This window comes from Spermophilus citellus (genome assembly GCF_964194105.1).
Source record: "Spermophilus citellus genome assembly, chromosome: 6".
NCBI lineage: Eukaryota > Metazoa > Chordata > Mammalia > Rodentia > Sciuridae > Spermophilus > Spermophilus citellus.
This window is the reverse complement of record NC_138187.1, coordinates 33402952-33524847: the sequence shown is the minus strand read 5'-3', so window position 1 is coordinate 33524847 and position 121896 is coordinate 33402952. Positions and strand designations below refer to the sequence as shown.

At 47.4% G+C, this 121896-nt stretch overlaps 2 protein-coding genes across 5 annotated transcripts; one reads left to right on the top strand and one right to left on the bottom strand.

Moving 5' to 3' along the window:
* Positions 1–326: 326 nt before the first annotated feature.
* Positions 327–15554, top strand: BRI3 (brain protein I3; the record flags this gene model as incomplete). 2 transcript variants are annotated; one of them, XM_081297627.1, is made up of 3 exons in its annotated part: positions 327–453; positions 6914–7016; positions 15159–15554. In XM_081297627.1, the coding sequence occupies 3 exons, from the start codon at positions 327–329 to the stop codon at positions 15289–15291; spliced, it is 363 nt and encodes a 120-aa protein (XP_081153753.1). In that variant the 3' UTR covers positions 15292–15554. The 2 variants fall into 2 exon arrangements, with proteins under 2 accessions (XP_081153753.1, XP_081153752.1); XM_081297626.1 differs by lacking the exon at positions 327–453 and adding an exon at positions 6343–6634.
* Positions 15555–16793: 1239 nt separating this feature from the next.
* BAIAP2L1 (BAR/IMD domain containing adaptor protein 2 like 1) lies at positions 16794–106588 on the bottom strand. Of its 3 annotated transcripts, XM_081297625.1 has the most exons (14): positions 106234–106586; positions 82170–82245; positions 76918–77004; positions 41396–41457; positions 41215–41286; positions 39316–39453; positions 38064–38216; positions 35389–35556; positions 33019–33166; positions 30876–31083; positions 29746–29823; positions 27548–27728; positions 17860–17897; positions 16794–17431 (listed from the first exon to the last, which is right to left on the bottom strand). In XM_081297625.1, exons 1-14 carry the CDS (start codon positions 106282–106284, stop codon positions 17356–17358), a joined length of 1536 nt encoding a protein of 511 aa, XP_081153751.1. In that variant the 5' UTR covers positions 106285–106586; the 3' UTR covers positions 16794–17355. The 3 variants fall into 3 exon arrangements, with proteins under 3 accessions (XP_081153751.1, XP_081153750.1, XP_081153749.1); XM_081297624.1 differs by lacking the exons at positions 16794–17431; positions 17860–17897; positions 106234–106586 and adding exons at positions 25471–27273; positions 105703–105953; XM_081297623.1 differs by lacking the exons at positions 16794–17431; positions 17860–17897 and adding an exon at positions 25473–27273 and having other exon boundaries at positions 106234–106588.
* Between the last annotated feature and the right edge of the window lie 15308 nt (positions 106589–121896).

Here is a 121896-nt window from a genome sequence, read left to right as displayed (position 1 = left end):
CTCTCTGGAGACTGACCCAGGCTGTAGTCTTCGGTGCCTTGTCTTTGGCTCTGCATCCCCTTATAAGTCATGTTTTGTATCAAGGATTCTGTTGGCCGTGGGAGGAAAGGGGCCTCTCCCAGACCTGTTCCCACTCTGAGAGGACAGGTCTGACGTCCTCCTGGAGGCAGGGCTCCAGGCTCAGAACCTGAGAATCTTGGCGCGGGGCAGGATTATGAGGCTGCATTCTGTCCCCTGCGAGGCCCGGCCCTGTCCAGTTCCTCCTGGGCCTCCCCACACCCTCAATGGGATGGCTCCCTCCTGCTGACTTTCTGGATCGCTCCTTCATGTCGGTCACTGCCCACCTGCTACTGGGCCATAAGGGGGCTTTTGCTAGCCTGACCTCAGGCTCCCTTCCTCTGCTCCTGGGCATCTCTCTGAGGCTAGCCATGGCTTCCACGGTGCAGGCAGCAGGTAGGAGGCCCCGGGAGGGCCAGGGAGCGAGCCCCACCAGATAGCAGGATGCAGGGCAGGGGAAGGGACTGGGAGATGAGAGGACTTCCTGCAGTCGAGTATCTGGTGGCTTCTTCCCTCTCCCTCGATCCCAGCGACCTCTCTTCTTCTTAAGGACTCTCCCACAGCTGTCCCCAAGCCTACCTTTTCACAGAGCCAGGGACCCAGGACACCAACTCAAAGCCCCTCTGTTTACTCCTTCACTGGGACCTGAGGTGGGCTGAGTTCTGTGTGTTGCTGGCAACACAGAACAATGGCTGAGAGAAGGCTAAGACCCTTCAGCCTTGAGAGCCCCCTAAAAATCACCACTGGAGGAGGTTGGGTCCCAGAAGTCCTTCCCCCACCAAGGATTGACTTCTCCATCTCAACTTGGGAGGCGTTGTTGGTCTGCCTCCCCCAACCAAAGATTCCAGATTGTCACCAGACTCAGCATTCCAGTCACTGGTGACAGGCGTGCTTCAAGTTCCACTTGGTTTCTCCGCCTTTGTAGAGTAAACCACAGCGGCAGACTTCAAAGGGGAAGACCTCTGTGCGGTGCCCCCTGATAGGGCAGGAAAGCTGTGGAGTACACAGGTTCCCTAGTGATGCCCCTGATCACAAAGCCCCACCCAGTGGGATTCCAGAGAGCATTCGTTTGCCTTGTTTCACCAGCATCTTCCCTTCGGGGCACTCTTGAGTGAACTTTCTGGAATGACCCAGGCATATTTCTAGCCTGAAAGGGGTGGGAGATACACTTTGTGGTCTATAGACCAGAGCTTAATTCTGGATGAGGAAGACTGAAATTCTTGCCTTATTAGCCAAGCGATCCTGGCACATGACCTCGACCTCAGATGCTTATTGAGCACCTACTGTGTTCTAGGTGATTCAGATACACAAATTATATGGCACCTTGGGGGATCTTAGACACTCAGTGGGGAACTGATGTCTGACCTCCTCTGTGAATTAGGGGGAATAGTGTTCCTCATGGTTCTGAGGGTCAGATGTGATTCTGAAACACAGAAGGGTGAATCACATGTGGTGCCCCCCACACAACGGGGGTGTGACAGATGTTGGGTCTCCCTTGGAGTTCCATTTTGAAAGGGTGATTCTGTCTTCCTGGAAGGTGATGAGGCCAAAATGTCCCTAAAGAAGGCACATTATTCTAATTCTGAAAGGACCTTTGAAGTTTCTGGTTTAAGAGAGCACTTCTCCCAGAGGTTAAGTGACTTGCTTAAATTGCACCCGGAGTTCTGAGAACCCTGTGGATGAGAACCAGTTGTTTTAACCACAGCCGGCTCCTTCTCTGCCTCCCTCAACATCCAGATTTGGATGGAGTTTCCTTGGATTCCTCCTGCCCCTCAGTCAGGAAATCTTGGCAGGCTCGGGATGTGGCTCTGTGGTAGAGTGCATGCACAAGGCCCTGGTTCTAGCCCCACCACATGTGGGCATGCATACACACACACACACTGTGATATTTTTTTTTTTAAAGGAGCTAGAAAGGTAAGAAGAGCTGAAAGATAAAAACTTAACTAGTGTTAAGTCTTTTAAACTATTTGAGCATCAGTATCTCCTGAGTTGGAAGCTAATTCTTTTTTTTTTTTTTTTTTAAAGAGAGAGTGAGAGAGGGGAGAGAGAGAGAGAGAGAATTTTTTTTTTAATATTTATTTTTTAGTTCTCGGCGGACACAACATCTTTGTTGGTATGTGGTGCTGAGGATCGAACCCGGGCCACACGCATGCCAGGCGAGCGCGCTACCGCTTGAGCCACATCCCCAGCCCCACACTGTGCTATTAATTGGAAAGGCATTCAGTTAATTTTGCATGTTGGCTTCCATGTTTTAGCGTGTTCACATAGATACACGCTAAAATGAATAGATATTTTGCATGTTACATGGCTTCCATTTTTAGCATGTTCACATAGATCTGTGCAACCATCAATGCTACCATGGCTTTTCAGGAGTTCCAAGCACGGTGACATGGAAAACTGTTTAGACAGAAACTTGCTATTTGGAATTTGCTCTTTCTTCTTGTGAGGATTGCTTGTAAACATTGATTTCAAAGGGAGGCCTTTCTATGTTCCTTTGGGTGAGCAGAATTCTGTGACAAGGACCACTCCCTTAGAGAATGAAGGGAATCCTGTGGATTTAAATATGTATGTATATGACTTATGATAGGATGTACTAAGCAATTCAACTAAAGAGACATTTTTGTGTGTGATGTTGAAACTTATGTGCTTAATTTATAAAATATTTAGAAATATTTGCCCAGTAGAATTGTAAGGCTTACCACAGGCTTACCATAAAACTTAAAAGTGTTTATCTAAGATAAACATTTAACACATATTCAGCAAATATTTGGCAAGGTCCTTCCCTGAGTGAGGCACTTATAATTGGTTACAGCCTTGGATTTTGAAATTATATTTGCTTCCTTTTTTTGGTCACAATCCCAACCATGTGAGATACCAGGATCCTGTATGTGCCAAGAAACTCACGTGATGGGTTATCAGCACTTCTCAAGGGCACGATCTTTGTTTTGGTTGCCTCTGATACATTTGAGAGAGTCACAAGGACTGTCACTGTCACGTCTGGGGGACAATGGCACATCCCTGGGTCCCCCAGGCAGGAGCCAGTTGATCCTTTGTCTGACCAGATCCCTTTTGGGGCCTGGCAGAGAAAACATTTACACAAAACAGTCAAAATCAAAATTGTATTTACTTATTTTTATGGCAATACCAATGCTAAACCTTTTTTGTTTGTTTGTATAATACATTAAGTGGATAAAGAGCAGAATTTCAGCTACCTGAAAAATAAGCTTAAAAGGAGTTAGGATCTGTGTGAATTATATTCCATTCTGTAGAAATGTAGTTCTGTTCAAACCAGCCAACCAGCGCTGTGCCTCTCTGTGCATCTGGCGCAGAGGCACGAGTGTGGCGCACCTCAGGGCTGTACGAGGTAGATCTGATGTCTGAAGGCTGGGAGACCCTGGAGATGCTACAGAAGCTTTCTGTGCCTCAGTTTCCTCCATAAACAACTGGGATGTCAATGCTTCCTTCCATGGGATAGCTGGGGACGAGTGGAGCACTGTGGTCAGTGGCCAGCATGTCTGAGTAGACTAGCGAGCACCGACCGCTGCAACCAGCAGCTTGCCTGCTCCTGCTTCTTGTCCTGTGGATGACTGGGTGGCCATCCAGGATCCTAGCAGGAACTGCCCCTGCTATGTGTGAGACTCCATCTTCGCCCTCTGCATCCTCCTCCTCCCTTTGCTGGACTGTTTCCATCAGCTTGCAAACATTCTGTTGCTCTCATCTTAAGGAACAGGCAAACTTAAGCTGTTCCTTCTTCCATGTCTATGGCTACCTCTCTGACCTCCCTCCGGTCTTTGCTGAAATGTTTCCTTCCAAAGGGGCCCAGGGGGCTGGGGATATAGCTCAGTTGGTGCATGCTTGCCTCACATGCACAAGGCCCTGGGGCCCACATTGTATGAAGGAAAATCACAAGCCTCTTCCCCACCCTGCCTGCCTCACTCCCCAGCTCCTTGAGCCCCTTCATCCCTGCCAGCACTGATCACTTCCTAATTCCCTTCCCCCACTCCAGCCCAAGAGAACTCAAACTCCATAAGCAGGATGAATTTAAATATGCATTTTGTTCTGGGTGCATCCATGCACATGCTAGGTGCTCCATAAATGCTTCTTAGATGAGCCACTTTAGCTGTGAGACATCGCAGAGCTTTTAGCAAGAATCAGCTTTCAACAGATGCCATTTTGTAATAAGGCTTAGCTCAAATTCACCTTTGCAAAAGGGCTGCTTGGTCCTTTCCTTCACAGCGACTTCTCCTGAGTCCTCAGCAAGGAGCAGGTGTCTGTATCTATGGTCATTTGAGCCAGAAACCTGAGCATCTGGAGTCCTCAGAGCCTTATCTCTCTATCCAGGAGGAGTCTTAATGGGCTCTTAACCTCTTCACACCTTTCCTTCCATCTTCTTGACCCTCCTGCTGCTGGTCATTTTTCTAAATATGTAAATCTACTGCTAACCAGGTTAAACTCCATGCAGTCCCCCAATTAGCTCTTACAGGATGCTCTCCCAACTTCAATGACTGGGACCACTTCTGGGGGTTTGTCTTTGATTCCAGGAGACCCTTCCTAAGGTCACACTTCAGGACTTAAGAGTCCTGGCACTGAGTTGGCTGTTGTGTCCCCTTTGGGATTGTGGTTCCCCCTGCCTGGGAGGCTTGTGCCTGGTCCCTGGGACCAACTCACTACGGGCCCCCAAGCTGGGCTTTGGCCCTGGTACTCCAGGATACTCAGGTGTACCACCTCCTGTGTGTGGCATCTCTTAACCTGTCTGTTGCAAGTTTAAGGCCTGGCTCTCTACCCAAGGGCTCCTTCTTTGTGTTCCCATGAATGTCATCTTTGTCTCCCCAAGCTGGGCTGGAACCCGGATAGCAGAGGTACATCAGCTGCAAGCTGCCTGAATGAAAGGCAGTAGTAATAAAGTAATGTTGGGAAATCAAGGGGCAATGCTAGGGGGAAAGAAATCAATTAATGGAAAGGAAGGGAGCAGAGGCTTGTGGGTTTGATGAATAAAGGTAGGCGAAATTAGCCTGTGAACTTTATGAAGGTTGATTTTTAGCTCGAGCTGGGTTGATAGGAAAGGATATCAGGAGGGCTAGCTGACCACCGTGTTTACTAGTAGTCTGCAGGGCAGGGGGAAGAATGAGGGTCCCTATCTGGGTGGCCACAGCTGACCAGGTGTCAGGAAGCTTGACCTGGAACCACCTCTCATGTGATGATGCTGGACGCCAAGTTCCCTGGACACAGAGACTCCCACTTTCACTGGCCCTCCTTTGAGTTCTGTCTCTGAGGAGTGACTGTCAGGGCCTTTGCTCACCCTGAAACCCTCAGCCACTCTCCATCAGTCTCATTCTTGACCTGGCTGCCCTCCTAAAGCAGATCAGGCCTGAATCTGGCCCACTACTTGGTTCTTCTCCATGAGATTTTGGGAGATCTTACAAGACAGACAGAAATGGGCTTAGAAGAGAATATGATGGTCTTTTATTAAAAATCAAAAATAAGGCGGGTCTGAGAGGACTTGTAGTTTTCCCAGTGCGGAATCAAAATGCAGGTTACATATAAAAGCACGGAAAACGGGAAGTGCTACGGAGTCAGCCCTTGCAAAGAGGCAGGAAGTGATCCTAAGTGTTCCAATTTTGCAGCAGTCTTCACATCAAACCCATTAGGCTTCAGATGTGGGAGCGCTTCAGCTAGGGGCCTATCAGCAGCCAGCCGAAAGCGGGTTGGGGCCCGGGTGGAGCCACTGCTCCCTCCGCACCCTCGCGAGTCTCAGTCCCGCGTCGTAACCTCGGGGCCACTACAGGCAACTCGCAGGGTGGTTAAGTGGGAAACCTGAGGACGCACAGCAGGTGCCCGGTAGTTAGGGTTTGCCCGAGACGGCGGAATTATTGTAATAAGTGCCACCAACCCTGGCTACGACCTAATTTGTCAAAAAAAGTAGAGAGAGGAATGCGCCGCAGCTGAGCAGCCAAGCGCGGAGCGGGCGTTCCTGCGGGAGCCAGTCCTCGGTGCCCTGCAGCCCTGGCTCTGTGGGCGGCGGGCACACCCGGGGACCATCTGGGGCCTCGCCCCCACTCCGTGGGTGGTCACCCGTAGGAGGTCGCCTCGGCAGGCCAGGGGTCTCCGCGGGCCGTAAAAATCAAGACTCCAAGGGGCATGTGGGGCCGCTGCGGGATCTCCTCGGGCGGGGAAGCCCCTGGTCCGCCGAGGGGAGCAGGGCAGGCGCTAACCCGCGGGCAGCCGCGGCCCCTTTAAGACGCCGGCGGCCCCGCCCGCCGCGCAGCCCACGTGACCCGGTCTTGTGACCGGCGGGAGGGCCGGGAAGCCCGCGCCCGCCCGCCCCGCCCGCCCGGCGCCTCCCAGGGCCGAGCCGCGGGCCGCCGTCCCCGCCGCGTCCCCGCTGGGCCGAGCGAGCCGACCGCGCCAGAGCGGGCGGGCGCGGGCCGGGCCGCCATGGACCACAAGCCGCTGCTGCAGGAGCGACCGCCCGCCTACAGCCTGGAGGCCGGCCAGGGCGACTTCGCGTGCGGCCCACACGGCTACGGCGCCATCCCCGCCGCGCCCCCGCCGCCGCCCTACCCCTACCTCGTCACAGGTGGGCCCGCGGGCGCGGCGGCGGGGCGCACCCCGCAGCCGGGCAGTCTCCGGGCGGGCCGCGGGGCCGGGCTGCCCTGAGCGGCTCCGCGGCGCGCCCCTCGCGGAGCCTGCCTCTGGCCGGCAACGTGGGGTCCGCGAGGCGCGGCTGGCCTGGGGAGCCCTCCCTCCAGGGGCCGGCGCTCGGGGCAGCGGCCTGGCCAGGCGGGCCAGGACCAGGGGTCGGTCGGGGGGAGGACGGAGTCGGGCCACCCCCTCTGATGTGCACCCCCGCCCACAGGGATCCCCACCCACCACCCCCGGGTCTACAACATCCAGAGTCGAACGGTCACCCGGTACCCTGCCAACTCCATCGTCGTGGTCGGAGGCTGCCCGGTCTGCAGGTAAGTCCTGGCCCCGGGAGGCTGAGATCGCACGTGCCGGGACCTTGCAGAGGCAGCGGGGGGCGGCGAGCTGGGGTGAGCCCTGCTTTGGGAGAGGCCGCTGGACCGCCTGACTGCAGTGTGGGAGAGGTGGAATCGCTGGCCCACGGCGCGCAAGGGGGCAAAGGGCGTGGGCTCCCTTTGCTGGGGAGTCGTGTGCCTTTGGGGGGGCCATTGTACCTCCGAATGAGTGGCATGCAAAATGGGACTGATAGCTTTTCCTCGCCGGTGTTGGACCTGCGACAGGTTCTTCAGAAAGTTTGCTGTGCAGTTGATTCTTTAAGAAGGCTGATTTGTTTTGCCACGACTTGAGTCAGTTGGCCTTTATGTTTAGGGAGATGGGGTCCAAGTGACCAGGGGTGCCACAGCTGGGAGAGTCACTGAATACAGAGCCCTGGAGCGGGGCTTAACAACTCTTGGCCACTGGCTGGTCTGGGAGGAAATCCGTGGTTCTTTGTTCCGGGCAGGAGTGGTTTTCTCATACCCTCAAACCTGAAGCCTGACAGAAACTTTCTAAGGACTTTTTATAGGGTCTGAGGTACAGCTGGGCCCCCGCATGTGTGTGTGTGTGTGTGTGTGTGTGTGTGTGTGTGTGTGTGCAGGTTTTGAGGATTCAAATGCAAATAAGACTTGATCCCTACCCTTGGCATTTGGGAGTACTCAGTTCAGGAAGTTGGGGCAGAGTTGGGGAGCAAGGTTTCAGCCTGCCTCTGAGAGGAGGAAGTTGAAGTCTCTGAGATGGAATTAAGAAACCCTGGTTTGGACTGAGACTTCATTTCAAAAGTGTCTTGGTAAGGCCCAGTGTGGAGCCAGCCATAGGGAAGTTAATGATTTCACATGCCTGGGGGCAACTGTGCAATGAGGAGGGCATTGTGGGTTGAGGGGAGAGACACTGAAACCTGGGAGCTGACCATGTGCCTGGTAAAGGGGGCTGTGGGCCAGGAGAGCCTTGGGAGGCTGTCTGCCCACCCAGGAACCCCAGTACAAACCCAAGCTGGGTGTGCATTCTGACACCCTGGTGGTCATTTCCCCGCTGACACATGGGCCTTGGGAGAAGTGGGAGTGAGAGGACTGGCTGTCTCCCAGTGCAGCTGTCTGCAGGTTCTGCACCTGGGGATGCCAGTGATTGGTTTTGAAGCACATGGGGTGGGCTTGGTGGAGAAAAGGGGGGGGCATGGCTTGGGAGCTGGGCCTGTGCCAATGAGTGAGGAGGTCAGGACTTGGTCCCCCATGCAGAAAGTCATTGGGAAATTCCTCTGGATAATTGGTGGGAGAAGGAGAATCTCTTGCTTTGAGGTTCATCTTGGGTGCTCAGAGTGCTGCTGGGTGCAAGGCCCTCTGTCCCCACTCAGTCGACTCCTGGATTCCAGGCCCCCCCCCCCCTTTTTTTTTTTTGCGTAGAGCAGACATCAAGTGATCTGAGGTGAGGTTTTTAGGCTGGTTGACAAGAGGGAGAAGCAGGAAGGCCCTTGGAACAAAGGGCCCAATGCAGCTGGTGGCTTCCCAATCCTGGGATATGTTGGTGTTTGATGAGATGGTTTGGAGGCTTCTCTGGCTCGAGCCCCTGAACTTAGAGGGCAGGCCAGCGCATGGTAGGGTGGCCATGAAGTTCCCAGGAATGTGGGGTGCCTAGTCAGCTCCTGGCATGGGGAGCACTTTCCCTGGTATTTCCCTTTCTCTAGGAGGTGACTTGTGTCATTTTGGAGGCTGTGGCTTTTGCAGGTCTGGAACGCAGGCTGTGCACTCTGGGGAAGGTCTGGAGGGGGGGCTGCCTTCATGGGAGCTGGTGGTTTCCTCTATGCTCCGAGGATAAGGTTATGGGTACCAGATCCCTAAAGTTGGAACCAGAGCGCTCCTTGATCCTCCTGGGCCCTTCTGTCGGGGCTGAGCATGCCTGATGTCCGACAGTAAAGGCCCTTTGCGTCCTTGGAGCCTGTGCACCTGGAGACCTGCAGTCCTTACTGCTGCTGGTATCCGAGGCTATTCTTGCCACGGTGGCAGCAGTCTCACTGGGTGTGGGGCCCCTTGCTCTCAAGCAGGAATCCTAGGTGAACAGGGGAGTGGGTAGCCACATGGCCAGCCTGGGAGCAGGCAGCCTCTTGATTTGAGGAGAGGGTGTGTGATCTAGGGCCACTTGTGCATAGGGACAGAGAACAGAGATGTTCCTCCCAAAAGAGTCGAGTCTTCCCCTGTCTGGCATCTTAGGACCGAGAGACAGGATACTTCTCATGTGACCACACTTCCTCTCTTTCCACATCAGGCCTGCCAGGCTCTGTCCCTGCCCTCCCTGGTGGCTTGGCAGGAATTTTCCCAAGTCACACGTCTGTGATTCCCTCTGAGCGAGGCTTGGCATAAGAGGCCTATGTCGCTTGTCACTTTGCCATCCTGTCTGAGCCGCTGTTGAGCAGCCTGACTCCATTTTCCCTTTTTAGCCGTGTATAAGTAGTGTTTTCTTCACCCCCAGCAGCTGAGTGAGTCTTGTGCCTGCTTCCTCCAAGCCACCTCCTGTACCCTGCCCCGCCGAGGTCTGCTGAAACTGCCTTGGCCAGGGGTGTCCATGCTGGTGCTAGACCTCTGAAGCTCGGTTCTCCCCTGCCCTAGGCTGTCCCTAGATATAGGGCAGGATGGCAGCACTGTGGGTCTCTGCAGCCTCTTTGGGCCACCGTGTGCTGGCCCAGGTACCCTGGGAGCACAGGCTGCAGGCAGAACGTGTGTGAAGCTGCCCAGCAGCCCCGGCTGAATCTTTGCCATTCAGTATTTGGCTTTGGGGGTGACCAGGGAGGCAGGAGGAAATTCACAGAAGTGGGGTCCTGGAAGCCAAGAGAAAGTACAGGTACCCTGGTCAGATGCTGCCCACAGGCCCTGGACGTGGCACTGGGTGGTCTGTGTGGAGCCCTTGGGGGCAGAGACAGTCTTTCTTCTGGTTGGCTATGGAGTCTGGAGGGGAGAAGGAGTGGCTAAGCCTTGGGCTTCAGGTGATGGTGGGTGGCCAAGGGCCTGTGGTGGGAAACTGGTCAGGGAGGTGACAGCCTGAGCTGTGGTAGGGGCTGTCCCTGGCCCCGGGTGGTCCTGGCTGAGGTGGGGGCACTGTGCATGATGGCAGGAGCTTGTGCCCTGGCCTGCATGCTGGCCAAGGTGCCTGATGACAGGATGCCTGTGCTGCCTCCCTGGCTGTCTAGTCTCTGCTGGGTCCAAGTCCCCCAGCCGCGATAGTGTGGGCAACTTGAGGTGATGGCTGGTGGGACAGACTGGTGTTCTGGGAAGCCCGCTGGATGCTGCCCTGCCCAGGTCTGCTTTCTTCCACTGGGGAGGCCCGAGGCTGGGCCTGGCAGCTGGGCTTGGTGAGAACTGCCCTGCGTGGCCTGCAGGTCCTAGTGAACCTACTGCTCAGGAGGCCTTCAGATTGGAGACCTTGGGATAGCCAGAGGCAGGTTGGTCCTGAGCCTTGGCTGCAGGTTTGTGGCCCAGGGAAGAAGCCCTCTGTGTTCCTTTTCTTTTTTCTTTTTTTTTTCTTTGGTACCAGGGATTGAACCCAGGAGTGCTTAACCACTGAGCCACATCCCCAGCCCTTTTTTAAATTTTTTACTTTAAGATGGAGCTTTGCTAAGTTGCTTAGGGCCTGGCTAAATTGCTGGGGCTGGCTTTGAACTTGTGATCCTTCTTGAGGAGGCTATCCTTCAGGGACGGGTGAGCTGGGTTGCTTTTGGGGCTGGATTGTGCCTTGAGCTTAGGAGAAAATGACTGGGGATGAACTGGGAAGGCTCCTGAGTGCCCTGTGCTGGCTGGGGCTTTTTGGGCAGGACCATGACTGGGGAGCCCATCTGCATTTCCTGTCACCACACTCCCAGCTATGTGGCCTTGCAGGTGGCTCCAGGTCAGCTTGTGAGGTGGGGTGGTGACACCTATGGAGTTCGGTGATGTGAGGACATGTGAGGGGTAAGGACAATTCTGACTGGGTACCTGTCCTTGGGCAGCTCAGAGCTTGCTCTTTCCAGTGTCTTCTGCCCATTTCTGTCCTGGTGAGGCGGAGTTCATCTGGAACCCCCCAGGGCCCAGCTCCGGCTGACATCAGCAGGTTCTAGTGGCCACTTGTTCTGAGAGGCTCAAGTGGGGGTAAAGCAGCGTTCTCAGTGTTAGTCAGTTCCCTAGTGTCTCCAGCTTCCATAATCCTCCGACCCCCACGTGACCTGTGTGCAAGGACGGGGGAGGGGCCTGCCAGTGCAGCTGGAAGGACTGCGGGTTTGGACTCTGAGCCAGTTGAGGGAGTTGAAACTTGCTCCAGCAGCATGGGGGGCTGCCTTTGGGTCTGGAGAGGCAGAGTGCAAGGCCACCAGGGCCAGGCTTGCAGGAGGGGCTGGTCTCCACACAGGCGGTCTTGTGTGCCGCTGGCTCCAGATTGGCCTCGAAGCTGGGTCATGCTTTTTAAATCAGAAGTTGTTGGGTTTTAAAAATCTAAACCATGCCAACACTTTTTGAGGTTTGGGGCAGTTCTGTAGTTAAAACATTAATATTTCTATGGCAAGATGAGAATCTTACATTAAGTAGGAGAAATTAAAACTCTGAATAGCCACACAGGAGCTCAGGTCATGTCGCTTCCAATGAGTTTGCTATAAACTTGGGGAAAGTTGCACTTTCCCAGCCTTTTGGCATTTGGGGTTGCAGGTAAGCGAGTGGCATCTTGGGGTGGAGGGCGTGGGGGCCTCAGGCTGAGCCCAGGCTCAGGGCGGAAGCTTTCTGAAGCAGGCTGTGGGCTGGTGTCCTCTCTATCCCTTGGGCCCATTGAAGCCAGGTCAGACCATGGGTGCAGGTTGTCAGGGGACGAGCATTCTTGAGTCCTGGGTTACAGACTCTTTGCTGGTAGATACCTGAGCCTTGTGGGTGATAATCCCACATGGGTGGGCCTGAGGGGAGCATCCTCACTCTTCCCAGAGCGCGGGTGGCCTTGGCCCTCTCTGGCAATAGGATGAAGGCAGGCCTGGGCAGCGGGAGGGTGGGTGCTGCTGGGCACTTCTAGCATCAGGCCTGGCTCTCGTGACCCAGGTCAGTGGAGGGTGGCACAGGCTGCCCAGCCCTGAGCTCTGGCTCAAAGAAGCAGTGGGTTTGAACAGGAAACCCATGAATTTGGGCACTGAGGATGAGCTGCCCTAGTGCCTGGAGGCCAAGGGCCAGGCCGTCCAGTGTAGGCCACAATTCTGTTACTTTGTAAGTTCTAAGTGCCCCTCCAGGGACTGAGAAAATGAGGTGCTGGGTGTTGAGCTGGGCCCAGAAAGCTTGCCTGGCCACTGGTGGGAATCATAGCATCAGGTGGTACTCTGAGTTGGTGGCAGGGAGAGCCCGGGAGTGACCACCTTTCCTGGGCTCCCTCCAGCTTCTGTAATGTGGCCAAGGCTTTGGAGTCTGGATAGAGAATCAGGATGTGCGGTGGGGCTGTGCCCTTGAGTGCTGAACCTCGAGGACAGCAGCAGGCTGCAGTTGGGATGGTCTGTGGGGATGAGACGCAGGCCAATACCAGGAGCCCACCCCCAGCCCCTCACGCCTGCAGCCAGGATGCCCTGTGCCACCTGCTGCCCTCCTGGCACTGAAGTCCAGCGGTTGGCTGGGTGCAGCTCCTCCGCAGCCCATGAGCAGATTCTGGCGCTCTCCTCACTCTGCCTTTTCTTTCTTTCTTTTTTTTTTTTTTTTTTTTTAATATTTATTTTTTAGTCCTCGGCGGACACAACATCTTTGTTGGTATGTGGTGCTGAGGATCGAACCCGGGCCGCACGCATGCCAGGCGAGCGCGCTACCGCTTGAGCCACATCCCCAGCCCCTCACTCTGCCTTTTCGATCCTAGGGGAATAAGCCCGGCAGGCACTCAGCTGGTCACTGTCTTTAGGTCTTGGTGGTCCCACAGGCTCCTGGTTTCCTCACAGCCTGGAGAGGTGCTGGACCTGGCTCCCTGGGACCTCTTCAGAGGGACTGGCTTCTTTGGAAGTTGACTCACCTGACTCCCTCCTGCCCTCTGCTTTTTTCATGGGACATTTTCTAATTGAAACGTGCAAACCAGTGTCCCCAGGGTTTCACCTGCAGGTGTGGGAAGAACGGGGTGGGGAGGGCAGCGCAGCCAGAAGCTCCCAGTGGTCTGGAGCCACCTGGCCCCCCACAGCCAGGGTAGAGGTCCTAAGCCCAGGGCCATGTCCCATCCATCTATGTTGGGGGCAGCTGGTGGCTGAGGACACCAGAGTGGCCTCAGGTGCTATTCATCTGGGTTGCCCTGCCCAACCCCTTGTTAGCCAGGGCCCTAGGTCGGGGCATACTGTGTGTAGCACTCTGGGCGTGGGTACCCTTCTTGGACTGGAGGCAGGGGACCAAGGGTAGGCCCAAGTGTGGTGACCTAATGACCTTGTGTTACACAGAGGAGTCATACCAGAAGTGGTAACTTTGCCATCATCAACTCAGACTTGATTTGTGTGGCCTCAGAGCAGGGCTTCTCCATGCTCCAGCCTGGTCCACCATCTTGATGCAGAAAGGGCCAGCTCTTGGGAGTCAGGGAAGCAGAGCTGGAACAGAGCTCCCCAGGAGTCTGTTTTTTGGGGGATTGACCCAGGGGCGCTTAACCACTGAGACATTCTTTTTTTTTTTTTTTTTAAGAGAGAGTGAGAGAGAGGGGGATACAGAGAGAGAGAGAGAGAGAGAGAGAGAATTTTAATATTTATTTATTTTTTCTTAGTTCTCGGCGGACACAACATCTTTGTTTGTATGTGGTGTTGAGGATCGAACCCGGGCCGCACGCACGCCAGGCGAGCGCGCTACCGCTTGAGCCACATCCCCAGCCCACTGAGACATATTCTGAGCCATTTTTATGTATTTAGAGTCAGGGTCTCACTAAATTGCTTAGGGTCTTGCTAAGTTGCTGAGACTGGTTTTGAAGTTGCAAACCTTCTGCCTCAGCCTCCTGAGCTTCTGGGATTACAGACAGGTGTGTGCCACTAGGCCCAGCTCCCCAGGAGTCTTGACCCAGTGCACTCAGCCTGTGAGCCAGTGGACGCTGGAACCCCCTGGAGGGGAGAGACCAGAGTCCTATCTTCCCTTCTCTGCAGAGCCACCCAGGGCCAGGTGTGGTGGAAAGTGCTCTCGGGACTCACTGTCCATGCCCCTTGTGTGGGTTGGAGGTAGGCACTGAGTTTGACATCTTTTTTAAGCAAAAAACCAGACTTTTGGGATATTTTGGTTTGTTTTTTCATGTGCCCCAGAGAAGCAGGTACTGGTCCCTGGGTCCCTGCCTCTGTTGGCTGCTGCTGTGGCCTGAGTTGGTGGGAGCCCTCAGTTCTGCTACTTTCACACCTTGGTTGAAGCTGTGCCCTTCCTCCTTTCCACCGGGGGCAGGAGAACTACGGTTGCTTCCGGGCCACTGTGGGCAGGGGTGTGTGTGTGTGTGTGTGTGTGGAGGGTGGGCAGCTAGAGGAGGAGCTAGGATGGGGGTAGGGAGTGGGGTCCTCTGGGGCCATGGTGACATTTTTTCCCTCAGCTTTACAAAGGAAAGCAACCCTTGCCAGCAGGTCCCTGCCGCCCCCCCCCCCCAGCCCCAGTCCTTCTGTCCTTTCTGTAGTTTCTCTTCGTGAAGTGCTTGAGTTCGGGGCCACAGTCCTGGGATAGGAGGCAGCACCTCTGAGGCCTGGAGGGGAGCGCTAGTGACACTTATCACTTCAGCCCTGGGTTCAGCGCTTTCTAGAGGGAGACCCAAGTGCTGAGCATAAGCCTGTTTCCCACCCGCCAGGACTGTGGGAAGACTCAGGTCAATGAACTTGTGCTCATTGGCACAGGACCAGGGTCGTGTCCCCAGGGTCTTGGTGCCCTCTGTCATGCACACTGTAGGTAGACTTCATCACTTTTTAGGGACAGTTGCCCTTTAAGGGGTGTAAAAGGTGCCAGGGTGTGGCCGTGGAGCTGGTGTCAGCAGCCCTGTCTTGAGCAGCTGCTCTGTGCCCTCAGCTGAGGCTGCTGCTGGGGGACCCTGGGGACGGGCCGCCTTTCCAGGCAGCTCTGCCGCGGGTCCGATCTGCCCTGTGTGCAGCCCAGGCAGGGAGGGCCGGGGTCCTAACTGCCCGCCCTCTCTCTCCACAGAGTCGGGGTCCTGGAGGACTGCTTCACCTTCCTGGGCATCTTCCTGGCCATCATCTTGTTTCCCTTTGGGTTCATCTGCTGTTTTGCCTTGAAGAAGCGAAGATGTCCCAACTGTGGAGCAACCTTTACCTAAGGGAACAACACACCTGGCTTTCCTACATCCAGCTCTTTTCTAATGTAAATGTCGTGTATAATAGTTTTATTTGATTAAGCTTCAGGACTGTTTTGTAAAGTGAGGTGGGATAGATTGGCATATGCCAGCTTGGCAGAGTGTGGAAGGCAGTGACCCTGCTCCCAAGGTTAATGACAACTCAAGAAAGCACTGCTTTTATTTTTTGCAGTCTTCGATTTGAGAAAGGTGAGAAATACTGTTTTAAATAAATGATTCATACCATTGTTCAGCGATCCTGCGTGTTTGGCGTTGCGCTTGCCGCCCACGGGAAGTCTCCTTGGGGGAAACTACACATGCAGAGCCCGTGAGTGGCCGTCTTCTCATTGGCACTGATGATGGCGCAGGAATGAGTATTTCAGACTCTTTATTCAACATTAAACACAAGATCCCCAACATTTACAGAGCACGCACCTCGGGCACCTTCCTGACTCTTGGGGGCAAGGAATGGCTGCCCTGGTTCCAGGCTGTAGGGGCTGCACATTGCAGCTAATGAATGACCTTGGTGGGGGGGTCCCTTACTACACCAGAGTCACAAAGCTTGAGAAAACTCCCAAATGGGGAGCTATGAAGTCTAGGGTGTGGACCCCCCCATTTCCAAACCCTGGGCCTCACTCGTTCTCTGTTGCTGAAGACAGTGGACTCCCTTAACCCTGTGCTTCTGAATTGGTGGGAGCAGCAGTGGGCCACTTAATAGATTTTAAAAATTTGCTTTCTTTCCAGGCTGGGGCACCTTCAAGACAGTGCACGTGACACCTGCTCATGGTGTAACCCAGACCTTGTCCTGGGAGGGTGTTAACTAGTCATGCAGCAGCAGCCCTTCTTGGGGGTGCCTGTGCTCTCCCCCAGGAGAGCCTGAGACATTGTTCTGCCAGCTGGAAGGAGCCGGAGTCTCACATGCACTGGTTCACCTCCATCTGACCTTGACCAACGTCTGACTTACAGAACAATGATTTATATATGCTGAGATCAAAGTAGCCATGATAAGCCACCTCCCGCCCCCTCTGTGTGGATTTTAGTCTTCACTGACCAGACCCAGATCCTTTGGAGCAGGGTCAAGCTACAGCCCCCTGCCCGGGGCAGTGTGCAGAGAGGCCTGACCAGAAGTTGGTCCTAGAAGGCCTGAAGTTGAGTGCCTGACAGTGGTGGGCTGGAACAAGTGCCACCTGCAGAGGACCTAGGAAGAGGTTTGTTAAGTGGATGCAGCTTTGGTTACCCCACTTAGGGAGAAGGCCCTTGGAGTCACATGTTGCCAGTGCGCCAGGCCATGGTGAGGACGACCTGGGTGGCCCACTGTGAATCCAGCTGTGACGCCAACACTGAGCTCAGTAGTTCTTACGGACGGTTTCATTAGTGCCCAGTGTGGCTGTGCAGAGGGCAGGTGAGTTGTCTGCACTTTGCAATTCCGAGGGAGGCCAGGAGTCCTCCATCTCTGGGGAGCTCTATGTTTAACCACAAGTTCAAAATTTGTAAGTTAAAAAAAGTTATTATCTTTAATATGATGTTTTCATAATTTATATTGCTTAAAATTATGATTTGCATGCTAAGATGCAAACTTTATACAATATTTTCTTTAGATAAACGTCATAATGCTATTTAAGAGCATGTGCTTTGTAAAATAAAACCATGGTCTCATTCGCATTTAGGTGCAGAAGCCAACCATGAAAGCATAGACTATCCCTTATTCTGGCAGTTATTATTAAAAATCAGAATATTAAAGATATAGTAAGGATTGGAACCAAATTTACTTTTTTTAACAGAATAGGAAAAAATACTTCAAATGATTGAGCTGGTCACTAAACTATTATTCACTTATCTTAAAGACAGAAATGTGTAAACTCAACTATGCTAACTAAATTGAGAAAATGCATTGATTTGCTCAAGTAGGATACATTGGAAATCAGGCCCCCTTGGGTGAAGCCTACGACAGTCCCAGCACTTGTCAGTATAGACCTATTGTTGTGCAGGTGAGAACTCGACATCAGAGGGACCAGGAGGATCCGTGGCATCTTCATCGAATGGGCATCTTCATCGAATGATCGGTGCTGATCGATCATTTGTCACTGTTGGTCGGAGTTTCACAGTAGCAAAGGGATTTTCTCCACTATTGGGGAGAGAGGGGGAAACTATAGACAAACTGTTCCAGGACAGGAATTCCATTTAAAACAAGTTGCTAACCCCGTTCTTGCTCTGCCTTGTTGCGCTCCCCACCTTCCCCGTGTGTACAAGCCTCGAATGATGTTTCTGTGAAAGTCTGCAGTCCTTTCCATGTGACCCACTGGGGACACTCCAAAGCTTTACACCTCTGTGGTCCTGTGCTGGGAGGGGGGCTGCATGTGGGAACCACCTTGAACAGGAGCTGGACAGGGCACAAGTGCTCGGTCCCTCTAGGCCTGATGCCGGGAAGGGCAAGGGCAAAGCAGGCGGGGATGATGGCCCTCTCAGGCTGGGCCTCCTGGGTTGGGGTGCTGCCCACTCCCCCAGGCAAGGGCAGCACTAGCTCTGAAGAGCTGCTCCAGGAGTCATACGTACCTGAGAAAGGGCGGCTTTGCAGTCCCATTTGCATCACTCTGTAGGAAAGATAAAGAGGAAGTTCATGAAAGGCTCATGAAATTGGGACATTTTTAATACGACCTGCAGATAAAGAACCGGAAAGCGTAAGGACTATTTAAGGTTCCTTGTTTTAAAAGCACCCTGTGGTCTGTCTGTGAGATCACTTGGGTGTCTGAATTCATTGGAAAGAAGAAGGGTGAGATGTGACAATGTCCTACGGCCAGGAGGGCCCCTCACTAGTGTCAGAACACGGACCAAACAGCTGCCTCAGAGTGTGGCTGAGGTGCCCACACAGGCCAGCCTGTGACGACCATGTCCTATACACGGACACTCAGACTGGGCAAATTAACTGAGCAGCCGAGCCACCAGGAAACACCTGTGTGCAGGCCAGCGCCGCTCAGGGGAGAGGCAGACTCGGCTCTGGCAGAGCCGTCCTGATGGTGGTGGGCTTTTTTTGGGGCTGAATACTGAATGAAGACCTGAAAAAGTAGAGGGTAAAAATCAATCCTTGCTGACCGGGAGGCTGAGGCCGATTACTGGGGCCAGTGGTCTTACAGACAGGAGGTCCCAAAACGGGAGGGAGAGAAGATGGCACTAAGGCAAACACTGTCTAACACCAGGAACTGCCCAAGCCCTGCGGCACTGAGCCCTCCCGCTGCCCCGCTAGGGCTGTGCCTCCTGGAGTCCCGGGGGAGGCCGCTGAGGTTCTCATGGGTACTGCTGACCGGGACCAGGTGTGTGTGTGCACCTTTCCCCCTCATTAGTTCTTGCTGTTCTCTGGCACATGGAGACTTGGAATGTTCTTCTCACTTCCCAGCGCCAGCCTTGAGGGTGAAGGCCAGGGCCAGGCTCCTGCTGGATGGTGTCTTCCAAATGCTGGGCCCAAGACGGCTGGGTCCCAGGTGTGACCGCAGCCTCAGAGCCCTAGGCCAGGGCAGCTGCAGCGTCTGCTGTTCCTCACAGAAGCACAGCCACTGCCCTGCTGAGCAAATCCCAATAGGGCCTTGAAGTGGCTGCAAAAGTGACTTCTCCAGGGGAGCCAGGCTTCCCCGACAGGCCTCAGTAGGTCATTTCTGGTGTCATTCCTAATGTGTTGGTTTTTGTACTGGGGAGTGAACCCAGGAATACTTCACACTGTGCCACATTCTGAGCCATTTTTAATACTATTTTTGAGATAGGGTCTTGGTAAATAACTGAGGCTGGCCTTGAACTTGGATCAGCCTGCCTTCACCTCCTGAGTTGCTGGGATTACAAGTGTGCCCCACTGTGCCTGTTGATTGCCTTCTCAAAGCACTGGACTGACGGCACTGCCCCGGAGCAGGAAGCCCACGGTGACAGCCCCTGTGCAGGAAGGGAGCTTCCTGTCGACCCAGAGGTCAGAAGGGCACTGTGTCTGGCCAGAGCCACTCACACCATGCCAAGCACCGCTCACACCAGCAGGCCCAGCCCTGGGCCCTGCCTCCCACTGGAAGGCACTTTCTAGCCTTGGGGCAGAGCACTGTTCCCTCCCTGTGCTGCCACCTGGTGGCGCAGGCGCTCTGTTCACTGGAACCAGAGCCAGAAGCTTCCTCTACCTGGGAGCCCCCACCAGCAGCTGTGTTCCAGCAGAGGCCTGCGCTTTCTTGGAGCCTCATGGCCCAACTGAATTTTAAAGCAAGTTCACTGGCATTTTAATGAGCCCTGGCATCAGTCTGGGTGCTTACCCACCCCGCCTGAAGGGATCCTGGCAAATCTTCAAGAGTAACGTGGCACGAGGCAAGGACTGCCATGAGGAAGAGGGAAAACAGACCAGAACCTCTCAGGTGTTGGGGCAGATCCTGGTGCTGTGCCCGTGTCTCCTTGGGCATACCCCGGCACTGGCATGGACCAGCAGGGCACACGGCCACCAAGATGCTGCGGGCAGCCGGTGCTAACAGCCCATGCTGAACACACCCAGGCAATTCTGTCCCCGGCAGGCCACTCAGTGCCAGGATACTGGGATTCTGGCCTTGCGGGAGGGATGGGAACTGCATGGGGTGTGCATGGGTGGTGGTGGGGCCCTGGGGACAGGAAACCTTGTTTCTTGAGCTGCTGCTGGATATAGAGTCACTTTGTGGAAATGTGTTATGCACTTTTCTGTATGTGGTATTCTTTAATAAAATGTTTACTTAAAAAAAAACAAGCCTAGACGCAGCCCTGAATATAGTGTCTTGACTTGATTTCCATGTTCCTGCTGGTGTGAAAGCAGTGTGTGTTCAGTAGAAACTGTACTTTGAACTTTGTGGATCTTCACCTGGGCCAGCAATATGTGGCACAGCCTCTAGTGGCTCTGGGTAAGGTCTCGAGCCATGGCTCCTGTCAGCCCCACAATCACAGGGGGGACACCTGACATTGTGTGCCCTGTGCTGCTACTCAGCTGGGATGTCTGTAGGTGAGGCGTGTCCTCAGTTTACAGTGCTGTCAACTCAGGTTGCACCCTCATGGTCAGTCCAGGTGCACCTGTGTCAGTCATTTTCAGACCAATTTCCCCTTTAACACTTGGGGTTTTTTCTGGGTGTGGTAGTGCACAGCACTAGAAGGCTGAGGCAGGAGGATTGCAGATTCAAAGCCAGCCTCAACAACTTAGTGAGATCTTGTCTCAAAAAATAAAAAGAGCTGGGGATGTGGTTCAGTGGTAAAGGGCCCCTGGGTTCAACCCCAGTTCCAAAGATCCCAGTGACTGCTGGGATGCTGGGTCAGGGGAGCTCTCCACGAGCCCCGATTTCTTCTAGTCCAGTGAGTGCTGAGAATGTACTTTTGGTGCCGAGTATCAGCGACCTCAGTAGGGACCGCCATCTCCCAGCACCCCGCCCAGCTCGGCCAGCACACGCCCTTGGTAGCCAGGACTGAGTGCTCCCCAGTGCAGCCCCCTTTTCTAGCTGGCCTAAGAATGAGTCATCTCTGGGGCTCTGGGGCACAGTGGGCAGGGCCTGCTGCACTTCCTCCTCTGTCCTCTTTGGCAGCCAGCATGGTGCTGATCCCAGAGCACAGTGGACAGGACAGGAGGTGATCCAGGCTGAACCCAGGTACCCACAGGTAGGCCATCAGGAGAGTGGAAGGGTAAGGACAGTGATGGCTTTGAAACTGGAGAACCAGAGAACCAACAGGTGGGGGCCGCAGGGCAGGACAGGAGAACCCAGAAATCCCCAACGTCTTGCACGGGACACTGCTGACCGAGAAGCTGCTGTCCACTCTACGTCCCCCTTCCCTCCTGTACAGGTTTTTGTGGGGGTGTCTACCACAGGGCCATGTGCCTTGAGGGGACCACTTGATCCCTGCTTACAGGAAGGTCCCTGTCACCTCATACCACCAGAACAGTTCCTTCCCCAGCTGCCGGCACAGAGGAGCCTTGAGGCCCAGCCAGGGTGAGTCAGGTCCAGCCGAGGCCTCGCTGTGGCAGGCCAGGCGGTGATGGGACAGCGAGGATGCTGGCCTCAGGACGCCCACTCAGTGGAACAGAACAACACTTCCTTCCTAAGCAGCTGGAGGCCAGTCACTTGCCACAAGGCCTCCAACACTTGTCCTCAGTGCTGGCAATTCATACTGTCCCCTGGGGCTGCCACTGTCCCCCAGCTCCCTCTGATCTAGTTCAACCCTTTATTCTTAAAATGGGAACCCTGAGGCCAAACAGGGAGAAGCCAATGGCTTCTCCCTGGGACCTTTTCTGAATCAAAGTGCCCAGTGGGGGGCCACCAAAGCACCCCCCTGCCTGCACCAGGGGCTCCGCCATGGCAAACATGCACTTTGAAATGTGGCTCTAGGCTTGAGACAGCCGAGCTTTTAATCATGTTTGCAAGGATGTCTCTCAGGTGACTTAGGGAACAATGGCCCACACTGAGCCCTGAGCTTCGTCCACATGGCTGCTCCCCTGAGCCACTTGGGGTGAAGCCCTTCTCGGCTTTTCTGAGATCTTTTCAGAGGCGACATCACGGGGCAGAAGGGCGCCAGTATCATGTGTGGGTGTCCTTAAGCCCAAGAACGCTGATGTTAGAAACACCAAACCTTTGTGTGCAAGTGACCATAGCTGAAGACAGGGGCCCGGGAAACCCTGTTTAAGCACAGAGGTGGCTTTGCCAGCTCTCATGGGTCCCCGAGTCTGGCCTGAGCAGCACCTAGTCCCCCATGTCAACAGCTGGCTTAAACATTTTGGTTAAGGAAAGAAAGTTAAACCATTTGGGTGTCAGAACTTGACTGGGTCCCCATGGCTGCCAGGCAGGGCGGGCTGCCATCTTAAGCGTCCCACAGAGCGTCCCACTGTGGGTCAATCTTGAACACTGCTATAGTTTGCGCGACTGGAACCTGGCTGTCTGGCAGGGTGGCCACTGGCCATATGTGGACAAAACAGTTGATCCAACTTCCTAAGTACCCTGCACTGTTTAAGGCTGCTCAGCTGCTCCACAGGCACTGAGCAGGACAGTTCCAGAACATTTCCGCCTGATGCTTAAATTCTCCAGTGTCACCTACTGCAGCTGTCCCCGGCCACACAGAGTACTAGACACAGCACTTCCTGTTGCTCCGGGAGAGGCGGCCAACACCAGGAGGCCTGCGGCAAGTGGCCACTCCTGCCTCGAGTCAGGGTCCCTGGCCTCCCAGGGCCACAGCCCTAGGACTCCTGGTTTGAACCACTTGGCAGCAAAGAATATGTAGTGGCCCATCCAGTTGAAAAACGACATTAGGAGAGGCCACATATGCCGGGGGTAATTTCCCTTCTTTTCATCTGGGTGTGGTAGCACAGCCTGTCATCCCAATGGCTTGGGAGGCTGAGGCAGGAGGGTCGCGAGTTCAAAGCCAGCCTCAGCAACTTCAAGGCGCTAAGCAACTCAGGGAGACTGGTCTCTAAATAAAATACAAAATAGGGCTGGGGATGGGGCTCAGTGATTGAGTGGCCCTGAGTTCAATCTCTGGTACCAAAAAAAAAAAAAAAAAAAAAAAAGAAAAACATGAGATCTTGAAATATTACTTCAAAAACGTCAATTCTGTGATAGGAATGTAAGGCGACCATTTAACCGTGTGTGCACCTGTGAGGCACTACCTACTTGGGGGTTGCTGCCCTCTTCCTTGTTTGTTTCAGAGAGAAGGAAAAGCGGATGTCCTCAAGCAGCACAGCTGGGTGGCCCTTGAAGTGGCGGCTGACAGCACCTGCTTGGGAGGTGCTCAGGCCTGGTGGCCCTTTGATTTTTAAAAGCCAATTACTGTTTTCTTGTGACTTTCCCTACTTGGTATTTTCCACTATCCTCTAGGTCAGAGGAACGGCAAAGCAACTCCTCAGGACCTCAGTGACTAGCCACAGAGTGGCAGGTGTCCATCAGTGAGCATGTTCTGATGTGAAAGGCTGATGCCTGTTCACGGCTTATTTCCCAAAGAGCTGTGGGACCTCAGAACTGCCTGTCGTGTTTCTGTGCTTCCCCTTTCTGCATTTCACCCCTGGGTGTCAGGGGCCTGGCTGATCACAGGGCAGCTCAGCTGGGGCCCCGGCTCCGCTGTGTGGCTGGTGCAGACGGGTGGAGGTTAGGAAAGCTGTCCGTCTATCTGTCTCTCTCTCTCTCGAGGGAATGCGATAAAATATTAATAGTAGGTATCCCAGAAGTGAAAACATAATTAAAAATTTAAAAATATTTTTCTAGTTTCCTCATTGATATTACCAAAAAAATCCCAGAACCTTAGGTGATTTTTACAAGCAGCAAATGTTATTTTAATAGAAGCACCATAGGTATGAGTGTAACGATTAGATGGTTAAGTTTTTACAAAGGAGCCACTGCCCAAACTTGAACTTTGCTCTTTAACAAAAACCTGAAGCTATGACTTGCATGTGGGTTTAAAAAGGGAACCTAATCTGGTGGATGTTTAACGCATCTAGCAGGCGATGACATTTGATTACTACATTAAAACATGGATTTCTAGTGAATATTTTGTTTAAAGCTCTGCTACAAAATAATCAAATTGACAAACTATTTCTGGAGGCAGAAACAAGGACGAACTTTAGAACTAACATTTATCAATTGCTTTACACTTAGAAAACAAATGTAGATTTTGGTGTATTTCTGTCTCAAAAGTCTTTCATTTGGGAATTAATGTATAAGATTGTAAACTATAGGTCCTTACTTAAGAATTCAGAATCTTCAAAATGGTCCCATCTTTTTTTCTAGCATTTAAAGAATGTTTTTCCTATTTTTGAGATTGGCATGTTGCCAGACACCTGTAATCCCAGCGGCTCAGGAGGCTAAGGCAGGAGAATCTTGAGTTCAAAGCCAGCCTCAGCAATGGTGAGGCCCCAAGCAACTCAGTGAGACCCTGTCTCTAAATAAAATACAAAATAGGGCTGGGGATGAGAGTCGGTGGTCAAGTGCCTTGAGGTCAATCCCTGGTACTCCCTGCGCCCCCCCCCAAAAAAAAAAAAAGATTGGCATGTTAAAGATCTAGAGCTCAAATTACATAAGTTTTCAAAAAATGGCTCCAAAATATATAAATATGAGCAAATCAGACCTGCTGAGGGCAAAGACAGAACAATGGCTTGCCCCATGTGGTCTACACCAGTCTGTCACCAGTTCTGGAGAAGCCCTTGTCACCCTTCCCATGTCATTGGAGGGGGATGACCACCCAGCCTCACAGCCAACTGAAAGGCTGGACCAGGACCCAATGCAGTTCAGGCCACCTGGCTCATCAGGCTTTAGGCCTGACCTGTCTACCCCACCATGTTCCTATTGGTCCCCATGCTGCCTGTCCCCCACAAGTCATAGCCAGATGCCACTACAGCTAGGTTGTGTGTTTGCTAAATCTCAGCCTTTAGAGCTCGGCTCAGATGCTTTCCTCCTAGACGTCCACCCCCATGCCTCCAGGGCCCAGTCCTGCGCTCTGGGCTCCACCTGCCCCCTGGGATCCACCCCCAGCTTGGTCTTCGTCCTGTCTGTGCACAGACCTGGACCACAAGCTGGTCTGCAAATGCCGAACGGCTGAATGCTTATGTGAAGGTCTCACCCTAATCCACAGAGATTCCTCCCACATGGGCCTCACCTACCACTTGACAGTGTTTATAGAGAGGTCAGGTTGGTGGGAGGGCTTCTGCCAGAGCTATGTCAGCTGCCATCAGCTGCCATCAGTCATCCACATGACTTTGTTGCAGGTACCAACTCCTTACCTGTCTGAGGGGCTAACCAGGCTTCCCAGGAAGGTTTCAGTGGTAGTGAGAGTTAACCAACATTCTAAGACTTGCCAAGTGATGACAACTGAAATCACCATTGGAACCACGTAAGGCAGGCATTTTCTCTAGACACTGGAAACTTTTAAGTGTTCTTAAGTGAAACCCAAAACTAACGGCTACCAAAATGACAAAGAAGGCCTTCTTAGCGTGTGAAACAGAAACAGGACCCCAGGTCATGGGGATGGGCTGTGTGGGGAGGGGTTTTGGATAAACAGCTCTGCGGGCAGCCCCTTAAGTGGAGGGGTTGGCTGTATCCCCCAGGCCCCGAGAGCTCAGGTGGGAAGCGCCAGTGGCTTCCGTGTATCTTGCCATCCCTCATGCACCCCACTCCCACTCTCCAGGGTGGGTCCCTGGGAGAAGACTGTGTGCTTGTTGCTTGTTGGGGTTTAGACAGGACGTGTTCCCCAGACGCCCACGTGACACAGTGCGAGGGGGCGGGGGCTATGAGAGCTGTAACTGATGATCCCCGGTGGTGATAAACTGGGCATTGCTGGAGGAGGTAGTCACCAGGGGCGTGCCTTTGGGACTTGTTTTGTCCCTGGTGAGTAGAATTCTCTCTCTGCTTCCTGGTGGCCATATCCTAAACTGCTTTAATCCACCACGCCTTTCTGCCATGATGTTCTGCCTCACCTTGGGCCCAGAGCAATGGGGTCAGCTGTCTGTGGACCAAGGACCTGCCCCAAACAAACTCTGCCTCCTCTATGTTGTTCTTGCGGGTCTTTTGGGCACAGTGATGCAAACACTGACTATGACAGCTCTCCTGCTGTGCGAGGAGCGGGTGGAATGGAGGGGTGGTGTCTGCCAGCCTCAGGCCACCTGCCCTCCCCAGCGCCTCCCCGGGCAGCCACCGAAGGTCCGACAACAGGCAGGCCAGTGATGCCAGTAACCCTGCTACTCAGGCAGGAGGATCTCAAGTTCAAGGCCGGCCTCAGCAACTTGGCAAAACCTTGTCTCGGAATAAAGAGTGAAAAGGATGAGGGACGAGGCTCAGTGGGAGAGTGCCCCGGGTCCAGCCTCAGTACAACGGCAACAAGGGCAGGATGGATGTCAGTGTCTTCATTCGTAATCCCAGAGCATCGTTTTGGGGCAAAATTCTTTTGCCATAAGAGGTATCACATGACCTTGACGCAGCAGTGGAGCCTGGTGACTGTCAGCAGCCACCAGCCCAGAGAGAGGCCGTGGGATATGCAGACAGGACTATGAACAAGCCATGGTGCAGGTCCGACCAGGCCTGAGGCCTCCCTCACTACCCGTGACCAGGAACGCAGAGAGGAGGACACCGCAGAGGACGCCATGTGGACACAGCCAGCATGACGCAGACTGGGCTCCCCAGGACAAGCAGCCTGACCCTCTGACTGCTGCCCTGCGCCTGCTCCACAGCCTCCCGTCACCTGGCCTGGCCCCTCGCCTGGCCTGGCCAGCAGCTGCCACCTTCCCTCGCCCTGAGCGGAGAGGGCCGGGGACCCCTGGGTGCACCCCTGCCCTCGGCTTCCTCCCTGCCTGGCCTGTCTGGCCTCTCAGACCCTTCTCCATCCCTTCTGATCTGTGCTGGAGAGGAAACCCGGGGACCAGCAGCGCCCTGACCCTGATGTCCTCTGCTCTCGCGGAAACATGGCGCCCAGGGATTTAAAGCTTCCTGCTCGTCTCATAAGAACCTCAAGCCCTGCACAGCTGGATCCTTGTCACTGTCAACCTAAATGTCACCTCAGAGAAACCCGAGGCTGTAGATGCTCCATGTCCTTCAGGTTGGAGGGCTGCTCCCCATGCAGGGGCTGCTGGGGGATTGCTTTTGGCTGTCAAGAGGCCCAGAGGCCTGGCCCCCGAGCCAGCTCCACACTGTCCCCACCCAGAGCGCCCCTCCTTCCCTCAGGCCTCCCTCCCAGGGCGCTGAGGTCACTCAGCAAACCTAACCTGTCCCGTACACCTAGGTTGTCACCCACTCTGCCACCTCCTCGCCTGGCCTTAGTTCTTTCATCCTGGATCCTCTGGTTTAGTTTTACACTCTGCTTCCTACACCAGGACTGGGCTCTGAGGGAGCCAGGGCCTCGTCGCTCATCGCTGTCCCCAGAGCCCGCGCCAGTGCCTGGTGTGCCACAGATGCTCTCCCCTCGCCTGCAGCTGTCAAAGGAGCCATGATGCCGGGAACCCATGCCTTGGCTGTTCTTCCCAGGGCTGGTCTAAGATGACGTCACAGGGGTGAACACAGTGCAGAGGGGAAGAAAAGGCAGAGGAAGGGGACAGCTGCCACCAGAGGCAAGGTTTCCCGAAAGCCCTGAAAGACCCAGCAACTAGGACATGGAAACCCTCAGGGACACAGGAAGGCTGTCGTGATGGGGCTTCGGGAAGATGACTGGAGTCGCGGGGAGAAGAAGCCCCCAGCCCACCTGGCCAGGAGCCCACCCTCTGCCAGGGCAGAGCTAGGTGACCGGGAGGGAAGTCAAGTGCACTCACAGGAGACGTGGCCTCTGGTTTGGACGCCAGTGCTCTGAAGGTGGAAGTGCTCTGCGCAGCGTGGGCTCTCCCACCGGCAGCGGCTCCTGCGGACACGCACTCCAGGTAGTCGGGGGGCGGGATGACCACGCTGCTCTTCTCAGTCAGGTCCACCGTGCTGACGCTCCTCACTGGGGCAGGGCTTGGGGCCAAGACCACAGAGCAAAGTCAGAGAAGGTCCTCCACCCCGCCCGACCCCAGCACCCCCGACCAGGACCACAGTAACAGCAGGTCAATAAGCCAAAAGGGAAGGGGGGGACAGTGGCACACACTCTATGCATCTGCATAAGGCACACGGTGTTTTTCCTAGATTATAAATGTCTATTCAAAAAACATTTTTTTAAAAAGACACGAAAAAAGGAGAGAGATTAAAAAAAAAGATTTATAGTGGAACTGAGAAAAAAAAAAGGAGAGGAAAACAATTTAATTTGGGGTTGACTCTTGTATCATTTAAGGACATCAACCAGAACAGCAAGCAGCGGGTGACCAAGATCAAAAATGTTGACACGGGGCTGGGGATGTGGCTCAAGCGGTAGCGCGCTCGCCTGGCATGCGTGCGGCCCGGGTTCGATCCTCAGCACCACATACCAACAAAGATGTTGTGTCCGCCGAGAACTAAAAAATAAATATTAAAAATTCTCTTCTCTCTCTCTCTCTCTCTCTCCTCTCTCTTAAAAAAAAAAAATGTTGACACTCAGAATTTTAACATCTTAAGACTATAGTTTCTGTTGTTGGCAGGTGGCCCTCTGGCTCTTCTGCTAGGGATGCGCATACCCAGATGGTGTCAAGACCCTGTCCTGGGGGAGGACCCAGGAGACGCTGACTGTGGTGTTGAGGGTCGACCTGCACAGCCGGGGGGGGGGGGGGGGGGGGGGGGGGGCTGTGATGGTTTCTCTGAGACAAGGAACACTAAGTAAGAGGCAGTGTAGGGGAGGAGGACCAGCTCAATTTGAACTTGTCATTTGTAGGGGCCAAGGGACAGCCAACTAGAACTGCCTAACACACACACACAAATCCATTCTTAAATCAGAGAGCTCTTTCTGGGTCTGGGTTCTGCACTGCTCTGTATCCTTGAACATTTTCTTTTTTTCTTTTCCAATATTAATTTTTTAGTTTTTGGTGGCTACAATATTTTATTTTTCTGTGGTGCTGAGGATCGGACCCAGTGCCTCACCCGTGCTAGGCGAGTGCTCTACCACTGAGCCCGAGCCCCAGCCCCAGCCCATGAACATATTCTTAAACCCTGTTTCCTGGGTCTGTCCGTTTGTTTTTCGTGGTCTGGTGACTGAAGGTGGGGGCTTTGCCAGTTAGCTGCACAGCCAGCCCTTTCCATTCTTTATTTGGAGACAGGGTCTTGCTGAGCTGCCCAGCCTGGCCTTGAGTTTGCAATGCTCCTGGCCTACAGGTGTGCACCACGCCCAGCAGCTGCCTGTTTTAAAGGTGTGGGGAGGGTCCCGTCTCTGGGTTGCTGTGAGCTCCCAACACAAAGCAGGGGGACAGCCCCGAGGTGGGGCTATCATTACTGGTCTGATCCTGTGGAGTACGGATTTGTGGGGTCACGGTCGTGAGTGGATGAGAAGGCCCAGAAAGCAGACAAGGGAAAGGCTGAGGACGGACCCAGGAGTGCCCAGTACTGGTGGTGGGCAGCGGGGGCACTGCAGAGGCTTCTGAATAGGGACAGCAGGTGAGCCCAAGGAAAATAGATGGCAAACGGGTCATGAAACCAAAGGGAGAGAACACTCACTGCAGAAAAGCCTTCTCTAGTGGTAAGAGCTGCTGAGAAAGGTAAGGGCATTGAATATGAGCTGTGGTTAGCACCTGCGGGAGGGGGAGGCGGCAAGGGTGGCCTCAGAGGGCTGCAGGAGGTGGGCCAGGCACGAGCATCTTCACAGGAGACATGGGGGCCACTCATAGAAACCACTGGAGCAGCCACCACTCCTACTCCAGGGGGCTGACGTTCTATGGTGGTGGTGGTGGGGGGGCTGCTGCACGTCTAGGTTATAACTCAGCTTTTCTTGCTTTTTTTCTTTTTTGTCTGTTTTGTGGTCCTTGGGATTGAACCCAGGGCCTCGTGCACACTGCAGTATCTTACATGGACCCACACCCAGCCCTCTGGGAACATTAGGGGAAGGTCAGGAGAGCTGGCTCACATCAGCTACCTTGGAGCAGGCACAGCCACCGATTCCTTTGCATTTTCTTCCAATAACTTTGTATATGACGACGGGAACCAACCCCTCCTGCAGGTGAAGGAAAAAAAAAAAGGATCTGTTTGTGCTATGAGATGCGGGCAGGTCAAGTGCACAGCATGGGGAGTCCTGACGATGACCTGGGCAGGTGGCCCCGGCTAGCAGTGAAGGCTCATAAGGGACTGAGGGAAACCAGGCTTTATGAATAAGTCTGACTGCACACACAAACCAGGACAGTGAACGTCTTACATACATAGTTGTGCCACTCAGACTCCCTTTATTTTTTTAATTGGCTTTATTCCATACACAGCAAACTGACAACCTAGTGCCAATGAGACTTATGTAGACTTGTGGTTGAAATGACAAGGGTGACATTTAAACAATTTGTCTTAAATCCTTTTTCTTTTGGTAATGGGGGTTGAATCCAGGGGTGTTTTACCACCAAGCTACATCTTTTTATTTTATATTTTGTGACAGGGTCTCACTAAGTTGCTTAGGACCTCTCTAAGCTGCTGAGGCTGGCCTCAAACCTGCATCCTCCTCAGCCTCCCAAGCCCTGGGATTACAGGAGTACGCCACCACTCCAGCTGCGTCTTAAAGTCTATCTAATATCTCCAAGAAACCCAAAGTCCTGTATTTTTTTTCTTTTTGGTATCAGGGATTGAACCCAGGGGCACTCAACCACTGAACCACATCCCTACCCTTTTTTAATTTTTTATCTTGAGATAAGGTCTTACTAAGTTGCTTACAGCCTCACTAAATTAACAAGGCTGGCTGTGAACTTGCAATCCTCCTGCCTCAGCCTCCCACACTGCTGGGATTATGGGCCTTCAATCCATGCCTGGCCCAAAGCCACATTTTTTAAAACAACATGTAAGCCCCTGTCAGAGGTTATGCACACGATCTGTTAATCTCTTCATGTACCAAATCTATCTCTGTATACACAGATGCACCAAAAATAGCCTGGGATGGAGCGACTCTGCCAACTGAACTACAAACTCAACTCTGGCTGAAGATCTAGTCTGTCCCCACGATTTGCATCTTAAGTGAACCTTCTGAACGAGGGCTGGGTGAGCCCTGCGTAGCGGGTCATGTCAACTTACGCTTTGGTGGCATCATGCTCCCCGTACATCCAGCCGTCCTTTTCCTCGGGGATGAGCAGCGTGATGACATCTCCCTGTGCAAAGCTGAGCAGGGTCTTGTTGGTGCCCGCGGTATGCGGGAATATGGTCTTTACTTTATGCTTTTTCATCAGGTTCAGTCCAGAAGCGACCGAAACAGAACGCTGTAAACTGGCATCCTCTGAGGTATCTGTTAAAGCGAGTGCAGCAGGGACAGCAGGGACGGCTTCTCAGAGCTGACCACAGGCAAGTTCAGAACACCCCCGCCACACCTTGCCCATGTGACCCTCCAGGCTAGTGGGCCCATTCCAGGCCTTTACACTGCCCAGATGGGACTGGCCTGCAAGGGAACAAGCAGGCTGTGGCCCGAGGGCTTTCACAGTGGGCAGAGGAGCCTGGGCCCTTTAAGAGGAGAGGATGAGCGGGGAGCACTGGCTTTTTTTGTACTGGTGTACTGGTGTACTGGTGGCCGCCTGGCTCGCTTCAGAGACAAGACCTGTCCCAACACCCCGCTGCTCCCTGCTTGGGTCACAGAAGCATCTGAGGCAACAGCACAACCCCACTGCTAATGCCCTGAGCCACAGGGAGAAGGGGCAGACTGGAAAGGTGGACCTTCTGGCTTCGCCGTCCTGAGCAAGGATGAGGTGACAGTTCTCTTTATTGAGCCCTCACTAGGGGGCAGTCAACGATCTCAGTGCTTTTCAGCCACCAGAAAGCCAGGTTACTACTGACAGACAGAAAAAGGAACCGAGCCCCACAGAGTCCCCAGGATGCACCACTGGCAAGGGTGTGCGGGACACCATGCGCGGCAGCAAGCCCACAGCCTCTACTTGGAGGTGCTATGTTACAAAAGTCATGTCTCAAATTGATGGCAGGTTGACACGTGCCACTCCAGAAAACAAAAATTGGAATGGAGATTTAACTTAAAGCAACGCAGGATCTCTTTTTGCTTTATTCTTAACAAAATAAATAAATAAATAAATAAATAAGTAAAATTTTCCCCTTTGCAGCACTGGAATTGAACTGGTAAGTACTCTACCACTGAGCCACATCCCCAGACCATTCTTCTTTGTTTTTTGGTACTGGGGATTGAACTCAGGGGCCCTCGACCACTGAGCCACATCCCCAGCCCTATTTTCTATTTTATTTAGAGACAGGGTCTCACTGAGTTGCTTAGCGCCTCGCCATTGTTGAGGCTGGCTTTGAACTCATGATCCTCCTGTCTCAGCCTCCTGAGCCACTGGTATTACAGGCGAGTGCCACCACGCCCCGCTCTCCTTTGTTTTTATTTTGAGACAGTCTCACTAAGTTGCCCAGGCTGGCATCAAACTTGCAATCCTCCTGCTTCAGCCTCCTGAGTAGCTGGGGTTACAGACGTGTACCACCATGTCTGGCCATGTGCCTTACATCTTGTGCAGTTCTGTACTTCCTTTGAAAGGAATTAACCACAGGCTATCATTTTTTCCTGCTAAGCAATCCTCACTGTCATTAGGGAATCTCTCATCTTCGGCCAACAGCTGCAAGCATCTGTAATCTGCAGGTTCTCTTCAACACCCAACTTGATTGCTTTTCCTGATTGTCAAACTGGTCCTGAGTGCTGAACTACAGTGATGGGTTCAGAAATTTAAGCAGTTATACTTAGGTCTCCAGAAAGTCTGAGGTGCCCTGTTAGAGATGATGGAGAATACGGAGGAGAATTCAAATGAAGCCTATTGGTAAGATTTAAGACCATAATTTTGTCATGTGAACTTTTATAGTTTGTTTTACTGAAAAGGAAATTGTACTGTAACAGCCACCAAATATGGAACGCAGGGTGAGGCTGGGTGCATTCTAGCTGGCTCATCCTTAGATATAGCACGTCTCAGTAGTATGTTTACTCTATCCAACATCCATCAGCATTCAGAATTAGTGTCAGAAATGGGTCACTTATCAAGATGTCCTATGGTCTAACCCTCATTTGTTTTGAGATGTGAGCTACTCAAGGCTAGGGCCAGATGTATCTACTCTACTCAGCTCAGTATTTATCTTTTTCCTTCCCAATACATTTAGCCAAAATATTTATTTTACAAATTACTTTTAAAAATTTAAAAAGATACCTGAAAGGAAATTAAACCAAATATCTTACCTGTTGAATTATTTATCTTTTCTGAATTCTGTGCAACTGTTGCTGGGTTATTGAACATATCAATCAGAGGACTAGTATACGCTCTGGCTGAAGGAGCTGGGGGCATCTTTGGAGAATGGTTAGAAAGGGTGTCGTAATCTTTCCCAATCTGTGGAAAAAAAATTTTAGTCTAATATTAGAATAACAGTGGAATGATAAAAAGTCCTAGAACTGTTTTGTATCACATGTTTTAAATCCCACCTTCTTCTCCAATTCTCTTAGTTGTAGGGCAATGCCCCATATTGATTGTTTCAAGAATACCATACCTCTTTTTTCCCCTCCATACCTTTTTATAAAAAAAATATTTACTCTTAAAAAAAAAAAAAGGCAGCAGCCACTCTCCATCCCCTCACTCCTGGCAACCACTCATTGATCCACTTTCTCTCTATAGGTATTTTAGGTTCCCTCAAAGTGCTACTTAGTTATAGGATTCTGCATTTAAAATAATGTTTCCACAGAATTTTGAATGTACTTACACCAAATTCTATCATCTTGTTTTGCTAAAAGAAATCTGGTATCAATGGGATTCACTTTTCTCTGTAAGTAAATTATTCTCTTCCCCCTGGAATTTTCTAGGATTTTCTCTGTATCCTTAATATTCTGAAACTTGGCTCAAATCTGTGCAGGTGTTCATCCCTCTGGCTGCTGTGCTGAAGACCAGGCCCAGGGCCACTGCAGGCCTCCCCAAGAGAGGACACTGTGGGGGGGGGAAGCCATGAGTGGCCTGTGATGGGCTTTGAAGGCCAAAATAAGAGGATATGCTGACAGAGGCTGGTGCAGAGGACAGAGACAGGAGCAGAGCTTTGGTGGCTGAGGACAAGTTGCCTCTTACTGGCTGGGGAAGACGGGACAAGCAGGGTTAGGCGGAGAAATCAGGCACATGTTTTAGACAAGCTGGACTTGAGAGCCTGTGGAATCCAAGCGGTGGCGGTGAGGAGGCAGTGAGTGCACCTGGCGTGTATCTGTCCTGGGTCCTTTGTTTGTGAAGCCCTCTGGTTACTGCCATACTGGGTTTGGGAGAGCTCTTCGGCTTAGTTTTCCGGGCAGTTCTACTCTGCTACTGAGCCGTCCACTGGGGGTGTTATTTTGGGGTAAGGGAGAAGGAAAAAAATGTAACTAAAATTCAAACACTGTGCAAAGGTGGGACTGAACAGCATGGCAACCCTCCCTCGCCCAGGGCCTGGTCTCAGTGGTGACCAATTCACGGCCTGTCTTTCTTCGTGCCTTGCCTGGCTTCCCAAACCTCGCTGGAATATCTTGAAACAAATCCAAGACATATCATTTCAACTACAAATAATAATCCACTTTTTATTTCCCAAGATTTCCAGCAGTAGTTCTTGATGGCTTCCTCCACCTCTGCTGACTCTGTGACCCCAGTTGGTCCTGCTGGTTTATTCTGGTGCCTCCTTTCGTGATGTGGATTTCCCAGTGTCCAGGAGCCCCTGCTGGCCACTCTTCTTTTCACTGGTCTGCTAGTCTGCACTTGCTCCGTTCTCATTGCCACCGGTGCCACAGCGAGGGGGGTGGGGCAGGCAGCACGTTCTTCCAGGGGCGCTCGCCCCCACCGCCGGGAGTCCAGATATGCTGTCAGGTAGACCAAAGGCCCTGAGGCCTGTAGTTGGGGCCAGGGAAGAGACTGCATAGAGATCCACGTCCTATCTCCTGCACCTCTGCTCCCTGCTCCTTCAGCAGCTCTACCCTTGGCAGGAGGCTCCTCCCATGTTGATTCCCTGCGCCCTGATCCCGCCCTTCTCTCACTCCTCAGCGCTGCTGCTCCTCGTGGCACTATTTCTTACTTTTGCAGGTGCTCAGGGTTCTGTTCTGGGGCTAGGAGGCTATCATTTTTGGGGGCTGGAGATGAACGAGTGTGGGGGATCCCTGTGTCCAGACACCTTGGATCCAGATCTCCACACGTGCTTGTGAAAACTAAGAAGGCTGTCATGCCCAGGTCCCAACACGAGGGAACTAGAGAGCCTGAATTCCTTACCTTGAATACCCCCCTCCCCGAGTGACTGACGTTGGGTCAATGGCACAGGAGATTTTCAGTCTCTTTTCCAAGACACCTATACTTTCTTCACTGGGGATAAACTTATAAAGCTGGAATCATTACAATTAAAAAGAGTAACAAAATTTTAAAAAAGAGACAAAAGTGCTACACATAGTATTCCACATTTGCACAGCTCATTCCAAATCTGAAGGTAAAGGAAAAAAGCTGAGAAAAGTAGACAAGGAGAGATCATGATTTCAACCAACAAAGGAAGCCCTGGTCCTTTGGGCCAAATCATATCAGTAAACATGCAGTTGAAATAGAGAAGAGTGATCGATTCCTACCATGTTGCTTCTTTCAATCATGGGTGACGGCTGAGGTGTCCCGGCTACAGGGGTAGAGATTGGAGTTCTTATTTCTTCTATCATGTTCATGATTTTCTCTGGCACTTTGGTGGCATCACAACAGGTTTCCTGCCACCGGGGCAGTTTGGAATTGAGTAATTCTGCAGACTGTAAATCCCAAAGAAACAAAGTAAACACAGAGGTGCACTGTGTGAAGAGCTGGCAACACCGCATCGCGTGGCATCACTGATAATGAATCACTGGCTTCCCACCAGAAGGGGGGAGCTCCGAGTTTAATTCAGGAAGCCCTGGTCCTTTGGGCCAGTCCACCGGGGGTGTTATTTTGGGGTAAGCATCTGTGAGCACCTGCTGTGTCTCATTTGCTGAGATGGCAGCAGACTCCACCCTCAAGGAACTTCTCTGCTGCCTCAGTGTAAACACACACCTAATGCAGAGGTGGCAAATAAGTAGAAATCGCCCAGGGCTGGGGTGCGCTCAGTGGTAGAGCACGTGCTTGGCATGCACAGGCACCAAAACCAACCAACAAACAAAAATGACAAAACACCTGCCCCCAAAGAAAGAATCAGTTCAAATGCTAAAGGAGGCAGGGGTGGGCAATCTGTGAATCTCACTATTTTCTGAGTTGCCCCAGAAATACCAATCACAGTCTCCTTCTTCCTACTCCTAAGAGCATCTCCTCAGTTGCTGGTGAGAGGCCCAGGAACCCCTTGGACTTTGAGAAGACCAAGGCACATGTTGACAAGTCAGTCAGATTTTGGCCTGGGATGGAGGGACCGCAGGTAGGGTGTGGTGAAAGTACCAAGGGTGCCCTCCCACAGGCTAAGCAAGGCCTCATGGAGCAGCGGGGACAGCCCAGAGGCACAGGTGGGCAGAGAAGCCCGGAGGCTGGGACAGCCCTCCTGCTCCCTCAAGCCTACTCTGCTTCTGGCAATGGGACTCCCAGAGGCTCCGGAAGCCTCTCAGTGAAGCCCTGTCCCAGGGCAGCAGTCTGGCCAGAGAAGGGAAGTAGGAGCCATTCGTGAAGCTACTTAACATAGCGATCGCATGGTTCCTATGCAGACTCTAGGTTTATCAGGAGTGGCTGGGGATGCTGATGTATATCCTGGGGACACAAGGACCCCCAGCAAAGCCCACCCTGACTATTCCCTTGACAAACTGGGGCAGTGCCACACAATGGACCAACAGCTTGGCCCTGCCTCATCCAAAGCCACAAAAAAGACTGGGATGCTTTGGCTGTGATAAGGGAAGTCACAAAGCAGTTTTCAGATAGTCAAAGAAGTTCTAGTAAAGAAAACACAGAACTGGTGTGTGCCACTCCAAAGCATAGCAGGGACCCAAGGTTAAGTCTAAGAAAGAGCTTGCCAATAAACGGCGCTCCCTGAAAACAGCCCAGGCTGCCTCACGGCACAGTGGGGCTGGCCAGAGAAAGGGAGCTTCGGGGCCACTTACAGCTCTCCACGGCATGACCCTGCTGCAGGACAAGGCCCTCGCCACGGAAACAAGTTTCTAAAGCTACCTCAACATTGCTGTAAGTAGTATAAGGTTAACAAAAGCAAACACTTAATATAGTAGTTCGTTTTTTGCTATCACAATTTTAAATCTTAGGTATTTATGTATTAGTTGGCTGAATATTTCTTCAAGTTGCAAAACCTTCTTAGAATAGGTAACATATGCACATATACACACATAAGGCCAAGACTGCCCCCAAAAGAGAGGGACAGTTGACTTATGTTTAAGCTCTTGCAAAGCATCTCCTACTGTGGAGCACTCTCTGAATTACCTTATTATGAACAACAGTGGATATCTGACCTCAATTAGTGCTAGTTTTGGATACATACATAGGCCCCAGAGAATTCATAATTAAAAAAAAAATAGAAGAGGAAGGAAAATTTAGCACGTTGTATAATAGCTCCTGGGTTCTAACCTCACAGCTGCACGTATCAGGAGCAGGGAACTAAGTCAGTCAACCACTCAGCTGAGGGGATCATGAATGAACACCTTGAAGATGAGTGAACAGTAATGGGACCAGCTGTCCTGATGGGTATGAATGGGGGTCCATGCTGATGCAGAGTTGCCAGTGACCATCCCTCCAAAGTCTACAAGAAAAGCATCTCAGACCACCCAGGGGCTGGCCCTGGTCAAGACACTGGCACAGGAGAACACCTGTAATCCCAGCTTCACGGAGGCAGAGGCAAGAGGATCGCAAGTTCAAGGCTGGCCTGGGCACCTTAGTGAAACCCTGGTTCAAAATAAAAAGGGCTAAGGGTATAGTTCGGGGGTCGAGTGCCCCTGGATTTGATCCTCAGGACAAGGGAGGAAAAAAAGACACTGACACTCCAGACCATCAGAGTGTATGAAAAATCAATTTGTAGGTGAGAAAAGAAAAAAGTTGCTATTTCTCAATGAATAAGCATTATAAGGAATTTTAATATGGGTGATTACTAAATTAATTAAATATTATAAGTAGACATATGATAAATATATCTGTATTTTTATATGTTTACACATTCAAATTGGCAAAAAAATAATTTTTTTTGAATCTTCTTATTGGCAAATAGGCTACCACTGCTTTATAGGGGGCCCACCCAGAAGGGAGAGCATCCAGGGCATCTGCTTATGCTGGTACACTTACTGCGATCTGCCCACACACTCACCTGTAAGTGATAATAGTGTATGTGATTTGCAAAGCTGCAGTGTTTGTCCACTAGAAAACAGAAGCGCCTTTTCTCCTCAAGCAGAGCTTCTTTGCAGCCATCTGCAATGAATTTCTGGATTTCGCTCTGGCGAGAAGTAACAGTCTCTACGTACTAGGAAAATAAACAACAACGAGAAGTAACAGTCTCTATGTACTAGGAAAATAAACAACAACGATAAAAGTATGACACAAGGCATCAGATAGCTGCATGGCCTGACATTTATCTCCTGTCATCTTTATGCTCAGTTTATTTTGATAACAGAATAAACACTAAATGCAGACAGACCTTCTACAGGCAGAGTTGGAATCTGACTGGAGCAGATACCATCATCAAGGTCCTTGATTCACCATGTGGAAAGAAGTGGCCAGGAGTTTCATATTCCCACTGGACGCCAAGCACAAAATACTACTTTGTGCCCCAGAGATATGGTCGTGATGACGGCGTTCTCCCGGAGAGCACTGTGGACTTTGGAGCCAGAGAGCTCCAGGTTTAAGCCCGGGTTCCAAATACCAACCATAGGATTAACCTAAACTTCACTTCCCCTCACTGTAAAATGGGTGTTAAATGGGGACAGCAATACCAGTCAAGGAGGCCTCTGCTCCTACCCATGTCAGGGGGAAATGCTAATGTTTTTAGGTGGCCGTGGACGCATTACTTTTTTTTTTGAGGCTGGGATTGAATCCAGGAGCTCTTCATCACTGGGCTACATCTCCAGTCCTTTTTTTATTTTGAGACAGGGTCTTGCTAAGTTGCCCAGGCTGGCCTCAAAATTGATCCTCTGGCCTCAGCCTCCCGAGTTGCTGGGATTACAGGCATGTGCTACCACGCCTGACCCAATCAGTTATATTTCTTGCTTGTTTTCTGAGGTGCTGGAGATGTAACCCAAGGCATGTGCTCTACCACGGAGCCACATTCCCAGCTCTTTTTAAAACGTTAAGGCAGGCTCTCAGTAAAGTGCTCAGACTGGCCTTGAACCTGGATCCCCTGCCTCAGCGTAGTTGTGATGACAGGCGTGTGCCAAACCCAGCTCACAGACTAATCATTTTTGACTCTGGAAAATTCTGCAGTCTTCAGCTCTTAATACTTTTAATAAATAATGCTTATTTTTAACTACAGCAGTAGCACAGCAGTGAGTAGGCACAGCCCCGCCTCCCCGTAGAGTGTACAAACAATACCCTACAGCAAAAGCAAACACCAAGGAAAAGCTCACCTCGATCTCTTTGTGTTCGTATTTTAGTGCATTTCGTCCTCCTTGACTTTTCCTTCTGATCTTCTTCAACTCAGCTTGAGATTTCTCCAAAGAATCTAATTTATTCCTGTGTTCTGCTTGGTATCTTTTTAGAGTTGCCTGTGAATTAAATGTTGTGCTTATTTATTTATTTTTTTTCTTTTTAAAGAGAGAGTGAGAGAGGGGAGAGAGAGAGAGAGAGAGAGAGAGAGAGAGAGAGAGAGAGAGAGAGAGAGAATTTTTTTTTAAGAGAGAGTGAGAGAGGAGAGAGAGAATTTTTTAAAAAAAAATATATATTTTTTTATTTTTTAGTTCTCGGCGGACACAACATCTTTGTTGGTATGTGGTGCTGAGGATCGAACCCGGGCCGCACGCATGCCAGGCGAGCGCGCTACCGCTTGAGCCACATCCCCAGCCCTGTTGTGCTTATTTAACTGAGGCACCACGCGTGACCATTTTTTTGCTCACGCATCACTGTGTGGCTCACTGCAACTCTGACATCCTCACACCCACACTTCACACAGATCCCCCCATTCCTCTTGAACATGATGGGGTTGTCTGTTCTCACGTCCCCTGCTTGTATGAGGACCCTTGACCACAAGGGCAGCTCTCCAGGAACAACAGTCTCTTTTATTCTTCCTTTTCCTGAAAGATTTTTGGACACTGGGTGGTAAGTATGTGTTTTAGTGATTACATAAACTCAATCACATGTTCCTGTTTTTTGAGTCAACCTACAAGAGACGGAATGAACAAATGCAATTGACTGTGGCTTTTTGGGGTTCCTGTGTAACAGAGTGGATTTGTGTGTGTGTGTGTATGTGTGTGTGTGTACACCGGAGACTGAACTCAGGAGCGCTCTACCACTGAGCCACATCCCCAGCCCTATTTTGTATTTAGAAACAGGGTCTCACAGAGTTGCTTAGACCTTGCTAAGTTGCTGAGACTGGCTTTGAATTCGCAATCCTTCTGCCTCAGCCTCCTGAGCTGCTGGGATTACAGGCTGCACCACCATGTCCAGCAATAGAATGTTTAAGAACTTAGTGTCGGAGCCTCATAGAGCCAGGTTACACTCTCATTGCCTGTGTGATCTCAGCAATCAATTTCTCTAAAATCCATGCCTTCCTTCTACTAAGCTGCATGTACATTATGGGGTTTTTGTAGAGACTAAAATCAGATAACATACACAAAAGGCTCAGAATTAAATGTGCCTGAACAGTTGTGTCAGGCCTTGTGGTCTCTCCAGCAGTGCAGAGCAAAGCACTGTGCAGGCCACACGGGTGGCAGGGTGTGTGGGTGGGTGGGCATGATTTGGGGGTAACCTGTATCACTTACTGCTACATGGGGTCTTGGTAATAAGAAAGGGGACTTGGGGTGGCAAAAGCAAGCAAGCATTCTAGAGCAGAAATGAAAGATGGGGAGAGCCCATGCACTGCGGCGGGGGACCAAATGGAAAGAGCCCAGAAAACCACTGAAATGGACGATCCTGGGTGACAGGCAAGAGGCACCCACAGGACAGGCTTCTGGCACCCTCCCACGCATAACTCATGCCCTCAACCGCTGGTCTGTGAAAGCACCGGCTGCAGGACACAATATAGTGGCCCTGTCACAGAGAAGCACCCTCTGAGACCCCTGCTCTCCAGGGCACTGTGATTTCTTCCATATTTTTTCTTCTACGCTTCTTTTAATGCAGATCCCGCGTGGTGGCAAAACTGGGCCTACTCAGCCCAAAGGGCTTGATTGTTTTATGCAGCCAGACCCGTATCAACGCCAGGCCTGTATCAAGGCCACCCCCACCCCACTGGCTGCTGACCAAGCAATGGGGAAAGTTCTGGGGCCACGAGGTCAGACCCCGGGGTGGGGGAGGGTGACCACCCTACTCACGTTCATGTATTTTACATCCAGTTCTGTTTTCTTTTCCAGCTCATGGATAATCTCTTTGTGGAATTTTTTGAACTGTTAACAAAAGGAAATAAAAAAATCCACACCAGATTTGTGATTTTAGGCAAAATAAAATTTAAAAATAAAATGAACATATTTTGCAAATATGAAGACATCCACATACATTCTCATCGAGAGTCTCGTTGAGCTTCTTGTGGGTGCTGGAGATCTCTATGAGGACGTGGCCTGCGGACAAAACCAGACCCGTTAGCCGAAGCCAGCGCACCCTCCGCATAGATACAAAGGGCGCACAGGGGTGGGAGGAAGCACAGCAGGGCCATGGTCCCCAGGGGGTCCAAGGAGGGCCAGCTGGGGGCAGACTTTCTTCACAACATCCAGAGCCCACTGTCTTCAAATCCACATTGTTCTATTTTACTCATTTCCTAAGCCAGAACCTAGATCTGATTAATTTTGAAATTTTCTTACAGAAGATTACCTCGGTCATCACAGGAACTAACTATAGGAACAAATTAGTTATTTTTATCTGACCTCCGGAGTAATCTGACTATTTGCCAGTCATATGAGAAAGTGGCTATTCCCTCTCGTCCCGCTGTAGTTCTTGTATTGTTCTGGAAAATATGAGTGCCAGGGGAAACTGCAGCCAGGACCGCGCTCAGCCCCAGGTCTCCCGGGATGACACCACTTCTCTGAAACAGGGGCAGTCACATGACAGAGAGAATGTTCTAGGACAAAGAGCCTCACTGCAGAGAGCAGCGGTCTGACCACACAGTTTGCGGAGCTCATCTCTTGCAGTTGGTAGCAGCGTGTTGACGTTTTGCCACTTTCCTCTGACAAGAGTGAGGGACAGGCTCTCTCTGCCGACCTGTCTCCAGGAACCAAGTGCATCCGATACCTGACACAGAATCATTCAGAACCACACCGAGCCAGACAACAGGACGGCTCACCCCACAGTTCAGTGGCCAGGTTAGAACGTACACAGGAGTGTCACTCAGCCAGGCAGAAGGTGACTTTATGACCTTCCAAGTAAATGGAAGGGTCTGAGGACCAGCAGGCTATGCAAAACAAGCCAGTCCCCCAAGCCAAAGGTTGAGTGTCTTTGCTGCCATGTGGAAGATAACCACTATAACGGGGGACAGGGGGAGAGCAGATATTCAGTAGATTAGACAAAGGGGAATGAGGGCAGCGGGGTTAGGAACAGGAAAGACAGTGGAGTGAGCCCAATATACATTCCCCATGAACTTACACGAATACACCCGAGTGCACCCACCATCATGTACAGCCATAAGATTGGGGTTCCAATTAGAATAAGATATATGCCATCCTTGTATATTATACCAAAGTGAATTCTAGTGTCACACATAAGTAAAAAGAACCCCGTGGTGAGCTGAATGACTCCGGGGAAGGGTAAAAACGAGGACTGTGGTGGGACTCAGGGAAAGACCGTGGCCTCAGCTGTGACTCTGCACAAGTGGCTCTCGCTGCCATCCAGGAGCATTCAAGACAGCTGACTTCCCCTCACCCTCTGACTCAGAATTCCCACCTCCACCTGGACTCCTCCACCTGGACACCCCAGAGGCACCTCAGACTGGACAGGTGTGTGGGTTAAGTCGCCCCCACCCCTCATCTCCTTGCCCCAGCTCTGCCAGCCAGCCATGAGGGCCCCGCTCGCCTGTGTCTTACTCAGGGCTGAGGCCCGCTGCTGGGCACATGGTGCCTCCATGTGGCTGCCTCTAGGGAAGATATGCCCTCCCTCACCGTGCTTCCTCGGGCAAAAGCTGTGCCGGCCCTTCCCAGGCTCCTATCTCCTTCCTGCCAGGGAGAGGACATGTGGGAAGGACAGGTGACATCATGGACACCCGCTCACTGAGTCTGTTCAACCAGCAGTAAGGGGAGGAATCTCCTCGTCCCCACAGGGTGCTGCCAGCTGACTCTTTAAGGTCCTTTCCTGCCTCCCTGTACCCAAGCCCGGCTCAGGCCTTATCTCTGTGGACACCCCTCCTTGACCCCGTGTTCTCTTAGGGATCACCTTCTTCACAGGGGCCAGGGATCTTTCCAAAATACAGGTGCAACAGGTCACTACCCAGTTCTCCTGGTGTCCCAGACAAACCAGTTCTGAGCAACAACTGAATCCTCCATGAGCCATGTCCCTAACCTCTGCAGGTGGAAGGACAGAGAATTGCCTACTGGTACATAACCCGGGAGGTCACACACTGTGAAGTCACAAAATAGCCCCTTCCCTCAGCTCTGTGATTCTAGGAAGTCAAACAGGACAACCTGCCAGACAGACTCAGAGCTCAGCCATCCCCAGCCCTCAGGGTGCCACCGCCCAGTTCACCAGCTTTCCCTCCTGCGTCCTTCACGCTTTCCTTCCCAAAACTATGAAAAATCAGAGGGGATTCTTTGCAGAAGGAGCCTTCCATGGCGGAGAACATGAGGACATTCATGTGCCGTTTGATCATCATTTAGTCATCTTAGGTATTAGAATACTCTGAGTTTCTTTTACATCTATTTTAACCCCCTGAACAACTAAGTCCTTGTTAAAGATGAAACACAAACAAAATTCACTTCAATTATCTGAAGATTAAGTACTCTATCTTTGGCAAGTTAGAGAAAAAAAAATGCCTAAAAATAATTTGGCTTAAATCATGAGAGCCACCCAGGCTGAAGTTCGGCAGCCACAGTCTTTGTTCTCTGTGACTTTGTTTCCACAACCCGGTGTACTGAGGACTTGAGGAGCGCGCGATGTGCGGCCAGGACACTCCTGAGGACAGGCGCTGGGTGACCCTGGTGCTCTGGCCCTGCGGGCCACCCTGCCCTGCCCCTCACACTGAGGCTCAGGCTAGTGAACCAGTCCATTCACAGTGGGCAGGCAGGGAACCTGGGCCTTGTTACTCCTGTCCCTGGCCCCACAGTGGCAGCCACCGAGTCCTCGGTCATAAAAGGGCTGACACACACCTTGGCTGGGATTGTGCAAGCTGCTCAAGTATATTTTGAAAACAAGATGAAAAACTGCGTTTATGTTCGATCTGCAGATCTAGTCTTGGATTCAGTGAGTGTTGCTTTGTGTTTGAAAAGTCATGCCCCCCACCCTCCAGGCCTTTGCTCTGAGTCCTGTGAACCTACTTCTTCATAAATCACACGTGAGAAGGAAAAAAAAGAAAGAAACCAAACCCTGAAAACACTGGAGGGTGGAGTGGAGAAAGCACAACCCAGATTCAAATAGAGCAGAACTAAGTGCGTGCCCTGACAGGAGGCCGCATTCCCTGCCCCAGCCCTCCATGCCTCCCTTCCAGGTGGGGAGAAACTCAGTGATTATAGTCCTGTGATTCAGTCTGCACGTACTGTATTCTTAACTGACAATATTAAAGGAATCTATAAATTTTTTTAACTAAAAAAAAAGATTTCCATGTGCTGGGGATGGAACCCATCCAGGCTCAAAGGATCTAGATTTAATATATATATGTACTTCAAAATCATGAACTCAAAATACAGTACCTACCATCAAGTTTCCAAAAAATTCATACAAACAATAGGGATATACTCTTACTGGAAACCATGAACAAATATGTTCAACACTTTAAATAATACTATATAAAAATATATATTCAGTGGAGTGTTGTGTCACATAGTACAAACAAACAAATACAACAACAAAAAAAGATGCATCTGGCCAACAGGCAGTATGGATTTTAAATGCTAAATAACAAAATTTAAAGGATACTATTGGCATAAACATAGAAAGTTTTCATTTGAAATATGGGTCTTTGAGTTTTTCTTCTTTTTGAGGTGCCAGAGATCAAACTCAGGGTTTGGCACATGCTGGGCAAGTGCTACAGTCCCCACTACCCACTAGACTATTAGCATATTTTTGACTATACAACTCTTCACCAATTTAAAAATTCTAAAAATTTCAGGAGCCAGATGGAGACTGCTGAAGGACCCGAGCAGCAGGGAACATGTGCGGAACGCATAGGCCGGGAAAAAGACGCTTTCCATTTATATCTGATCACGGGTGCTCTGAACACTCATTATTTCCAGAAAGCAGAGTAGTGGCTGAGTCACGCGCCACTTCCTACGTGTTACTACAAGTGGAATGAGACTGTCCAGTAACCGAGGCAGGCCAGCCTCCTACTGGTCTGAAGTAACGCTGTGCGGAGTAAAGCTAGACGGATCAAAAATGTCACTGGAAAAGAACAGACTCTTTCTGATGATTTTCCAAATATCAAACGTGATCAGGAGAAAATATAATAGAAGTGAAGAGCAAATACACGTAAGTTGGCAAGTGTGCAGCTGAGGTCAGAGGCCCCCCACGTGGAATTAGCACACAGGCAGATTAGTGACCACACGGGGGGCTCTGCCCCTCTAACAGTGGCTCTGTCCCTGTAAGGGAAGTGAATGCAGGGACAATGCCACAAGGGCACAGGGTGACACTTGTTGCACGTTCCTCCAAAGGTCTCCTTCTGACTTAACCCACTACATGTTACTGCTCATGTTAGAACTCCAGCTCTAATGAACGTCTTTCACAAGGAACGGGTACTGGTCAAATATGGGGCAGTTTGAGCACCAAAAGGGGAATAATAAATAGTAAATTGTTGAAGATTCTAGGAGTCCACAGGTCCATGGTGACAATGGATCAAACAGACAGGGCAGACAAGGAGGTGCCTTGCTGAAGGCAGGCGGCCCAGCGGCCATCAGTAAGGGAGGAGGGAGGGTCAGAACTGAGAAGTCACCACCCAGCACTGAGTGAAGACTGGCTGGGGCCAAAGTTACTAAGAGGTGCTAAGTCGAGGGTACAAATATTGATGAGGAAACAAGATAGTTGCATAATTTGGAAGTTTTCTCCCACAAATTGCTTGTTAGTAACAGTAGAAAAAAATAATTACCTGTGGTGTAGAAATCACATGACCCCTTTACTGGACAACCACATTTATATAAAAACAAGAGGAAATGAATGCTTGTGTGCCCACATTTGATATTCAGTGGACACAAAATTACTCAGACAACATTCCAGCTACGGGTGTATAACCTGCCGGGTGCCGTGGTGCTCGCCTGTAATCCCAGCGTCTTGGGAGGCTGAGGCAGGACTGTAAAATCAAAACCAGCCTCAGAAACATAACAAGGCCCTAAGCAACTAACTCAGTGAGACTTTGTCTCTAAATAAAATATAAAAATGGCTGAAGATGTGGTTTAGTGGTAAAGCACCCCTGGGTTCAATCCCTGATACCAAACAAACATACAAAAAACCATAATCTAAATCCAATCACAAAGACCAGACATTTCAAAGTTACGATCTTGAGCTCCTGAGTGCTGACCTACTAATTCGGCATTATTTATTTATTTATTTATCTATTTATTTATTTTTTGTACTTTGGTACAGGGGATTGAGCCTAGGGGCACTTAACCACTGAGCCACAACCCCACCTTGGCATTTTTGATTCAAGCTTACAATACCAATTCTTTATTGCAGTATTTGCTTATTTATTTTTGGAGACAATGATTTTTTAAAAAATATTTATTTTATTCATTTTAGTTACTGATGGACCTTTATTTTTTATTTATATGAGGTGCTGAGAATCGAACCCAGTGTCTCACACACGTGAGGCAAGCGCTCTACCATGGAGCCCCAGCCCCAGCCCCTGGGTATTTGTTTTATGAAAATCCACTTACTAGGGGCTGGGCTGTAGCTCAGTGGTAGAGCGCTTGCCTTGCATGCATGAGGCACTGGGCTCAATCCCTAGCACACATTTAAAAAAAAAAAGGAAAAAAAAAAAAAAAAACTAAACTGAGCCCCAGCCCCAGCCCTTCTTTTTTATTTTGTTCTTACACATATGTATAATCTTTGTACGCTCAAATGTTTCAGAATAATTCTTAAAAAGTATAGAACAAAGGAGAAACAGACACCTACTTCACCTAAACTTGGCTCCCACTTCTCCTTTCGGTTCCTTTCTTCACCTATCCCCTGGGTTCCAAAGGAAAACTGTCAATCTATCATGTAAGAAAAGACACTTAAAGGCTTTCCTCCACCTCACTGCATTTTGCTATATTAAACAGAATTCATAACAGTCCACCCTTAAGGATTGACCTTTCTCCTGTTTTATAAACTGTATTTATCAGAATTTATCCCTCGGAGAGTACATATTCTGGCTACTGTTGATTACTGAATAGGCAATTCTGGGTTCTGTTCCGACAGGTAAAGGGCTTGGAGGTTATCCCTCGTTACTCACAAAATGAAACAAGCAAAAAATTGTTCCAGAAGATTCCAGCAAAGAGCCTGGTGCAGGGGCCCCTGCCTGTAGTTCAGCCCCTGGGAGGCTGCCACAGGAAGATCCCTCAAGCCCAGGAGTTCAAGGCCAGCTTGGGCCAAACTGTGAGACCCCAGTCTCAAACAGAACAACCCCCCCCCCCCCAAATCCCAGCAACATAAACTGAGAAACAACAACTCTTTAGGTTCATCAGAGAATTGAGCTGACAGGGTGGCAGGCTGGCCTGGAAAAGTGGAGAGAAGGTTGGTCAAGGACTCAGTTTCCTGGGAGCAGAAGCCAGTGTGAGGAGCCGTGTGGGCCGGGGAGGCTGTGATCCTAGACACTCAGCTGAGGCAGGTGCGTCACATTTGAGGCCAGCCTGGGCAGCTGGGTGAGACCCTGTCTCAAAATAAAATACTAAGGTCTGGGGAAGTAGCTCAGAGAGAGAATGTTCCTGGGTTCAACCCCAGTAGTGCTTAAAAAAAAGCCAGTGCAGGAGCCACCCTGGTGGGGAGTCTCAGGCCGGAAGGGATGAGTGGCCAGCTCAGTGTGGAGCTGAGGTAGGACTCCAGAGCTCGGTCCCTGGTCCCCTCCTCTAGGAGCCGCATCAGGTTCTTACTGTGAAGACTGGAAACAATTTCCCTTTAGCAACGGTGAGGGAAAATATCACCGCCCTTAAATAAGCCTAGAGTCCTGTTCTGTGCTAGGTGAGCAAGGCCAGCCCTCGAGGGACACTGGAGGGACACTGCTTTATTGATGCCTCATCTGACCTGGGGGAGAGCGACTGGCTCACTCCAGCCCCCTGAGTCTTCTTCTCTGAGGGGAGGAACAAAAAGGCTGAGAAACTCTTCCAAAGATCAGATCCCAGGTAGCCTGGCCGACCAGGAAACGTCCACAAAACACCACAACAACCAAGATTTCAACCTGAGATAGCAGAGCGACACTTCCTGTTCCCAGTATTTCACCACCCCAGGGCTCCAGGACAGACTCCACGGAATAGAATTTTCTAGAGAAACCACAAGCAACAGAGGAGTCACAAACAGGGACACTGGAGGAAAACCGGAGCCCCTGGTGCAGGCAGAGCTACAGGCACATAGAACATGACGTACACCCTGGCCAGAAAACACATCCCAGCACTGAAGGCACTGACCCACCCAGTGACCTGATCCAGCACGTTCACCTTCCAACAGGAGACACAGCAAGCATCGGAACCAAACTCGGTCACGGCACAGACTTTGGAATAATAAGACTGAGAACTTGGGACAGCCATGATGAAGATCCTAAGGGCACTACTAGGAAAGCAGACACCCGGCAAGAACAGATGTCCTCGTTCGTAGGAAGGGACGGAAATGCTGATGGAAGACCAACAGGAAATGCTAGAAACCAGAGAAACGGAGAATGCCTTTGACCAGCCGGCTCTCCAGGGGACTGGACAGGGCTGAGGGAGGAATCAATGAGCTTGAAGATCTGTCGGTGGAATCTCACCAGGCTGAGGTGCAAAGAGAAAAAAGAATGAGAAAAGGGGAACAATATACAAGAAGAATGGACAGTTATCAAAGATGTGACATACCCATAGTAGAAAAACCAGACGGAGAAAAAAGAACAGGAAAAAAAAATACATTTGATTATAATGTTGGAGAATTTTCTCTGATCCAGAAAGCTCAGAGAACACAAGATAAACACTAAAATTCTGACATCAGCATATTATATTCAAACTGTAGAATACCAAAAACAAAAAGAAATACTTGAATGTTAAAGTAGGTTCTTTAGACAAAATCACATGGTCAAAAACACTGATCTACATAAAGGAAGACCATTCAAGAAGGAATAAACAGCTGTGCATGGTGGTGCACCCCTGTAATCCCAACAACTCAGGAGGCTGAGGCAGGAGGATCCAAGTTCAAGGCCAGCCTCAGCAATTTAGCAAGACCCTGCCTCAAAATGAAACAAAAAGAAAAAGCAGGGGTTGGGCTCAGGCACAGCTGGATGGCAACATGCTTGCACAGCATGCTCCAGGGCTGAGTGGAATCCCCAGTAAGACACAGAGAGAAAAAGGATTGAACTAAGGTAAATAAAACCTTTTACTATTAACTCATTTAGTAATTGAATGTGCAACAAGGGGAGGAAAGAATTGTTAAACTCCTATAATTAGGTACAGATGGTCTCCAACTTAGGATTTTTTTTTTTTTTTAAAGAGAGAGAGAGAGAGAGAGAGAGAGAGAGAGAGAGAGAGAGAGAGAGAGAGAGAGAATTTTTAATATTTATTTTTTAGTTCTCGGCGGACACAACATCTTTGTTGGTATGTGGTGCTGAGGATCGAACCCGGGCCGCACGCATGCCAGGCGAGCGCGCTACCGCTTGAGCCACATCCCCAGCCCCCAACTTAGGATTTTTTGATTTTACAATGGTATGAAAGTGATACGCTTTCAGTAGAAACCATACTTTGAGTTTTCATCTTGATCTTTTCCTGGGCTAGTGATGCATGGTATGATGATTCTTTCCTGTGATGCTGGGCAGCAGCAGTGGCCAGGGCTTCCAGCCAGCTACGTGACTATGAGGGGGGACAACTGATACTCTACAGTGCGCCGCGTTGTTAAGCTCCGATGTTCAATAGGTTAGGTGTAGTAAATGCATTTTGACTTAATGGTCATCTTCAAGTATGACGGATTAATCAGGATATAGCTCATCGTAAACTGAGGGGCATCTGGACCTGCAGAAGTATAGTATTATCTGAGAGTGGACATAGACTAATTGTAAATTGTAGTAAAAACATTTAAAAAGTATAATTGTGATTACATGAAGAGGGGAGAAAATGGAGCATAAAATCTTCAATGAAAACCAAAGAAAAGAGATGGGGAGAAGAAATCAGTGGCGGAATGCTTGCCTAGATGTGTGAGGCCCTGGGTTTAATCCCCAGTGCTGCAGGAACAAATGAAAAAACCCAAGCAAACTAAAAACAAGGACAACAAAAAATCAGAAGACAAAGAAGTTAAAAAACCAAAACAAAACACCACTGAAAGAGTACAATGATAGAAAAATCACAAATCCAATAATATCACTAATCACTTTAAATATGAGTGGTCTAAATCTATCAATTAAAAGAGACTGACAGAGCTGGGTGAGGTGGAGCACACTGGTAATTCCAGTGGCCTGGGAGGCTGAGGCAGGAGGATCATGAGCTCAAAGCCAGCTGCAGCAACTTATCGAGGCCCTGAGCAACTCAGCAAGACCCTGTCTCTAAATAAAATATAAGGAAGGGCTGGGGATGGGGCTCAGTGGCAGAATGCTTGCCTAGCATGCATGAGGCTCCCTGGGTTCCTTCCATCCCCAGGGAGGTGCGTGCAGTGCGTGCACACACACAAGAGACAGAGACAAGAATGGGTTAAAAAAAAAACACAACACAAGACCCTCATACATCATATGTGTTCTCTACGAGAAACCCTTTAACTCTAAAGATATAGCTATATTAGAAGAAAAGAGATAAGTAGGGTTATCATGCTAATACTAATCCCAAGAAGTCTTAGTGGTTACATTACCTTCACACAAAGCAGACTTCAAAATAAGGATATTTTCAGGGATAAAGAAGGGTATTATATTACGATAAAGGAGTCAATTCTCCAAGAAGACATAACAATCCTTGATATGTGACCAAATGAAAAAGTCAAAATACATACTGATAGGAATTCAAGAATAAACAGATGAATCTACTTTGATAATTGGAGACTTTAATACCCCTGATCAGTAATTGGCAAGCCCGGCTGGCAGGATGTCAGTGGGCACAGCTAAACTGCGCACCACCAACTCACTCCATCTCGTCAACATTTATAGACATTTCCACCAACAGCAGAAAACAAATTCTTTTTACGCTCACCAAGACCACTTTCTGGACCACAAAACACACCTTCACACATTTAGAAGAACAGAAATTGTACAAAGTAGGCTCTCGGACCACAATAGAATTCAACTAGCAATCAGTAATGGAAAGATAGCTGGAGTATCCCAAAATATTCGGAGATGAAACAACATATTTCCGAATAACCCATGGGTCAAAGAAGTAATCTCAAGAGAAATTTAAAAATAGTTTGAACTAAGGGAAAATGAAAAAGTGTAACTTATCAAACTTTGTAGGAGCAGCAACAGTGGGGCTTAGCTGGAAATTTATAGCATTGAATGCATATGTTAGAAAAGAAGACCTAAACCAACAAACTAAGCTCCCTTTTCAGGAAATTAGAAAGAACAATAAAAGCCTAAAGCAAGCAGAGAAATAATAGTATAGCAGAAATCAAAGAATGAAAATGGGGGAAAAAGAGAAGAAAATAATACAAAAAGAATCTAGTTCTTTGAAAAGCCCCATAAAATTGGTCATCTTCAAACTAGGTTAACCAAGAGAAAAAGAAAGAAACATACATTGCTAATATCATGCCACAATAAAAATCATTGTTCTGTATAACTGAAATGTGATAATTAGGGGAAAAAATCAGAGAGCCATCACTACTGACCCCATGAATTCACTCATGCAGGGCTGGGGTTGTGGCTCAGTGGTGGAGCGCTTGCCTGGCATGTGTGAGGCTCTGGGTTCGATCCTCAGCACTGCATATAAATAAGTAAGTATGTAAGTAAATAAAGTAAAGGTCCATTGACAACTAAAAAAATATTTTAAAAATCCACACACGCTGAGTTTAATTTGAAAAGGATCGTATCTATTGAAGGGATTAAATCAACAAGTAATGACCTTCCAAGGTAGAGAGCAGTAGGCCAAGATGGTTTCACTGGTGAACTCCAAACACTTGAGGAAGAAAGTGATGTAAGTTCTTTACAGTCTCCTCCAGAGGATAAAAGCCAAGGGAGAGTTAATTCATTCATGAGAGAAGCATCACCCCAATTCCAAAACCAGATAAAAACAGTACAAAAGAAAACCTACAGATGGATGCATCATGAATGGGATGCGAAAATTCTCAAAAAACATGATTCACAAAATCCTATAGATAACATCATTCTTATGGTGGGAAGCTAAAGGGAAACCCTCCTTCTTTCAAGTGGGAATGAGGCAAAACTATCCCCTCTCATGACTCCTATGCAGAATCCCATTGGGAATCGGAAATAACGCTATGGGAAGAGTGAAGGAAATAAAGGCAAATAGGCTGGGAAGGAAGGGAAAACCTGTTATTCACAGATGACATGGTTCATCCAGGCAGGCCTGGGGGCACACACCTGTAGTCCCAGTGGCTTGGGAGGTTAAGGCAGGAGGATGATGAGTTCAAAGCCAGACTCAGCAAAAGTGAGGACCTAAGCAACTCAGTGAGACCCTGTCTCTAAATAAAATATAAAATAGGGCTGAGGATGTGGCTCAGTGGTTGAGTGCCCCCAAGTTGAATTCATGGTAACCCCCCCCCATTTAAAAAAAGGGGAGGGGCTGGGAATGTGACTCAGTGCTCTTGGGTTCAATACTCACCCTCACCCCCCAAAAAAGAAAGAATACAGTCAGAAGACTGACATTACCTTAATTCAAAACTTACAACAACACTGCAATAACCAGTACAGTCACTGGTAAAAGAATAGAAACACAGATCAATGGAACAAGACAGAGTCCAGAAATAGACGAATGCAATTCAGGTGTGATGGTTCATTTATGTCAACTTGACTGGTTACGGGATACCCAGGGAGCTGACAAAACAGTGTTTCTGGGTGTGAGCAGGAGGGTGTTTCAGGAAAAGATCAGCATTTGAATCCGTGGGCTGAGGAAAGACAGTCTGCCTTCCCCAATCTGGGCTGGCATCACCCAATCCATTGAGGGTTTTCCCGGAAAGAACAAGGAGGAAGAGGAGGAGGAAGCCTCTTTTTTCCTGAGGCAGGACATCTATCTCCTCCTGCCCTTGATTCTCAGGCTTTTGAACCCGAGACTGCATTATGCCATCAGCTTTTCTGGTGCTGCAGCTTGCAGACAGCCCCCCAATTGTGGAAGCCAGTTCCCACGATGGACCTCCTGTTACCCAGCCTGTTGGTTTTCTGTCTCTGGAGAACCCGCCGCCGCCGCTGCCGCTGCCGACAATCCTTAACTGAACCTTGATAATGGAGTAAAGTCATTTCAGTGCAGAAAGGATGGTTCTTTCAAAAAATTGTGCCAAACACCTCAATATTCATTTGCCAAAAAAAGAAAGAAAAAAGAAGAATTTAGATGTTTACCTTACACCTTACACAAAAGTTGGAACACGGACTTAAGATTCAAAACCATAAAGTTCTGGAAGATAACACTGGAGAAAACCTATATGGCCTTAGGTTTGGTGATGAGTGCTTAGACACAACACTGAAAGCATAACTGATTAAAGAAAAAGAGGGGCTGGGGATGTGGCTCAAGCGGTAGCGCGCTCGCCTGGCATGCGTGCGGCCCGGGTTCGATCCTCAGCACCACATACCAACAAAGATGTTGTGTCTGCCGAGAACTAGAAATAAATATTGAAAATTCTCTCTCTCTCTCTCTCTCTCTCTCTCACTCTCTTTAAAAAAAATAAAGAAAAAGAGCACACTTTAGGCTTCATTTAAAACAACAACAACAAAACAACATCAACAACAAAACTTTTAGCTCTGCAAATGAGCAAAAGACACTGTTAAGAGAATTAAAAGGCAAGCCACAGAATGGAGAAAATATTTTTAATACACATACCTGATACAAGAACTCCTCATAGTGAACAATGAGAAAACCAACACCACCATTAAAACCTGGGCAACAGATCGGAGTAGACACCTCTCCACCAAGAGACACAGCAGGCAAGCAAGCATGAGAAAGGTGCTCAAGGTCCCGTCACCAGGGGATTGCAAACTGAAACAATGAAAATCCCACTGCTCAGCTATCAGAGTGGAGGACCATCAAATCGACAACCCCAAATGCAGGTGAGGATATGTACAGCAGGATCACTCACTCACGGCCGGGCAAATGCAAAATAGTGGGGCTACTTTGGAGGGTGGCGGGCAGTGTCTCATGATGGTCGACATGGTCCTCCTGTACAATCCAGCAACTGCACTCGTAGTATTCACCCAAATGTTCAAAAACCTTGAACCTGTGCATGAGGTTCATAACAACTTTATTCATACTGCCCAAACCTGGAGGTGACCAAGAAGGCCTTCAGAAGGTACACGGAGAAGCGAAATGTGATTCAACCATATAATGGAATAGTATGCAGAGGTTAAAGAAAAGAAAGAAGCTATTAAGCTACAAAAAGACAAGAAGGAACCTTAGTATAAGTAGCACCTGTAAAACCTGCATACTGTGTGCTTCCCGCTATATGACATTCTGGGAAAGAAATACTATGGAGACAGTGAAAAGATCAGTGGCTGCCTGGGGTTTGGAGAGGTGGGGTAAGAAATGTGTCATACATTTGCCAAAACACCAAGAGTGAAGCCTAATGTACTAAGGATTTTGTTAATAATAATGTATCACTGGATGTGGTGGCACATGCCTGTAGTCCCAGCAACTCAGGAGACTGAGGCAGGAGGGTTGAAAGTTTGAGGCCAGCCTCTCAGCAACTTAGTGAGACCGCTGTTTTAGAATAAAAAATAAAAAAGAGCTGGGGATGTAGCTCAGTGGTTAAATGCTCCTGGGTTCAATTCCAGTACCAAGATGATGATGATGACGACGACGACGAGGATGACGAGGAGATGATGTAGTAGTAGCAATACTAGCTCATCATTTGTAACCAATGAACCACAACAATGCAAGATGTTAAAAATAGGGGAAACTGGGGAAGAGGGCAGCATATGGGAACAATAACAAGCCTGCTTATTTTTATGTAAACCTGAAATTGCTCTAAAAACCAGGCTATTTTTTTTTAGAGAGAGAGAGAGAGAGAGAGAGAATTATTTATTTATTTATTTCTTAGTTTTCGGCGGACACAACATCTTTGTATGTGGTGCTGAGGATCGAACCCGGGCCACACGCATGCCAGGCGAGCGCGCTACCGCTTGAGCCACATCCCCAGCCCCCTAAAAACCAGGCTATTAATTAAAATAAAATACAAGAGCAGACATCACTAGAACTATCAGTAACTGGGAACCAGAGCTCTGCTCAGGGAAAACACAGTTGCCTGTGGTTCTGGACAGAGACTGGTCTGGATTCTCTGGACAGTGTGTCCCAGGGCTCACGAGGCCTCGAACAGGGCTTTAGAGTGTCACAGACAGGTCAATCTGTTGCGCAGATGAAGGCAGGGCCACTTAGGTGACAACGTGTGGAAACAAGTGCTGCGGCGGCGGAAGAGCCAGCCAAAGGGCCCTTAGAACCCGAGTCCCCTGCTCTACACACTCTCTACAGGGATTCCTGGGGAAAAATGAGCCTGAGGGACCTGAACCCCTCGTCCTCACTGAGACGACTGTTTCTGGTACAGAGGGGCCTCTGTTGTCCCAGCGCTGGACCTTGAGCCCCTGCGGGGCAGGAGCTGTCCCCACGTGGGCTCCGTCTCCCATCTTGGAGTTACCAGGGGCATATGCCTGGCAGTTTTCACTTCCTGTCACTGGGGTTTAGTGACACCAAGGTCCAGTCTCAGAGGATCCTGAGCCACAAGCAAGACGTGGGAAGGGAATGACAACAAACATTTCTGTTCACAAAGTTTTCCTTTTTCCAGCGCCAGACCCTCCCAGATGCCTGGCACCAGGTCCTGCGGGTTCACTTCCCGGCAAGCGCAGAGCGCCAAGATCAAGGCGTGGGCTCAGTGCTACGTCCCCTCCAGCTTCCTGGTTTCTGGCAAAAGGTGGGGAAAAAAAAGGGAGAGATGAGGGAGAAAGGAGAAAGTCAGAATAAAACGCTCGATTTCCAAGACTGACAATAAAATAAAAAAGGGCAATAATAAGAAAGAGCAATATTAGATGACTGCTTTCCTTTTTGAAAAAGAGATGACTTTTAAGGTTTGAAGGAAGAACAATCCCCAGGTGATTGGAAAACAATTAATTATAAACTTACACATAAAAAAATCTTTAAAAATCTAAAACATTACTATTACCCTTGAAGTGGAACTCAAATCTCACTGGGAACTCCCATTAGAGAACATTCTAGACAGGCGTGGTGGCAAATGCATGTAATCCCAGCGACTGGAGAGGAGGCTGAGGATCATTAAATTTGAGGTCAAGCCCAGCAATTTATCGAGACCCTGTCTCAAAATAAAAAATAAAAAGGATTGGGGATGTGGCTTAGTGGTTAAGCACTCCTGGGTCAATATCTAGTACCCACAACCCCCAAAGAAAACATTCTAGAAAGCCAGGCGTAGTGGCACAGGCCTGTAATCCCAGCAGCTCGGGAGGCTGAGGCAGGAAGATTGCAAGTTCAAAGCCAGCCTCAGAACTTAGTGAGAGCATGTCTCAAAAGGCCTGGGGATGTGGCTCAGTGGTTAAGTTCAATTCCCAGTACCAAAAACAAAACCAAAACGTTCCAGACAGAAAAAATGCAACAGGAAATGAATCGACTACTGGGGATCCAATGGTAGTGCCTAGTAGAGATGTCTTCTCTGAAAATTAGAAGCAAGTTTGCATTATTAGGAGGAGTAGGGAGACATAGGGTAACAATTCTATCTTTAGGGCTAATAAGTTGATTCTGAAAGCAAATTAAATGTTTATTTCCCACTTGACTTTTGGTTACCAATTAAAGCAGTCAGTCTATCTGCTGGGCACAAGTACTGTGGAGTTAAACAAAACACCAGCTTGCAATAAATAAGTATTTCCCCAACTTAGATCCCCCCCCCACCAGTATTAAGAACTGAACCCTGATTGTGCTCAATCCCTAAGCTACCTCCCCCTCCCAAGACAAGGCCTTCCTTGCCAAATTCCTGAGGCTGGCCTCAAACTTGTGATCCTCTTGCCTCAGCCTCCCATGTAGCTTGGACTTCAGGTGTGTACCACTGCATCTGGTGCCTAAGTTGGAATTTAATGTACTATTTTAATTTTAGCTAAAAGGACAATGTTAGTTTAATCAAGAGTATCAACTATATACCACAAGAAATAATTTATCAATTTTACATCCATTACAGATTACAGGTACTTGTTTTCTTTAGATCTGAATGTAAAACACAATATTAAAAGATTACAAGTTTTCTACAAGTTACTTTATCAAATGAGGAAAATTAACATTAATTATTCATCTTCCTTCTTCACTGATTAGAAGATTAATGCAAAAAAATACAACCATTGTGATGCTAACAAAAGTGAGGACAGGTGGTATTAATAAGGACAAGCTGACAACCACTTATTTCCTAGGATATAACTAATTAACTGTAGGTATTTTCATTCAAGACTGAAACAATGCTAGGTCTATAGGCCAGTGATGTACCTCTGTGGCAGAGTGCTGCTAGCATACAGTTTCACAGCATTCCCTTTAAAAACTGGAACAAGGCAGGGATGCCCTCTTTCACCACTTTGATTCAACATAGTCCTCGAAACTCTAGCCAGAGCAATTAGACAGAAGAAAAAAATTATAGGGATACAAATAGGAAAATAAGAACTCAAACTATCCCTATTTGCAGATGAAATTCTATATTTAGAAGACTCCCCAAATTTTTAGAACTCACAAATGAATTCAGCAATCTGGGTATGGTGGTGCAAGCCTGTAATCCCAGCAGCTGGGGGGCTGAGGCAGGATGATCACGAGTTCAAAGCCAGCCTCGGCAACTCAGCAAGGCTTTAAGCAACTCATCAAGCAACTCCGTGAGACCCTGTCTCTAAATAAAATACAAAACAGGGCTGGGGATGTGGCCCTGAGTTCAATCCCTGGTACCAAAACAACAACAACAAAATCAAGAATACAAGTAACAATAAATGTTGGAGAGGATGTGGGGAAAAAGGCACACTCATATGTTGCTGGTGGGGCTGCAAACTGGTGCAACCACTGTGGAAAGCAGTATGGAGATTCCTTAGAAAACTTGGAATGGAACCACCATTTGACCCAGTCATCCCACTCCTTGGTCTATATCCAAAGAACTTAAAATCAGCATACTACGTGACGTGCATGTTTATAGCAGCTCAGTTCACAAAAGCTAAGCTATGGAACCAACCTAGGTGCTCTTCAGCAGATGAATGGATAAAGAAAATGTGGTACATATACACAGTGGAATATCATTCAGCCTTAAAGAAGAATGAAATTATGGCATTTGTGGATAAATGGATGGAACCAGAGACTATCATGCTAAGTGAAATAAGCCAATCCCCCCAAACCAAAGGCTGAATGTTCTGATCTGTTGATGCTGACTCACTATAGGCCAGGGTGCTGGGAATGGAGGTTCACTGGATTGGACAGGGTGGAGTTGGAGGAAGGGATAGGGGTTGGGAATGGGAAAGACAGTAGAATGAATCGGACGTCACTTTCCTGTGTTCATATATGAATACACCACCAGTGAAACTCCACATCATGGACAATCACAAAAATGAGAGGTAATACTCCATGTATGTATGATATATCAAATACATTCTACTGTCATGTTATCAAAATGAATACAAAAGTTTTAAAAAGTTTCTGTTGAATATTACTGTGACCATCTTAAAAATTTTAAGAATTATTTTCCAAAGAACTAAGGTTTCTTTGTCGTTTTGTCTTAAAGCAACCAGTTCTAGCTGAAAAAGATTAAAAACACAAAAGTAAAACAGAGCCCCTGATCCCAAGTTTCAGGTGGCCATTTCTTCCTTTGATCTGCAACTGCAACCCGGATAGAGGTTGAGTGGTCCCATACGATGTGAATGTGAGAGATTCTGCAAAAGCTGGAACCTGTTTTTTCTGGATCTGAAACTCCCCAGTGACGACTGAGGCAGACTAAGAAAGGGTAGGTCCACCCCCTCACAGTGCCAATGTCAACCCACCTGCCATCTTCAGGCAATGACAGCAAAGAGCACTGAACTAGGGCTGCGCAAATCCTTTCTTCTGCAATGCACCATGGTGACTACCTTAGAGAGACGGTCACACCCCGACCCCACAGCCTTCCGAGGGAGGTTCTGTGGATACCCCCATTTTACAGAGCAGGACAATGAGGTCTGGAGAGGCATGTGATGGTCTTCCCAAGGTGACCCAAACAGCAAAGGCAGCAGGGCCAGGACGGAGACTGGGCAGGTGTCATTGGTCAACTATGTAAAGAAAGAGATTTGCTCCACTGGCACCTAAGGAGGGAATGGTCTCCCCCACACCAGCCAGAACTTTCTAATTATTAGCACTATTTAGAAATGAGCCGGCCACCTCGGGAGGGCTGGCCAGCACCAGGCACAGGCCCGCAGGAGCCAAGGGCCGGCCTGGTCTTGGAAGCAGTTTCAGCTCAGAGTGCATGGATCATGCAGGAGGCTCAACTAAAGTGGTGGACTGACTCCCCAAGACAGGCCCTGGCACCGGGTCACAGCCCAGACACACAGAGAGGCCCTGACACACAACAGAGTGGTCAGTGGCTACCAGTTCTGGGCACCTAAACTTTTGAAACCAATCAAATATGGTTTAGTTGGGGGAGGGACATCTCCATGCCTGCTGCGTAACTCATGCAGGAGATGTGGCAGCCCTGCTCACCTGCCCACCTGCCCGCTGCTCAGGGCTGTGCAGAGAGGGCCCGTGGGCGGAGGAGGCCTCTCCAGGGCCCAGCGCCACCCTGCACCCTGTAGTCACCCGTGAGACAGAGAACTGCCCCCTCCTAGGAGCTTGTGAGAATAGAATGAGAAGACCCTGGGTCGGGCGCACCCTGATCCTAAGGAGCGTCCGGATCCGACTGGGGAAGCCAGGGTGCTCGTGTTGGGTATCAGTGTGGCCGAGGTCAGGGGCCGCTCCTGTTCACAGGGGTGGGGTAGGGAACTACACGCCCACACAGGCCTCCCCTCGCATTTCCAGCTGGGAGACCATGCACCAGACTTTCCCCTACCTGAGAGAAGCCAGCACACCTGTCACCTCCGTCCTGTCAGGGCCATCACCTTTCTCACCTGGCTGGGGCAACAGCCTCCCAGTCACCCTCTTTGTCTCCACTCTCCACGGGAGGCCTGGAAAAGCCTTTTAACACCTAAGTGGGTCAAGTTGGGGGAGGGACGTCTCCGTGCCTGCTGCGTAACTCATGCAGGAGATGTGGCAGCCCTGCTCACCTGCCCACCTGCCCGCTGCTCAGGGCTGTGCAGAGAGGGCCCATGGGCGGAGGAGGCCTCTCCAGGGCCCAGCGCCACCCTGCACCCTGTAGTCACCCGTGAGACAGAGAACTGCCTTCCTCAGGTAGAAAGGCAAGAGTCTCCCAGTGACTCCCAGGCCCCAGAGACCTAGCCTGCCTAGTCTTCTGGCCTCCAGGCTTCCTCCCCTCCACTCCCCACCCTTAACTGCACCTTAACCAGATGGGCTTCCCCAGGGGCAGAGCCCAAGCCCACTAAGGTCTCTGGGCCTTTGCACTGGTTGGCCTCCATGGGAAGGTCCTGCCTGATGAGCTCCCCCAGTGCCTGTCCCAGGTCACCCTACCTGAATCAGCTCCACCCTGTCCCTCACCTTATCATTACCTGTTAATTAAACTTGTCTTTACCACCCACTAGAAAGTCAGTTCCTGAGAGCAGGGACTTGGGCTTCACTGCTGCCCCCAGTGACTAGAACAATGCCTACCAGGCAGTAGATGCTCACTTAAATGTGGTTTAACTAGGCAAGAAAAACTACGGAATCCCTTGATCACTGGTATTTGGTTTTATGTGCCTTTTGGAATACCACAGAGTGATTCCCCTCTCAATTAAAGAACAACTTTCTCCCAAAGAGCAACAAAAACCAAACTCTGTCCTCCATGCGAGTACAGAGAATGTGGTAACATTCATCTTTTTCCCTGGAATAAGGCTGTGCTCGTGTCAGTGTCAACAGAGAGAAATTTAGGGTGAAAATAGTCATCAAAACTGATGGAGCGCTGGGTTCGAGCCTCAGCACCATAAAATAAAATAAAACAAGATATTAAAAAAAAAAGATGAGTTTAAGGGGTAGTCAATTCAACAGTAGAATGTTCCATTTACAAACCAGTGGGCATCACGGAGCACACCTGTAACCCCACAGGCTCAAGAGGCTGAGGCAGGAGGATCCCAGGTCAAGGCCAGCCTTGGCCACTTAAAGAGATGCTATCTCAAAAAAACAAACAAAAAACCATAAAGGGCTGGGGATGTAGCCCTTGGCTCAATCTATAGTACTTTAAACAACAACAGTGTAGTAGACATTTTTAAAATAATAAAGATAAAATCTGAGCTTGAGGGGGTTCGGTTGTGGCTCAGAGGTAGAGCGCTTGCCTAGCATGCGGGAGGCACTGGGTTCGATCCTCAGCACCGCATAAAAATAAAGATCCATCTGTAACTAAAAAATAAATATTTTTTAAAAAACCGAGCTTGATGTTTATTAGGTTCATTTTTCAATAAAGGTCTGACTTTTTTTAAAGTACATTTTAATTCTTATTATAAAGTGAAAGTGTCTCGACTTCCCAGAGAACTCGTGAGCTATAAACATCAAGTGGGAAACTGGGCAGGGTTGGGCAGAGAGGAAAAGAGGGTAAGATTAAAATACTTCATCAGGGACACTAAAGAAGAGAGGGGGGATGGGAGTTTGTCACAAGTCCATTGTTACAAAGATGAAAGCCTCCACCAGCCTGCTTCTCGGTCACATGCCAGCTTCAGGGCCCTGCAGTTACAGAAGTGGACACTGGAATCTGAAAGTCCAGCTCCTCACGGGGAAGAGCCTGTCGCTTACTGTGCCTCTTCAGTCACCTGCTAATTTGTCTTTTATCTTTGAACCCCATGATCCTAAAATATTAGTCAGCTTTTAATAGCTCAAAACCTTTTATTTCTAATACTAATTCTTACTTCAATTTGAAATGAAACCTACAAACGTGGAAACTGCAGCCTGGCACACAGAGTGACCAGGCTCTCCTTTCCTCTGCTCACCGTCTTCTGTGATCCCGACAAACCTCAGGATTTACCTAGCAAGCAGAGATGAGCCTGCCCCATCTGCCCGCAGGGGACATAGCTCTGCCTGCCCAGTGTTATGCCCTGGGTTCAATCCTCAGGGCCAGTAAGAGAGAAAAGTGAAAGAAACCCCCCCACCATCTCCCACTTGGCCTTTGAGGTTTTGGGGTACCGGGGAGTGAACCCAGGGTGCTTTACCACTTTACAACGCCCCAGCCCTTTTTAGTTTTTGTTTTGAGATGGGGGCCTATGTTGCTGAGGCTGCCCTTGAACTTGCACCCCCCCCCCAACGCTGGGATGTCCAACATCCCCTGAGGTGGTTGGTTCCCTGGCCCCTTTGGTACCTCCGCCATAGGTGGGACCACCCTCCTGGTGATCTCCTGTCACTTCTGCACATTTTACTCTTGTGTTGGTCCTATACACTATGCATGTGCCCCTCACATGCCCCTTACTGTGTTGGGGTTATCTTGAAGCTGGGGTTCAGGTCTCACCAACACTGGAAATGGTGACCCTGGATTCAAGAAGCCTAGAGAAAATGGATCCCTAGGATCAGAGCCAATCCCTGAATCTGACACATGGACACAGTCAATCAACATCCTTAGACTATCTTACTCCTCACATCCGGGCCTCTCTAAAACTTATCACTGAGCTGGGCAAGGTTCTGATAACTGCTGTCACCCGGCCTTGGTACCTCCTCCACCAGGACATCTTCCCCAGTCCCAGAACCATTTCTGAAACACTGTTGCCAGCACAGCCGTGGGCAGGCCTCACACAGGGGCCAAGCCCAAGGCCTTTTTTGTTTTAAATATTGAACCAAATTCTGGTTTCCTGCTTCTTCCTGCTACTGGATTTAAGGAACAATACGCAGATGATTCACATCATTCTCTGATATGCCCAATCTTTCAGTTTTTAAAGACTACTTTTATGATTTGCTTCCTGCCTAGACATCCAACTTTTGTGAGGTCCTTTTTAAGGCAGAGAATACAAAATGACAAATTCACAATTAAGAACCAGGCTTTACCAATCCCCCAAAACCAAAAGCCGAATGTTCTCTCTGCTTACACACAGTAAGAGGGGGAATTAGACAATGAGGAATGAAGGGAAGGGTGGGGGATGGGAACAGGAAAGACAGTAGAATGAACTGGACATCACTTCCCTGTGTTCATATGTATGAATACGTGACCAGTGAAACTCTGTATCACGTATAATCAAAAAATGTATAAGGTCAAAATACGCTCTACTGTCACGTATATCTAAAAAGAAAAATGTTTTAAAAAGCAAACAAGGAGGAAAAAAAAAAAAGAAAAGAAATGAGGCCCTGTAGGAACTGGGGGCAGTGGTACAACCTCTAATCCCAGCTACTTGGAAGACTGAGGCAGGAGGCCGGGATGGGAGGATCACAAGTTCGAGGAAGGCCTCAGCAGCTTAACAAGACCCTCAGCACCTCAGCAGAACCCTGTCTCCAAACAAAAAATAAAAAGGGCTGGAGATGCAGCTTAGTGGAAGAGCACGCAGAGTTCAACTCTCAGCACAGCACAACAAAGAACAAAGTTATTGAAGGGTGGGGGGACCCAGAAGCCTAAAGCCTGAGCTCTTTTGACAAGGTCATGGTAAACCCTCCAGGACCCACAGAATCAGTGAATTGAATTTTAACCCCAACTTGACACCTTACAAACTGCAGTTAGATAATTTTCTTAGGCTGAGATACATCTGTCACCTGCTCGTCTAGGGGCTGCAGGTAAGGTGTGACGGTGGCCCCTGGACTTCCTACAGCAGCTCTGTGGATTTTACTATTTTAGTATGAATGAATCAGGACACCCCACACCGGGGACTTTACTGGCACACTCACTCATTTGTTCTGGTGGTGGGACACACACGAAGATCGACAGTGACACTCACAATGTTGCGCAACCAACGCTACCACCCAGTTGGAAGACATTTTCACCCCAAGAGAAACCCTGTGCCCACGAGGCAGCCAGTCCTCATTTCCTGATCCCCCTTGAAACCTCAAAGTCTGTTTTCTGTCTCTGGGTTTGCTGTCTCTGGATACTTCGTGTACATGGACTAAGGCCACACGAGGCCTTTCCTCTTGGCTCCTTCCACTCAGCATGTTCTCAAGGTCCCTCTGTGTTGTGGCATGCATCAGCGCTTCATTTTTTCATTGCTGAATAATATTCCATTATACGAATGGATCCTATTTTGCTTTTCTGATCATTAGCTGCTGGACATGTGGGCCGTTTCCACCTCTTGGCTATGATGTGTGTTCAAGATTGGGTGTAGGCCTAGGTTTTATTTCTCTTGAGTAGGCATCTAAGGGGTGGGACTACTGGTCATATGGTAACTAAGCTTCAATGTTAGGGAACCAAAGGCTGCTTTCCAAAGTGGTTGCTCCATTTTACATTCCCATCAGCAATGCACAGGCTTCCGATTTCCCTACACCTTTGACAAAGCTGTTATTGTCTGTCTTAATGACAGCTGCTCCCTTGGAGTGAAGTGGTTATCTGGTAAACCACAAGGATTTGCATCTTTTCCTGTGCTTGTGGGCACCCCTGCTTTTGGGCACCCCTGCTTTTAATAATTTTGTTAAGTTACCTGAAGAGGAAAGAGTACCCGAGGAAGTACATTCATTCCCAAATAACTGGCGTCCAAAGACTTTAGTACCCGGCCCATGTTAGCAAGGAACCGGCCTAAGGCCCCTCCAGAGCTGTCCAGCCCGTCGGGCTCCACGGCATGCTGGGGCGTGTGTCTGGTGAGGCCAGACCCCACTCCCTCCACGACTCCAGCCATCTTCTGTCTTGGGGATGTCCCTCTCCCCTTTACTTAGCTGTCCTTCAGCCTGTCCCTGTGTTGTTTCCTGTGCATCTAATCAGAGCCACTTCTTGTTGGCGAATTCTAAATTCCCTCCTCTGTCTATTGTTACATCTTGGTGCTTTTTGATCCTTAATTTCAGGTCTAGCACAGCACTGTGAGCAGAATAAGAAACCCACATCCGCTTGTAAGAGGATGTAAGGAGCTCTGGTGACCGAGGATGGTGACAGTGGCTAAGGTAGAGTCCCTTGGGTCCTTTGCACGAACCCGCCTGGCCAGCTGTCCTGTGGCTGTCAGCATGAGAACAAGGGTGCCTCGCCCTGCCCCTCAGAGTTGTGAAGACACATGATGTTCTTTAAGAAGTGGATGACCAATTTAACTAATTGTGAAAACTGGGTTTAAATGAGATAATTTTATTGTACACTCAAAATTCAAAGATTTAGGGAACAGGCAAGTATCATGAAAATGAGGGAATGATGTGGTCTTTACTAATTAGAGTACCACATGGGTACACGGTTGGTTCAAAGCGGAGAGAAGTGCTTTCCTTTTTTTTTTTCCCTTAAGTACTCTTTAGTTGTAGTTGGACACAATACCTTTATTTATTTATTTTTATGTGGTGCTGAGGATCGAACCCAGGGCCTCCCATGTGCTAGGCGAGCGCTCTACGGCTGAGCCCCAGCCCCAGCCCGAGAGGAGTGCTTTTCTTATAACAACTTCAGTAAAGTGAGATTCATAACACAGAACATTTTAAAATTTTTAGGAACTTACACATACTTAAAACAAGCTGCCTATGTGATATATAGGCTTACATGGTACGTGCAGAGCACAGACCTTATAAGTATACACTTAGAGATTATAAGCCTATTTTTCACTACGATTCTTATAGCTGAGATCCTTCCTGCTCCGAAAGGGGAAAAAGATGTTTTGGGTGAGCAACAGTCACTTAAAAGTTGAGGTACGAAAAGTCACTTGTGAGGTCTAAAGGCATTTATCATATGGGTGATTCTAGGAAAAAACGCACTGTTTTCCAAATCTCTGACTAGAATCGCACAATTAAAAAGTTGGAATAAATGGTCACATTATAAATGCTCCTATGGGGCTGGGGATGTGGCTCAAGCGGTAGCGCGCTCGTCTGGCATGCGTGCGGCCCGGGTTCGATCCTCAGCACCACATACCAACAAAGATGTTGTGTCCGCCGAGAACTAAGAAATAAATATTAAAAAAAAAAAAAGATTTAAAAAAAAAAATAAATGCTCCTAAGTAAAAATGAGACAATCTTGATTACATCCGAGGAAAACCCACAACACAGACTTACATGCACGTGAGTCAGTTTTAGACCATATGATGCGTCTCTATTTTCTTTTGCTGAGCTAGGATGGGAAGGCTAGTCTGCCATACAATAAAAAATGTCAGAAAGGCATCTTTCAACATATAGGAAATTAAGTTGGCACAATAGGCCACATAGCTGGCAGGCTGCCTGGGATCAAATTAACCAGCCATGAACAGCTGGATGACCTCAGCAATTACTCTTTGAACCCCAGTTTCCACATCTGTAAAACGGAAATGATAATCATAGTGTGAATCTCACAGGGCTGTCCTGATGATCTCAGGAGCTAACATCTGTGCGGTGCTTAGAACAGCGCCCAGCATGTAGCAGGCACTGGTAAGGAGGTAAAATAAAGCCCAGATGGCTTCTTTCCTGTGTTTGTGGGAAGAACTTTAATCTCTTTAAATCAGCCTAACCTGTAACCAAAAGATTAAGTGATTTTAGACAATAGTAACCGCTTTGGCTTAGCAGCACTGTCACTGATTCTGGCATGAATTCTTTTAAAAACATTTTTGAAAAATATTCGTTTTGCTCTTGCTTTTAAGACCAAAGACTGTCCAGGTTGGAACTTGAGTATCAATAAAACTGTAATAAATATATATTTTAAAGTTGTAAGACCTATAAACATCCTATCAATTACAAAAAAAAAAAAAAAAAAGTCTGTGATATTCTAATTTTCCTGATGGTGAGGAGATAAAATCTGCTCTGGGTCCAATTTAGGAAGCTGACCCAACAATTAAATGTGATTCAAAATAATGGAACACCTGGCGAACCTGGAGCAAAAGAACAGCCTAAACTCATGTGATGGTGAATTGTAAGAAATCAAACACATTTATAAAGTCCCCAAAGAAAGCCTGTTTTTTTTTTTTTTCTTTTTTTGAAAAATAAATGAGAATAACCTTTAGTTTTCTCTGCTTTAAGGATGAAAAAACTAACTCAAGTTTTTCCCCCCCAAATATTTTGCCAAAACATTTTCCTCTGACCATTTCTGTTTTCCCTTTTCAATATTTTCCAAATTTAAAAAAATAAACTGTTTGGTTTAGGGGGAAAAATGGAAGTTTGCTTAAATTTCAGCTTCCTTTTTGAAACAAGCTTTGCTAAGTCAGCATGCTGCCCAGGGGAGCTGAGATATGCACTGACAAGGACTCATGTGGGCGGGGGTGCAGGTCAGTAGCAGGGCACTTGCCTGAGTTTCATCCCCAGCACCACACACACCGACATGTGTGACAACAGGTACACACCAACAACTGTAGAGTCATATACATTTGGCCCTGTGACTTTACTGTTTAATAATTAAACAAAGTGGATGAAAATATTTTACAAGCCAAAATCTGGATTCGGTTTTAGTCTGTTTGTTCCTCCCAACACGGCTCAGTGGTTAGGGACTTGAGTTTCTTTCTTTTTTTTTTTAAATATTTTATTAGTTGCTGATGGATATTTATTTATTTATTTATATGTGGTGCTGAGAATCGAACCCTGTGCCTCACACATGCCAGGCAAGTGCTCTACCACTGAGCCACAACCTCAGCCCCAGGGACTTGAGTGTCTTATCTGACTGTGGTGTCAGGACCATGTTGCTAACAATGCCTATTAAACCCGGATACTCGGGTAAAAAGCTGCTTTTTCTTTGGAGAAGAGGATGTCAAACCCTCACAGGATACTCATATTCAGGCCATTCCATGACACTAAAGTCTTCTACCATCCTGGTAAGGATGACTAGACTGCAGAGTTGAGGCCTGTGGACCAGACTTCCCAGCTGCAACCACTCAACATCCTCTCCTGAAGACGGCCACAGCCAACACACAAGCCAGTGGGTGTGGTTGGGTGCCAGTAAAACTTCAGACACAGGTGCTGGCCAGCCCCTGGCCATTTGTGTTCACCCTTCAGTTAAGGTGTGAATGACAAACCGTGATACTTGGCAACATGAATCTGAACAAGCCTTAAAAACATATGCTAAGGGCTGGGGCTCAATGGTAGAGCACTTGCCTAGCATGGGTGAGGCACTGGGTTCGATTGTCAGCACCACATATAAATTAATAAATAAATAAAGGTCCATCAACACTAAAAAAAAAATTTAAAAAATATGCTAATTACTATTGAGGAATTGAGACCACTCAGCATAAAAATGACCAGAGTTTGGTATTTCTCTTAAATCATCAATATATTTCCATTGTTTTCAAATATAGTTTAAAGCAATGACACATTTTCTGAAAGAGAATAGATTCTATTCATAAAGGACATTTATTCTCAAGAAATGAGGTCTGGAGAGGATGAAATATATACTTGGAAGATTAATATATAAATTAAATCTGTCATTATTTCTTAAGTTTTGATAATTAGAGAAACTTGTAAATTTTGCATATTTTAAATATCACTTTTTTTTTTTTTTTTTTTTTTTTAAGTGCTGGGAATTGAACTCAGGCCCTCCTGCATGCTGAGCACAGGCTTCGCCCTGAGCTACATAACTCCACTCCTACATCTTACCCCTTTGTAAGAAGTAAACCATGTTATATATCAGGCAATTGGAGAAGACCCCCACTACTTGACCTTTCTCTTTTTCATTTCTTGGTGACTTTCAATGGCAAAACTTCTACAGCCTTCATTGATTTAGGAGGCTGAGGGAAGCGCATCAGTCCCAGGTTAGCCTAAGCAAGTTAGTGAGACCCTCAGCAACTTAATGAGACCCTGTCTCAAAATAAAACAAAATGGGCTGGGAACATGGCTCAGTGGTAAAGTGCTTCGGGCTTAAATCCCCGGTACCAAAAAATGAAATAAAAAGAAGCCCAAAATAGCATCAGCAGGATTAGATCCTCAAGAACTTCATACCAAGGGATGGCAATTCTCCAAAGACAATAGTGAATGGCCAATAAGAACATGAAAAGATGTCTGGTATCATCAGTCACTAGGAAAATGAGAATAAAAATCAAAGTGAGATTTTTTTTTTTTTTTTTTTTTTTTTGTGGCATTCGGCCACTGAGCCACATCCCCAGCCCTGTTTTGTATTTTATTTAGAGACAGGGTCTCACCAAATTGCTTAGGCCCTTGCTAAATTGCTGAGGTTGGCTTTGAATTTACAATCCTCCTGCCTCAGCCTCCCAAGCTGTTGGGATTATAGGCGTGCTCCACTATACCTGGCTCAAAATAATTCTTGACATTCACTAGGAAAACTATAATAAAGGCAAAATCACAGAGATTAACAAGTGTTGGCAAGAATGAGGAGGAACTGGAACCACCTTGTACTACTGGTGGGAATATAAGTGACTATCACTTTGAAAAACAGTCTGGCAGTTACTCAAAAGGTTCAATTTCGAGTTACCACAGGAGCCAGAAAATCCATGAGAAGGAAAAGCGTGTACACAAAATTTGTACATGAACTTTCACAGCAGCATTATTTTTAATAGCCCAAAGGTGCAAACAACCCAAATGCCCTTTAACCGGTAACTATGTAGACACATAATGTGCTGTGATCTACACAGGTTGTGTATCTGTTATCAGAAATGCTCGGTACCAGAAGTGTCTGGGATTTCAGATTTAATATTTGCATGAACTCAAGTCTAAACATGAAATTCATTTATGTTTCATATGCATTACATACATAGTCTGAAGATAATTTTATACAGTATTTCCAGTGTGCCTGCATTTTGACTGTGACCTGTCACATGAGTCAGGTGAGGAATTTCCCTTTGTAAAGTCGTGCTGGCACCCATAAAGTTTCATATTGTGGAACATTTTGGATTTTCATATTAGGGATATTCAATCTGAACAATGGAACATTATTCATTATTCATTCATGGGAAGAAATGAAGTACTGATATATACTACCTGATGAATAAACTTCAACATCCCTATACTGAATAAAAGAAACCAGTGATAAAAGACCACATATTGTGTGACTCCATTTACATGGAATTCCCACCAGAAACAGATTCACAGAGGTAGGAAGTAAGCCGTTGCAATATGGCAGAGGTTAGGGTTAAATGGGAAGTGACAGCTAACAGGTGCTAAGTTTCCTTCGGGGCTGGGTCAACTGTGGCGATCCTGCACAACTTTGTAAACATACTAAGATCACTTCACTGCACTTATTCACTTTGGGATGAACCCAGGGCCTCCTGTGTGCTACCACTAAGCTACATCCCCAGCCTGAACTGTATACTCTTAAGTGGGTGAGTTATATGTAAATTGTTCCTCAAGTGAGCTGTTATAAAATAAATGTTAAAACTTTTCACATTTCAAAAAAGAACAAAAGAGAATTTACAGTAATGACTGTCAGTCACTGAAATAAAAACCTCAATGGGACCAGCAATCAGAAAACAGAAATTTAAAAATAGCATTTACAATAGAACACACACACACACACACCATAAGTATCCAAGGTGAATTTATAAAAATGTGTAAGACTTCCCCAATAAAATAAAATAAAATAAAAATATAAAAAGAGTGCAGAGAAAAATTAAAATGTCACACATAAAGGTTATACCATTTTCATGGATTAGAAGATTCAATATCAAGATGTTAATGCACTCCTAGTCAAAATCCCAGGAGACTTTTTAAAGTGGAAATTGACAAAATGATTCTAACATATATGTAAATGCAAAAATTCTAGAACAGCCAAGACAATCTGGATGAGAACAAAGCTGAAGGATGTAAGTACTAGATACCACAACGTGCAATGTAGCCAAGTAATCAAGACAGTGTGATATGGTTAGGGACAGCGAACAGCCAAGTGGCCCAGTCATCACCCAGGCGACCTGTTTGAAAGACAAATAACTGCAAGAGGAACTGCCCGAAAAAATGAAAGTGCGGTACGGCATGAAAAATGGCAGCTCTTAGTTGAATGTCGGGGGTGGAGGAAATGCTGACTGAGAATGTTGGCATTGCCCCCGTCTGAGGGACGCTGGATGTGCAGCGACAGGCAACGCCCCCAAAATGTCAACCGAACAGGAGAAAGTGGCTGTAATAAAAAGGATGAAGACGTTTCAGGGGGGAAAAAGGCCAGAAAAAATGCCCTTCACATTAAAGAACTCCTGACGAGATTTCCCATCACTGAAATCACGAAGGATAAAATGTGGGAACTGATCATGATATTGTGAAACACATATTTGGTCTTTGTCCAGTTTCCCAAAATTTAGCTCCCAAAGTCCCCAGAATCCCCGTCTGGAGCTGCGTGTCTTTCCTGTGCCCATGAGCTGACTGATGGCTAGGGGTTCCTGCGTCCCTCAGGCAGGGGCTGGTTGCTAGGGCAGGGCAACAATTTCATCAATCACTTCTCTAAGAATGCAGCAGGACTGGGCTCCAGGAGCTTCCAGCAGCGGGACAGAAGGAGGTTCCTGCAGGCCGTGCCTGCGTCTGGGGAGGGCGTGGAAGCTCCTCACCTCTTCCTGTCCCACCTGGCCCTAAGTGTGTCTGTCTGTACCTCCACAGTATCTTTACAATAAATGGGTAATAAGTGTTTCCGGGTTCTGTGAGTCACTCTAGCAAATGAGTCAAACCCAGGAGGAGGTAGTGGGAACTGCAACTTACAGCCACCTGGCCAGAGAACAGGTAACAACTTATTACTTGTGACTGGCTCTGAAGTTGGGGGACTGAGCCCTCAACCAGTGGGGTCTGTTACTAACTCCAGGTAGATAACGACAGAGTTGAATTGAAAGAGAGGACACCCCAGCTAGTTCACTGCCTGCTTGGTGTATAGGGTTTGGTCATATAAGTGTTTGCGCTGGAGAAGAGTAGAAATTGAGTTGATTTTTTTCCCTTTATGTCTCAACAATCCAAATTTAGGAGAGTATGACACTGTGCTAAAGCAAAGAGAAAATGATCACTCCACGTTCCAAGCTGTATGGGAAGGCAGTGTAATTAAAATTACTTGATAAACTTTTTACCTATAAAAGCACTTTAATTTGCAATGTTTCTAATTATTTAAATTACAGTGTGCTAAGTAAATATTAGTTCTATTATTTTTTACTTCCCTATACATTCATAAATAAGACTATTTTAAACATTCTGACAAACATTTTTAAAGGTCACAAAATAATAACTTTCTCCATTAAATATCAAGAATGACAACGTGGTTTCCACTTGCAGAGATATCTTCATTACAATGAAAAGCAGGACTGCTATACTTAAAATTAATACAGTAAGTGTGCCATTTGAGAAATTAGGAAAAGAATAAGAGTGACCTCAAAGACAGAGATCCATGAAACAGAAAACAAAGATACAACTGAGAGAACTGAACAGCTGTCTCAAGAATAATCAAGGAAAGAGCTGGGGGTGCAGCTTGGGGCAGAGTACTTGGCTAGGATGTGTGAGGCCCTGGGCTCCTCCCCAGTTAAAAAAAAAAAATCAAGGAAAAGTGCTTATTCTTACAAATTCACATCACCTGCTTTATAGAGGAGAGTAATGCTGATGAGAAAAAAAACTGCTGTTGCTTTGAAATTCTCAACTAATTGTGAGCCTGTGGACCAGCACTGGGGCGTCTTTGGTCTTTAATACTCTGGATGCCACAGGCTCACTGCCTCATCCGTCTTCAGGCTGTGGCCATCGTCCTTTATGCCTGGCCGGCCCACTAATAAAGCTCAAGGTTGCACCACAGTTGACAGCAGCAATGCAGGCCCAGGTGGCCCACTCCCTAGCCGTCCAAGGGGAAAGTAAAACTCACCAGGCCTCACTCCTGGGTCCTCCTTGGGCTCCTGGGCAGGGTGTGCTCTCCACCAGGTGCACAGATGCCTGCCCAGGTCCAGGGTGGCCGCCTCTGCAAGCCTTGCTCCACCTTGCTTGGCTGGGAAGCACATGCTGGGGATAAGAGAGTCCAGGTGGTCACCCCTGCAGGCTATTTCTTACACCCAGAACTTGGTGACCATCATGTTATCACCTCCCAGAGGGATGCTGCACCTGTGCACAAACTGGAGAAATTCATTGGGGGGGGGGGCTGGGGGGAATGAGGTGGTGGACCCCCAGCTCCGTGTGGACGATGTCTCTGGAATCTCCCTTCTCCTCGACCCCCAGACATCTGGTGCTTATGGTCAAGACCCTAGTGAGATCATTTCTATGGACACTGGTCATTGCCAATCACCACACCTGCTGGCCCCAATCTGCCATTAACAACAAACAACCTGTCATTCCTTCTCAAAAAGACCTCCATCACTGGGACCCCATGTTCTTCCTCTTCAGTGACCTTTCCTGGCTGGCCTCTCCTCTTCCCCTGGCCTCAGCGAAGTGCTCCAGAGTTCGGGGGTGAAGAACTCTGAGTACCGACGACCCAGGTGGGGCGAGCCGCTGGCTCTGGAGCCTCACTGTGAGGCCACGGCACAGCTGCCTCCACTCCACCCCCAGGACCGCGGCGAGAACTGAAGGCCAGCGCTGCCCGCAGAGGATACTGGGCCCCGCGCAGAGCAAGCACTTGGCCGCTGTTCCTGCTGCCTCGGATCGCAGGCCGGCTGGGGCCACTCACAGGAAAAAGCGGCTTCAGCAACCGCAGGCGCACTGCGTGAGGTCACCGCTGTCCCAGAGCGCAGGGACCCATAGCAGCGGCCGGTGGCTGCAGAGGGGCGGATGACTCATTTTCTCTATCCCCCCATCGGTCCACCATACAGCCGAGGAGGTCACAAGTGAAAGTAGCTGCTGACCTGGCCCTGCAGACTCCCCAGCCAGAAGAAGACCCGAGGAGGACCGTGGAGAGGGCGGCGTGAGGAAGATGCGCGCTCATGAGGACAAGTCCAGGAGGCTTGGGGAAAGCCCGAGGGCGGAGGACACAGAGCTGCCCACGCCCTGCTGCCTCCGCACTAGAATTCCTGCTTCCACACAGGGCAGACCAGGAAGGACCGCCATGGCCTTCTGGAGGAAGTAACGCACCCCCCAGCCACGTGGGAGAAAAATGTCACCCAGCCAGACACACGCAGAGCTCAGAAGCGCAAGGTCCTGCTAGAGGGCACGCTGGTATAGCTCCTTTCCTTCCATCAGAAGCTGTTGAAACAGACCTTTCATGCCAGACGCCTGAAGTGGGGCCATCACCAGGCCATCTCCTAACAGCTGTGCCCTCTCCTCCCTGGCATTCCTTGGCTAACATGCCAGGGAAGGCTTTCTGGGAGCTGGGCGTGGGTGTGTGATCCAAACTGGACTATGAGACCCGAGGGGTTGTGTGCTGGGGCTTCTGGGCAAAGGTTTCCTCCTTTGTAAAAGAGTACATCTGAGAAGAAATCCCCTTTCCTGCTTTTGGAGAACATGGGAAGAGAGGTGATGTTCAGACTGGCAGCCATCTTAGTACCATGAATGAGGAAATGGGCATGACGCTGAGGATAAGGAACCTAGGTTCCCCAGATTAACTGGGAACCTGTTACTCCTGGCCTTATGTGGAACAAGCAGCATGCTGTTGCTTAAATCACTGTTGGCTGTATACTTTGTTACTTTTAGGCAAAAGGATCCTAAATTATTCACAGAGCAATGGGTGAACTAATGTCAGCTGGGATGTCTAAATGGGAATATCCACAGCTAGAAATCAGCCATGGTTCTGCAGCAGCTCTGGCTTTACTAGTGGACTTCAACCCAAAAGACACAGTGAGGGACTGGGACTGTAGCTCAGTGGTAGAGCGTGTGCCTGGCATGTGTGAAACACTGGGTTCAATCCTCGACACCAGAGAACAATAAATAAAGGTATATAAAACAAAGAACACTATTAAAATGAAAAAAAAGACACAGTGAATGAAAGTTTATAAGATTTACAATCAACTATGAGCACCAACACTGAAAGGCAGGAATAATCACACAATAAAATCTTCTTGGAAAACAAGAAAAATATTGTCTACCTTTGCCACTTTTTTTTTTTAATTAGTTACCACTACTCTTCTATATAGGGAATTTAAACAGATGCAGGATGGTATTTTAGTCTAAAATTTCATTCACAACGAAATGAAAACTTGCAAGTCAAAAGAAGTTAATATCAGCCTCTGAATCATCATCTCGTACTGAGGTGCTATTTTATCCTGGAACTGTTGTAGCCCCGTGGAAAGCTAGTAACTGTGAGGCCGTGCATATAAACAAAAGGATATCTTGAAACAAAAAACGTGAAGACAAAGTTATTTCCATTCCTTCCGAATAAGACACACATCCACATGAAAGAAACTTCACCATCAAAACATATTTTCCTTACTGAAACTGGAGTTTCAAGCCGTGTTTATAACAACACTGTTGCTGTGGAAATAGTTGATTCACAGCTGGATAAAGCAAGGTGTGGAGCCGAAGTCTTAAACAGTGGCAGGACCCATAAAACATTAAAAAGGCACCCTGAATGGCAGTGAGTCAGAGTGCCATATGTTTTAATGTAAGGGTCACACTTGTTTTTTTTCCCCTGATGACACAAATGGGACGTTTCTTATTAATTTTACCCTGTCTGGAACCTTACAATCATCCTACCTACTCCCCCAAACGTCCTGGGTTTTGCGTCTGTGTGTTGTTAGCTGCGGGTGCTGGAGTGGTGCCCCAGGTCAGTCCCCAGAGCGCTCAAGCTAGGGTCCAGCCACCGTGGACAGCTGCATGAGGCACCATCACACTGGCTGCAGCTCACCTGTGCACCTACAGCTTAAGGAAGCGCCAGAAATCGTGAGCCCAGACGGACTTCGCCAGCTGGCCCCACTCCATCCTGGCCATTGATGGTCAGGGTTTCGCAACCACCTTGAAGGCCCTCAGGACACGCCGCCACTGGGCTGGGCTGACTTTGGGACCCTGCGCTCCTCTGCTTTTCCTCCCCACATTCCAGACACTTCTTCAAACCCACAGACCCCTCTTTCCTGTCCTTTCCTTCTGGTTTTCTGAATGTTTCCAAACACTCTGAGGCTGAAATCTTACCCCTCATACAATAAAACACACTCACAGTTTTGAAAATGAGGGCGGCGTTCAGGGCTGTAAAAAAACGGACCTTTCTTGGCGGCAATGGCAACAGCCAAGTGGCTCTGTAAATAGAAACCCGCTCCCCCGCCTGCGGCCCAGGGTGTGGCGGCCCTCCGCTGCTGCACAGGAGATCGATTCATACCAGCAGAACCGGAAAAGTCACCACCAAGAGCCACCGTGGAAGCTGCAAGAGCCAAGAGTGCCACGCAGAGCCCGTTTCCCTGGGTGACTCAGGAAGCACTCCTGCCAGGCCCCGGCTCGCCCACCTCCTGCGGCTCAGAATGTAGGTCAGGCTCCAGGCTCGAACCTCGGGCCAGGGTGAGAGGCCAGAGCAGGAGCCAGGATTCCCCAGCTGCAGAGAAGCCCCTCTGCTAGGCCGGGCTTTGGGCCTGGCCTGCCCTTGGGCCTGGCCTGCCCTCCACTGAGCCTCTGCTGCCACAGGCCATGGAGTGCCCGCAGCCACCCTGTACCTTCTCATCAGGGTGCCCAGGATGACAAGTTAGGTTTCTGAATAATGGATGGTTGGCTCACCCAGCTCGGTGGACACCAGAGACCCGGTGGCAATTTCCCCCATCTTGGCCACTCCATCGTAGTAGGCTTTTCCTGCGAGGATCATAGCTAGACAGCAAAGGGAACACACAAAATCATCACTTAGACAAGGAAAGGAGGAACTGACACAAGTTTTCTTTCAAACATCCCAGGTCCCTCCTGGCTATGGCAAATGTGGCCTGGAGGCGGGACTCATGCCTGATGGCTGTGCTGGTGGCCTCTGCCCACAGCAGAGCCCCATCAGATCCTCACTTGGGACCAGCCTAGGAAACTTCAGCAACAGGAGCCAGAGGTCCAGAGAAGGCCCTGGCCACTCCTAGCACCAGTTCCACAGCAGATGTGCCCGACACCCAATCAGGATTGGGAACACATCTACTCCAGCGAAAACTCTTTTCCCAGATGGTTATTCTACAGCACTATGGGTCAGCAACATTATTAGTTAGGAGGACTTGAGTGGGGAGTCTAAGAACCTGGTCCTTTGATGGTACTTTTTTTTCCCTATTAAAAAAGACATTTGAAATCACAAAGAGCCAGCATATTTGCTACCAGGGGAAACCTATGAAATTTGAAATATAGTAGCACCCCCAAAAAAAACCAGAATTATTTAGAGGGGAGAACCCAACAAAACAGAATGCTCCTCCTCCCTTTTTGGCAGAAACAGAAAAATGTTTATTGACATATGAGCTGGGTCCTAATTATTTTAAAAACATTTCCCCCTTCAAACTGATTTTGAAGACTAAACTATGACTTCATGACTTCTGTGGACAAGTTGCATATCCTTTCTGAAATGAGGTTGTTCATCCATAAAATGCCCTAATGACGAGATGAAAAAAATGGCAGCTGCTTCCTGGGCCCAGGGGCCCATACCTGTAGTATCAGCTCCTCAGGAGGCTGAAGCAGGAGGATTGCAAGTTTGAGACCAGCCTGGGCAACTCAATAAGACCCTGTCTTGAAATAAAAACTTCTACCCAGGGCTAGGCAGGTAGCTCAGTGGTTCAGCTTTCCTGGGTTCAATCTTTAGGACAGAGGAGGGGGAAACGTGGCTGCCGGTGGCAGGGGCTACAGCAAGTGCAGCTTAAGAAGGAAGGTGCTCGACAAGCCAGCCTTGCCACGAAACCTTGTAGGTAGGGTGATTTTGGAGAAAATCATTTATTTTACTTTAATCCAAAGATTAGTTTCATATATAGAAACTGGCTTCTCCTGTAGCTTTAGGTATGGCAGGATTTTAGAACCCAAAGGACCCCCTGTCCAGTCACCGCCTTTACCGAGAGGACAACGAGAGGGTGTCCCAGCTGCTTTGCCTACTTCATAACCAGCATGTTCTTAAAGAGTGGATTTAAAAATATATGTGAATTATATGTAAAGATGGCTCTATTCTATTTTTGAAGAAAACAAAACCAGATGCATATCAAAGACACAATGACCACAGTTGTATCAACATCTACATTTGTGTAACTGTTCTAAAGATAGCTGGGAAAGGCCCCAGTAAAAATGTTAAAGTTGTTAAAAAAATTATACATATATATATACATATACATATATATATATAATTTTTAAAAATTAGTTATTGATGAATTTTTAAAAAAATTATTTGTATGCAGTGCTGAGATTTGAACCCAGGGCATCACACATGCAGTCTGCCACTAAGCCACCCACGGGGGTGGGTGGTGGGTGGGGTGTAGCTCAGTTGGTAGAGCACTTGCCTCAAACGCACAAAGCCCTGGGTTCGATCCCCAGCACCACCACCCCCACACACATGGTAGGAGGGGGCGGAGAGTTACATCAGGTCCAGCTGAAGGCCAAAACAAATAACCCAATTTTATGACAAATTTATCTATTATTGTAGACATTTAAAAATTTTAAGTTACAGCATTCACTATGTTTGTATAGAAGTTCAGGAAATGCAGTGTTCTGCTGTACAATTATTTTATATGACTGGGGATAAACTTAAAGCAATTACAAAAAGAACAATAGCAATTACCATTTATATGACTTTTCAAGCCATTACTTGGTTAATCTACCCTATAATGTCAATGGGAATGTTATCAGCCTCTCTTGTGAAGGGGAGTGGGATGGAGATATCCTGGGAGGTCCTCAAGGTCAGCGGTGAGTCAGAGACAGACACACAGCTCCAACTCCACTTCCTCAGGCCTAAACTGTGGTGCTTTTTGACTCTCTGGTCTTAGCTGGGATGAGAAAACAGTGACTCTACCTCAAAACATGGTGCATGACCAGTAAACGGTCAAGTTAATATATGTATTTTAGAATGAAGATTTTAAATTGTAAAGTACTGATAAGCTGAAAAGCCAGTTAGTGGGAGAACGGCATGCAGGATTGCACAATATTTAAACAAAATTTCTGGTTTGCATCCCCACGTGAAATCGAAAAATTTCATTAACTGTTGACTTACATTTAAAGCCATGTAATCTTTTTAGTCTTAAAAAATACATTTGCTTTTATGATAAAATTAACTTTAAAATTATATAACTTGCTGGGCACAGTGGTGCACGTCTGTAATCCTAGCGGCTCGGGAGACTGAGACAGAAGGATCACAAGTTCAAAGCCAACCTCAGCAACTTAGTGAGGTCCTGTCTCTAGATAAAATATATAGAAGGGCTGGAGATGTGGCTGCTTGGTGGTTAAGTACCCCTTGTTTCAATCCTCAGTACAAAAAAATATATATTATAAAATTATGTATATAATAAATGTATTTAGAACTAATAATAAAGTAACATTTTAATAATTTTGCCTCCCTTTGGGAACACAATTCTTATTGTGTTTCTACTACTTATTGTTTAAGGAATGAGGCATATTTGTTCCACTTTAGTGGCTGGTAAACTATTTCATCAAACTAGATAAACTACATACATACCTCTACCAGCTAAATTTTCCTTAAAATAGTTTTGTTGGGTTATTGCCCTGTTCAGAAGTCTTTAATGGCCTCCCTTGGCCAGTAGGGTAAACCCATGCTCCCTGGAGATCATGGTAGATTTTTACAGTAATGGCCTTCAATGAACCACACCTCCCAGAATTCCATCTGTGTGGTTCCCAGCCACACTGAAGGTAGGGTTGGCCATGTGACTTGCTTGCTTTGACCAGTGTGGCATCGACAAGCACCAGAGATGCTTGATTGGTGCTAGGTATTGGTGCTTATACTCTCGGGACACCACCGCTGTGGTGTGAGGACCCAGTGTGGTCTCACTGAAGGGGAAAGACCTTGTGAGGAGAGAGCTAGCCCAGTTCCCAGCCTTGATTTGGGGCTCAGCGGATTGGAGCTGCAGAAGTGAGTTCTAGGTGTCTGAGAACTGTCCTGCCTTCACAGAAGAAATCACAAACTGCTGTCCAAAGCCACAACTCTGAGGACGGCTTGTTGTACAGCAACGGTGTCTATGATGCATTCAAATGCATACACAAGCCAGCCCTCCCACCTATTCCACACCAGCCACACCCAGGCTGGCTGGACCCAGGGTTTGGCCTGGACGCTGTTTTTCTGAGTGACACAGCGGGCGCCTGCTGGAGCTCAACATCTGTCGGCCAGCGCAGCTCCCGCATGGCCTCCTGCCTGCTCCAGTCCACAGCAGCCCCGCTGACCAGCCTCCTGGGACACGGTGTCCACATGGCTCTTATTCATTCAGTGTTCTCCACTTTATAATCGGTTGACTGCACATCTGGCCGGCATCCTCAACTCTACTCCAAATCCCCACCAACAATTTTATAAATATTTAAATTTCTCAGTGGCTTTGGCATAACTACGGCCAGATGGACTGCAGAAACTCTGGGAATGCTTGCGAATTAGAGAATCTTCTCCAGGAGGTGTTAAAGTGAGAAGTCTTGCTGGCAGGACGCCATGCTATGGGCAGCTCCCTGACCTCCCTTGCAATTCCGCCTCAGAGAGGCAGGGGAAAAAACACCTCCCCTCTGTGGGCCACAGTGATCTCCTTCACAAGGACGTCTACAGCAATGACTCTGGGGCTTGTGATTAAGCAACCACCCAGGGAGAGACAGCAATGCCAGGTGGGCTCTTGCCCTCTGAAGGGGGGAAGGCGCCTGCAGACGGCACTGAGGCTGGGGGCCAGGGGGCCGGGGGTCCCCGACCTGCTGCCCTTCCTGACACTGAAAGTGTCAGGCAAAGCAAGCTCGGTGACGAAGCAAGGAAGCGGTTTCCTTCTCTGATGACTACAGCAACAATGCTCCCTGTCACCCACAGTCCAGCCAGCACATCCCCCTTTCCTGGGCTGCCTCTGCTAAGGGACACAGGCCACAGGTTTATTTTTGAAATATCAACAGGGAGCACGGTGGGGTGTGGCGGGAGAAAGAAGGAAGGGGTAAGTTAAAAGCCACTTGATCTGAAGTGGCTGAAATTTGATCTGAAGACTTCTTCAGATTTAAACCACTGGAAACTAAAGTTTTTACTTATGTTTCTTGACGACCCTGGTGAACCAGGGTAGGTGGTGAACCCGGAGTGTGGATATTTGGGATGGGTGGGTAACACCAGCCATACAGGAAGAATTGTCTTGACCATGTCAGAATGTGGTGATTGTCAGCGCCTTAAGATCTTAAGGTGATTATGCTTGAATTATAATAGCATCTATTTTTTAGCAGGGAAACACATGCTTACCTGCATATCAGTTTTCTCAATGAAACTTTGAGTTTGTGAACAACTCTAGTTCACAGAGAGGCAAATGTCAACACTCAAGTTTATTTTTAAATGAATGAGAAGCTTGTTTATTTTGAAATGAGAATCTAAGTCCAAACTCTGTATGTTTTTCCATTTGGACTAAAACTACTAGTTCTCATGTTATTTCCAAAAGTGCTACATTTAAAGGCAAGAAAATCTTTGATATTAAAAAAAGCAGAAAAATTCCTGTGTGCAGGACATGAACATGCATAATGTTTTAAATACACATTTTATATGTTTATTAGTCCACGGAGAATTTGGTTTAAAAAGGAAAAAACACGCTGAGGGCAATGATGTAGAAGACTGAGCCATGTCAACCAAGCCTAATTTGAAGGTTAAAATGAGCCGGCAGTCGCTGCATTCCAGTTCAACTCGCTCATTTCATACACACTAAAGTCATCGTGCACTATCACTGCACAGTTCTGTAGATTCAATTAATCTTGCCATTTAAAGTTGTTTTAAACATTCAATGTTAAGCATTTAAAAATAAGTAAACTATTTACTGAATAACTTTTACATGGGCTTTACATTGTTCAATGTAGAAAAACAGACTTACCATTAACAGCTTTTTCATAATTTTTTCCTAGGTTTATTAAATTTCGTAGCCCCGGGTTAAACTGTTCCATAACATTCTGAGAAACAAACAAACAAAGCAAAAAAATTAATAAACAGCAGACCAAGCAATCTTCAGATTTTGCCTCTGTGTGGCCTTGGATACCTGTGTATGCTTACCAGTCACACCCCCAAAGTCACGCATGTGGACTTAAAAATCACGAAGAGCCCATGTCTCTTACCTGATGGAGCAGGTGGCAAGGCGTGTGTAACCTGGCCGTTCTCACCTGTGCAAGGGCTGCCTGGAACCTACTATAAACGGGGCAGGCGGGTGGCAGACATTCACAAGCCTGCCATGCCCCACGGGACTGTGGCCCAGAGGCGAGGGTGCCCTCTTGGGTGTAAGTGGATTGCTAATCGCTGTCACTCTAGTGTGAAGAGACGGGCTTCAGCTGCTCAACCCGCTACCTGAACTTCATTCACAGTCAAGGGCAGTGTTTGGGCTGCCCGTGAATAGAGCCTTCCAGGAGAGCCTGAAAGACGGGCAGATGACCTCTGCGGTGTGGACTTCATGAGGGGACAGGGGCACTGTATTTGGTCCATCTGGGAACAATGAGCTACACAGCATTGACCATCCCATGTGGACCAGGGGAATCTCTCTGCCTCTTCTCCCCAGGTGTGTACTACCCGACGTTCAGCGGGGACAGATTCTTCACACCCTGCAGAAGTAATAGGTTCTCGATGGCTACCGGGAACAGAGAGCGCGTGGAGACTGACAGTCACCGAGCAGTGACCAGCTCGCCTCAGCCTTCCCCATCCTCACCCTTCGCTCCAGAATGCTTCCAGCCAAGCGCCTTTTCTCCTGCATGTCACCAGAGTCCAGAACGTTTTGTTTTCCCAATTTTAGACAGTAACTGGCTTCTTCCTACAGTCCACGAGGACCTAGCTCTCCACACCACTCCACTCTCCCTCTCTCAGTCCTTCTAGATAATCACATGGCAATGTTCTGGTGAATGAACAGTCAGAGCTTAATATGACTTTATAAATATTGGTCACAATTGAAGAATGCACTAAAGATTACATTTCTTGGTGAAGCCGTTTTCTTATTTCTGAGATCAATAATTGTCTGATTCTTACCCCTGCCGGCCATGCTCCGTTTTCTAGGTATCTTCAGCTCTCCCCCATGCTGTCTAGCAAAGACGTACCAACACTGTTTCTAAATATATAAAACTGTCAGCTAACCTTCCATTCCATTCCCCCCAGAGCCCCTCCAAGGACTCTGTCCTCCTGCTCAGCCTGTCCCCCTGTGGCCTTGCGTGTCCTTTTCTGGTTGCCTGGGGTTAAGAGCTCTCATTACCTGGGTCCACACCCTCCTCCTCTCCTTTCTCCAGGAGAACATTCTCTACAACTGATCTAAGAAATGTTGTGCGAGAGGTAAGTTCGTGCCCCCATGTGTCTGAAATTACCTTTATCTTTCTGTTTGGAGTGTAATAAGAAGGCTGAACAACTTTCCTTACATTTTAAAGATCCAGTTCTGGTCTTTAGCATTTAAAAAAAAATTTAATGTGTTCTTTTTAGTTATACGTGATAATTGAGGGTATTTTGACATATTATACACACGTGGAGTATAACTTTCCATTCTTGTGGTTGTACATGGTATGGAGTTTCACTGATCATGTATTCATATATGAATATAGGAAAGTTACGTCTGATCCATTCTGTCTTTCCTATTCTCCCTCCCTTTCCTTCATTCCTCTTTGTCTAATCAATGACCTTCTATTCTCCCCCCCCCTTTATTGTGTGTTAGCATCCACATGCATATCAGAGACTATTTGGCCTCTGTTTTTTTCAGGATCGGCTTATTTCACTTAGCATGATAGTCTCCAGTTCCATCATTTACCAGAAAATGCCATAATTTCATTCTTCTTTATGGCTGAGTAATATTCCACCATCTGTATATACACACACATTCTCTTTATCTTTCATCTATTGAAGGGTACGTAGGTTGGTTTAATAACTTAGCTACTGTGAACTGAGCTGCTATAAACATTGATGTGGCCATGCCACTACAGTATGCTGATTTTAAGTCCTTTTGGTATATAGCATTCAGTTTTGCTACTGAGAAGTCATCTGTCATTTCCTCTGTGTCTTTTGCCTCCTCTTAAAGCTTACTTCTGGAAGCCACTTCTTTATCCCTATGCTGTAAAACCGAATACTGTTCTGCCTCAGTGTGGGTGTTTTTCCATTTATTTTACTGGACACTGGGGATGTTAGCCATAAGGAAAATCAAATCCTCTAAGTCTGGAAAATGTTCCTGGTCTTATTTGTCTTATTCTTTCTGGAACTCTGATGAGGATTTTACACAACCTGGATTTATTCTCTAATCATTTTATCTTCTCTCTGATTTTCCCCTTTGTTTTTATGTTCTACATCTGACGAATATCCTCAACTTTATATTCCAACTCTTATAGCACTTTTAAGCTATGTTGTCATATTTGAAGTTTCTAAGAGTACTTTAAAGTTCCTTGCACCCTCCCGATCTTGGTTTATGACTGTGGTATCTTCTCTTATCTGAATAACAGTGGACTGTTCCCCACATCATCTCCTGATTACCGTCCCCATTGTTTACTGTCCCTCTAGCTCTGGGGGTCCTCCATGGCCAGTTCACGTTGGGAATAAAGCCCTCACTCACTCATCAGCAGGGAGCTGTGCACGCCCGTGGGTCGGCCACAGACAGCAGCCAGGACTACTGGGCTTCTCCACAGAAGATCCTGGTTTCCTCTCCTTGGGTGGGAAGTGGGGATTGGCTGACTGAGAACCCTGCTCATCCTAAGCCGATTTGTTCCAATTTTTTTTTTTGTCGGGGTCGAACCCAGGGCTTTGCGAATGCAAGGCAGACGCTTTGCCACTGAGCTACATCCCAGCCCATATCTTTTTTTTTTTTTTATTTTTATGTGGTGCTGAGGATTGAATCCAGTGCCTCACGTGTGCCCGGCAAGCACTTTACCTCTGAGCCACAACCCCAGCCCCTTGTTCCAAGTTTTACCCCTGGTGTTTCCAGACCAGCGCTCTCAGCTCCAGATCTGAGATTAACTTTCTGGTCGGTCAGGCAGAGGAGCTACTGCTGCGGTGGGCAGGAAGGAAGGGGACCTGGGAGGCCAGCCCGCCACTCCCCATCCCAGGTTCCCCACCCCCCCATCTGCGGGCTGATCCTGAGCTTCTGGGGTTTGGGGAGGAGTGGCTCAGTCCTGCCCAGGGCAGCAGGTCCTGCTCAGCCAGCCACTGCTCCTCCATCCACCGTCTGTTCCCCAAAGTCCCTACAGGACTCCTGCCCCACAACGGATATTTCCTTTTCAGGTCCCTTTGCACTTCAGATTTACATTAAAAAAAAAAAAATCCTTTACCATCGTTAACGTGTGCAAGAGGAGGAAACAAAAAACACGAGGTGACTCTTCCCCGTCTCCCGGGAAGCCCACTGGTCCTATGTTACTGGGTGGGCAACTGTCCTGGGCCCAGGTACCACAGCAGTCAGGAGGCCCAGGCCAAGTGACCCCCGCCTCCTGCAGGACGGCAGAGCCTCAGTACTGGATGCCTGTCACCATAGCTGCTTTTTCTGTGATCTCCTATCAGTCCTCTTTTTATTTTGAAATAAAGTTATAATTTTAAAATAGTTCATGACTCACAAGGAGTGGGATGGCCAGTTCCCAGGCATGCTTCCTCCAGCATCTTCAATGACGTCTTCTATGGCTGCAGGGAACCCAGGGAAAGGACATCCCGGTGACACCAGTAGCCCCACTATAGACCTTCTTTGGATTTTTCCAGTTCTCATCTCACCTTTTTTTTGGTGTGTGTGTGGGGTTTCATTATTTCTATGAAATTTTATCACCTGTATGGACTGGTACAGCCATCACCTCAATTATACAGGACTGTCCATCAACACAAAGACTCCTTTGTGTGTCCCTTCCTAGTCATACCCTCCCCACGCGTCCTCGAGTTCCATCTCTAACCTGGTCATTGGGAAGACCTTGAATGAATGGCATCCTACAGTTTGTGACCCACTGAGAATGGCCTTTTCACTCAGCATAATGTCCTTCAGACACATTCCATGTATTGGCATATTAACAGTTTATTCCCTTCTTTTTTACTTACTAGTATTCCACGGTACGGGTGAATCTTAGTTTGCGTATCAATTTACTGTTGGAAAACATCTGAGTTATTTTCAGTCACTAGCTATTCCAAATAAAGCTGATATGAGCCATCATGGGCGGGTTTTTGTATGAACACAAGCTTTCGTATCTCCAGGACAAATACCCAGGAGTTCAGCAGTTGCGTCATGGGCTAGGTATATGTTTAACTTTATAAGAAACTGCCAGGCTTGCTCCTGGGGTGGCCGCACCATTTTACATTCCTATCAGCAATCAAGGTGAGCTCAATAATTTTAAAAATTAATAATTTCATTAAAAAATGGTCACTTTATGGGGCTGGGGTTGTGGCTCGGCAGTAGAGCACTCGCCTTACACAGGTGGGACCCTGGGTTCGATCCTCAGCACCACATAAAAATAAATAAGTGAACTAAAGATATTGTGTCCAACTACAACTAAAAAATAAATATTTTTTAAAAAATGGTCACTTTTTTTTTTTTTCTAATGGTAATGGGGATTGAACCCAGGGCCTCTGCGTGCTAGACAAGGGCTCTACCACTGAGCTATAGTCCCAGCCAGGAAATGTTCACTTTCTAATTAAAAGATAAAACTATCTTAAGGAAATCTGGCTTAAAATTCTTGTAATACTCTTAGAAGGCCGCGTCTAGGCCATAAAGAGGAAACCAATGCTAAGTTAGCTCCGTCCTATTGCGTGGAAGAGGTCACACAGAAACCCAGGTCTGTTTTCTTAAGCATGCTCCTTACCCAATAAGGGGAAAGCATACTTTGGTTTCTTGATATAATTTTTGAAATGTTCACATATAACTGTCACCTTAAAACACCAAGAACAACGCACACCAAACACAAATCACTGTCCAAATGGTTCCACTGAGAAGCAAAGTTCAAGACTCAAGATCACAACCAGCTTCGGAGGAAACAACATGAGGGTTTTTCAGCTTGAAAAGTCCAACGTGTTCAGCGCAAGACTTTGTTATTTAGGAAATGTCCCCCAGAAATTTTCGTTCCTTTAAAGAGTGGAAAATATATTTCTACACTGGCTTTTGGCCATTGATCTAGTTATTTTAGCTGATGTCCATGTGATTTCTACAATGAGGAACAAATAAGAAGTGCTGCCTTTGTATTTCAAAATCTACAGACATCACAGTGGCAGTGGACACATTGTGAGCTTATGGGTCCCTGGTTTGAGGGAGGGCAATCGCTGGGTCAAAGGCCAGTGCTATGGCCAAGCCCGCTAAGACTTGATCTGCAACTAGAGTCATCAGCAATACCCACAAAGTCCAGCTTAAATTTGGCCTGAGGATAAAAGGCTTAAGACCCCAAGTGTAAAATAAAGCGAACAAAAAGGGTACAAATGGGCCAAGAAGCACTCTATTGTTACAAAGAAGTAATGAACACTTAATATGCACCTCTGGTTACTACCTGATAGAATTTGCCAACCTGGTTTCAATCAGAATGTTTCATTCCCACTCAGAGAGTAGGCATAGCTACGGTTATAAAATAAATTCTAGGCTAGTGGACTGGAGATGTTCCAGTTCTAGTTGTGCCAGTCTCAAGTGAAGAGGGGCTGGTTCTAGCGCAGATGCTGAGCAGCACTGGAGAAGTAGTTGTCAGCTATTCTTTTGTTGGTGGTGCTGAGGATTGAACCCAGGGCCTTATGCATGCAAGGCAAGCACTGTACCAACTGAGCTATGTCCCCAGCCCAGTTGTCAGCTATTCTGAATAACATATTGAAGAGCAGGTCCCTTGGAACCTGTAGGCACTTTTCACCAGATTTCCAGTTGGTCTGTTTATGATAGGCCCTTGTAATCACTAATCATAATTTTATAACAAATTATGCACTCTTATCATGGCCTTAAAACTTTGGTATTCAGATTTTTTCATTTTTGAAAAATCACCTTTGCCAGCTGGCCTGATGGCACACCTGGAATCCCAGTAGCTTGGGAGGCTGTGATAGGACGATGGAGAGTTCCAAGCCAGCCTCAGCAAAAGTGAGGCGCTAAGCAACTCAGTGGCTGGTGATATAGCGCAGAGGTAAAGTGCCTTTGGGCTCAATCCCCAGTGCCACAAGGTGGGGGAAGGGGAATAATATTTACATTAGATAAGCTTTAAAAGTGATTCCTGAATCTTTTTCCTTTTTTATCAGTACGATTACACAGAATAATGGATTTCATTGTTAACTGATTTGTGTCTCTAAATAAAATACAAAATAGGGCTGGGGATGTGCCCTGAGTTCAATCCCTGGTACCAAAAAAAAAAAAAAAAAAAAAAAAAAAAAATTACCTTTACCAATACAGAACTATATGCAATTTATTTTTTTTTGTTTGTTTTTTTTTAAAGAGAGAGTGAGGTGTGTGTGTGTGGGGGAGAGAGAGAGAGAGAGAGAGAGAGAGAGAGAGAGAGAGAGAATTTTTAATATTTATTTTTTAGTTCTCAGCGGACACAACATCTTTGTTGGTATGTGGTGCTGAGGATCGAACCTGGGCCGCACGCACGCGAGGCGAGCGCGCTACTGCTTGAGTCACATCCCCAGCCCTACTATATGCAATTTAACTGGGTATAATTAATTTGTATTTAAGAAAGTATAAAATAATTAAATTGTATTTAAGAAAGTATAAAATAATTAAATTATGATTAGCCAGACAGTGAAACTAAGAAGACTTTAAATTTCTAAGCATCAGTTTATCTTCTAGTTTTCTTCCATCATCCACCAGTTTTCTACATGACCAAGAACAAATTATTTGATATTTCAGCATCTTGCTTTTCTTTTCCTTTTTATTTCAATATTTATTTTTTATTTATAGTTGTCAATACCTTTAACTTTTTATTTATTTATTTTTTATGTGGTGCTGAGCATCGAACCCAGGGTCTCGCACATGCTAGGCGAGCGCTCTCCGGCTGAGCCACAACCCCAGCCCTCAGCACCCTGTTTTTCTTAGTTAAAAATGTAAGTAATAAACCAGCCATGGTGGTACATGCCTGAAATCACAGCAATCTGGGAGGCTGAGGTGGGAGAATTGCAAGTTGGAGGCCAGCCTCAGCATTTCAGTGTGAGACTCTGTCTCCAAAAATAAAAATGGCTGGTGATGTAGCTCAGAGGTAAAGTGCCTTTGGGTTCAATCCCCAGTGCCACATGGTGGGGGAAGGGGAATAATATCTACATTGGATGAGCTTTAAAAGTGATTCGTGAATCTTTTCCCTTTTTTATTAGTGTGATTACACAGAATAATGGATTTCATTGTTAACTGATTTGTGAATCTTTAAATATTTGGAGTTCTACAACTTGGCTGAGTATGCATCTTTGAAATTTCATATATTATTTTATTCTACATGCTCTCATGCAAATTAAAGACAATTGCTCATATGAATCAAGACACGTTCTAGTGTCACATGGCAAGAATGTGACAAGGGCTACCTGAGGGTACTTCTTTTTTGATTTTTGTGGTGCTGGGGATTGAACTCAGGGCCTTGTGCATGGAAGGCAGGTGCTCTACCAACTGAGCTGTGTCCCCAGCCCCCTATCTGGGGGTACCTCTAAGTGGGTTTTATTTGAAGAAAATCCTGCTTCCTTTTTGGAAGTTGCTGGCAATTGTTGCTAACCTCCCTGGCACTGGGTTGGCCCGCTCTGCCTGAGGGAGAGTATCAGTAAGCAACTCTGGCAAAAAGGCAGCTGCTTGAGGGCTAGCAGATGGCTACAGGAGTCACAGTTCATACCCACCATGGATGCCAAGCACAGCTGCTTAGAGGAAAATCAGACAACTGAGATGTTTTGTATAGTTTTGAAGTATAAAGCTAGATCAGAAATACTCATGTAAACACAAACACAGAAACGCTTTCTGTCTGTCAGGTAGTGCCCCCCCCCCCATTTATTAAATCACCTTCAGTTTATACTATGTATACCTTATGTGACAGGCCCTGAGAGCAGCAACAAGCCTGGGGGGCGAGGGGTTGTGCCTTGAATTCTTGGGCAGATCACCTCACCACCTCTCTGAGCCTTAGTCTCTTCCTCTATAAAATGGGAATAAGGGCGATTTTCACCTTATAAGGGATATGAAGGCTGAATGTGAAAACTGAATAGTACAGTGAACTTATCAGCATCAAACTCAGGGCCTTGTGTATTCTAGGCCAACCTTGAGCTAGCACTGAGCCACACTGCGGCCCTGCGGGGCACTTGTTATGTGCTCTTCATAGCTCTTGACACTTAGCACATACTGACTGAATTATAATTAATATTTCAAAAGAAAAGCTCTAAATATTAGTCAACCTTCAGATGAATAAACATCCCTGTTTACACAGATTTCTCTAGTTACTTCCATTTGCAACATGAAAATAAATGGAATCGTTTTCCCACCTCAAAGTGTCATTATCGGGATAAGAGAGATCACGACTACAAACCATCTAGGATTTATGGCACCCTTCTCTAGAAAGAAAATCAGTGTTATCTGTTTTATTCAGGTGAGAGCATTTGCTTGTTTAATTTTTGGGTCTGTGTCTGGCTACATGCCCAATATTTTCCAAGGAGCTTCTCATCTGACCTTATTGCCATGGTTGTTATCCTTGTTTTATAGCTGAGATATTTAAACCTTGCTGAAGGTCCTAGGGGCAGCAAGAGGCAGAGGCAGACCCAGGCAGCTTCAACCTTTGCGCTCAGCCAGGGGCCTCCATGGTTCCTCCTGAAGGATTGTGAAATAGAGAGGGAACTGCTTTTATGAAGTCAGAGCACAAGTTCAGGGAGGAGCTGCGTTTCTCCAGTGTCCCCTCTTCCTTTTAGATCCTTCTTATGCTTTCATTCCTCCTCCTGGGTGAATATTTTAACCTCATAGCAGCACAGCATGGAGCCAGTCCACCTGGGCAAAATCTCTCACCCCCTTCCCCTTTTCCTTCCACTAGGAGAGGGAGGGGAGGAACAATCCGCAGCTCTAGAGTCCCCACAGGAGAGGCTAACAGTCAACACTGTCCTACTGGTTCCCTTTGCTGAAAGTCACTAAAACAAACTACAGACAAAAACTGCAGGACACCATAACCACCCCACCCAAGTCTCGGAGCCCCCCAGGGAAGCTGCTAATTAATACTGCTGTTAGCTTTCTAACCTGCCTTTTATACTTTTACACGAATATCTACTTAGTCATATTGACATATAATTTTGCTTTATGCATTGAAAAGATGTTTAAATGAAAAAATACTTAAATGGCACCATACAATGTTTCCCTTGTATCTTTCTTGTGTTATTCAGCATTAGCTTCGGGACTTGTCCATCCGGATATATATGGATCTGGTTCATTCCCATTTAGCGTCTGTGGACGGTGATGGGGCCTTTCAGGTATCCCCGTGACTAGGCCACAGTCCTCAGTTGCCTTAATACTAGCCCAGGTGATGCTAGGGGGCATCTGCAGATGCAGGTACTAGCTATAGTTTACTTAAATTAGTGCAACTCTGGGTGCACTCCATCTAATGAGCTGAGAGACCTAAACTACAAAACTGGGGGTTCCCTGAGGAAGAGAAAACTTCACTTAAGGACCACAACATCCCCTGCCACCTGCCCCACAGACCTCACACTGTCAGCCCCCATAATTGTGTGAGCCGTTTTCTTGAAATAATCTTTCTGTGTGGACACACGTACACACGCCCAGCGCACACACGCCCAGTGTACACACACCCAGCATATACACAGCTGCATGTCCTCCCTCTGCTTCTTCACTGAGCAGCTTGTGTGTGGCTTACAAGCTTTGCTACGATCAGCTACGGGGCAAGGAATCACACAGGTGTGCACACAGGTGGAAATTTTCCCAGAAACAGAATCGCTGGGACCCAACATGTGACAGGTCTTTCAATTTTGCAGACGTAGTACTGCCAAGCTGAAAGAAAGCGGCTGCACAAACCCTATGCTCCCACAAACCCTGAGTAAGAATGCCATGTCCCACAGCCTGACACTTGATGTTACTGTACTTTGGTCCACCTGGCGAGCGGAAGAAAGTCCCCTTTTTAAAAGGCCATAAACTGTTTCCCTTGTCTGCATTAAAGAGAAAAGCACATGCGTCTGAAAACATCCAAGTAGGGAAGAGAAAGAGAAAGGTGGTTTCCTGGTGGATTTACCCTCAGTCCTCAAGTTTGACGATTGTCCTCTTAACAACAGGGCAGGAGGAAGGTCCTGGCTGTGCCCTGGCCAGAGCTGTGCTCTCCACCCAGTCCCAGGCTCCAGCTGTCCCTCAACAGGATGCACTCATTCCCAGAGGGGAGCGTCTCTGCTCCTCTGGCGCCTGAAGGCTCAATCTCTGTGAGCTGGCCACTGGCCTCAGCCTAAAACCTCTGAGACCCTCCCTCGTGCTCACGGACCCTGGCTTCTCCTCCTTCAAAGTGCTCGGCACTCCCACCCCACAGGACACTGTTTACACAGTTCCCTCAGCAGGAACTAGATGTAAATAAAGGACAAGGGCCTTAAATCAGCCCCCACGGCTTCCCCTGCACCAGCGGGGTCGGCCAGGGTGGGACTGTGTACTGCGGAGAGGCCTGTCCACGGTGGACCTGCCACCACCTTCCCTCGGCCCCACAGCTCATCTGCACTGCACAGACACCTCGGCCCAGTGGGCCAATTAGCCGCGCAGACCAAGCATGAGGTAATGGGGCCACTGCTCGCAGCTTTATTAGCTCCAAGTAACAGGCCCATCCGAGGATCATAAAAGCTGCAAGGCTCTGCCCTCCACCTGCGAAGGCTTCCCAGACTTTCAAAACCTGAAAATGGCAGGGCTTTCCTTATGAAGTCGGCTTCCAAATTCTATGTTTTCCCAAGTTGCCATTTAAGTTGCCTCTCACACATTAAGCAATAAAGTGGCTCTTAAAAAAAAAAAAAAGCCTTATTGGGCGAGGTGTGGTGGTGCATGCCTGTAATCCCAACTACTCAGGAGGCTGAGGCAGGAGGATTGCAAATTCAAGGTCAACCTGGGCAATTTAGCAAGACCCTGTTTAAAAATAAAACATAAGGGCTTGGGTTGGCTCAGGCTTCAGTGGCTGAGTGACCCAGAATTCAATCCCCAGTACCATTAAAAAATAATTAAATAAACATGAATAGTTATTGGAGACAACTCAATGTCCATCAACTGGTGAGGGGACAAAATATGGTATATCCATACGATGGAATATTATTTGGCCATAAAAAGGAACTAATTCATGCTACATAGATGAATGCCATTATGCTCAGTAATCACAAAAGATCACATGCTTCATGACCACTATTTATATGAAATTTCCAGAAAAGATGTATATATAGAGAGAATACATATCAGAGGTTGTCTGAGATGGAGTAAGAAAGGACAGAAAATGGGCATGAAGAATGTGTACCCTTAAAAGGGGTGAACTTGACAGTTACATAAACTACAACTCCATGAAGCTTTAAAAAAATAAAGCTTTAAAAATTAGACAATTTTGACTGCTAAGGATTCACATCCTCATGCTGTGGGACAGCTTGCACGTTGGTTGTGGCTAACTAGTTCACACACAGAAGAGCCAGATGTTTTGAGACACAGGTCATTGCCATCCTTTGGGAATGCTGTTCAGGACCCATGGAAAGTATTATTGTTCTAAAGTTTTGTGCTCACGTAGCTGTCTGCAGCGATCTCCCCTCACAGGATGAAAATCAATATGACCCATTAGGAGAAAGTGATAACCCACGAATTTGGAGATCAAACTGCTGAGGACCAGCTGTCTTTCCAGCTATGATTAGGGAAGAAATCTGGCATGTATTTCCAGCAAAAGTCCTCACTGCATCCTTCTTTTTGTCTTTTGAACCCAGGAATGCTCTACCACTGAGCTGTACCCCCAGCCCTTTTAAAAAATTATTATTATTATTATTATTATTATTTTGAGAGAGAGAGATAATTTTTTAATATTTATTTTTTAGTTTTTGGTAGACACAACATCTTTTATTTTATTTTTATGTGGTGCTGAGGATCGAATCCAGTGCCCTGCGCATGCCAGGGGAGTGCACTACCGCTTGAGCCACATCCCCAACCCCTCTAAAAATTATTTTGAAATGGAGTTTTGCTAAGTTGCTGAGACTGGCCTGGATCCTGAGCTCCTCCAGCCTTGGCCACCTGAGTCTCAGGGATCAATTATAGGTACGTGCCACTGCACCTGGTCTTACTCCGTCATTCTATAAAAGGGAAGTTTCATAGGAAATCTTCAGCCCACAGAGAAAACTCTCTATCGAACATTCACTATGACTAGAACATTGTCCTCCTTTCCCTTCATCATGATCCAGGTTTTGTCTTATACAGAATTGTTTCTCCTTAAGGATGGGGGATGTAGTTCAGGGGCAGAACATTTGCCTAGCATGCATGAGGCCCTGGGTTCAATCCCCAGTACTGCAAAGGAAAAAAAAAAAAAAGAGAGAGAGATCCTTCAGGTGCAGAGGTCCAGCTAGAAAGAAACAGGGGGGACTGTGCAGATTCACATAGATCTGTTCCTAGTGATGTGGCCTGAGCCTGAGCAGCTCAGAGCAAGTGGTCAGTGAAGCATGGATACGCCTTTGGGCTTAGCCTCTCATAGAAGAATGTTCTGAGTCATGGGTGCACCTATGAGGTCCTGAGCTCCCTAAGAACTGACCAAGAGAACGAGTGTGATCATCCAAAAAGATAGGTATAAATTACCAGATGCAATCACATGCCCACAACATTCTGTGTCACTGTTTAAAGAAGCAGATTTCTGTGACAAACTAGTCCCTACTCATTTAGACATCAAGAATTGTGTTCAGCTAAAGCCCAATACAGGCAAACAAAAAGCCCCTGCACACTGATGGAAATGAGCAGGAAGTTCTGCTGCGGCTCACACCCCTGCGGCTCTCAAGGCTTTCACAAAAATTATGTGTCGGAGTGATCCCAGCCAGTATATTATATAAAAATGTGGATTTTTAAATTACTTTTTTAATTGTGGAGGGAGAACCACATACAGGTATTCAGATTTCGCGGTCGTCTGATGAAAAAAAATGATCTGAACTCAATTCACAACCAGAAAATCTCTATTTTAAACATTAGACAAAAGCTTTACACTTTTTGTTGGTAGAATTAAAAATCACTTTTCCTTGTAGTTTAAGTGCAGATGATCACACTGGGTTGGGGTTAGTGGTGCCAGGAAAACCCCTGGCTGGAAGCAGGCACCCCCAGCCTTGGCAGCCAGCAAGCCATCAGGCTCGCACCAGCGCCTAACCTGTGCTGGCCTCAGAAAACCCTACCCCAGAACTCGAGCAGCTTTTAGACTCTGAACTTCAGGGAGAATAGTATCTATGAAATTGAAACAAACACTGCTTCTTGAAATTCCAATTATGATAAGAGCTGTAACCATTTTTGCTTGGTTGATAGAGGCATATGTCTTTATTTGAAAGAACAGAAACATGATCTTCCTGTTCTAAATTGTGGTACCAGGATGACTACCTCAGAATGTAACTTTAAATTCTAAAAGTAACACTGCAACCAGGATCTGACAATGTGTCTCTTTTCTGGTATTTGAGAGAGAGACACACTGAACAAATGAATCAGGATAAGTACTAGAAAACACATGTATTTAAGTCTCATTCCACTAGCTCTGTAAAATCCTTCTCACATTTGGGCTATTGAAGCAACGCGAAAAACTATAAATGCTGGGCTGGGGATGTAGTTCAGTTAGTAGAGTTCTTGTCTCAAAGGCAAAAGGCCCTGGGTTCAATCCCCAGCATCACCAAAACCAACCAAACAAAAACTAAAAATGTAGCCAGATATAGTGGTGCATGCCTGTAATCCCAGTGGCTCAGGAGACTGAGGCAAGAGGATTCCAAGTTCCAAGTCAATTTCAGCAATTTAGTGAGGCTCTAAGCAACTTAGTGAGAAGACCTGGTCTCAAAATAAAATAAATTTAAAAAAAAGGGCTGTGGAGGTGGCTCAGTGGTTCAATCCCTGGTACCAAAAAAATAAAAAAATATATATGTACACACACACACACACACACGTGCATCATCTGCCCACAATTGAGCCTAGAAAACATTGAGATAAATGAGGTGACAGCTCAGCCCTCAAAGTGTATAGTCGAATAGGGAGACAGGTATGTGATAAATACCATGGCAATTCAGGTTGATGTGGGAAAAATAAGAAATGCAAACATCTTTAATATTACTTGAATATCACTTAGAAATATGTAACCTTAATTATGTAAATGGCATATATTAAAAACAAAAATTGATTTGATGCTGGATTTAAAACAGCTGCCAATGGATATATGCCTTGAAGTACGCTCCACCATTTGTTTAGGGGTTCTTACCTGCCTAGTTTTTGTTTTTAAAAAGTGCATCCTGGGATAAAAAAGCAAGAATGGATTTGCAGGAGAGCCCAATTCATGCCTGGGGCTGCATTTGTTTAGAAAGCCCCAAAGTACTAAATAGGACACTGGAACTTTATCAAACCAAAGTACATTGACTTCATACAGCAAGTGACATTTTTCTGTGAAGCTCACTAGTTCCTTCCTAACCCCATTCTTCTTTTAAAAAAATTTAAAAATATTTTTAGTTGTAAACAGACACAATACCTTTATTTTGTTTATTTAGCTTTTTATGTGGTGCTGGGGATTGAACCCAGGGCCTCACACATGCTAGACAAGTGCTCTACCGCTGAGCTACAGCCTCAGCCCCCAACCCCATTCTTATATGGTAGTATCTAGAAGAATTCCAGTGAACTTCCACCTGAGAAGAATCATTCTGCTCTACACTAAGATCACAGCCCCTGCAATGTGAAAATTATTGTTCAAAAACCCCAAATAATTTAACGACAGTTCAAGATCTTTATATTTCTTAGATTCCAGTAAGGAGAATTAAAATTTCTAAAAAATATACTTTTTATCTCTCCTCTACTTCTTTTATATATCCAACGTTCCAAAGGCTTCTTACAAAATACCTAAAAAAAAAACCTCTCTGAAACTCAATCTTCACATCTCTTAATCCTTTCCTCCTTTCTTCCAATATGAGAACAAACTCCCAAGAAATGAACTGGCAAAGGCAGGACAACTCTGGGCTGGGGCCAGGGGAGCATACTCCATGATTCCAGGCAGGCGGAGGGGGAGGACTGGCGGGGCTAAACTCTGGTAGCTGTGCCACCATTGGTGATGACCTCAGAAGGCCAGTCTGTTGGTCTGTCAGTGACCACAGGGCCTGGCACAGTTGTGGTGCTCCAGAAAACAGTTGCAGAAAGAATGAATGTTGGTGGTATGCTCAGGACACACATAACAGGTGCTCATACCAGGGCCACTGTTGTTAGTAGTGCTGTCTCAATCCCACATGCTAAGGAGCAGGTGATGGTTTTAGTCACAGCTGTGTGAGGGACACAGATCTTCAGTATTTATCCCACAAATATTTTTGAGTTCTTACTATGCACCAGCCCCATGAGGGAATTAAAAAACCCTGAAGGAGCATACAGCTCATTGAGAGAAAAACAAGTGCCAATGATTTCAACACCACTCTTATCAAATATTTATTCAGCTCCACCTACGTGTCAGCCTTTTAAATACTGAGGAAGGCTGTAAATAAACACGGAAATCAATGCTTGTATGACAGTTACAGTCCAGTAGACTCAAGCTACCAATAGGAACACTAACTGAACACCTACTATGTGTTGGACACTGTTTTAAAAGCTTTCATGCATTACCATGTTTAATCCTCATGAGTATGAACCTCATGAGTAGATACTATTATCATCCTTATTTACAGACAAGAAAACAGAAGCACAAGATCAAATGGAGGAGAATGACTTACCAACTACCCTCAAATCTAGGCTAACAGGGGATGGATTGGTTGGCTGCAGAAATCTTCTCAAAGAACATTAACTGTCAGAGGGAATACTCTAATAGAAACAAGGTTCCACATGTTTACATGCTTAGAGATAAACAGTGTACTGTCAAGACCTGGTTCATGTCCTGCACCTCAAGCTGTTCAGAGAATAATTGACCTAAATCTCTCTCTTTCTCTGTGGTGCTGGGGATAGAACTTAGGGCCTCATGAATGTCATGCAAATGCATGGCCACTAAACAGCATCCTCAATCCAATCATCAAAGTCTTATATCATCGTCATTATCACAACACTTAGGAATTATCAATATAATTTTCCTGATTTGTCATTTGAATTTCCGTAACTAGAGTGGATTGGTTTATTACCTTAAGTCTTGACAGGCATGTGACGGCGATAGGGCTGTCTTCTGTACCCCTCACCTCTCCCCATAACTCACACGGTCAGCTCTGCACTTACGATGGCTGGTGTTGGGCTGGTCATCGTTCTGATCCCCTCTCCCCCTCTGTGCATCTATGCAGGTACTGTGCTCTAATCAGGTGGACTTCCTTGACAGGTTGTTATCACCAGTTTTATACCTTTGTAGGACACAGCTGCACCTTGAAGGTGATCAGCTGTTTGCAACAATAGGAATAAGCTTCTTAAAACAAGTTTTAAGAATTGAAATCTGAATGGTTTAATTATTTTGAGGTAGTTTTCTGTTGCATTTATAATCTCAGGTTAGTAAGTGTTAAAAAGTATTCCTGTATGTGAAAATTAAGAGAAAAACCATTAAAACTTTTTAACTTTAAAAGGTCAACTTGCAAACAGAGGTAGAAAATGGTAATTTTACCTTAGTAAATGGACTATATAGCCCTTGCTGCTTCTTTTCAGTTAAGCATTGTAAAAGTGACTCTTCAACATTAAAAAATGTAAACACTTCACAAGGCAGAGCCTCCTTAAAAACTCCAAATCTCCCTCCTCCAGTTAACTTGCTGGCCATTGAGATTTTTAGTGAAGGAATTGTTATTGCCTGGGGACTTTTTAACCTCCAAAGCACCATATAAACAGTTTAAGCAACAAAACACAGGAGGGCATCTTGACCCCTGCTGCTCTGTCCAAACCACTCAGCCTGGCAGGTTGCCTGAAAGGCATGGATCTCTGAGCAGTGAACATCTATTTCTCCCTGGTTTGGGAACTCATTCTAGTAACATTTTTCATTTATCTTTGAAAGAGAAAACAGCAACATTTTATCTCATATACATGAGCCTCACCTTTATCCACAAAGATTTGCAGCAACTGTTAGAGGCTGAACATAATCACTAACTTGATAAGTCAGAAAGAGACTCAAGGTCAGGAAAACATAAATAAAAGTATAAAACCAAGGCAGAGGAAAATAAGGACAGAAGGACATAGGTCCGAAGGGTCACAGAGCTGTAATTACTTGCTACACATCCCACAAGTTTTAAGTTTATGGGGAAATATGCCTAAAGCTGGTGGAATATCTCTGGCACTCTGGACAATGTCCCTATCTCAGCAGAGCTAAACATGCTTTACTGCTGTAAGCTCACGCACCTACTATGGGTTATTTAAAAAAGGAAGTAGTTTTAAAAGACCTACTTGACTGGTTGGGTTCAGGGAAAGGTGCGCTCTCCCATAATGCAGGCTACAGCTTAATTTGGTGTGTATTTTCTGGAGGGCATTTTGCAACGATCCACCCTTTGACCCAGCCTCCCTCTTGGGGATTTAGCTTTCAGAAACATCATGGATTTGGGCAAAGCTTTACCTGAGGAAATGCTCACTGCAGTGCTTTACCAGCAAAGTCCTGGCAACAACCTATGTCCAACAACAGGGGCTCAATCAATAAATTACGATGAGAAACAGAGAACTGTGGAGTCATCAGAATGATGAAGCACCAAATACTGACTGGAGTGGAAATAAGTACTGAAAACTGGGGGTACACCTTAGTGGTGGAGTGGTCCCCAGTACCATAAACAACAAAAAGCCTCCAAGATGAAATATACACACAGATACATTTGAATCAACCAGGAAATGCTGAAAGGTATCACTTGGAGATTTCTCAAATACATACAGCTACAATGTAACTGGGGAGAAATTAAAAATAGCATTTGTTTTAGCCCTGAAATCTAACTAAACTGAAATCTTTTAAAAATACTAGCCTATTGTGCCCCTAACAATAAAGTTCATATGTTTCCAAGAAAAGTTACATAAAAAGAAAGGGAAAGGCTGGGTGTGGAGGCATATGCCTTTACTCCCAGTGACTTGGGAGGCTGAGGCAGGAGGATTCAAGTTTGAGGCTAGCCTCAGCAAGTTAGTGAGACCCTGTCTCAAAATGAAAAATAAAAGGGGCTGGGGGTGTAGATCAGTGGTAGAGCAACAGAGTTAAATCTTGTGTGTGTGTGTGTGTGTGTGTGTGTGTGTGTGTGTGTGTGACAGAGGGGGGGGGCTTTCACTAATATTCAATTAGCAAGAAAATTAATTAACTATAAGTGCTGCACTCCACCCAAGCATTCCAGTTTGTCTAAACAGGGCTCGTCTATACCCTCAACATTCTTTCCGTAATAAACTCTTTGATATGTGCAACTATGATAGTTTTAGAACTGAATATACTGAGATTCATGTTTTACCTTAGGGAATACCACTACAGCTGTACGGCCTCTCGGAGATCCAAACCCCTAGGTCATGATCCTGTCTCTGACATAAAGTGTCCCCTAAGGGGCTCCTGTTTAGGTTGTAGGCATCCCACAGAGAAACAGATAATCAGTCAGGAGGCCTGGAGCAAACACTCTGGTCTTGAATTTTAAAATTTTATTTGCACATACCCACCAGAATGGCAAAAAATTAAAAGGACGGGCAATATCACTTGCTAGCAAGATGCACAGTAATAGGAACACTCATACACTGCTGGTGGGAATGTCAGCTGGTGCTACCATTTTGGAAAACTGCCTGGCACTTTCTACTAAAGCTAAGTATTCAAATACTTTACATCAGCAAACTCACTCCTGAGCGTATGCCCAAGAGATATGAGGGTCTGACTATAACTGTAGTAGGAACATTCATAAAGCACTACTCCTAAGATTCAGAGTCTACAAACAATCCAAAATGCCTGTCAAGAGAAGAATGATTTGTGATTCATTCATATGGTAGAATGCCACTCAGCAACAAGAACCACAATTCCTCCCATGTCAGTGATGAATCTGACAAGCAACCTGGGCAAGGGGACAAAATAACCAAGGCCATCAGAGGTTAGGACAGTGATGTGTTCAGCTTGTGGCAATTTAGTAAACTATATATACTTGAGCACACCTTTCTCTATGTATATTGTAGTTTAATAAAAAGTTTAAAAACAAAATGTATTTGCATGGGTCAACAGGTTAAACTGTACATTTATAAAAAATTTCAATTTTTTTTTTGTACTAGGAATTGACCCCAGAAGTGCTTTACAGTGATTTTGTGACAGTGTCTCGCTAAGTTGCTCAGGGCCCCGCTTAGCTGCTGAGGCTGGCCCGGCTATTTTCTGCTGTTGGACTGCAGAATAAATGGCCACTCGGAATGAAGAAAATGAACTCGGGGCAATTCCGGGGACAATAGTTTTCCGTAATGTATAGATCTTTATAAGGCTAGTGACTTCTGGAATAATGTCACAAATGTGAACTCAAAAGCTACCTGAAACCCATGGAAGGTGTCACTTGTCCAGGTGGTCCCCTGGGTTTCACAATAAAAGATGCCGCATGGCAATGTTATTGAGTTCAAAAAACCTCTTTCCCATCAGGGAAAAAAAAAATTACAGAAGAAAAAAATCTATTGTTTGCTTTGTACTTTCATTTTACCAAACAAAAAGCTAAGGCACTAGGCTGTTCAGAATACTTCCGATACCTGGCACCCCCTCCTGCTCCCAGCACATGGCTCTACTCTGTCAGTCCTACGGAGCCAAGAGCAAGCCGTCTGGACTTCTGCAATCCCATCTTATCTCAGCACACCTGAAGAAGGTAGGGCTGTGGGAAAAGATTAAGATACCCAGCAGTGGGCAGAGCTATAGTGATGAGCACACCTCAGAGAGGGGTCTTGAAAGGCATGAAAGTTTTACATGCCAGACTTGTATGTTGTTGTCTCACACTGGAAATCAACCTGACAGGTATTCAACAGACAAGGAAAACACATGCATAGATTGTTCCCTTTACCCAGTGAAAGAAAAGCACTTGTTTCTTAACAAAAGGCTTGTTCAAAACATGCCAAAGGTGAATTGTCAGAATGACAGAAAAATTCCAGTGACATCTTAGATTGCCAAATTAGAAAATATATTTGGGAAAAAAAATAAATGTATTTGGTTTGTGCATTTGTTGATCACTAGAAACTACAAATTAAATTACTATTTGGAGACCAGTGTGGAAGCCGGTAATAGATTCTAGGCCTTAGTTTTTCATCTAAAAATGACAAGTAGGGGCTGGGGATGTGGCTCAAGCCGTAGCGTGCTCGCCTGGCATGCGTGCGGCCCGGGTTCGATCCTCAGCACCACATACAAAACAAAGATGTTGTGTCCAACGAAAACTAAAAAATAAACATTAAAATTCTCTCTCTCTCTATCCTCTATCTTTAAAAAAAATGACAAGTAAATACACATAATTCACGAACGTCCATCTCATGGGCAGATATATTCTTAGCAACAAGATGCTCTATGAACATGATCAAGGGTGGGAGCAGGGAGCATGGCACAGGATTAGGTGTTTAATAAATTGTGTATTTACTCAACAAACATGCACACCTACTGTGCACCAGGAACGGTTTTAGGCATAAGGAAAACAATAAAACAAAGCTCCTCGCCTTGTCGAGCTCAGTCCAGTTAAGGAGGAAAGAGATGAAAAAACACAGAAAATATATCACTTAGGATACTGAGTAGGAAGTTTTATGGGAGGAAAGGTAAAGTAGCCCAAGTTGAGGTTGAGAGCGCTGTCAGCAAATTTAAAGTTGTTTGAACAAGCCTCCTTGAGAAGGTGACATTGAGTCTTCTGTGTCCCTGTCCCTCCTTGTCATTTTCCTCCTGCACTCAACTGTTCAGCAAGATTTATGTAGGCAGGACATCCCTAGATGACACCACACGGGGCCTCCATCAACTTCCTACGACACGAACAGTTCTAACTTCTAGGAAGGTTGTGGCTACTCTTAATTAAAGGTTTGTTTGAACTTGACTTCTTCCTCTCCCACTAAAGCATGTACTCATCAGAAAACCATGTAAAAATCACAAGCAAGCTTTTGAGGGAAAATTATGGGCATACTATGGACTAAAGTGTGGGAAGAGGCGGGATCTTTGGCCAAACTCTTAATTGGCAACAGCAAGATTATTTGATATTTTGAGGCTTATTATCATGTCATTTGTTTATGAAGTTGTAAATGTATGCCGTCCTGGGAGTTAGCATGGATTGCCAGTAATAATTTGTCTAAGTACATATTTTAGAAAACTCAGCAAATGTTTAAATATGTATTAAAGGATATTTGATACTGCATATAGAGGATCACACTATTTTATAAACCTCCCTTTTCTCTAAAGAATGTATTCCTTTATTTCAAAGAAATTTTATTGTTAAAAATAAAAATCTCAGTTGCAGGTGGCTTTTGCAATCACACCTGGTTAGGCTGTGTTTCTATTAGTAAAATATTGCAGGTCGCTAGGTAACATAAAGGAAATCTGTTTTTATAAGAATGAGAGTCACCAATATTGTCAGTAGAATTTTGTCATACTATGCTTGCTTTTAGCCTCGATCACTGTGGGTGGGGCCTGGGGAAGAACTCAATGAGGAGGAGGCAAAAGGCTTTTCAGGTTTCTAATCAGACCTGTGGATGTAAAACTTCACTGTGTATTCATCATAGCCAAACCAAGGGCTAGCAGCCTTTACTGCAATGATTATGTAAACCTGTTTTCTGGTTCTGCAAATTCTTTCCCCATCACCTCAACATGAAAAAGCCTGATCCCAACATATTAATAAGGAAAAGGTGATTAAAATCAATCAATATTTAGTGAGTTTGGGGTGTGCTTTCAGGCACCTAGGAATAGAAAGCAATAAAGTAGTGGTCTCTGATCTTCAGTATATTATAACCTTTCAAAATCTGAAAATGACTTACACTGTTTTATGATTACAAATTTGGATAACCAAAACAATGAAATCCACACTTTTTCCTTCTGTCCCAGTTCTATGGGTATATGACTTGCCAAAATTGTTGACATTTGTGACTCTGTAATTCGCTTGAATACAACCCCTCTTTTTTTTTAAAGATAGAGTGAGAGAGAGAGGGAGAGAGAGAGAGAGAGAGAGAATTTTAATATTTATTTTTTAGTTTTTGGCGGACACAACATCTTTGTTTGTATGTGGTGCTGAGGATCGAACCCAGGCCGCGCGCTACCGCTTGAGCCACATCCCCAGCCCTACAACCCCTCTTAAGACTCCTGCAGTCAGTCAGAAGGGAGAGAGAAGAGTTTACCCTGAATATCTGATTGCTTGTCTAAAGTTGATATTCTCATTTCAGACTGGAAAAACAGGCCTACGTTGGAGAACTTCAATATTCATGTGTTTTTGAACTCCAGCGAATACTTAAAGAATCCACACATAATTTGTAGTGATCTGCATTTCAGTCACATACAATTTTTCCTTAACTATAATCAGAGTAGTGATGACTCCCCAATCTAAGAATGTTTTATTTACTCTCTGTCAGCACCCCACACCTCCTGCCTCGACATCTTTGGGGTCATTTAAATGTTAACAGTCTCAATACAAACATAAGAATTTAAACATCCAAATTTCTGGCATTTCTAGAAATTGCCTTCTATTAAGGAAACACACTAGCAGGAACAGTTTTTGGTCACAGTTCCTGACCCCCAAATGCTGTGTCAACAGTCTACTCTGTCTACCTATAAAGTAATATTTCACATGATACAGTATACACTTTATGTATTCCGATGAACAGAACTGATAATTTGGGCACCTTCAATGGCTAGATTATGAAAATATTTTCATGCTGTTTTTAGACTCTTACCCAACAAAGGTCAATAAACTCCTCTGATTACAGGAACTCACTCAGTCCTTACAAATTTAAGGACTCAGTTTTAAGATTAAAAGAAATCTACAAAATGAGCAAAGCCATGTACACATGGCTACAAATGAATTCAGAGAACTTCAAAGTCTCAAGGGTGCAAGGAGCCTAAGCAGAATTAAAACAAAAGTTGTTTTGTATTCTATTAATAGCAGATGATTAAACGCATATCTTATTTCAACTGGAATTCATTTATTAGGACTTAAAACTTACTAAACTGGCCACTAATCCCATGTCTTGTTTCTGGGAAAATTCTCTCTCGCACAACATGCAAGAGACGGACCATCCAGCGCTCCTTAAAGTTATGTCAATTTTATTAACTCCTCGGTGCTGTAATAACCTCACAAAACCACGAATGTATGAAAGCCAAGTTCAACCTAAAGCTGCGTAGGAAAGGTGCAAGGGGGAGGGCGTTTCGAGGCTTCCCAGAGCAAACTCGCCGCCGAACCAGAAAATTCCCCGAGCCTCCTGCGAGGCTCCGGCGGGGAGCTCGGCTCACCTGGCGATGTCTAATTACAGGGGAGTTTCCCCCCTACATTCCTGTGCGCTTTCTTTTCTCGGAGGAAACTCGAGCTCGTCTCTCCGGCCTCGGAGGGCTGCAGCCCAGCCAGGCCAGCGCGGTCACTGATTCCAAGGAGAAGCTGGGAGGGGCACAGGGCCCAGAGCCCGCTCGGCCTCTCCTCGCCTGCCCCAGCTTCCCCCAAACACGTCGGCTGTGAAACGTGTGGCTCGCTGGGCGTCTCCGGCTCGGGCAGGGGAGGGCCTTCCCGCGAAAGTCCCCCTCCTTACCCCGAAGGTGAAAATCCCGACCTTTCCCTTGTGACAATTAATTGCCACCTGCCGGCGAGGCTCCCCTTCCCGGCCTCGAACCCCCAACTCCGGTTTCCCCCCCAGAGTCCCAGGGCCTCCCAGCCTCCCGCCCTCGGCCTCGAACCCCTGCGCCCGGGGCCTCCGCACCCGGGACCTGGAGAACCGCCCCCTCCCCCAGGGACCGAGGCCTCCAACCCCGCGCCCGGCGCCCCAGGCTCACCCGGTAGGTGTTCTCGGTGAGCCGGTTCACCTCCTCGGGCCCCCGCGACATGGCTGCAGCCTCCGGACGCGGGAGCGAGCGCGGGAGGACGCGGCGGGGCCTCGTGGCCGCCCGACCCGGGGCGGCAGGAGCAGCGGGGCGCGACCGAGGGCCCCTCGAGGGTCGGCTGCGGCCACAGCCGTCGGCCCAAGAGGGCTCGCCCGGGTCCCCACTGACAAAATGTCAAAAGTTGCCGCACCGCCTCGCGCGGGGAGTGGAGGAGCAGCGGCCAGACGCGGCCGGGGCAGGCGGGGCGGGCCGGGTGGCCCCACCTGAGGCCGCGGAGCGGGCGGGGCCGCGGGGCCGGTGGGCGGGGCGTCCCCACCTGGGGCAGCCTGGAGGGCGTGGCCTGGCAGGCGGTGGGCGGGCCCAAGGTGGGGTGGGTGAGGGTGGGCGGGCCAGCCTCCGCGAAGGCCAATGGGATTGCGCCGGGTGGGCGTGGCCGAGCCGCCGGGTGGGCGGGGCCGAAGCAGGATGGGTTGGAGTAGGCGTGGCGGCCCCACCTGAGGCGGGCTGGCGGGCGGGGCGACCACCGCGCGCCCCCTCGCGGCCCTCCCAGGGCTCCTGGCGACCCGGGGACCCGTGAAGAGTCTGCTGCTGCGTCGCTGTTGTGCTACGGAACCTGGACCGAAGACATTCGGGTCTCTGTGGTCCTAAATAAAGCCCTTGTGTGCACCACACGGAGCTGGGACTGGAGTCTGAGGCCCGCGTCCTCCGCGAGCTCTTCCCCTAAGCCCTGCCTTTTGGTAACGCAGGAAGGGGGCACCCGCATCCCCCTGGCGCAAGGATTTTCCTGATCGTTGCCTCCCGGCCCACCCCTTCGCTGACCTAAAGACTGGAGGGCATGACCCTCTTAGGTGGAGGAAAGGGGACTTCCACCTGTAATTTGGGAAGCTCCTGGAATATAAAAAAATGAATGAGTGCCCAGAACTGGTAGCTGAAATGGCAGTACGTGTTTAACCTTTACGTTAAGCTCGACCTTTAACTCATTGGAACTGTGCTTATCAAAAGATCTTTATAGGATTTAGAAACCATGGTGAGCTGAGTTTTAGGGAAGCCTGTCTTCCTTTGTCTCCCAGGTGGGGCCCCTCAGGCTCCTTGTTCTGTCTACTCCTGGGCGGAGCCCTGCCCAGGGGTGAGGCAGATGTCATCTCTGGACCTCTCCCAGAGTGTGCACCTAATGTCGGGGTGACCCAAACCCTGAGGGTGCAGAACAGCCATTTTACAGTAGGAGCCACTACTTAGCATCTGACTCTTCCACCAAGCACAGACAAGAGATCTTATTCTGATTTTTTTTTTTTGGGGGGGCGTGTACTGGGGATTGTACTCTGGGGCACTCGGCCACTAAGCCACATCTCCAGCCCTATTTTGTACTTTAAATAAAGTCTCACTGAGTTGCTTAGCGCCTTGCTTTTTTACTGAAACTGGCTTTGAACTCACGATCCTTCTGCCTCCACCTCCAAAACAATGGGATTACAGGTGTGTGCCACTGCGCCCGGCTTAGTCTGATTTTTTAAAAACCATATTCCACTGCATAATTGTCACAAATTTTATGCCAATTTGTTGTTGTTGTAAAAAAGAGGGGTGTGACCATTATTTGAAGCTGCTGATTTTTTTTTTTTAATCGTGCTGGTGTACTTTAAAATAATTAATTATTAAACTGTCTTTGGTACAAGGTTAGTATGCATGGAATATTCGTGAATATACTTTAATGTAGTGGCAATGATTATGCAGTGAAATACTGAACTTCTATCTAGGTACATTGCATCACTTATAGCTTCTACACTGCTCCTGGGATCTGAGATGTAGCTCAATGGGAGAGCACTTGCCTAGCATGCACCAGGTCTGGGTTCAGCTCCCCAATATGGGAGGGGGGCGATTTAAACTGCTCCTGGGATAAAGTTCACTAGGAAATCTCACAATGAAGGCACTGTGTGACTGGGATGGGAAACCTGAAAGTATGAGATGTCTCTGGACTTAGAACAGACACATCCACTTGGACTCTGGGGCAGTCTTATCAGGTTTTGCAAGCTATAAAATATATCACGCTTGGGAACCAAACAGTTATATGTTCTTGGATGTTGGGGGGAAATAACACATCGTCCTGGATTTCAGGCAAAGGAAGCAGCTACCCCCTTCCTTAATAGGTATCCAGTATTTGGCTAGTAATTTTTCCAACTAGGCCTCCTTTGCTGTATGTGGGATATGTTTATGGCCTTATAATTACCACCATTACATATTAGGCTCTCAGAGTATGTCGGTTTTTATTTAAATGTGAAAATCACCACCTTAACTTTGCAGATCACCTTTTGTCTTAGAACTTGCTTCTGAGCCTTCCTTCTGATGAAGTCATTCCACTTAGGTTGCCAGGCAGTCATCCGGGGAGCTGGAGAGAGAGCAGAGGCTTAACCTTTAACCCACCATGGCCCAGCTGTGTGAGTCAGAGCTGGAGGAGACAGGGACTAACAAGCCACCATAAAGCCTCCGAGTATCTCAGATAGCCCAATTTAATTGCTGAGGTTGGAATTTGATGGAAGGACCAGGTTATTAAGTGTATGCAAATCTTCCAACAGATGTTTGGTCATATTTAACATACCTTTCTGGAAATAATTTTCTAGGAAATAATTTCCTATGATCATCCTGCTCCTTCAGAAGTCTTTGAGAATTATCGGATTTTTTGGGGGGGGTGAGGGAGTATTGGGGATTGAACTCAGGGGCACTCGACCACTGAGTCACATCCCTAGCCCTATTTTGTATTTTATTTAGAGACAAGGTCTCACTGAGTTGCTTAGCGCCTTGCTTTAGCTGAGGCTGGCTTTGAACTCTCGATCCTTCTGCCTCATCCTCCCGAGCCTCTGGAATTATAGGTGTGTGCCACGGTGCCTGGTGAGAATCATCAGTTTTTAATCTGTCCTGGCATATATAGTATATCTCAGCCCCCGTTCAGGGCTCTCTGTCCTTAGATTCTTGGGAGTTTTTTATTGAAGAAAAACATCAACAAAAAAGTGAGTATAAGTGAGTATTGATTATCCAATATTCTGTGCCAGGCACTCTTTTGGGGGTTGTTTGGGTGCAGAAGGAACCAGGTTTAACTCATCCTTTAATGCAGGAGGCAAAATTCAAGAAGGATTAAAATGAAAGCTGTAATAGAGGTATGGTCAATCCTGCTGTATGTAAAAACATAGGTGTGCCCTCCAGGCCATTTATATTAGATTCTTTTTTTTTTTTTAGAGAGAGTGAGAGAGAGAGAGAATTTTTAATATTTATTTTTTAGTTCACGGCGGACACAACATCTTTGTTGGTATGTGGTGCTGAGGATCGAACCCGGGCCGCACGCATGCCAGGCGAGCGCGCTACCGCTTGAGCCACATCCCCAGCCCTATATTAGATTCTTCACCTATGTTTGTTGATTGCATGTAAACCTGGGAACCCATAGTTGTTCTTGGACTATGTGATGCTCAAAGTGAAGGAAAATGAATCAATGTATCGGAATGACTCAGGAAAAAAATGGAGAAAAGTCACCATTGTGGGGTCATTTAGTAGCTTAGTATGTGCTAAGAAAGCGCGCGCGCACACACACACACACACACACACACACACACCTAGGTGTTAGAGTCTGTAAACAGGTCAGGATGGTGCCTGGCAAATGTTAAGAGTCTGTAAACAAGTCTGGATGGCGCCTGGCATATTACCAGAGGGAGTGGTTTGTGAAGTAATGCCAGCGAGCCATTAAGTGTGGAGATTCCTTATTGGTTGACTGCTGTATCGAGTTTATGTTAATTAGATAAGCTGTGTGGAATGTATAAATACTTCTGTTGTCCTACAGTAAACGGCTCCCACTCCTGCTGTATGGATGTACACAAGTTGTTCGTCACCACCCCCCCCACCCCCCCCCACCCCCCCCACCCCCCCCCCACCCCCGTTAGTTTGCTGCAGCCGGACTGTGGCACCTAGGAAGAGGAGCTGGTCTGGTTTCTTAGCATCTCAGCATAACACCTCCTGAGGGACAAACAGCCACCCCCTCCTCTTTTAGCTCCTGCTTCAGTTGAAATAACCTAATGTCCTGTTTTATGTTAACACAGTTTGCAAAGTGCAATTGCAAACAACCATGTCAATAACATCTTGGTAACCACAATCAAAACAAGCTCTTGTTTAGGGATCTGTGTCTTCTGAACTTGGTATGCAGTTGCTGAGGGGCTCTCTGCCTCCTGTGAGTGCTCCCAGCTGTCCTGGAGTATCCTATCAGGTTTTGTGACAAAAGAAGTTCCTGTTGAGAACAGAAGTTTGGAGAAAGTTCCCATAAAGATTCCAAGAGACAGGATGGGGCTTACAGTTTTCTCATTCTTGAAAAGCCATTGACACACCAAGCTTCTGCTGTAGAGTTTCTCCCTAGCTGTTTCCTCTGCCTGGATGGAATGTTCTCCACCCTGCCCTCAGCCCTCTGGTTCTTTCCTGTCATTTGGATTCCAGAGAGGCCTTCCCTGACCACTCAACCTGAATAGTACTTTGGGCGTCCTATCAGGACATCCTATTTTAATTCTAATAGTGCTCACCACTGGCTGCAGCAGGTTGGGTGATAATTCCCCAGAGATGTCTGTGTCCTAATCTTCAGGATCTGTGAACATCAGTTATCTCACACAGCAAAAGAGACTACAGATGTTAGGGATTTTGAAAGAGGTAGATGGTCCTGGATTAGCTGATGGGTCTGATAGAGTCACAAAGGTCATTCTGAAAAAAACACAGGAAGGGCCAAAGGAGCAGGTGATAACGATGGCAGAAGGTAAGACTGAAGCAGTGCCCTTTGAAGATGGGGAAAAGGGCCCAAAACCAAGGAACACAGGTAGCCACAGCTACTCAAAGCTGAAAAAGGCAAGAAAATGAACTCTCCCCTCAAAACTTCTGGAAGGAACCAACCCTGCCAACACCTACAGCTGTAAGAGAATACATATGTGTTTTTTTTCTTTTTAAGAGAGACAGAGAGAGAGAGAGAGAGAGAGAGAGAGAGAGAGAGAGAGAGAATTTTTAATATTTATTTTTTAGTTTTCGGCTGACACAACATCTTTGTTTGTATGTGGTGCTGAGGATCGAACCCGGGCTGCACGCATGCCAGGCAAGCACGCTACCACTTGAGCCACATCCCCAGCCCAACATATGTGTTGTTTTAAAGTTATAAGTTACCACTAAGTTTGTGGTAATTTGTTATAGCATCAATGAGAAACCAATACAGTCATCCCTCATATGAATGGCAGATTGGCTGCAGGACTCCTCTTTGATACCAAAATCCACAGATGATCAAGTGCCTTACATAAAATGGCTTTGAGTTTGCATGTAACCTGTGCATATCCCCCAGCACATTTACATCATCTCTAGATGATTGATACTTAATCAATTCATACATTGGTTAGGGAATAATAAGAAAAAAGCTGAACATGTTCAGTCTTTTTTTAAAATATATTTTTTATTTGTAGATGGACACAATATCTTTATTTTATTTGTTTATTTTTATGTGGTGCTGGCGATTGAACCCAGTGCTTCATGCATGCTAGGCAAGCGCTGTACCACTGAGCCATAACCCGGCCCCTGAACATGTTCAGTCTTGACAGTGTTTTGGAGGGTTGGGTAGATACTGGGGATTGGTCTCAGGAGCACTAACCACTGAGGCACATCCCCAGTCCTGTTTTCTATTTTATTTAGAGACAGAGTCTCACTGAGTTGCTTAGTGCCTCCTGTTGCTGAGGATGGCTTTGAAGTCGTGATCCTCCTGCCTCAGCCTCCCGAGCTGCTGGGATTACAGATGTACATCACTGTGTCTAACACAGATTTTTCTGAATATTTTCAACCTGTGTTTGTTGAATCCACAACAGGAACCTGTTGACATGGAGGACCAACTGTACACTAGCTCATCTTTTTCTTGTTCATTGCTGTCTTCCTCCTCCATCCACCATTAGATCACAAGCGCCATGAGGGCAAGGATGATTTCTGTCTTGTCCATTGTAGCTTGCTCAAGGCCTAGTACACAGTAGGTGCTCAAGAACTGTTGAAAAGAGTCCCATCGCATTCCCATCTGGGTTATACATTATTTCTCTAAAAATGTTTTGCCAGGCATTCCAAAGAGCTCACCATGGGGTGGGGTAAAAATTCAGACTCTGTCCCTGGCCTGTGACACAATCTTAGGATATTAATTTTTTCTACTCAAGACCCCGGTTAAGCTGGGTGTGGTGGCGCACACCTGTAATCCCAGTGGCTCAGGAGGCTGAGGCAGGAGGATCTTGAGTTCAAAGTCAGCTTCAGCAACTTGACAAGACCCTGTCTCTAAATAAAATAGAAAAAGGACTGGGGATGTGGCTCAGTGGCGAAGCACCCCTGGGTTTAATCCCCAGTACCAAAACAAACAAAACCAAAACCCAAAAGCAAAAAAAGACCCCAGTGAAGGTAGGCTCCCTTCGCATCCCCCTAGCCCATTAAGAATCTTCTAGTAATTTCAGCTTCCAGGATCCCACCTGAATGAATGAGTGTCTACTTTCCATTTTGCACGGGCTGTGAGTCTCCATACTGGTGAAACACAGGACATTGCAGCCACTTGGCTATTTGGGCCCATTTCTAGCTCCTAGATTCCCACCCCACTCCCAAGGGCTCTCCTGTGCTGTTTGTTTGGCTTTCTTTCCTTTGTGTTTTTGATGTCTTTTTGGTTTTTTTTTTTTCCTTGCAAACTCAGCTATGTATTGAAACACTTTTGATAGATTTTATCAATCATTTTTAATCTTTGTCACTAGAGGAATTCTAGATTGTCTCAGGGGCCAGAAACATGAAAAGAACCTTTGTTGTTTCCCTTTGAGGCTGTGTGTGGAGTGGCAAGTTCTGGATAGGAGGTCAGGGATCGGGTTTCAGTTTATCTCTATCAGTTGTGGTATGAGGGGACACTTTTTTTTTTTTTTTTTTTCCACTTCTTGGTCTAGGATTCTTTTTGCCTCTGGAATAGAGTTGTTCTTCAAGTTATTTTTAGTCCTAAAGTTCTCTCTCTCTCCCTCCCTTTAAACTTCTGTGCACAGATCTGATTGTGAAATCTTTTTCTCTTGGTGTCGGTTGGCTTCTGGGGGGGGGGGGCATTATTTGCCCAAGGCCAAGATAACCGGAACATTCTTTACTTTTCCAAGGGCAGAAAAGGAAAGCCACGGATCTGTTGTCCTGAAATTCCTCATTGAGTTGGCCTTGAGGGGACATGGCCTAGCTGGATTTGTGGAAGTGGATCTTCCTGGCCTCTCCTCCTTGGCCTTGTCTCCATCACCAACCTCCCCACCCCGCCATGGGAAAGCATCGGCAGAGAAAGTTCTAGACTTTCCTTCGCCAAGCAAATTTGGGTTTTGCATTTACCAAATGCCAAACATCGACCGCTCCTGTCGATTTCCTTTTTACGTCTCTGGACTCAAATCCTTGCATATGTGCTCAGTATTTTTCCTTGATAAACTCAGTAAGTTCTGGAACAATTTTACCTTCCACTGGGACTTTTTCTGAAAGAGAAGAATTGGAAAACAATGCTCTGAAGTACTTTTGCTGAAATCTATGGAGACAGACAAAAGCTCATTCCCTCCCTCCCTCTCTCTCTCTCTCTCTCTCTCTCTCTCTCTTTCTCTCTCTCTCTCTCTCTTTTCCCCAGGTCTCTATGTAGCTCAGGTTGGTCTTGAACTCCTGGGTTCAATCAGTCTTCCTGCCCTCACTCTCCTGAGTAGCTGGGATCACAGGTGAAAGCCACCACACCAAAAGGCTGGGGTTACTAAGGAGTTTTTCCCAATGAGAACACGAGGAGATGTTAAGGGGGTGGAATATCATGGACCGACCTTTTCACTAGGGTGATCTGTCTTTTAACATTTTAATTCTTTTTCCAAGAGAGCAAAGGTCATGACAGGAGGATGCCTCAGTTGATCCTTTTTGTCTACACCCACCTTATCACACACTCATATTTATGTTCTTGTACCAGATGCCATCTCACCACACCAGCCTCTTTCACCTTGGACCCTGGCATTTCTAGTGAATTTGTTCCCCCCCCCCCCCCAACAACAACTCAGACCTTTTTGCGACCCACCACTCTGAGCATCACAGTCCCTCGGTTCTCACTTTAAATTCCCGGGGATCTGTGGAGTGCAATAAACAAGACAATGCTCAAAGGGGATGTATTAGCCCCACGGATCTTAAAATTCAGCATAAAATGAAATTTTCCATTAGGGCAAATGCATGCAATTATAAATAATTAAGCAAAACCTTGAGTAGTAATTTATGTGTTTCTTTACAAATGTCCCCAACATATTGACATTGACGGAGAAGTGCAAGGATTCAGAATCAATGGAAACTCTGCTGAGTATAAACGGCAGACCTCGCCAATCCACATCCCATCAGTATCTGAGCAGTATAAAAGTTTTAGCAGGAGTTTGGCCATGATGTCAGGAAGCACTGTGGACTCAGAAATAGTAGCCATAAATTCACTGTCCAAAGAGCTTCACTATTTTCATACTGAGCAGTAAGATGCATCCTATGCATTATTATTATTTTTATATTTAGGGATATTTAAAGTTTGTAAATGCTGTAGCATTGAAAAGATCATAGTAAGCATATAAAAGCTGATGTGAAAATCCTTTTTTCTACTATAGGAGATGATGAGCTAGAGGGAAAAATGTGATTTTCTGGTCTCTTTGAAGTTAGGAGTGGAAAAATAGACACATTCTGGCCAAAGAGTCAGAGTAAACAAAGGTCTGCTTTCCCTAGAAAGCAGATCCGTTCATGCAAGAAGTAGCCACCATCTGTAAGCCCGAAGCAATGAAAAAGGTTAAACATGAACAAGTAGAGATGGACCGAAGGGAGAGACCGTCATTGACTTCCAAGCTTCGGTGAGCACTGAGCTTTCTGATTGGCAGCTAAATAAAACCTTCCTAAGTGACATAGTTGGTTTTCCTTTGGTATCTGTAGGCAATCGGTTCTAGGACGCCCATGGATACCAAAAATCTATGGATGCTATAGTTCCAATTTTATATACAATGGTGTAATATTTGCATATAACTTATATTCTTGCAATACTTTAAATCACCTCTAGATAATACAATGTAATTTTTTTTTTTTTTTGTACCAGGGATAGAACCCAGTGGCACTTAACCACTGAGCCCATCCCTAGCCCTTTTAAAATTTTATTTAGAGACAGTGTCTCACTGAGTTGCTTAGCGCCTTGCTTTTGCTGAGGCTGGGTTTGAACTCACGATCCTCCTGCCTCAGCCTCCCGAGCCACGGGGAATAAAACGTAAAATCTAAATAAATAGTAGTTATGTTGTGTCATTTAATGACAAGAAATAAAAGTCTTTCCGTGTTCAGTGCAGGTACAATTTTTTTTGTAATATTTTCAATTGGTAGTTGGTCAAATCTCACGTTCTAGAACCCGAGGATCCAAAGGGCTGCCTATATTGTTCTTAAAATTTGGTGGGAGAATTTGAGATCATGTCAAATTCAACACATATAAGCATTATGAATCTTTTTTTTTTTTTTGTACTGGGAATTGAACTCAGGAGGGATGCTCTACCACTGAGTTACAAACCCAGCCCTTTTTAATTTGGGTTTTTAAAGGCAGGGTCTCCCTAGGTTGCTTAAGGCCTCACTAAGTTGCTGAGGCCGGCCTTGAACTTGCCATCCCTTTGCCTGTCTCCCAAGGAACTGGGATTAGAAATACATATACCATGCCTGGCTAAACATCAGGCACCTTCAAATAAAAAAAAAATAAATCCAAGTGGTAGGAAAGAGTTTCTTAAAATTTTTATACATATAAGTTTTTCCTTTTGGGGAATACCCTATTTTGAAATTTAAACAAAAGACCCCTCCCTGGGTAGCCACATTTGAAAATGATACGGAAACCAAAGAGGAGAGAGTACTATTCAAACTGGGACTGTCCTGAAAAAATTCCCTACTGTCTGATTTTTTTATATCCTTAAGCCATTCTCCAAAAGTACTTTCATTTCATTGTAATCCAAGAACATCATTTGACACCCACTTTTCCAAGAAACAAATTTCAGAGTCATTGTTCAAAGTTGTCAATTTAGAACCTCGTCAAGATAAATCATCAGTTTTGCTTTGGAGTCAGTCACAGTGGTTTGCAAGATGTCCCACAAAACAGCAACAAGAGGAGCAATATTCTCAGAAGTCACCAGGTAGGAAAGCATTCACACATTATTATTAGCTAAGATGACGCTATGTCTCTGGACTCAAATGACTTGCTAATTCTTGGCAGTTTTCTCTTATACCAGCAGGTTTTCTGTGAATGTGAAAGGAGATGAGATTTTGTCTGTTTGCTCTTGCCATAGAACGTCAATCAGCGTCAATCAGCGCTCCTTGGGTCTTGAGATCATTGGCTGTTTGACACTAAGCTGGTGAAAACACTTGGGTGTCAGCACTCCCCATAAACTGGTCTGGATGAAGGGTTTGCTCATTGAGTAGACTTCAGGGTCTAGAATCCATGGAGTCTCCACCGTGTGTACACAGCAGCTAGGACCTAGGGGCAGCCTCCTTCCACAATGCAGAGTGGCTCTCGGCCGCCAGGACTCCTTCCCTTTGTGGTTCATGACTGGGTGACAGGGGACCCCTGCTGCCCTTCCAGCGGGGTAAGGTCTGAGGAAGATGGTCCCGTCTGGCAATTTCAGTTTCTGTCTCAGGGAAACCGATTCTGTGACTCAGAGCTAGTCACAGCCTGTCCTGGGGCTCTGTTTCCTGGTCACTCCAAGTGAGGGAGGGCGGTGCTTCAGATGACCCTGAGGGAGTAGTCACAGAGGCTGTGTTTTTCCTTGGGGCATTTCTCAAAGATGAGTCTGTCAGGCTCCAGACGGGTGGACGAGACTCCATTATCAGGCTCCCCTTGGAATGCACGGATAAGCCGTAAGCAAGCCGGACAGTCCCTGCTGCTCCTGGGGCTGCTGGCGAGGCACTAGGCAGAGGCCCCCAGGGCAACCAGGGCTGTTGGAAGAGGCCGGGTCATGGGTCCTGCAGTTGCTACCCCTTCTGTCCCCACCAAGACCGCCTTTGATCTCCACTGTCAACAGAGATTGCCGCTCACAGGATTTGCCAGCCAGCTCTTTACCCCCCACTTGCTCTAAGCTCTGAGCCGGGGGCAGGGGCGGGTGAGTCACATGTCATCTCCACACTGCTCACAGGTCCAGCAACCACAGGGCCCGTGCTGCTCAGGTTCATTTTTTTTTCTCTTGGCAGAGTGAACATTCTTGATTTATTTTTCTTGGCCAATCCACTGACCCTTAGCAGTTATGAGACTACAGAAGGACGAAATGACCAGCAAGGGCATCGAGATACTGCCCCTGGACCATCAGGGGCTTCTAGGACACCCCTGGGAGCAGGCTGCTCTGGAGGAAGCCTGGGGACAAGGTGCTGGAACGGGAGCCCATGCTGAGCGGACCTGGTCCCTGATGAAGGCTTGGTGACCTGGCCTTGCCCACCTCTCTCATGGACCGCCCCTCCCCCTCCTGCCCTTGGGAATCATTGTCCTTGGCTTGGTTTTGTTGTCTCTGCTACTGGACAGTTAGCGAAGCCTCTGTCACGCACGGCAGGAGTCTTTCATTTGCAAATGGGAATGAGGCACCGTGAGCTTTACCTGAGGGGCATGACCGAAGGCTGCCCCAAGGTGCCAAGGTGGCACCCAGATGCCCCTTCACTGGCAGCCCGGAGGTCAGAAGCTAGGTCTGAGGTTCCGCCCAGCTTTGTTCTCCAAGGACCGGGACACCCCAGGAGCCACCTTCTTGGCTGTCTGGGTGGGTGAAGGCATGACTCACCTTGACCAGCCACCCACCCTTGAGTCACATCGATCAGGAAGCCCAGGACGGATGTGACATCATCAGCAAACACAGCCAGTCATAGATTTGGGGACAGCTCTGTTTGCCTTGGAGAGACATGTCCCTACCCTGGTTGGAGGGTAAAGGGCACCAGGCCCATGGGTACTAGAATTAGTTCACTTTTTATGTCAATGTGTGTGTGAAGGGATGGGGACGCTGAGGGTGGGAAACCTCAGGGACCAGCCTGAGCCCTGCTGCCAGGGGAGGGTGTGTCACTGGTGGGAGCAGCTCTTCCTGTTGACTCTTCTGAGCATGTCCCCTCCTCTCCTAGGTTGCTAATCCAAACACCAGGATCTCCTGATACTCTGCCTCCGCTCTGTATTGTCTCAGCTAAAAGATGGTGGACCCCTGAGGGCAGGGTCAACAGTGTAGCTCAGGAGCTCCTCCGGCCCCTGGCTCTGTGCCAGCCTCTGTCACTATGGAGAGACTTTAAACCAATCTTTTCCCCATACAAACCTGGAGCCCCTATTTGGCTGGACTTTACCATTTTCTTTAGTGTTAGGTAATTCTTGGTTATACAGAGGAGGGTATGGGCTGTCCTTTTGGGGTGTTGAAAAAGTTGTTTTGTTTTACTTTCTTTTTTTGGATACTGGGAATTAACTTGTGGGCGCTCTACCACTAAGCTACATCCCTGGCTCTTATTATTTTATTTTTATTTAGTTTTTCCTTAACATTGTTTTTTTAGTTGTAGGTGGACACAATACCTTTATTTTATTTTTTATGTGGTGCTGAGAATCGAACCCAGGACCTCACACATGCTAGGTAAGTGCTCTTCCTCTAAGCCACAACTCCAGCCCTTATTATTTTTTTTATTTTTGAGACAGGGTCTCGCTGAGTTGCTGAGGCTGGCTTTGAACTTGTGATCCTCCTGCCTCAGCCTCCCCAGTTGCTGGGATTGCAGGCACCAGCCACCATGCTGGGCAAAGAGATTGTTTTGAACTAGTTACAGGTGATGCTTGCACAATGCCGTGACTGTCCTCGATTCTACTGAAATGTATACGTTCATGTAACTCACTTTACTATGTGAATTTCACCTCCATATAAAAAACAAACAATAACGACAACAACAAACCAAATCAGCTACGCAGACCCAGGCAAGGCCCCTTTCCCTGGCAGCAGCAGCAGGCTCTCATCAGCTCCATACGATGACCAGTCAAAGGTCCTGGGCCTTACAGGCACCAGCTGATCTGGGACTCCAGGTGGGCCTAGCCCGGTCTGGCCTGTCTGGGGCAGTGACATAACCACTCAAGGGTCAGCACCCCGTAAGCAGAGCCAAGGAGCCACCAGGGGCCTGTCCCTGTGTGCCCAGGAAGGAGGGTCATTGATGCTGCTGGACCTCAATCTCTGGCCCAGTCCAGCCACCCTGGGACCAGGCTGGGGAGGCACAGGATCAGTGATATGCCCTGTGAGCCCTACTGGAGCTTGCCGCCGATGAACAGATCGGGTATGAGGATCTTGTCTTGATTTTAAAATTTATGTTTTGTTCAGCATGGATTTTATTTTTAATTTTTTTGCATTCATTTTGATTTTATAAAACACAGCATTAAATCTCCTTGATTATCCAGTGGCGTGGTGCTCTCTGAAGTGGTGTGCAATTGTTCCTGCAACCCTCTGATCCAGTCTTGTTCCTGCTGAGAGTATTTTGGTGGCCAGGAGTGTATCAAAGTTGTGGCTGAAGGAAGGAGGTGAGTGCAATAGGGAGGAGACCTGGAGTTCCGCCCTACCCTGCAGGGAAATCCCAAAGGCCTGCATTGCTCTAGAATCTGCAGGGACTTGATGCCGCTTAAACCTTCTCTGAGCTCCAGCTGCTGCCTGGGACCCAGGGGGGCCAGGTGTGTGCCGGGCTGTGCGAGCTGCCCGCTGCGTCCACTAGATGGCGCGCTGGCCGCGCAGGTGAATGGCCGCGCCTCCCCCTGGGCCATTCTCGCTTTTAAGGCTTGCCAATGCTGAGAGTCGGCGTTAAGGCACCGCTGAGAGGAGACCCAGGCCCAGACAGGTGAAGTGACATACCCGTTATCCTTTACTACCTAAGTGATATTGGTTGTTATACTCGACATATCCAAACTCTCCTTTAATCATTTGGTCTCTGTTTTAGAGGTATCTTTTGAAAGCCTGGTGAAAGCTATAAGACCCTCTCCTTGGGAAAGTTCAAAAATAATTTCAGGAGCTTAAAGAACACTCCAGAAACAGACCCAGAACCTGTCTGACATGTCCACAGATTACACATTCCATTTGGAGTTTATTTTTAACTCCTAACTTTCTGTTCCTGATATGGATCTAACCAAGTTCGCTCTGAATTTTTTTTTTTATTGAGCACATACTATGTTCTAGGCACTGTTCTGGGTGCCAGAGATATTTGTCTTTGGGGAGATTTAGTTCTAGAGAGGGAAAGCAAGTAATAAAAATGGACAAGATTAGTGTTGTCAGCATTAACACTGTTCTCTAAATATTTCCAGTTCTCCCTTTCTGGTCCATGGTAGGATTTTACTTCCAGCTCCTCATGTGGTTGGGTGAAGCCAGGTGACCAGTTCTGACTAATGAATCATGAGAAGCCACGTGTTACTTGGGCATGAGCATCTAATTGCTGTCACGAGGCCCTCCAGAACTTTCCCTCATACCTGACATGGAAACAGGAAATATTTAAGAGGGGGTTCATTTAATCAGCCCATGTCCCTGAGACCTAGCATGAGCAAGAAATATTAGATGTTCCTTCACTTACAAAGGAGGAACCCACCTCTCACAAATTGAAAGTACCATAAATTGAAAATGCATTTAATCTACCTGACCCACCAAACATCACAGCTTAACAACAACAGCACATCGTGACGTCAAGTGTTTTCCTATGTGACTGGGAGCTGTGGCTCACTGCCACTGCCCAGCATCATAAAAGAGCGTTGAACCAACTATCATAAGGCCTGGGAAAAGATCAACATTTGAAGTACAGTTTGTACTGAATGCTTGTCATTTTTGTACTAGGCGAAAGTCAAAGACATTGTAAGTTGGGGACCATCTTTGCTTTTTAAAGTCACTGAGATTTTTGGGAGATGTTTGTTACTGTAGCATAACCTGGCCTGTTCTGACTGATCAGATAGTAATAAATAATAGAATATGATTATAAAGATTGCTAGAAGGAGATCAGAGCAGCAGAAAAAAGACACAGTTGAGGAGGATAAATGGTCCTAGAAGTGTGAGGAAGTGGATGGATGGGGAGGAAGATGGAACCTTTTAAACAGAGCCATTAAGGTAGCTTCACTGAGAAAGTGATACCTGAAAAGAAAATGAGCTCTGCTGGGATCTGGGGCAAAGAGCGTCCCAGCCAGGGCGAGAGCCAGGGCAAAGGTTGGATGTTTCTGATGTGTCCAGAAAACGGCCAAGAGGTTGGTGTGGCTGGAGCAGACGAGGGCTGAGGTCAGAGAAGTAACAGGGGCCATTTCTTGTGTAGCCTCGTGGCCACATAAGGACATCGTGGTCACGTTCTCTGAGTGACGTGGGGACCCATGGTGGGGCTTTGAGCCCAAACATGACTTGATACGACTGACATTTTTGAAGGACCCCTGTGGCACCTGATTGAGACTAGGCACAGTGGGGGGGGGAGCGTGGGAGTGGGGAGCCGAGGGACAGTTACCGTGCTGGGCGGCGGAGGTGGGCTGGAGGCTGTTGGATGTACGACTGGAGTTGGGAGAATATGAATTTGGGAGTCACTGGTGGAAAGAAGGTAGCAAAAGTTCAACGTTTTAAAAACACTGTTGGTTATAAA

Bases quoted from the DNA above. Each gene is read 5' to 3' on its own strand.
- BAIAP2L1 (XM_081297623.1), bottom strand. From the start codon at position 106,284: ATGTCGCGGGGGCCCGAGGAGGTGAACCGGCTCACCGAGAACACCTAC. The intron at 41,287-41,395 runs GTATGTGGATGT...TTTTGTTAACAG, and splicing joins ACGAGACTCTCGATGAGAAT to TTCAAAAAATTCCACAAAGA. The intron at 39,454-41,214 runs GTGAGTAGGGTG...TTTAATTCACAG, and splicing joins TGGATGTAAAATACATGAAC to GCAACTCTAAAAAGATACCA.